Genomic DNA, 144,179 nt, shown 5'->3' on the forward strand with positions numbered 1-144,179 from the left:
ATAAAATAATATGTGATTTCTGGGTGAGCAACACCACTTTTAATTAAGTAAAAGCCTGCAAGTGCTATTATATTTTTGTTTCAAAGTTTTGTAACGGTGAAAAAGTTTGTGATAACAATACCCCTGGCAAAAAGACTATAGTCATTAAAATCAGAAACTTTATTACAAATACGCACTAACGGAATAGTCATGAAATGTAAATACCTTAGGAGAGTGCTTCAGGAATATCATCATCTAGGAATGGAAATGGAAGGAGAACAAAATAGAAGCGGGAAGGTATGTATTTATTTCAACATCAAAGATTGTAATCAGATCATGACAAGAAGAAAAAATATGCAAGTAAATTTTGTAAATTTGGTAAGTGATAAGCACGAACTAAATCAATCGATCTCATTTGTGTCTCTGTTACATATATGATTTCATGTTTAAACATGTAGTTAATTTCTTAAGGGACCAATATATTATGGATTAAAAACAATAAAAGGGGCGACTTTCAATTTCATTTTTTTACAGGAAATATAGTGTTTTTAACCAAAAACCTACCATAAATCTTACATTTTTATGTGGAAGATATGGCTAGAACCAATATAATTAAGATTAGATATACCAATCGTTACATTCAGTCACTGCATGCAGGATCGAATAACATTAAATTATACTTTCCAGATGACCTTTTAGAAGCCTCTGTTTTGTTCCTTAGAATAATGCTGTCAAAATCATGAATTAATATGGAAGGTCATCTGAACAGAAATTAGAATGGAACGTTGTTCCATTCTACATGCAGTGACTGAATGGAACAATTGATAGGTCTAATATCAATTAGATTGGGATATGATCTGTAGTTCAATAGTTATGCAGTATCCAACTTCATACACATTTACAAATTTTTGTTCCATTAATTACACCTTTTTCACAATATCTTTAATCTTGTCCAAAATTAATTTGCAATTACATTCCAAAATTCTGCTAAAGAAAATCAGTTTTTTGAAGTACATAAGTCTTAAAAAATAAGTCCTTTTTTATCTATTTGAATTTTCTCGCCAATTTTACTTCCTTAAAATTACTGCTTTTCATATCCTGTTTATCTATTATAAAATATTGATGAACAGATGAAGATTTTGACTGATAAGTGTCTAAAATAGAATGTGATCAACATATGCAATGCTTCTTGATACAATTTGATACAAATTTTCCTACAGCATATTTGTATTAAGGCCAAAAGGAAGTCTCTTGAAAACCTGTCTTAACTGAACCCTGAATAATTCAAAAACTGTTGAAACTGAAGCCTGAATAATCCAAAAACCCGTTTAAACTGAAGCCTGAATAATCAGAAAACCTGTCCAAACTTGACCCTGAACAATATGAATATCTGTCGAAACTGAACACTGAATAATCCAAAAACATGTCTAAACTGAACACTGAATAATCAGTAAACCTGTCTAAACTTAACCCTGAATAATACCAAAACCTTTCTAAACTGAACCATGAAAAATCCTAAAACCTGTCTAAATAGAACCCTGAATATCAAAACCTGTCTAAACTGAACCCTGAATAATACCAAAACCTTTCTAAACTGAACCCTGAATAATCCTAAAGCCTGTCAAAACTTAACCATGAATAATCAGAAAACCTGTCTAAACTAGACGCTTTTTAAAGTACCTTTGTATCAATTTTCATGTATTTAAACCTGAGTAAACTGAACAAATTTAAAGTCCAAAAGAGATTCAGTTTAGACAGGTTTTATTGTATATGATCACTTATACAAATCATAGAAAGCCACAAATTGTTCTTTTTCTGAATTCAGAAATTTTTAGCATGAAAGCTAACTTCCATATCTAATGCATATTATTATGTTAAATAGGTAAATGCACTAAATTCTATAGGAGAGTTGGCATTTAGAGGAAAAAAAACTACCAGTAATTCCATCATTTTCATAATAAATTGAATTCATAATATAAACTTCAATCTGTGTAATATTATATACAATGTAAATAAATAAATCAATAATACAACTGTAAAAAAGCCTGAAAGTTAACATTTACTTAATGAAACCATTTCAAACAGTCTTCTGGTTTAGAAATGCTTATTATAAACATTACTAAGATTTATGCAAACTCAATGAGGTATTCAGGATAGCACTGTGCACTATCAAATATGACAAAAATGGAAGGATTGTTAGGTTTATCACAGGCAGAATTATACAGTTTATTATTGTCATCACGTGGAGGCTTGCGGAGACCATGCTTGCCCTGACATGGTCGTCCTACTAAAACGCGGGCCAGAAACATATATCCCAAATCACTGTCTATAAACAGTTCCTCTAATGGAATCTCAGTTTGTTGTTCATTCCTTCTCTTCCTTTTTGAGATTGTAACAGAATTTCTGCCATTTAGTCTAGGATTACTACTGGCAACATGATTAACAGTCCCAAAGTTGTACTTTGACCCTGCAAGGTTATTCACATAGGCCACACCAAAAGTTGGCTTATTGCTTGAAACTCCTAAACCAAGTGTACCTGCTTGGTTATTAGATGAAGTGCTGGTTTGGCTAACTCCAAACATGTATGGCCCCTGTTGATTAACATTCAATGCAGTGTTAGTTTGGCCGCCTCCAAACACAAATGGCCCCTGTTGATTATTATTTGAGGCAGTGTTAGTTTGGCCAACTCCAAACACAAATGGCCCCTGTTGATTAACATTCAATCCAGTGTTGGTTTGGCCAACTCCAAACATGAATGTTCCTACTTGATTATTTGATGCAGTGATGTTCTGACCAGCTCCAAACAAAGGCCCTGTTTGATTTGTGCTTGGTCCAGCATAGCCAAATCCTCCCAAACCACCCATTACTGCAGAGTGAATTTGAATATTCAAGTTTGAACTTATCCTTCCAGCACTATGTCCTCTACCTTTCAGACAGTAAGTCATAGAATATTTTGAGTTCTTTGCGAAATAAGTTCCTGCAAGAGCAAAAGATAGGGCATAACTAGATCATTGAGTGATACCTCACCACCCATGGTGAAAAAAAGGGTGGCAAAATGTTCAGAACTTGAATAACAACATATTTGTTTTTGCATAAGTTTCACTGATCCAAAGCACAAGCATTGTAGCCATGGAGATTTTTAGTGGTAATCAAAAGTAAAATAGCAATACTTTTTCTCATATCTACATATATTGTCAGCAGCTTAAAAGCTGTTCCATTTAAATCTACATGGGAAGGGGAATGCCAACTTTTTTCTCTTGGTGGGGGTAAAAAAAACACTTTTGTATAATGTTGCAAAGGGTGTGTTTGTTAAAATGAATTATTTTGGTAGAGGAGAAATTCCATCTCTAAAATTCAATACACCTAGGGGATGGGAGATTTTGATGCCCTGATTTCCCTAAATTTAGTACTACAAATGATGCTTTTCATTCAGAATTGTCAACTTTCCTATCATCTGTGTCAGCATTCCATTAGCACCTGAGTATGGAGTGTTCATATCACAACTCGTATGTTATGCCAGAGCTTGCCGAAACAACCCAGATTTTTTGTATCATGCTAGAACTCTTAACAAATAGGCTTCTGGAACAGGGTTATGTTGCTACAAGACTGAAGTCATCACTACAGATTAGTTTCATGGTCGTCATCATGAACTCGAGGATCTTTATGGTGAATCTATCTGCATCATGAAAACTGATTTATTCAACGGGTCATAGTTTTCCTTTCCTCGTTTGTCTACCCCGGACTTGACTTTTTACGAGCAACTCTGCGGGTGTTTCTTGAAAAGTAGAGGATGCTACCCTACCGGTGCACCTGGTCCATGCTCCCAGTTTTTAGTAGAGTCCAAAATGCTCATTCGCTTTTGTTACTTTGTATGTATGATTTTAGTTACTTTATGTTCTTTGTTGTGTATGTCTGTTTTCCACGTCTGGTCTTTGTCCCTGGATTACATTCTTTTGATTACCGCTTTAACCTTGGTTCCCTTGATTACTCTTTCAACAGATTGATAATTTTTTTTATATTCCAATTTTTTCTGGTAGTGGGGAGTATCTAACATATCTATAATATGTTTGGGGTGAGGGTTGGCAACATTTTTTCATATTGGTGATAGTGGTGGGGGGAGGGGTCTTATACGAGTTGAATCTCCGCTCCCAATGTAAATATGTAAATTAAAATAGAACTGCCCTAATTTGACATATCAGCTTTTGTGAATTATTTATTGTGTGTTTAAACACACGCTAGGAGTGTTCAATTATTGCACAAAAGAAGTATTTGGTGAGCAATTTGAGTGTGTTTAAGTATCATGCATGCAGGAAACCTAAATATCTTTAGGAGTGTACCACTTCTAACAGCTAAATATCTCAAGGAGTGTACCACTAAATATCTCAATGAATGTACCACTTCCAACAGCTGTCTAGCCTTGCCAGATACTTTACCCAACATACTGCCAGTTTTCTAACCCATCATTACCAAATCAGTAACTATCCCTACTCTTACCCCTAATAATATTCACCTCACCCTGGCTATAAACTCTTACCCCTAACTATCACATTACCTTGGCAATGAAAAGTTTCATATACCCCACACATCCAGTCTAAACCTTACCCTGGCTAAAAACTGTACCATTAACTCCACACATCCTCCAGTCAAGCCTAAACCATACCCTGGCCATAAACTGTGCATATACCACACACATCCTATAGTCCAGCCTAAAACTGTGCCATTAAACCCATACAATCTCCAGTCAAGCATAAACCTTACCCTGGCCATAAACTGTACCATATACCAAACACATCCTATAGTCCAGCCTAAAACTGTGCCACTAAACCCAAACAATCTCCAGTCAAGCATAAAACTTACCCTGGCTATAAAATGTGCCATTGACCCCACATTTTTCTCCAGTCAATTCCTAAACCTTACCCTGGCCATAAACTGTGCCATTAACCCCACACATCCTCCAGTCCAGACCATCTCTACATATTCCACCAACAGCACATGTATTTGTACCATGGAATAAGTGCAACTCATTCAAACTATCATTCCCGATGTCTTCTTTCATGTGATCTTTCATCCTGAAAAAGTAGAAATACCACTTAAGTACATGCACACAAATTTTAATTTCTGCACTCTCCACATTGAAGATATTAGTGCAGTCATGGTGTCTCCAGTCTCTACAGTGAAGATATGAGTGCAGCACAGTGTCTCCACTCTCCAAAGTGGAGTCACATTTTAAAAAAAAGTTTGTAGTTTACTACTCCTGTCTTTATACCATATATGGTATATTTAATGGTTCCAGCAGTTTAATAACATTACTCAGTTATGGACAGAAAAAATATTGAAATGTAAAGAAATGGAGCAGTTTTATTCTGGTTTTTACTTTGGTGGAGTCACAGTGGAGGACAAGTGACTTCACAGTGAAGAGTGGAGAAATTAAAATTTTGGTTGATGGTAGTGTTTAACTATATACTGTTCGGGGATTATTTTGGGAAGTTTAAAACGGCAATTTTTAGGCAAAAAAATATAAAAAAAACAGCTAATTCTTATTTTGGTGCTGCTCTTAGTAATCATGGTAATATAGTTCAGAATAAATATTTCACTGAACTGAAAAGTTTTTTTGCATGGGTTTAAAACTTACAAGGAATATTTTTGCCAAAGTCTTGGATTGCGTATATGGTATATATTCCTGACTGTATTTCTGCATCCTAAGCCTTTGTCCCCTCTAAACATTGAGCTTACAAACTGGAACTCTTTGGATTCTGTAGGAACATTTACAGCAATGAAATCCTGGAATAAACAATTAATGCTTAACTGTACCAGTAAATATATGATTTTTACTTACAATGTTAATCCACCTTCCCAAAAGTTTCCTAAATCAATCCCATCCTAGCTTTTCTGACATCATTTAAGTTTTGTTCCATACCTTGTAATATGAATATTATTTACAGTAAAACAAGATATGGCACGTAATGTCGTGCTAAGAAAACCCCTCTAAACCATTTCTGTCAATTTAAACAGAGACATGTTACAAGCCATCATGAAAAACCAATATACTAAATATACAATGAGAAATGCCAAGTCCATGGAATAGAAAGTTGATATCAGACAGCACCCAAAATTACATACAATGTATTCCCTATCTGAATAACATGTATAAAGTCAAATACCAACTTTAAAATCAATCCATCCAATTTGAGCAAGATAATTACGACAAAATTCAGAAGAAACGACAAGGTGATTCCAATAAAAACTGGGTTCAATGCAAATCAACAAGTTCTATTACTGTTATATGCTTAGTAAATAGTTCATGATGCTAAAGGTCATACGGCAATACATGGACAGGAGGTTGGTCCCCCCACCCTCCCAAAAAAAATATATGGACCCAAGTGTAGCTGAGGTCAACTGAATTTTTGAGGTGACCAATTGGTCAATACATTGCAACATAACCATGAATCTGGAAACAGTAAAAAATGCTGGTCGTTGACCAATTTTGCAAATGACGAAGACCACTTTCCAATATTGGACAGAAAAAAATTGTCAACCCTTATGAATTAGACTGTGTGGTTTTATTAGTGTATAAACATCCTGTTTACCAAACTCCTAATTGTTTATTGGAAATGAATTGACAGGTGTGTGTCAATTTTAGCTGATGTGCAGCCACCTGTGACTGTAATTTACCTGTAACTGATAAGTTGATTGCATAATTGAATTAACGGTACAAGTGCTGCCCCATTGTATATACGAATCATTGGAAGTAACTCAAGAGAATTTTCATACATTTATAAGTTGATAATCTAGAAAAAAGTCCACCATTTTCCCACTGATCTTTCAGAGATAACCAAAACACATGGAACTGAAACTATGAATCAGTTGTAGTTTGTAATTACTAATTCATTGATTGAATCTTTTTAACACAGAAGTCAACAGACCATTTAAATAAATATACAAAATCTGTTAGTGATTTTCTTTTATAAATAATCAACATTTTTTTCATTACTCAGTAGTTTTCCGCTGTTAGCCTACGTGATGAAAAAGTCCAAGAGATACAATGTTTTGTTTACATGTAAGCTAATATTTTGCAATAGACAGAGTATGAATATGACCCAAAGTAGCATGAACTGTTTGTGATATTTTACTTTTTACATATATATTTTACTCTGGATCTTTTGTGTGAAAAAAAAAAGAAAACATACACAACTTCTTATATTATGACAACTCATTTCTAATTTAAAAGCAAGGTGGTCCATATAATTTCCTATTGGTCCATATGAAGTCATATTGACAGGCAGTTATATTAAAGAGAGTAAACAAATAAAATTCTTTAAAAGTATAATATAAATGAATATTACCTGATACCCATCAGGAACAGTGCACCAGTCTGAACTAATTTCCATTTCATTAGAACTGATCATCATTTTATTAATTGAACAGTTATTATGACTTGTTGAATCCCATTTTTTCTGACAGTAACGACAGGTAGTCTGTGAATAACAAGAAGTATTTAGTATTAAAGCACATACAGTGATGATGTTCACTTAGTCTTCCCTTAGTAAAATGGCAATCAAATGTTCAACTTGTATCCTTAAGTAGTTAACTTAACAATTACGGATATTTTTAATATCCGACTTATAGGCTAAGTGCCATTCTGTGTAAGAAACAGGCAACGCAAATTATTTTTCTCCATTGCGATTTTTTTGCCTCAGATATAATCAATACATCTAGAAACCAACCAATTATCCTGAAGCACCAGTTACAGAATTTTTTTTACTTCTAAAATAAGAAAAAAAGTATGGGATATTTTTGCCTCCAATTTTCTGTAGTGCATTTCCACTAAAACTGACCTATAAATGTCTTAAAACGGGAAACGTTGCAAACACTTTGAGGTTACAAACAACTAATTCAGATTTCAATTACTCTCCATGTTAAATTGCTCATTTTCAGGGGATCCTCAGTAGTTCACCTTAAGTTTAACCTAACCAAAACCATATATCACCTGAAACATACACATGTACTGCTATGTCACTCAAAATTTCACAAGGGGTTTACTACCTTGCAGTGCAGCACTCACACTCAAGACTTATCTACCCTTAAAATAGCCTGGGGAATCCTAAAAATTCTTTATTTAGACCATCTATATTTATAGTTTCACCAAATTAATTTATTTAAGTTTGAGGCAGCATACTTTGGGCCCAAAATTATCAGCATAAAATTCCCTTTTTGAAAAAAGTTCATTCATTTAAAAATTTTGTCAACTTTTTTTATAATGGCATGCTAAAGGAACTACTTTGTACCTTGGCGTAGGACTTTTTTTGCGTACGTTCCAAATTGATGATGCAATTGGTGGTCTATAACCTAAAGAGATATTTTCTTGCTTTCAAAAATAAAAACATTCATTCTGTTCATCCATTAGAGTATTTTTAACATATTTACCAACTTTCAGACAGTTTAAATGAGTATTTTGTGAAAAATGTGGTTTTTATAGAAGGATATCAGAGTTAAAACTGCAAACTGGTCTATCAAGAAACAGGGCCTGAGTGTTTTCTTACATCTTGTTTTAATAAACTCATGAATATAATATTAAATTTCTTACAAAACAACATTACTTACTTACACACAAACAATGCTGTCTAAACTATCTAAACTTGTATCAATTTTTATAAAAAATAAAAGCCAAGACGCCTCCCCACTTTTAACCATCTATACCAATACCCATAAATTTTATATATTGTCATTGAAAGACTCGTTTTGGGGTGATTTTCTGGTAACTTTATGTTTTTGCACTAAAATACCCCCCAAAAAAAATGCTTCATAAGTAAGAATTTTCAGAAATTTGAATTCTTATACTTCACATGGGAGCTAGACAAACATTCTTATTCGCATATATGAAATCTCATTTTTTTTCAAATTTTCCCTCCTTGTACTTGCAATATTCTTTCTTAACTTGTTTAAACCAACAGAGATTACTACAAGCAAGTTAAAAGGACCATTAGATATGCAAAAAACTACTTACTAACAGAAAAAGTACATTTCTGAACCCATCAGGACTTAAAATTGGTCAAAATCACATATTTTACTGATTCTTTATGAAAATTGTAAAAATTGTAATATTTTGGAGGAAATTTTGATTGAGCACCACTCTTTGCATGGTTTTAAAGAATTTAAGACAGTTTGGAATACTTTTGAGAGAAACAATATTTTGCCATGCATTTCAGTTAAGGCTACAAACCTCTAATTCAGATTTCCATTACTCTAAAAAAAGTTCATTCATTTAAAAATATTGTCAACTTTTTTTATAATGGCATGCTAAAGGTACTACTTTGTACCTTAGCGTATGACTTTTATGCATACGTTCCAAATTGATGATGCAATTGGTGGTCTGTAACCTTGATGGTTATTTCTGGAGGTTATGAGGTATATATACATGATATACTTGGACAATGCAATAAAATCTTTGAGTTTTTTCCTTATGTGCCACATCTTATGCACATTTTGCCTGATTCTTAGACCAACAGTGCTTAACATATTTTTATTTATTGATTATGATCTTGAATTCCAACAGGCCTAAAATCGGGTCCCATCACATGGGTCCTGTACCTGATGCAGGATACCAAATATCAAAAGACTGCGATAAGAAGTTGTTGCGAAAAGTGTTACCAAAATAATTTCCCCCTCCCCTCCCTGACACTCATCATACTTTAACCTGATTTTCACATGTGAAATTGACGTAAAACAAAGATTATGGGCATACCTCACTCTTAGCCCAAGACAGTCTGGGGCTACCTAAGTTGTTGTATGATAGTTTTGTAACTTTAACTATAACAGATAAAGAAGCTCTCAAAATAAAGACATTTCAAACATTCAGTTGATTAAAACACTGTTAATTTCTTGCAGATTACTAAAACAACAAAAGGCATGCCTTTATAGCATTAACCAAGTATTAAAATACTGATAGTTCCAAGTGCAGTCCCTACTTATTTTAAGATTTTGGAACACATCAATTCTGGTGCATTCTGGGATTGACCTCTTAATATTGTCTATTGAAGGCCAAGAAAAAAAAAATGTTATCATACCTATCCTAGATTATTTTATTGTTATTTTTTTATGAAACCCCAATAAACAATCATTTTTTAGTAAAACAATATTCAAGTCAAGAAATCCTCCCCTAACTGTTTATACAAAATGATTTTTATCTACCCACCTAACCTATATTTTCATCTAGTATAATGTTAAACAGACACATTGTTTTTCTTGGCCTAACCATAACTAGAATATTTAAGGATTGCTGAACTTAATAGTTCAAATGTTTAAGTCATGTGATTTTCATGCTGAATTTAAAAAAAAAATGACAATTTACAATTTTCAGGGTAATCTTCTGATCTGAAGGCCCAACCCATTTCATTTAGTATTTTTTATAAACAGTGAAAGTACCTTTATTCGTGGATACCAATTTTTAGAGGTAAAACAAACAAAAAAAAGTTTGTAATTTTTTTTAAATTTTGGGATTACAAATGAGTTGGAAATTTCTTTTTGGCTGGGAACCAAATTTTGTCGTTTACCAAAAACACAAAACACAAAAACCAAAAAAAAAAATTGATACCCAACAAACAATACTTTCACAATAGTCACTGAGGATTCTCACAATAGTCACAAAGTACTCTCACAATAGTCACCGAGGATTCTCACCATAGTCATTGAGGATTCTCACAATAGTCACAAAGTATTCTCACAATAGTCAAAGAGGATTATTATAATAGTCACAGAGGATTCCACTTTAAACTGTTAATGCATATTCCTATTAACCACATAGAAAACATTTCCCATCTTCTACAAAAAAAAAATGAGAAAAATCCTCTTAACTGAATAAATATTTTTCAAATTTCCCTCCAAATGTACTAAAATGGGTAATAGTGAAATCCCTAGTTTTTAATAAGAAATTTTTCATTTCAATATTTTCCTTTTTCCTTGACTTCACACTGCAATGGGTATCTAATTAGACACTAGAATAACACATGTCCCAATTACACATTAAAAATACTGGGTACTTTTTCTATTAAAATACTGAATTACTGGCCTGTAAGTGAAATGATTGCAGGACCACCAGCATTTTTACCAGCTTCAGAATACTGGTTAATATCATGTGGAATATATTGGAGACTCTATTCAAGCATGTAATTATAGGATAGTTAATGGTAAAGAGTGATTAACCAAAATATCAACAAGGGCGCCTAAAATCACCAAGATTAAAATAGAGTGCAGAACTTGTTCCATGTTCCGATACTTTTTAAGGATGAGTAATAAAATTTCTGTAATCCATGTTGCCCAGTTTATTTTCCGGTTTGTTACTTAGATTTTCTCAATAGCTTAGTGTTGTTTTGTTTTAGTTTTGTTTTGTTTTCTTTTTAGAGTAAATTTTAATGTTGTGATTGGTAGATTTATATTCCATCAGTGATGACAAATAAAGTAAATGTCACAGAAGAGAAAAATGATGGCATATTTGAGAAAGAGAAAGAGAGCCTGAGAGTATAAATACAGAATTTTAATACTTTAAAGGTATATTAAAAACAAGAAACATTTGATACACAGCTATCTATATAATATACATAAGATAATTACCATTTGACACTGTGTACAATACAACTGCTTAATATCATCTTCTATCACAAACTTGTTGGTGCAGGATGGACAACTTAAAATAAAAATACAAACAATTTAATGGTCTGAAGGGCACAGCTTGAAGTCAAATCCTAAAAACAGTGTTTGTCCCTGGATTACATTCTTTTGATTACCACTGTAACCTTGGTTCCCTTGATTATTCTTCCAAACCACCCCAGTTCTATTGAAATGATACTTTTGAAATGCTTAATTGTAAATTTTCCATTTTAAATCTATATTCTATATCTGGACATAAAAAAGTCTCAATTAATCTACCTCTTTACCTCAACTTAAGCACCCAAGGTTTTTAACATATTTCAAATGATACCAAACAAAAATACCTTGGTTTATTAAAATTTATTGTTTATTTTATTTCCTGAAATATTCAGATAATGTTTTGTTTTCAAAAGCAAACTATTTCAGAATAAAACCTTTATTTGAAGGTGTACCTGAAAACATCTTCCATCTTAGATATTGCTTCACTTGCTAACTTGTTCAACTTGTCTTCAAGCAGTTCAAATATCAGGGATGGTAGCACCTTTTTAGCTTGGCCTGAAACATATATTCAATCCAAAATATCAGGGATGGTAGCATCTTTTTAGCTTGGCCTGAAACATATATTCAATCCAAAATATCAGGGATGGTAGCACCTTATTAGCTTGGCCTGAAATGTGTATTCAATTCAAAATATTAGGGGTGGTAGCAACTTTTTAGCTTGACCTGAAATGTTTATTCAATTCAAATATCAGGGGTGGTAGCACCTTTTTAGCTTGAACTGAAATGTGTATTTAAACTACAGCAAAACCTGTCTAAACTTATGTTTAGGACCAAAATTGAAATACTGCTTTATGGTTTTGTGCCTACAATAAACACATGGAAACAATTTTTCCCAAAATAATATGAAAACCATTCTCTTTATATATTTAGACAAATGGAAGACATTTCCAATATGATTTATATTTACCCATTTGTTTTTTGTCTGTTTTTCATGGTCCTTTTTAAAACATGAAAACCCTCAAAAACATATGTTGCTACTCTTCCTGTGTACAGGTGTTCAGCACGCAATACATCATGCTTATTTAAGGAATGACTAATATATTTTTCGGTCTATGAGGAAATAACCTCAATCACATGGTGCACACTCAATAATATGTGTAGCTTATTTCAAACAGGCATTCCTTAGTTTAAGGAGGTAGACATAGGGTAAGGGATGCAATCTCTTACAAATCATTAGAAAGTTCGTATTCAGCATTTACATCAATCTCATGTAAACATCAAAGTAACTTGGACTGATTTCATCCTGTTTCAAAGGAAAGCTTGATGGGCTTTAGTAAAATTGAATATGATACAAACATATAACTGATTTCAAGAGTTATGTCCCTTACCCTAGGTCTATCTCCTTAATTCAAGTATTAAAGTTCATGAGTAAATCATTAAAAAGAGTTTGATGATGCCTCAGTCATTAAAAAAATTTGTCTATGTCTTGGTGGACATTTTTTTTAATCCAATCAGAAACTGTGCTAATTCTGACATTAAATTATATAAAAACAGCTGAATACAAAATACACAGTATTAAAAATGAAATTAAAACATCACTTAGATTGTTTACCCAACCTAACAGAATTCAAATGAAAGCTTGATTAATACATGGGTTCTTCCAGTATGTACAATTAAGCCTTCAATATTTTTAAGTACTTTATCTAAGAATCAGGAAAAATGTGTATAAGGTGTGGCAAATGAAAAAAAAATTATTGAATTATCCAAGTATTTATATGTAATAACCACCAGTATTTCTATTAAAATGTTTGCATTTTAACATGTATATTAGTAGGTCAAATTAAGTTGAAATGCACAATGGAAAAATGATGAGCAAATTTCCCAACACTTTTTCCCTATATAAATAGTCAAAAAAATCTACGTCACAGATGCATCAGAATTACTTTTAATAGCTTTTTGGATATTTTCTAAATGGACTGAATAAATTTTAGGCAAAAACGACCTAATGGAAAAAAATGATTTGCCACCCATGGCCTTATTCCTTTGCCACCTATGGCCTGATTCCTTTGCAGAAAGGTATTTTTAAAACTTTGGATGAAATTGATTCACCTAGTTATGATTAACAAGTACTCCTCTAAAATTCAGACTGGAAAGATACCTTAAATTAAGAATTTCAAAAGACAATTTAGCCATTTAATGATATTTATGTGTTCAGTGACCCACTTATTAACCCATTGGATTGCATATTTGGCACATACACTGAAACCACTTATTAACAGAATTAAACCCTTGTTTGCAGATCTACAAAGTGACAAGAAGGTGCATTATGGGCTATTACTAAGAAAGTACTATTGTTCGTTGGGTACCAACTTTCATGGGTTTTGTGGGTAAGCAAAACCATGATATTAGGTTCCCAACAAATAGGAAATTTCCATTGATGCGTATACTGAAAACCTCAAAACCATGAATTCAAGAATCCACGAACTTTTGTTTCTTCCCTAACCTACAAAATTGGTATTCATGAATTAAAGTACTTCCACAGTATTAGCCCAAAATACAAAAGAAATCAATCAAGTGTTGAAGTGTTAATTGTAAAACAGGAGACTCCAATCCCAACTTGGAAAACATGAGGTTTATGTTTATTACTATTTTTTGTAGAAAAAACTTTTAAGTTGTAACAACAGAGTTAACATCATTGGGCCATAATCAAGGCATAATACCCATACACTTTATTAGAAGTACAACTTACTCTCTGGTATATAACTTGCACAGTTGGAGGCTTCATAACAACAGGTAATATTTGTCTAAAAATAAATTTTTTGTCATATGATTTTCAAATGTATAAAAATATCCAGATAAAAATAAATATAAGAATATAGAATATGCAGTAGGTTAAGATGACTCATTCTTGTAATTTCTTTTTGTTTTTTTGTTTTTTGCAACAAGAATTTCAACAAGTTATCAAGATTGTTTGAGGCGCAATAGGATCAACTACATATAGTGACTTACAATGAAATCTATTGACTGGTTTCTGAGAAGTTGCGTCCACAAAGTCAAGTGTGACAGACAGAGGGACACTGATATTTTCATTTCTTTCGTTCTTGGAAAAGGTGGCACAAAAAGCAGTGGTTGGAATAAAATTTGAGAATGGGACTTTTTTATTGACTTACAGACTTTGGATGGGCCATTCTATTACATAAGACACATTACTAGTTACATTTTGAATTAAGAGTTGAATCGTGTAGAATAGTTAAGTAGCACTCCAGCTAAGGATCATGCAAAATGTGATTCATGGGTAAAAAGCCTACATATTTTTATTTTTGATATTTTGTTTGAAATGTCATAGTAAACAGAAATAAACATGTGGTTTTTCACATAAGCCGTGTTCTTAGGAGATAAAGATTATATAGAATGCACTGTAGATTTCAAAATTAAGGGAGATAACTCTGTAAATGGCACTCAAATACAATAGAATCTACTGTATTTTCAATGTCGATTATCTCCTAAGAGCAGGCAGATTTGAATGAATAATTACACATTTCCCAGTATAGACCCATAAAACAACTTAATTACAATAATAAAAATATGTAGCCTTTTTTGGGGTGCATCACGTTTTTCAGATTTTGCATGATTCTTACAAAGACAGCTACTTTAATACTTACGTGTACCTCCTCACTTTCAACAGACAATATTTTTTTTACTACTTTTTCCACACAAGTGTTACAATTCAAATGTCCGTCACAACACTGAACAATCTTATCATTGGTTGCCATGGTACCACAACCTTCACACTTCAATGTTGTGGAAGATACTTCAATGACATCTTGACCTAGGAGAAAACGTAGGATATGAAACCATTATAACAAAAAATGTCTTGTTTTATCTTTTGGAACATATCAAAACCACTAATAGCAATAAAGAATTACCATAATGAAAGTGTAATTTAGAGTTGGATGAACTGAATTGAAGTTTAGTAATCAATATTTGTAGCCTACCCAGATCAGCAGGGTGGTCAAATAGTTAAGGCACTGGACTTGTAATCATGTCATCAACACCTCTGTGTGATCGAGCCCCATGTGTTTCGGTTTATAGGCACCTACCCTGGAATATTGGGCTTTCTTCCCCCACGAGTCTAGCGACCATGGGAATAGCTCACATTAACTGGTCCTAAACCTTGCCATCGGCTGAAAGATCCTACAGAGCTACTGTTAATGGCTGATTTATTGATGTTAAGTAAAACTTACCTTTAATTTATCTTTAAACAAAAATACCAAAGTTAAATTATCATGACCATTTTTGCAAAAAATTATCAGTTAATCATTCAATTTGACGTTGACTTTGCAACTAGTAATAAACTGTGGAAATTTCACAGTTGGTTCAAATTCATTTCAACAAATAAATCATGGATTGCATGTGTATGTTTTCCATACATGATACAAATTCTGAAATAGATACAGGTATTGTAAATGCTTTGTTTTAGGAATAACTTCCTCTAGGAAAAATAAAATGTATGTTATGTTATCAATAAATAATGCTATTTACCAGAAGTGTTACTTTTAGATTTATTTTCAGCATCTTTATCTTTAGAAAGAGATTCCTTCAGCTTAGAGGCCAGTCCATCGCTATGTATATAATGTGATATGAGTTCTGGCACACTCCTGAATTTCACAGCTCTTTCAATATAAACCTATAGACATACATGTAACAAATAATAATACTGTATCCAGTTCAATAAAAATCTCATTAAATATAATGTATCCATATGTACATTAAATAGTGAAAGAAACACTCACGCACGCATGCAAGATATCTAAATGCACGCTTAATGCTCACCAAACACTCCTATAGTGCATTTAAACGAACGCTCCTTACTGTGCATTTAAAGGCACAATAAACGAACAATCAAAAATAAAAATATTAACAAATAATGAAGAAAGAAAAAATAGAAAATAGAATTAATGAAAATATATAAATTAATAATAGCAAAAAATATGAAAACAGATGAATAAAGGAAATAATCGAAGTACAAAAATAAACAAATGCTTCTATCATGCGGTTAAACGAACATTCGCATTGTGCATTTAAACAAACACTCCTTTTGTGTGTTTAAACAAACACTCCCAGCTGACATTTATGAGTTTAAATGAACAAAAAACGATGAGTAAACGCACGATAAACCATGCATGAACACTTAAATGGGAAACCTGCAATATTCAAGGGGTGCATCTGTTGTTAATTTTAAAATTCAATTTCAATTTCAAATTATTTATTGTTCAAACACATTTTCATTAAATGGTCATGACACAATAATAACACAATGTACATACATTTGTATAAACAAAACATTGCTATCATTTACATGTATAATGTTGTGGACAATGGTGACCAACCAGAAAATTATAACGTTATACTTTGAATGAAAGCTTGGCAGTTGTTGATACATGTATAATCAGTTGTTGCATTGAGTATTGGGAGTGAGTTAGAGTTAATAATCAAACTTATGTTGTTTTCTATTAGTGAGTTGAAGTGGTTTATATATTTTTTAATTTTAGTTATCGGTTTCATCTTCAATATGATTTAATTGACATGATTTGCAAATGTGCTCATTAGCTGGAATGTTTTTGTTTTGTCCTCTCTCTACTGAAAGAGAGTGGGTACTATTTTGGTATTTGCAAATTATAGATCTGTCTGATTTGTATTTACATGTATCAACATAAGATGTTTTTTTGTTATCTTTATAGATTTTATTAAAAAACCAGAAGTTTGTTATTATCTCTCACAGAGTTGATTTTGAATACTTTGTACTTTGATCAATGATTTTGAATACTTTGATCAATGATTTTGAATACTTTGATCAATGAGTTGATTTTGAATACTTTGATCAATGATTCTTTGCTTTAAATGTTATATATTATGTTTAAGTAGATCTGTTTCAATTAATATGTAATTAAAACCAAGTTCTTTTATCCAATTGTGAACTGTTGCTAACCATTTATTATTTTGTGGAATATTTTTATATATTTTTATATATTTCATTTACAAGGGTGTTATTGGAGTTAATAATGTGTTCCCAGAATTTAATAACTTGAACCATAATTTTGTCTCTTTAGTTCTGCTAAGCATGCAGAATGTGTTGCCTTGCTGTGAACACCAAGGATTTCTTTTATAAATTGTAAGTGGAGATGTTCAAATGGTTCATTATTTTTGAAATTATAATTGGTTCCCCAAATTTCACAGCCATATAGAATAATTGGGCTTATAAGCATATCAAATAGTTTTTCTAGCATAGAGCATGGATTGTTCAATCCTATAGAGGTTTCAATCTTAAACCATGCCTTTCGACCTTTCTCCATTAATATCTGAGAAGAGATGTTAAAATTGCCTGTATATTTAACTGTCAAACCGAGATAGCAATATGTTATTACAGTTTCTAAAGTGTTATCATTAAAACTATTAAGATGAGTTTTTCCATTTGAATTGAATATCATAATTTTAAATTTAAATAATAATATAGATGAAGATTTCAAACTTCATTTGAAAACTCATTTATAGTTTTGCTACAATTAAGTACTTCTCTGTTTAAGAATGAGGCACATGTTGTGGCACATGAAGAAAAAGCCTGAGATTTTATGGCGTTAACCAAGTCTTTATACCTCATAACCACCAGAAATAGCTATCAAAGTGTTTGTAAACTTTGCCTTTTAAAGATATTGATAGGTCAAATTTAGTTGAAATGCTCTATGGAAAAATGGCAGGAAAATTTTCCGGCACTTATTCCCTACAGAAGCGGTCATAAAACATCTATATTATAGGTGCTTAAGAATAAATTTGAATAGCCGTTATATTGTTTTTTTTTAAATGTACTGAATGTATTTGAGGCAAAAAAGACCAAATTAAGAAAAATAATGTGCCAACCATTGCCTGACTCTTATGCAGATTGGTACTTAAAACTACAGGTATGTACCTGTTCATCAGGCTCTTCTGTTATTCTGTAGTGTTTAACACCCCCATTGCTGTGTAATGAAAGACATAAAGTTCCTTTATCATTCATTCTCACAAAATATTGACCATCTGTGCCTTCGAACAGATGCTGATCAGCTTCATCTCGTGACACATTACCATGGAACCAGGGGTAATTATCCAGCTTTTGTGGTTCTGGGATGTCAAATGTTTCCTCCTGATCATGAGTTGATATCTGGTTACCTGAAATGAATTAAGTGACTGTATTAAAACCTCCGGTGACAGATATGTCATGCATTTCAGGACGAGAACAACTGACCAATTGAACAGTTCCTCCTTTATACTAGTTTGACAGCCCAAGCCAGATTTTTAATGTGCTACGTGTAACTCTCATAATCAACGTTCAGCAGGTAGCTAGGCATGTCATGTACCACAAATGAGATACATGTATTCCACATGTGAATGACCAATCGTTAACAGTAGTATAGTGTATCAGCTAAATGAAAAATCAGACACTGACAATAAATAAATTACAGGCTTCAAAAATTTTTTTTTGACAAATTGTAGGTTAATTAGACCAATGACTTAGTCAGACTGAAAAATATTCTGTTGGTCAGTTCAGGAACTCTATGGCTTTTAAAAATCACTGAAGAAAATGTGTATCAGTCATTTAGACCAACTATTCTGTTTTTACAAGCTCAGTCTGTCCAAAACAATTCTCATAACACAAAACATAAATTTACTCTAACATTTTACAGAATGTCATGCATTACTTTTATCTGTATAAATATATATTGGGGCATATGCATGAAATGGATACAGAATTAAGATGTAGTGACCCTACATTTATTCAACTGCATACCAAAAAAACAACTGACCTAGAACAAGTGGGTCACACTAAACTGACCTAGCACAAGTGGGTCATATTAAACTGACCTAGCACAAGTGGGTCATATTAAACTGACCTAGCAAAAGTGGGTCATTAAACTGACCTAGCAAAAGTGGGGCATATCAAACTGACCTAGCACAAGTGGGTCATACTCAACTGACCTAGCACAAATGGGTCATATTGAACTGACCCAGCAAAAGTGGGCCATATTAAACTGACCCAGCACAAGTCGGTCATATTAAACTGACCCAGCAAAAGTGGGTCATATTGAACTGACCTAATCAGAAAACATTTAAATCTCAACAATAAACTGAAATTTCAAAGTCAATAGTCTGAATAGACCATGACTGAGCCAGAGTGAGGGGGTCTGAAATAACTGATCTATCGATTGACCTGCTTATAGCAACAACTGGGGAGGGTTCAGCAAATCACTCACCTATTGATCTACAAAGAGCGACTACAGGGGATGGTCCAGATATTTCACCAAACTTTGTTGAAGCTCTTACTCTAAACTGGTAGTCTTGTTTAGGCTTCAAATTTGATACTTCATATACATTGCCAGCAACATTCCTAGCTAAAGTGTTCCAGTCTTCGCATGGTGGAGCTTGTATTTCAATAATATAGCGTAAATTGATATCACTACTTGAGAATTTAGGTGTATCTATCAGTGTCCACCGCAGTTTGACAGCGTTAAGTTTTGTTTTGACAACTATTTCTGGTCGAGACACTGGTGAAGGAATTACTGTCAAATCTTCAACTGCAACAAAACATAGATCCAAGTAAATAATACATGTGTATACAAGTGAAACACTTCTAATATCATAGCTTCCTTACAAGTAAATATTTACAACATACAATGTAATATGAGGCTGGTGTAACCTGTAAGAGGACGAAGTGGAAATTGTAGACAACAGTATTTCTATGTCCCCTTCAATGTTGCAATGAGGAACAAAATTACAGCTGGTATGAGTATGAGGCTTAGGGACTGAGCTAAATGTGAGGCTTGGATAATTGGTTTAATGTACAGCCCCAGTAACATACAGTATACAGGCTATATTGTTATATCCTGCAATGAAATAGCCAGAATTTTTTTTTCCGATAAAGAAACATGTAGTATTTGTTTTAATAATCATTTATCCCTATTATGCCCCGCTGAATCGATTTCATATTGTAACAACGATACTTGTAATCAGTAAAATGTGCATTATATTTTTTTCAAAGTTGAGATATTTGGAATAAAAGTACTATAATTTAATGTTATAGTTAAAATTAATTATCACATAGAGGATAACCAAAAATAGTCCAAAACCATTAATTAGAGTAATTTTAGAAAAGCAGAGCTTACCCTACTGGTGCACCTGGTTCATGCTCCAAGGTTTTTAGCGGAGTCTGAGTTGCTTATTTACTTTTGTTACTTTGTATGTATTATTTTAGTTAACTTAAGTTCTTTGTTGTGATTGTCTGTTTTCCATATCTGGTCTTTGTCCCTGGATTACATTCTTTTGATTTCCGCTAGAATCTTAGTTCCCTTAATTACTCTTTGAATAGAAACATCACATCCTGCACTTTGACTACCAATTAGGAAAGAAATTATCTTATTTGGGACAATTTTTTAACCATTTTTTGGAAGAATTTGGAAACTTTTATTAAAGGAAACAATCTCATTTCGTACCTGTATTCTCCTACCTTGTCCAAGGTTAGTGGGAGGGTTGAGCGCTACAAAACATGTTTAACCCTGACACACACTTTATGTGCCTATCCCAAGCCAGGAACCAGTAGTCCAGTGTTTGTCATTTTTTAATGTTTTTTTTTGTTATTTGTTTTACCTTTACTGTATTGATTAGGAAGTTTTTGTCTTTCATGAATAGTTTCACATCATTTATTTTGAGGCCTTTTACATCTTGCTTTATGGTATGGGTTTTGTCCATCAATGTGGTAACCTGTTGAAGGTTAATTGTTCATTGCTTGGCATTTGGCTGATGACTATCTCATTGGCAATCATACCATATCTCCTATTTTTATATCTTATTATGGGGGTTATTCAAAGCTAATAATATCACTAATTGCAGGATAAAATATTATCATACCTTCAGCAGGGTCAACATATCTATCAATATCCATTTCAACATCCACTTCATCAGTGTGTGTTGCTACCTATTGTAAATCATATATAAACAGAGAATGTCATTATTTTGTACCCCCCCCCCAAAAAAAAAAAAAAAAAAACAATACAAAACAAAACAAAAACATAAACCATACTGTTACTAATAAAGCTTAGAAAAATCAAAATGTACATTTCAGCACCACCATCACTGATAATTTTTTTTTGGACACGGTATAGTTTTGCTTTTTACCCTTTGACCTTAAGGACTCTCATCTATGGAAACGCAAATCACCTGATCAAAATTATGTTTCCCGAGTGCCAAATAATGCTAACTTAGTGGCATTAGAAAAAACTGTATTGAACCTTTCAAAAAGCGTATGAAAAAACAATAAAAAATTTGACATTGCCTGTGTATTATTATTTTCTTGAAAGAAATGTAAATACTTGGAAAACAACAAAATTTTAATTTGTCTTTTTTTAATTTTTTTACACTACAACATAGATTGTTCTATAGGTTTAATTTTTTTGTGTTAATTTTTCATCCAAAACTCAGTAAAAAAGAAGCTGTTAGCCCAATGTAAACTTTCTTTGTTATATACAATGTACATGTATGAAAAAAACTTTTTTTTATTTAAATGGGATGTATGTATATTTTTTCTCCAAAATAAAGATCTATATGCAGAAAGAATTATAGTTACATAAAAATAGGGTGCTTTGTAGTTGACACATGTAGATAAAGATATTTCTTTGATGGGTTTTGTGTACCATAAATCACCTGTACCATTGACAGTATCACAATTTTAAATTAGTACTAAAAGAGTAATCAGGGGAAAAAAGATTCTAGTGGAAATCAAAAGAATATAATCCAGGGACAAATCAGACATAGAAAACAGACATACACAACAAAGAACATAAAATAATCAAATTAGTAACAAAAGTAAATAAGCAACTCTAAAATGAAGTTGTGTTCTACATGTACTGACTATTGTATACATGATATAGACAGTATCTTGAGAGAATCCTAAATCATCATGATCTGACAACTCATAACTTAATCAGTAATCAGTAATCATTTTAACTTTACAATAGGGAAATTAAAATTTTCAGAAGCTTCTGTTTGTGAATCTACCTCTTTAGCAACCGAAGGTCTTCAAATAAATTCAAGAAATAGAACCAACCTTTTTCACTATTCCTTTCCCCTTTGCTCTGTTAGATAGATGATTCTTTGCTTTGCTTATGACTGTGCAAGTATACTCTTCATTCTGGGAAACTTGCAGTTTTGGATTTGCTAAAGCAATTTGAACATCATCACTATATGTATGTTTTGTTTCCATGGTAACATTGTCCTGTTTATTGTCAGGACTAGAACAGATTAGTTCCACTACACTCTGTATAATACCATTTTCTGACAAATGTTCATAGTTCACCTTTTCTATCATTTCACCAATTTTACTGGCACTTATATCTGGAAACAGTTCTTTCTGAAATGTAAGGTTAAACATTAATAATACAGTGCGTGAAACATTTTAATTCTCCTTGATGAATAGGCAAGTAATCTAAGACTATCATTTTAACTTGCCAAAATATAAATATTTCACTAGCCAGCCTGATTACAGTACAAGTTATACTTAACAAAAATTGTCAGGTTGGCAGGTTTCAGGATATTTTTTTTATAAATAGGACTGTTGTCTAGGATAATTAAATTCCTTCTCAGGAAATAATTACTTGCCAATCTAGCTAGTAAAGTTTACTTGCCTTTGGGGAGTTGGCCAATAGAGTAAACATGGCCTTTTAAAAATATACCTCTCCCTAACTCCTTGACAATATACACCTTTTAAACTCAAATATTAATTTGGATCAAATTCTGAATAAGTAGGTGCACAATTTTCATATGTAATAAAGATTCTGTGAAAGTTTCATTAGACTTCATTCAGTGGTGTAGGACGAGTAACAGATAAGAGATGGGTACCCCTCACCTTAAAAGAAGTAAGGACACTCTTTCCACTATATACCTCCACATGAAGTGGGGGACAAAAAAAATAATACAACTAAATACCAATTTGATAGCAGCTTGCACAAAATTAGTCTTGGATTCTGCCATGCTATTTTCATGGTTACTATCATATTCAATGTTCTCAAGTCTCTCCTTCCTATGGCTAAAGTTCCGTGCTTGGTTCTTTCTGCCTATGTTTTTAAATACATCAAATCGGCCCTCATGTTTCACCTTTTTAGTTGGAGAATTTTCCGAGCTATAAACTTCACCTGATCTCCGTTTAAAATGAGATTTTTCCGACTGTTCATCAGTTTTAGGTTTAGATATGTCAGTATCACTTTCATCACTGATCAATATCACCTTTTTGTTTACTGATTCTACAGAATTAGAAAAATAATTCTTTTTATCTGGTTTAGTATGTGAATCATCCTCTGTTTCCAAATCACTATAATCTTCTAACGGCAGTGTTTCTTCTTTAAAAACAAATCCTTGTTCTCCTCCATCTGATGACAATACTCTTGACTGACCAACTACGGTAGGTTTTGGTAATGAAGATTCATCACAAAGATCAAGAAAGTCATCATCATCTGTTCTGGGTTCTGCCATGTTCATTTATTTGACAACTACATGTTCAGAATTCAGAAATCCATCAAATAATCAAATTTAAAGTTTGTTGTAGTCTGAAAAAAAAAATACCAAGCATTATGATAAATCTTTAACTTTTATCCAAAAATAATTTTAAAGGTGCGTAACTCCATTATTACTCCAACAATACATGTATTCAGGCCTTCACAATTCCCAAGTATTCTGCAAAACTACATGAAATGTACATGTACAAATTGAATACATTTACAAACTATGTTTTATGAAATATTGTTCAGCAGTTTCACTGAAGTTGCACTGATAAACTGTGTGACAGACAGACCCATAGGAAAAAAAACAATAACTTGTCCCACATAATGGGAAAAAATGATATAACAGAAATGTGTGGTATAAAATATCAGTAACTGCAAAACACAATAAAATGCTCCACAGGGTATAGCCTGATTAAACCACAGATGCTGAACCCTGAACAGTTTGGGCAAGTATGGACATACATTTGTACTATTCAAATTTGATACAGCTTTGAATTTTGATTCTGATTAGATATTTCAGTGATTTTCCAAGCCTGACTTAAAATCCGAATTTCGGCCCCATTCCTAATGAGAGAGTAATCAAGGGAACCAAGGTTATAGCGGTAATCAAAAGAACGTAATCCAGGGACAAAGACCAGATACGGATAACAGACATACACAACAAAGAACATAAAGTAACTAAAATCATACATACAAAGTAACAAAAGCAAATGAGCAACTCGGACTTCTCTAAAAACTGGGAGCATGGACCAGGTGCACCGGTAGGGTAAGCGTCCTCTGCTTTTCTAGAAACACCCGCTGAGTTGCTCATAAAAAGTTAATCTGGAGTAGACAAATAAAGAAAGGAAAACTTATAATGACCCGTTGAATAAATCAGTTTTCATGGTGCAGATGGATACACCACGACCCACGAGTTCATGATGACAACCATAAAACTTCTGTAGTGATGACTACAATCTTGTAGCTACATAACCCTGTTCCAGAAGCCTATTTGTTAGAGTTCTAGCGCGATACAAAAAGTCTGTGTAGTTTCAGCAAGCTCTGGCATAATGTATGAGTTGTGATATGAACACTCTATACGCAGGTGTTGAAGGGATGTTGCCACAGATGAAAGGGGAGTTGACAATTCTGAATGAAAAGTCATCACGTTTGTCGTAAAGTTTGGTCAATTGTTTTCCTTTACCATCGATTTCTAAGTGTAGGTCAAGATATGACCTCACAGTGTCTATAGTATCCTTTATCTCAAGTTCTTTGGGGTAGATGCAATGTATCAAATCCCAAAATTAGGATTGTTTAAATATAATACATCATCTATATAGCGGAAACTGAGATTAAAGGAATAGGTCAGTCAGTAAAGGAGCACAATCAGTTCCCATTGGAATGCTGACCGTATGTTGAAAAACATGTCCACCACACTAGACAAATATGTTGTTGATTAAAAATTCCAGCATTTTGTAAACAACTTCCTCTGTATATTTGGGAGATGATTTGGAATTGCTCAGTTGTAAAATTCTTAATTGTCTTTAGAGTTATCTTGAGTTTGTATGTCAATTTTTATATATATTATTTTTTATTCTTGGAAATGACTGATTGTTTGGGTGTTCCAAAAGTTATCCTTGTTCTTCTGGTGTTGCTATGATTGCACTGCAATCTATCCAATTCAATGTCAGCATTGCACTTGAAGTGAACATAATTAAAAGTAAAAACAAACAAGCAGAAAATTGGCACATACAATAAACTCTCCCCTACACTAAAACACACAGTTGTTTGGATGTCTCATAATTTGAAATACTATTTAAAATCCCTTGTTCAACACCAATGGTGGACAAATATGTCAGTCTGACAAATGACATCTGCACAAACAAATGTAAAAAACTAACTCAAAACAATTTAATAGACTTAATCATGTCAGAGGGAAAAGATCTTATATTGAACTTTAAAACATTTAGAAATCAATATGAAAGAAAACTTGAATTTTAATTAAACTATTACATGTACATTACTATGAATTCATGTGTCTTATCAATTTGAAACCAATGAAAAAGAAAAAAAAGATGGCATTATTGAAATAACTATTTGATGTAATACATAGTTAAATTCTCCTCTCCCTTTCTCAATCCAAATTGTTACCCCAAGGGTATTCCTTATTTATATACATATTTTCCAAAATTAGAAATTTTACACTATTTTGTTCCCTAACTGCAATGGGGCCCTCACCAAAAAGTAGGAAAATCACTGTATTTGACACGGGGTAAGAATTTGTCCAGAATCAAAGTTTTCCACTATGTATTTCTAAGTGGTTTCAGTCAATATATCAATCCAAACCTACCTTTGGAGGTATGGAACTTGTGGTACAATTTCAAAGTGATTCATTCTCTATTACTTAAGTTATTATCCAAAAATACAAAAATACTGTCCCCGTATTCTTACTTGGCTGAGACAAGTAACAACCCCAAAAATCATTTACCAGTGTTTTTTTGTGATATGGTACCTTGTAGTAAAACTTATATGAGATCCATTCACTTTTATCAAGTCACATATAGTGTTTGGACTCAAGAAAAGTGCTTGTTTCAAACCCCTTATAGCCCATAATGCTAAAAGGGTTCAAATCTTAACTCCCAAAATCACTCCCAGCCTTCCTTTAGTTGTATGGCACCTTTTAATACAATTTCAAAGCAATCCATTCACTTCTAGTCAAGTTACTTTTTGGACATCCGAAAAAAAAACTTGCATGTTTCTGGTTCCTCGGACAGGCCCCTAATATCAAATCTTGTAAATGTTTATGTTTTAACCCAAAACATCGATACAATTGTCTGACAATTGTGGTGTAAAATCTTGTTGAAAAATACTGGTATCATAGACATTCCTATGCTTTTCATGGGGTAATATCCATGCAGTTAAAACCTATGAAATACTTGTTTTTGGCCCCTTTTCACTCCAAATTCTATAAATGGTTGAGGCAATAACCCCCAAGAGTCAATACTAATCTAAAGTTTGTGTTTTGGAACCTAGAAATAAAATTTTATAAAGATCAACCAATTAATGTTCATGGCTCATATCGCAAGAAAAACCAATACAGAAGGCAACAACATGCATATCGGTACAGACAACAACGCAATTTTTTTTGTAGTCCTATAAAAGGAGCACATATTTTATTACATGGTACCAAATGGACAATAATCCTTTTACATTTATGTATGTATGCAACACTGATTAAATCACATCTGATTTTTGAAATTTAAAAAAAAAACTGAAAACCATGTAATTAATTAATTGAAGAAATAAACAAGAGGCTCCAAGGAGCCTGATTGCTCACCTGGTTAAATTTTTGCCATTAAAGGGCAATAACTCTAACAAGAAGTTGTCCGACAATTTTGACTCCGAGAAGACTTTGGTAGGACTTATCATGAGGATCATTTCATCAAACAAAAGTTTCATTCTATCTATTATAGTTTTCAAGATATTGATTGAAAACTGCACAAAAAAAAAACCATAATTTTTTTGCCTTTCAAGGGCAATAACTCTTATATGGAGTCATCTGACAACTTCTATCTATCATAGCTTTCAAGATATAAGCTGAAAACTGTAAACAGAAAAAGTCATTTTCACCTCTCAAGGGCAATAATCTTTACATAGACAACTTTGATCCCTGGAGATTTTTGTAGGCCTTATAATATGGATATTTCAGCAATTGAAAGATATTGGCCAAACCTAACGGTTTGGAGATATATGCAGAAAACTATTGTACGTCCTCTATATTTCCTTGAATTCAGTCTAGTAGTTTTTGAGAAGAAGATTTTTGAAAGTAATAACTTCAAAAACAGCAAAAAACGACCAAAAAGGGCAATAACTCCAATGTGGGTCAACAGATTTTCACCAAATTTTGACTGCAGATCTCATCATGCTGAATACTTTACTCCATGTCAGAATTTAGCTAAACCTAACGGTTTTGGAGATATATGCGAAAAACTACTGTCTGTCCCATATGTTCTATTTTTATTAACGGTGGCCATGTTATTTAACCAATCAAAAACTTCTGTCTTTATTCTATTTTTAGTATCTGTGGCAATGTTTTTCAAAGGATAAAAAATCCCAATATCAGATCGATGCAGAATATCCTAAGGAATGTTCATACAATATTTTGTTAAAAATTGGTCAAGTAACATCAGAGGAAGAGATTTTTAAAGAAAAAACATTTAAGAGAACAAAAAAGAAAACATTGAAAAAGGGCAATAACTCCAATATTGCTTAACAGATGAAAATAGATTAAAATTAAAATGAAAATTTCACCAGAGACAACAATTACCTGCCAACTTTTGAAATTCCCCCATGGGGGGTTATTAGGTGTGATAATATGAGAACAGACATTTTCCAAACATATTTTGCAAACTGCATGGGTTTAACTGTAGTTATAAAAGAATGAAATCATAACCATAGTATCAAAGGGACTTTTTTCAGTTGTACAACATGTGCATGTACTATTACAGATTGAAGTTTGTAAGCCCCTTTTTTGTAATTCTACACTCTCCATAGAAGAGATTGTGGAAAACCAAAAATCTGTGCTGATTGAGATTTACCATCTATGTACTGGATTCCTAAACTACAAAAGATTCCATACAAACAAAGTTTCATAGCTGGATCTGCAAAATGTACCACCAAACCTCTTTCAAAACTTTTAACTTCTATACTCACAACTGTTTAAGAGGGTCTGCAGACCTACCACAACCCTTGTTACTTCCATAGTGGTATTAATTCAATGTGGATTCTGAAAAATTCGAAAGATCTTTTGGAGAAAATCAGTTCAAGACTATTATCTAAATAAAAAAGTGTTAAAACCTATGATTTTTAAACACTGTAAACTTCTTTTCCCATACTCAATTAAAATCCTGACTTAAAACATTATACACTGTTGTTTGCACCTAGATACAAATATATAGTGCTTGGTAGAGATTCCTCATATTTTGTAAGAAATAATTCCAAATCATCTTCCAAATATACAGAGGAAGATGTTTACAAAATGCTGGAATTTTTAATCGACAACATATCTGTCCAGTGTGGTGGACATGTTTTTCAACAAACAGTCGGCATTCCAATGGGAACTAATAGTGCTCCTTTACTTGCTGACTGATTCCTTCACTCTTACGAGGCTGACTTTATAGCTGATCTCATCCGAAGAAAGAATATTGTTTGACTAGATCCTTTGATCTCAGTTTCAGCTTAGTAATATAGGTGACGTATTATCTTTAAACAATCCTAATTTTGGGGATTTGATACATCACATCTACCCCAAAGAACTTGAGATAAAGGATACTACAGACACTGTGAAGTCAACCTCATATCTTGACCTATACTTAGAAATCGATGGTAAAGGAAAACTATTGACCAAACTTTACAACGAAACGTGATAACTTTTCATTCGGAATTGTCAACTTTCCTTTCATCTGTGGCAACATCCCTTCAGCACCTGCGTATGAAGTGTTCATATCACAACTCAAACGTTATGCCAGAGCTTGCTGAAACTACGCAGACTTTTTGTATTGAGCTAGACTTCTTACAATTAGGCTTTTGGAACAGGGTTATATTGCTACGAGACTGAAGTCATCACTACAGAAGTTTTATGGTCGTCATCGTGAACTCGTGGATCGTTACTGTGTATCTTGTTTTGCTGAGTAAATATTCTTAATATGTCTGAATTTAAAGTTAATTTTAACACCTTGAAACTAAGGTCCAATGATAAAACCTCACATTTTGACTATAAACAAAAAATGAAAATATCTGATGAAAGAAAAACATAAAATGTGTGGTTTTATGTTATAGAACTAACCCTATTATTTAATGACAATTTTGATTAAATCTTACTACATAAGATACAACCCTGTTATCTATAAAAATCCTTAATTGCAGTCATTCAGACCTGTAAAGATTACTGTTTTACTGGACCGCATAAAGTTTTTCTGGTCCAAAAAAACTTTTATTCATTTAAGTGATAAGAAATTGGTTATTTTATGGTTACTGAATATTCTCCTTTAATAGTGTTTAACGTTTTATTTAAGCTTTTGTGGTGATTAGTAAAAAATTGAAAAGATATATTCCAATATGTGTGTTTTATTTTTAAGCCTTTGACATGTACATTTTTTGTACTAGTAGTGTCTGTGATGTCCGATCATGAGATGAAGTTCCACAGAGAGTTTTAAGCTGAACTGTTCTAGGTTACATGTAATGATTCATGGGGATGAGAGAAGGCACATATTCCAGTCTTTTAGCAAAATACATTTTCAGTTGATTGTTTTTTTTTCCTGATTTTTACAGGACATTTTTCAACAGTTTCGTACACGACCAGCCGTTTGTATATTTCAGGGGAAACAACTCGATGATGGATGTACAATAAAACTCAAAAACTATGTCGGACTTTTGGTCCGGATATTGGAGCAATCTGTATTGAACCGGCAGCAATTATCGGATTTCACCGAAAGTCCGATGAGTTTCGTATAGACTGTAACTGAACATGTACCATGTGACTGTATAAATTTGTTGATAAAAGAGTATTTTCTTCACAACAGACATTTTCATTGGTGATTTGGATAAAAATTTGAATACATATGGAAACTGGGGCATTGACAATTAAACTTTTAGTGTAAATCATTTTGTTACAATAGAAATTAGAATACCGCGTTTTTTTGTTGTTTTGTTGTTTGTTTTTTTTTTTTGTTTATTTTTGTTTATTTTTTTTTGCTTTTTTTTGTTTTTGTTTTTTTATTTATAATTTTTTGCTATCAAAGTGAAACTGAAAGTAGAAGTTCATAATAGTTTCTTAAAAACCATGTCTCCAACCAAACTTGCAGAATGGGGACAAATAATGTTAATATAAAATAACTTTAAGATGAAAGAAGTAAAATAAATACATAACTTGACATACACTGAATATACCTTCATAGTCAATGTGTGAAATAATCCATACATGTATATTTCTCAATAATGGCATGATCACATTCACAGCGGGAATGGCCATGACAGTTGTACTTCCGGTTTAGGGGGCGCTGCAAATACACGCTCTACTTCCGGTAGTAGAATCAACAAGAAGTATCATGATAATGAAAATTCAAGCTGACATGGCGTTTTTCAGCGATTAATATGAAAGAATCTGGTTGATTTTAAAGGAACGAAGATACACAATCATGGACTTTGGGTCGGTTTTATCACTGGCATCTCAGAACCAACAAAAACAGGTATAAAATACCAGTGTTTACCATCTGTTGGAACGGTTTTTACATCTCACTTTCTCTTTTATCAGCGAGGAATTTAGAATTGTATAATGATATACATTTTAATATGAACCTTAATGAGTATTTAAAGAATTATCTAGTTCATCTTACTTTTCAGTAATATCCAGACAGAAACCGCCCACATACATACTCTGGTGTGGTAACTTTTATTTGTAGAAAATCTTACTTTGGGGTTCACTGTCTTGAAACTTCATCAGATTTATACACTGCTGAATCCCTTATCAATACTGCAGATTTCATCCTGAAATTAAAAATTATGTCCCCTTAAATGGCCATTTAAAACTAACCTCATTAATTATGGGTAACACCTGTAACTGGTTGGGACACTGCCATATAGTATATACTTAAATGACCTTTACATTCACTTCCATACCAAAAAAATTCTTGAGTTATATCAAGGAAGACTGTGGTCAACAGGCACAAGATCAAGTGAAATTGCAATAGGAGCAAGGGAACAGAAACTTAATTAGATTACTACAGAGAATTTTTAAATGATACATACATATACATTTTACATGTGTATTGTATAAGCATTTCAGATAAATGTATTTTTTGTTCGAAGACTTACATGTATTTCCACATTACTATTACTGTTCTTGCAGCCCTCAAATCAGATATCCTTTATTTCTAGTATAAAACAGAAACATCAGTTTCCACCAGATTCAACATAAATGGTGAATGTGAAAGTTGTCTACAGTAGTCCCTCTCTTATGTGGCAATCTATACCGCAATCCAAAACTGGCCACGTAAGAGAGGTAGCCTCATTTGAGAGGTTAGGCTAATTTCTGCATTGCATTGTAGACTGCAAGTGGATTTTTTTCAGCGAGTCATCATTTCTGACATTTGTTTTGTACACCTTTGAACTGTAAAACCCATTGTTTTCCTGACTTGAGCTTACATAGTAAAATTATTTTATTACATTAATTTGTAATTTGGGGGTAAAAGGCAGTCTATCAAACTGGCGATCGATAGACGAAGATAATTGATCCATGTCACTATCGATTTTTAGAATGAATGTGACTATATTATGTAAAATCTATATTCTGATCGGAATACTCAACCGTCAAAATGTATAAATAAACTACATTTGTTTGTATAAAAGAAACATTGCAAATGGTAAAACATTATGAGATTGAGCTTTCCGAGGTTATCAGTTCTTTAATATGAAAATTTGTGCCCACTTATGGTATGTCTTAATATATATATGCATGTGGCGCCAACTAAAATTGATTAAAGCTCTGACCTAAATGGCTAAATGGAAACAGATTAATAAGTTGACAACTCTTGTTTGTAATTTAAAATACCTGGTTGTGTTTTTATTATTAATTACCAGTCGTAATTATGACTGATTCATCAGACTAATTTCACACTTCAGTGCCCACACTTGACATGTTTACAATTTCATACACCTGATCTAAGGGCTTCAGAGTAAATTGATGCTCAATTGAAAACACTCAACTTAATCTCTGCTAACACCTACAGTTTATATACGATGAACATGGCTGGATATGAGAGGCTAGATCTTTGTTTTTTTCATTAAAAGTTGTGGCCGCTGGTCATGTCAGAGGGGTGGCTGTTTATAAGAGGTCAATTTGCAATTGAAATCTGGTTGCATAAGACGGGGCCGTTTCAGAGAGGGACTTCTGTATTCTTTTGAGTTGAGTCAACAAAAACTGGATGCAGTACATATGTACATGACTACTTACATATATTTTAGGCGTAATTTTCATTATTTTACCACCAGTTGTTCAATGAACATTTTAGTGAGAATCCCATTCCTTAATTTCATGAGCCACATTGTAGAAAATAGGTTGAAGTTTGTTAGAAGAGAAATCGAAATCATTGAAATGGATGGTTCAGGCTTGTAGCTGAAAATGTTATTGAAAAAGACTTCACCATCCTTATATTTTGACAACTGATCATTTTTTATTAATTTATAAGGTAATGCAGGCAAATTAACATGTTTGTTGTGTGCCCATCACATTTTTCACATACATTTGTACATGTACATTTTGTTAAATTCTTAATTACATTTATACATTGATATCATGTCTAATTTCACTACTAAATGATAGAAAATGTTCTTGAAACAATTATAGCAATTTGAAATACAATGATACCAGCTCTCTACAGACCAGTGTGTCGTACTTACTTGCCACAGCACACCTATATGTATGTGATCTTTTGTACACCATATTCAAGTTTGAATACATGGACATAAATTTATAGCTGTCAGTTACCTGATCAGTTGTGATAAGACCACAAAAAATAAGAGTGTTTCCTATTACTTGTCATTTCAACAGGGTGGGTAGGTGTTTTTTGTTGTTTTTTTTGACAGGGTTCATGTACATGTAAGTGTTTATTAAAACTTTTCAGTATTTTCAGTACCTCTTGTTTGGATTAAATTTTAATAAATTCATTTTTCTAATTTTTCAGTCTTATTGTCAGTTATCCATTTCAGATGATGATATTGGTATTTTTTTTCAATTCGATCGTGTATTTCTGGTTGTACAAAAGCAGTTTCTGTTTTGGGCATAGTGCTTGTGTAGGTAGGGTGTAGCATGTTACAAGTGTGTTCCTGCTGGCATTTGTTAAACTGCTGACCAAGTGCCTGACTATTGTTGCCTTGGTCTCAATGATGACTTACTTACTGACAGGAATATAGACAAAGAACATAGTTTTTTTTTTTAATTTTGATTTCCCCCGAAAATAAACTAAGGGATGGGATTTTGGCAGCTTAAAAATAAGGTAGATAGGATTTAAACACTAGGGTAGAAACACAATTTTTTTTGCCTAAGATTTTCATATTGACAGGAATTCTAACTTGAATGACAGTTGCGAAAATATCACACGGATGTTGTATGGTGATAAAATGAGGTACATGTATTGGTATAATACAAAGCAGATTTCTACTTAGAATTTAGTCTTGTCCAATCAATTAAAATTATCATTCATCCTTTATTATTGGTCAGTGCCAGTATCCATTGTCAATTGTACAAATGTAGTCAGTTGCTGTATATTTTACATTGTATGCTTATAACAGTTTAGTATGACTATTAAAATTTTCATTTTAATCTGTACATGTACCTATTTCTGAATATCAACAGGTACTAATTACTAAGTGCACTCTTTTTCATTTCGTATTGCCAACTTTTCATTCATCGGACGCTTACCTTACTGCTGCACCTGGTCCATGCTCCCAATTTTTAGTTGAGTCCGAGTTGCTCATTTACTTGTGTTACTTTGAACATGTATGTGTTGTTTTAGTTACTTCATGTTCTTTGTTGTGTGTGTCTGTTTTCCATGTCTGGTCTTTGCTCTGAATTTACATTCTTTTGATTTCTGCTAGAATCTTGGTTCCCTTGATTACTCTTTCTGTATAAATAATCATTTTTTTGTCACAACTGCAAATTTCTATTTCAAATCACATTTGAAGTGGAAATGTTAAACAATACAGTAGCAGTGATGAAGACTGTACTGGTTTATGATCTGTAGCTTAAACTTTAATGTTAAAGTAGAAAACAAATTCCAAGAAGTTAACATGAAAAGTGAACAGTGGTTTTGGTAGATAATCAGTTACTGAAAATCTTAATCAAATGATCACATCTTGAAGGTACTTGTACATGTACATGTGTAAATTAATGGATTTGAGAATTTTGTCGATCATCAGAAAATCATTACTGAACAGCTCTTTAAATTACTTAAAAGCCTTTCTAGATTTGTATTGAAATTGGAATTACTCTATTTCATATTGCTTTTACATTTTTTATATGAATTAGTTATGTGTGTTTGGGTTCTTGTACATTGACAATTACTTCCAACATGTTCATCAGTAGATGTATTAAAATGTTTACATATTCTCACATTATGCCAATATATTTATTACATTTTTTATAAAGATTAAAAACAAATGTGTTCTTTGTATTTATAGAGACCTTCTGACAGAAGACCGAAGAACAGCTTTGATGGACCAAGAAAGGATAGAAGGGACCGTGATGGTCGACCCAAGTCTGAGTTTCTCCAAAAGGCATTGGAAGAGAAAGAACAACAAAGGAGAAAAAAAGGTATTTATGTCTTTATAAAAATCAGGCAGGAAGTGACTCATGTATGTAAAAAACCCCAGCAAATTTACTTTTATTTCTTATTCTGAAACAGTTCAGACCACAAGTCTCATGTGTCATTTGGTTGTTGCATTTTTGAGTTAAAAATTATATAGAACATGTATGAAATTGATACTTCAAGAGTTATTGTTCATATGGTTTGATATGCTTATTTTAATGGGAGATGAATGTGTAGTTTTCTCAAAAACTGAAAGGATTGTCATTTTGTAAAATTATAATATATGAAGAACAAAGAAGCATCAAGTACTTAGTGGACTTTCACCCCTACCATACACATGTAGGAAGTGGCTGTATTTTATATGGACTGTAAAATTTACTACAAGCTATAAAAAATAGCATTTCAGTGTCCCTGCATTATCAACATAGAACAATACCTAGCACAAGATGACAATGACACCCTTTCCCCCTTGGTCTAGTAAAAGAGTCCAGATTTATTTTCAAAAGTGGAAGGTCCTGGCCTTTATAAGTTTTAGATGAATGTCCACCTGAAGAAACTCCCCGTGCAGGTCCGGGTGTTAAAAGAATAGGCCTGCAGCAGCGCTAATCTTGTCGTAAAAGGCGACTAAATAGTGCTCAGAACCCTAGCCAGGGGCTAGGGCGCTCTGCCCACAGAGCAACTGGGATGTGTCCCCCAGGTGGTGGAATGGGGTACCCCTGGCGTGTTACATGCTGGCGTTGTCAGGCTATAATACGGAAAACCTGACCGCAAAACATAGTGGTGCACTGTGTTGGGAAAGATGCCACGTTCCTCGCACGTTAAAGAACCCTACTGTGGTATTCTCCCAGAGTAGGAACCATAGGGCTCCGCCACATTAGGCTAAATTGCCCGACCCTACCCACCTCTCCCTATTTCCAGTGGCAATCAAAATTTGTTGACCCCATTGTCCTTGTGTCGCATCCCTTTTTCATTTCATCATCATTTCATGTTCATTTTATCATCAATTTCATGTTCATCGTCTGAATATAGCTGAAATATTGCTGCTCGGACGTTAGACCCCAACAAACAAACAAACAAACCTGAAGAAACTATAAGTACTCCGCAAAATATAGACAGAGTTTATTAACTGAAATCATGCGATGTTGTGTCCAGAGTTTGGAAACTGATATTCCCTAGGTGGTCCTTCAAAATTCAAAAAAAATTGCTGGTCCTGAATAAATGATGCTGAAATTTTGTCAGTCAGGACTGACAGGTCCAACCATTTTCGGAAACTCTGTGTTTCAAGGCTGAAGATACATGTACAGCTACAATTATACGGGGTAAAACTTTATTGTGCAAGTCATTGTGAGAACTCAAATTTATGGTGAAACACTGATGTGAACGTACTTGTATGAACATGGTACATGTACATGCATTTGAAGTTTCATGTTCTACTGTACATGTACATGTATGTACAGTAAACATTTTGTATATAGCACAATTGTGTAAAATCTTTGTAGGATATTGTCCTTTAAATCTGTAGCATGATCACATATATATAAAATAACATGTGCATACTTAAACAAATATCAGATTTATAGGAAATCATTTATAAACAAACATTCATGAAAGTACAATGATATTAATTGAATGACAATCTGTGACACAAGTACTAATGATTTTTGGTAGGATTCTTCATACATGGTGTTATTGTGTTGTATTGGGATTGTGTGATTGTCTAATATCACTTGTGATTTAATAAAATTGTGTGTATTACTTTGAAATTCTTCTGATAAAAGTCATCAAATAGTGATTAACATTTATTGTATATGTGTTTGTGATGGCCAGAGGAAAAGTTTTTTCTTTTTTTTTTTTAATTAATTTTGATAAATATAAAAGAAATATAATTATTTTTCATGTATTTTCAGGTGAAACAGACAAAAATGTTTAATTTGATTTGAAGGAAATGTGTCAATTACATGTATCTGTACATATGTACCAATTTTAGTCTAAAACAGGGCTAATTTTTTGTATGATTGTACTGTTTTTTTTTTTTGGCTATGACAGCCTCAGTTTCCACGGGGAAATGAATCATTATGAAAATTTGTATGCTGTTTTTTTTACAAGAGATGGGTTGGAGTAATTGATATTTGAGGGTAAACCTCCAGTACCATATGTGTTTAGGGTGCTAATGGATCAGTTGAAAAAATAAAATCATATTTATTTAGCCATTATAATTACATTTTGTATGATTTATTAATCATTAAATGTTTAAATTTATATTTTTTTAGAAGAGGAAGAAAGACAAAGACAAATAGCTGATGAAAAAAAGAAAGTCTTTAGAATTCCTAAAAAGCCAAGACCCCCAGAAGAACAAACAGCCGAAAAACAACTCAGTGCAGATGAAAAAAGGGAAAAAGCAAAAAAGCTTGCAGCAAGTCTTGGGGGGTTGTTTGGTAAAGACAAAAAGTCATCAGAAAATAGTAAAAGTTTATCCAGGACTAACAATGACAGATCAGAACACAGAAAATCTAATAGTGACAGGTCAGAGGTCAAATATAGTAGTGACAGGTCAGAGGTCAAGTATAGCAGCAGCAGTAGTAGGCAGTCAGAGAGTAAAGATGTTAAAAAAGTTGACAAAAAACCTTCATATGTAGAAAAACTTGAGAAATTGAGTGACACAGAAAAACTTGCTATTATTAAAAAGATATCTGAAACACTGGGTAGGAAAGGAGACAAAATTTCAGATGAAGAAAAACTGGATAAAATTCGAAAAATTTCAGAAACTATTGGGAAAGGTCCTGCAGTTAAATCTGAAAATGACAAAGTGAATGGATTGAAAAAAGAGTCTCCTCTAACAGGTAAAGTTGATAAAGTAAAGTATGCGAGTAGTGTTGAAAGTCTGCAGAAAATGAAAAGAGAGTTAAAAGAAGCAGAAGAAAAAGTTATAGGTTCAGAAATCACATTGTTGGGAAAGACTGATGAAGGAATTAAACGGGAGGTCAAACATTTTGATAGGACTGATGCAGAAAAAATGAGGCAGGCATTACAAGAAAAGGCAGCTAGAATAAAGGCCATGATGAGTCAGCCAGCTGAACCTAAACCAAGGGAGAGAAAAAGGAAAAAGGGAGGAGGCGGTGTAGTCAAATCAGATGAACTTATAAAAGACACTGCAAGTTCATCAGATGACGATGAAAGACCATCAGTTTCAGATTCTAAGAAATATTCTAGTCATTCCTTGGATTCAGTCAGAAATCGTGATCGTGGCAGATTGGGTAATGATAAATATGATAAGTATGATCGATATGTTAAGGAGGAAAAACCTGTTGTAAAGAAAAAACCTCCTCCTCCTCCTTCTATGAATTTCAATGATTTATTAAAAGTGGCTGAAAAAAAATCCCAGGAACCCATTAAAATTGAAGTTATAAAAAAGAAGCCCCCAGAAGAACCAAGATTAATGTCAAAAAAAGAAATGCAAGAAAAATCTCGTTATGAACAATATTTACAAAATAAAAAACTGGTACAAGAATTTGAAGAGGAAAGAGAGAGAGAGGAAAAGGCAAGTTCAATGAGGAGTAAGTCCACTTCAAATTTAGTGACAAAATCATCTTTTAATGTAACATCACACTCATCAAACTATGAATCATCTCAAAAATCATTGAAGAAAAATCCTTATGGTGATCGGATAGTGACTAAAAATTCACCTGTAGAAAAACCTGTGTCAAAAAACCCTTATGGAGAAAAAGTAACTTTCGGCAGGAAACCAGAACAAAGGTCCTCATCTCCAATTCCTGGGACCAGTTCAAGTGGGAAGCAAGTTAAAAAATCTGCATCTGCCTCATCACTGCCTTCTAAACCTCCTACAAAACAATTCAAAATGTCTTCTTCTGACAGGGATCATTATGACTCAAATCCTGCCAAAAAGATCAAATCTGAACATTCAAATAGTGAACGAACTTCCATTAGTAAGGGAGACAATAGGAAAAAATCAAATGGTGCTAGGAGGAGTGATTATGATCATGAAGGAGAAAATGTTCTTGTTTGTGGACCAAGTAAAGGAGACAGGTCATCCTCTAAACCAACATCATCCAATCCTTTTGATAGAATTTATGGAGAGATTAAAAAAAATAATCCAAGCAAACCTGGTAAGTTGGTGTTAAAATGTAAGTTGACTGATGTCAATTGATAGAACAACTGTATTCATTATAGTTGGTCTACAGGCCCTAAGACCAAAATTGAAAATATGTTTTTTCTAATGTGACCAACCTAAAAAATGACCTCCAACTGAAAACTTTTATGTAGTGTTTTGCATATCCACAATTGGTACAAAAATATAATACATGTACACTCGTACCAAAAATCCCTACCTGCAAATTGTACATCATGTACATTGTAACTACCCACTACTAAAAGTCATGGGTAGGTAGGGCAGACCTAAAAAAAATTTTTGGAGTGGCCTAATCATATTTGGAGAATCTTTTATATAAAATATTACTGGCATTATGTTGCAAAAAAATGTATTTTGCTTTGCATTTACAAAATCATTAAGCATATTCCCCAAAATTCTACTTGCACTTTCATTTTTTTACTAAATTGATATAAATTGATTTGTAATGAAATCTTAATGAATATTTTTGTCATAGATCCAAGCCTTGTATTTTGTTGGCCTAATGCTATATAACCAAGTATGCCTATATGAGAATTGTATCTAATGCTGCAAGTGATACATGTATGCATGAATTTAACTTAATATGATTATGATATATTTATAACTGTTTACATATGGAACATGTTTACACATGCAGATTATATTTGTACATCCAGTAATCATGTTTATTGTTCAGGTATAATCATCTTAGCTGAACAAGGTATCGATTATTATGAATGTTATGCATGATTTACATTGTACACTGGGATGAAAATTAGCAGTCGCCCAGTAGCCCATGGCTACTTCATTTTGAGCTGGGCTACCGGACTTTTGAGTAAATTTAACTTAACATATACATGTAGAAAATACAAAAACAAAAATACAAATGTGTGGTCAGGGCTACCAGCTTGTATTTCCTAATTTTTACCTCTGGTACATCAGAATGGGGCTTCAGATGATTTAATTTGTAACCCAAGAATGACAATAAGAGTTAGTTAAATTGTATGTTTTTTGCTTGAAATGTTTAAGGAATGTTTGTAACTTTTAAATGGGTTATATGAAATTACCTGGTTTTTGACAGTTGACCTTTTAATCGCTGAGTGACTTATAAAAAATGTAAACTGGCCAAAACCATATTTCTTTTTGTAACCTGTTCAAGAATTAAAACCATTACACAGAGTATATTGTAATGGATTCCAGTCAATATACACATTTTTTTGCTTTTCTTCCAGTGCAAGTACATGTATATGCTTTTATTTAAAAATAAAAAGTTAAAAGGGAGTTCAAAAGTTAAAAGGGAGTTCAAAAGTTAAAAATGTCAAGGTTTTGGTTGTCTAATTTGTTCTCACAATGAAATCGAAAAATTAGAAATATATATTAATATTAACCAAAAAGAAAAGAATGTACAAAATGTATAGGCATATACAATGTACATGTATATTCATCAATATTAGGTTTAAAATAGATAGAATTTTGATATTATTTTTCGCCTTCTCATTATAGGCAGTTTGAGGTCTGATAGGAGGGATGCCAAGGTTTTAAGAATTTTTTTTTTTTCATTATTAAGAGTAACTACAGTTACTGTAGTACAGTACACTTGTATATATATGTGTCTGAAAATTAAAAATAAAGTTACACTATTGTTTTTTTAACACTTAAGGATACTCATTTGAAATATAGCAAATGATTTATAATTTCTCTTTCTTCTTTAGAGCTTTTCTTTTTCATATAAATATGCAATATTATAAAATATATTTATAGATTTAAAAACTAGCAGCACTTATTAATTTGCCTTTAATTCCATTCTGTGTAATTAGCAACTATGTTTTATGACCTTTTTCTAGTTTTCCACATACTGTCAACCCAGGGGTAATATTAATATGTAATTTTCAATTACATTAACACTGTTTGTGTGACAGTTTAAAGACAGAATTTGAATTTTTCAGAAAATCTCAGCCAGTAAGTTTCTATGTTTGAAATTGAAACAGTTTGTTTTATTGCAATAAAACATAAATCTGTTAGACTGAAAATAAATAAATAAAACTATTTATAGAACTAAAGATTCCATAATTTTTGTTAAATTTTAGCATCCAAATATAACTTCAGATTATGGGGCAGATTTATGAAATGATTTTTTTTTCAGTCATGATACTAAACTTGGAGAAATAATTATTACACAAGAAAGTGTTCAATATATTGTTTTGTATCAAAGTATTTATTGTGGACTGCAGTGTAAATGGTGTGCTACAAAATCAGGTTTGATAAAATAATATGGTTTTGGCTAGTGGTCACTTTTTATGAACTGCTCAGAGGTTAAAAGTGTAAACTGATTTCATTATAATCTGTTAAAAAATTAGAACTACATGTATAAAGCAAAAAACTTGATTACAGTAACTCTATTAGTTATTACTGATTTACACACTAATATCATAGTGTACATGGATATAATATCTTAAAGAGAACCTTCCATCCTTGTCCCTGGATTACATTTTTTTGATTTCCACTAGAATCTTTGTTCCCTTGATTACTCTGTCCTTGTTGCAAATCAAATTAAAATACATTGTATAAAAGGATATCTTTCAGTGACTCGGTTTATAGATTTCAAAGTTTAAAATATAGATATCAAATTATTTTTTATTTTTTTATGTACAAAATTTTTGCAATAAAAATTTTGTGATTCTTGGTATTCTAGCATTTGTGGTAGATTAAACCTAAGTTCATCTTTCTACTAATGATGTACAAATACTAGCTAAGTGCACTTGTATGCCAGATGGTTTAGGTTGCATATTATCAACCGAACAGTTTTACTGGCTTAAGTTTCTTTCATTTTGAGAACTACATGTACATGAACATGTACATAATATGAATGTACATATACATTTTAAGTGTACAAGTGTGTACATTTTTTGGGGTTATGCATTTACATTCATGCTTTATTTTTCAGTGAAACGAAGACATCCAGATGAGTTGACTGATTCTGATGAGGAGTTCGATGAAGATTTGGATGGTTTTGTTGTGGATTATCTGTCGTCGGGAGAGGAAGAGGAAATGGAAGAATATGATGATGATTATGAGGACTATTCCAAACATATCAGAAACATATTTGGTTATGATAAAAGAAAGTTAGTACATGTAATTTGGATTTACGTTGTAATGTATATGTGTAATACATGTATCGATGAAATGAAAATAATATATGTTGTGAAGTGGCTCAAATTAAACGTATATAAGAAAATGAATTAGTGAACAATAGCCATGTTAAAAGGTAAAAGGGAACTATATATAAATAAAATATGAATAAAACGTAAAAATATTGAAAAATGTGAGCCAAAATTTTCAACCTTACACCCTTTGTCAGGGGCAAAAAGTTTTGAAAACAGATTTCATTCAATTTTCCAACAACATGGAATAGATTAAATTAAAACGTGTATGTGTGTCAAATCAACTTGGTCCTGTCAGTACCAATTCCAATTCATCAAGTCTCATAGTAAAATGACCTTTTATCCTTGAGATTGAAACATTTAGTCTTTTTCCTGGCCTCAGCACTACAAACGTGGCAAAAGAAAACAAAACAAGTCCGAGAATATTCTTAACTTCCATGTGCATTTTAACTCCTAAGTCTTGGAAATGGATCACGCCATGAACAGTTAATACAGAATATTAGGCAATTTGTTTTTGGCTTAATCACAGGTATCTCAATTTTAGCCTGTCCGGGCAAGCCTGAGATTCCTGTGAAGAAGCCAGTTTCCAAAACCAATTACCTTATATTCTGTTTATTGGTAATTTTTTTTGGTAATATTTTATTTTCGTTTTTTGTACATGTATGTTAAAAAATACAAATATCAAAATTTTGATATTGAAAAAGAATACAGTACTTTAAAATGACCTATTTTGACGGGATGACCCAACGTCATTCAACTCCACTGTGATGTTACGATTTTTTATGGATGCCTGGTTTGAAACTGACCTGTTATTTTTTGTATTAGGACCAGTATGCTATGACAAACATTATTGATCTGTGTACATCAAAGGAAAATATCACAAAGTATAAATAAAGAATATTCTTGAACTGAAATACTTGTCCATGTTGTGTGGGGCCTGGACCAGACAAGTTTTTCTTATGAGTAAAATTTTCAATAGAAAATGAATTTAAAAAATATCATGACTTCCATTAAAAAAAATGTAAAAAATTATCACACTTCAAGAATGTTTTTTTACTTCCATTTAGTATTTCATTGTGTATTTAAGATGACTTCCATTCAGTAAGTTTTTTAATTTTATAGATTTAGGAATGAGAGTTACCATGACATTGCTAACATGGAGTCCAGTTTTAGAGAAGTGATGAAAGAGGAAGCTAGGAGGTAAAACATCTTACTTAAATAGCTTTAATTCATTTCTAATATTAAATATAATTAGCATTAAAAATATCATTAGATACTGTAATTATTATTATGTTTTTGAGTCAAAACCATCTTTGGTGATGCAGTGGAGTCTTGGTACTTTTCATAGTAAATAAGGCTTAGTGTCCCTTTGTGTCTGAGAGGGGTGACATGCCTACCTGCCAGCTGTTGCCTCTGTTCACAAACACAATAAAACTCCAACTAATACCAAGTAGGGTCTGTTCAATTTGTCAGACTTTCCCAACCTGTAATAAAAACCCTTCCATTTTTACTGAAATCACAACCAATCAGTCAATTATATGTATATAGGAAAGAAAAGTAGTACCTTATTATTTTCAAAGATTTGCTTATCCCACAGTTTGTTAGTCCCTTTATTCTGTTGTATCTGTGGGTACTTCTCCCACAGTTTGTCAGTTCCTTTATTCTTTAGTATCTGTGAGTACTTCTCCCACAGTTTGTCAGTCCCTTTATTCTGTTGTATCTGTGGGTACTTCTCCCACAGTGTGTCGGTCCCTTTATTCTGTACTATCTGTGTGTACTTCTCCTACAATGTGTTGGTCCCTTTATTCTGTAATATCTGTGTGTACTTCTCCCACAGTTTGTCAGTCCCTTTATTCTGCTGTATCTGTGAGTACTTCTCCCACAGTTTGTCGGTCCCTTTATTCTGTTGTATCTGTGGGTACTTCTCCCACAGTTTGTCAGTCCCTTTATTCTGTTGTATCTGTGGGTTTACTTGTAGTTAATTATGTTTATTGTTGTAATCATGGTTTTCTTTCTTTTAATGCCTATTTGATGTTAATGGAGAATAACTTATTTTGATTTGAAACAAGCTTTCTGTTTGGTTGATTTTCTTTGCACAAACCAGGTTGTTTTGTATAATTTGCTTTAGCACTATGACGTCATTAATGTCAAATTGTCCACAGTCTGTCATTTAAATAATCCCAAACAACATAATGTTTTGATAACAATATTATTTTAAATACTTGGATTTGAATACATTGAAATTAAATTATGAGGAATGTTATTTTTGTTGAGTTTTTAATTTTTGAACATGTAATACAATTTTACAGAATAACCTAGTTTGGACTGCTTTACACTTTTACTGTTTATAAGTGTTAACTGTAGCAAACCAGGTTATTTCAATTAACATGTAAACAATTAGAAACTTTTTTTCAAAAATTATTCGAAGATTAAGTGTATTATTTTTTTCACATTACAGTGCCAGGTTAGGTATGCAAGAAGACATTGAAGACATGAAAAAAGAAGAGGAAGAAATGAAAAGAAAAATGGCAGCAAAGAAGAGGAAAAGATGATAATTGTTGATTTATTTCAAGTATTAATGCTCAGCCTTTCTCCAGCTAATTAATGATTGCCCAGCATTAAGTTCTAGTATTAGCCATGAAAGGTTCAGTTAAAATACCAGATGGAAGGTCAATTCAGTCAATTTTATGTTTTTTTTTTAAGAAATTATTCACAGAGAGAGTTCAGTTTATCATTGTTTTACCAATGGCTGGCCATTTATGTTGCCTTATTTTGACCCAAGTAAATAATGACATAATTGGCCAGCCCATGGTTAAATAATGACATAATTGGCCAGCCCATGGTAAAATAATGACATAATTGGCCAGCCCATGGTAAAATAATGATAGAATGGAGTCTCCTTGAAATACTTCGTTTCTAATAGGACTAGTTTCATCATGTTTATCAAAAGACACAGCCTATGTGTTACATGAATGGCAGTAAAATTGGGTAAATTTGAATAAGACTGACATATATCGCATGTACATGGATAACACAGTTTTATAAAGACTGAGGTCTAAAGTTCTTTGAAGAATGTCATATTACAGTTAAATACTCCACATGTGCTTTGTAAATTAACTATTTACATGTATAAATATCTGCTGCATGCTCACTGGAATGTTTTTGAACTTAAGGGATAAATGCAAAAATTTTTTATCCAGTTTTTACATTATCAAATTGAAGAATAATGCCTCAAAAGATCTACTTTGGCCAAGCTTATACATATAAGTATGTATTCTACAGTAAATAACGTATTTATGATTTTTGACAGTTTTTAGTGTAATTTGTATATTCAGAAATTACCTGTGCTACTCGAACTTCAAGCATTAAAAGACCAATTTAAATGATTTAATAAAACATAAGATAAAAGAGTTCTTCTTTAAAATTATCATTATGAAAATTGATGGCTCTTTTTTTCCTAAAATTTTAAAATGAAATATTTTGAGTAGCTTTTGATGAAAATATAGAATGTAATTAACAAATTCTTACATTTTTGTAGATTACCAGTCTTTCATTGGTGATATTTTCATGATTTATACTTACTGAAACTGCAACTGCATTTATTAAATCATGCAATATTAATTAACCTTGTGCAATTATTTCTTTGTTTTACAGGAATATAAAATTGGTGCATTTTTTATGTAGAATTTATACATGCTATGCCTTTCGTGTCATATTTATATATGTAATCTGAAGGGTGAATGGTTTACATAAGGCCTCTTTTTTGTATGTAATTCATTATTCTTTCTTTCGATAGATAATCTATATATTTCATGAGTTTCACATGTAGACCACATTTGGCTTCTTATGTAACATGTTTTTATATTTGATGTCATCACAACACAATATACATGTATGTAAGTTGGTATATTTGTAAAAATCTAAAACCATCAATATGTTGATACTTACTCAACTCAAAAACTTTTTGTAAGTGTCAGTCCTTGTAAGAATCAGGCAGTGAGTGAAACTAGCGTAATTTGACTATTTGCACCATCAGAATCAAGGAAAACAGACAAGATTTTCCATATAATGCTAAACCATTGAGTTGCAATTTCATTGAAATGCACTGAAAATGAACATTTCAAGGGCAGATAACTCATCAAAAACCTAATTTTTCTAAGATTCTATTGAAAAATTTCTTAGCAAAGTCAGTGATGCAGAGATAAAATAATGGACTTTTCAAATAGAGAAAGTGTCGTTGAGTGCTATTACATTGTCAGATCGGTGGGCTTTTCACATGCATGTTTCTGATTTTTTCCCATTTAGCCTGATTCTTCCAAACACTTGCATTTAAAAAATTAAAAAATATCAAATGTTAATTTCTTTGGTTATCATCTCTTTTCCATAAATTGAAAGCATTAGTCAAACTGTAAAATCAGGGTATCAAAGAAAGAACGAACAAATAGAAAACCTACATGTACATAAAACTGGAAATATTGAATGTTGTCATATTGGAGGATATTTTACCTACAAATTTATTTCAGTGATGAGAATCATTCATATCAGATCTTGATAAGAGTTTCCTTTTTTTTCTTGGCATAAATATTGGGTTATTTTATCACTCATAGGCGCTATACAATACAATATTAAGAATGATGTAAAACAATTCCAGTTTTTCAAACACTAAATTTTCAGTTTTTAATTCTTTTTAGTGTGTCAGAGTTGTACTATCATGGTGACAAAGTCACACATTTTTTTTTAGTTGCTTGAAATTATAAAAAAAAAAAAAAATTAAATTGAAGTATGAAATACTGGGAAAAAGAGTAACTTTTAGTCTAACTGTTGGAAAACATTAATTTTAGATATAATGCATGTTTAAGTCAGAAATTGTCACCATTGTAAATAGACACAAATGATTTGTGAAACAAACACTTTAAAATGAGTTCTATATTTATCAATGGGTGGCATTATTAGATGTCAATTACACAAATACATAATGTTTGTTATTAAAGGTTGTTGTTTATTTTGATGAGTTGAATATTTGTGTGTGAATGGAGTTTTATTATTTGTTATTTAATTCATTTGTGTGTGATTGTGTTTTTGTGGTTTATTCAGTGCTGAATGTGTTAAAATTTGTAACTTATCAAATGAATGAGAAAAAAAAATCATTTTTTGTATAAAAGACATTGGAAAATTATTGTATTTTACATGGACATGCAATTTATCTTATATTAGAACTATGATGGAGAAATTTGACAAATATTTTCACACTTTTTTATTATTTAATTGTTGTATTAAGTGAATGTTCACAATAAACTTTTTAAGTTGAGTACTAAGAAAAACAAGGTACAGTATTTTGTTGAATCTGACACAGATTGTCCAAACATACTTTCATTGGTGGATCAAAGTGAAGTAAGTGTGTCCTGAGGATGGAACTGTCCTCTCTTTTGTTATTTTCATGCATTTTTTGGGGAGTAAAAAATGACAAATAATAGTTTGGAACTTTAACCACCCTTTTTTTTGGAACCCTTCCCTTTACAAAAGCTCTGTTTCAGCTGTAATTTACATCTTCATTCAATTGTTTAGTGTTGTACACCATATATTTCTGTCCTGTGTCAGAATAGACTAGTTCCTGTCAATTTTTCTTTGTACCACATTTTGATATTAATGTATATTTGTAACTTTACTAATGCTTTTTTCAGATTAAGTTTTTAAGCACATATTACATGGGTTGGTGTACTGTAGTTATGCTAATTGAAGATCAGTTATGTTCCACTGGAAAATTTGCATTTCATTTGGTAATTAAATTTTAATTTGTAACTTTTTTTTCTTTATAAAGTACTTTTATGAGTTGTCTTACACCATTTAGATTTAATTGGTTTCATTTACACATGTTTGTTTATCCAGGTTCAGTGATATGAGGGACTTTGATTGTTGTCTGGTTAAGATAGGTTTGGATGGTTCAGTGCCTGGTTTAAACAGGTTTTGATTAATCAGTGTCTGGTTTAGACAAGTTTGGATGGTTCAATGTCCCATTTAAACAGGTTTTGATTAATCATTGTCTGGTTAAGACAAGTTTGGATGGTTCATTGTCCAGTTTAGGCAAATTTGGTGTCTGATTCAGACAAGTATGGGTGGTTTAGTGTCTGGTTAAGACAGGTTTGGATGGTTCAGTGTCCAGTTTAGACAAGTTTGGGTGGTTAAATGTCAGGTTTAGACAGGTTTGGATAGTTAAGTGTCTTGTTTAGACAGGTTTGGATGGTCTACTGTCTGGTTTAGACAGTTTTTGGAATGTTTTCACTATATCTTCCAAATCATGAATTACATTTGTTTCTCCTCAATGTAGAAATCTGGTGTAGCATTTAATTAAGTTGTTTCGCCAAATCAGGAGTTCTGGTAGCATTCAGATGCTTCTTAAAATTTAAGAAATGTAGTGAACATCACAAAATACATGTTGTGTAATTAGTCCAGTATTTTGATAGAATATATTTCATTTATGTTAACTTTTGTGAAGACATGAAAACTAAGGACCTGAATTACCTTATTCACAGTCTAACCTGTTGGATTAAATATTTTTTGTTATTATTTTGAATTATATTTACAGTATTTTAAACTAAAAGCACATTTTTCACATTTGTAAATTCTTGTAATAATCATATATAACATGGAATATGATTGATATATACATTTATTATAATATGATCATTAAAACCAATTAATCAAGAATTAGTAAAAAAAACTTAAAAAAAACAATTTTCTGGTTTAAAACATGAATTTATATACATGTATTATAGTAGTGCAATATATTAAATTCAAAGTGTGATGTTTTGTTTCCTGTGATTTTGAGAATATACTTCTAATAATATATTGGTGTAGTGTAGTTACAAATCACATTCCGGTTTTAGAGAAATATATTACCAAGAAACATGTTTCAGGTCAATCTGGTTTTAGAAAAATCATTAAGTGTTTGTCAGGCAGTGCGTGGAACGTGGTATGAAAAAACCCACCATTTTGAATGTTTAATTTGACTTTTTTTCACCATCAGAATCAAGAAAAAAAAACCAAGATTTTCTATGTCATTTTTGTCAATGGATTTAAAGTTTGATTGAAAGCACTAAAAGTGTTCATTTCAAGGGCAGATAACTCTGTCAAAAAACTAATTTTTCTAGTATTTTGTTAACAGGTTTCTGAGCATATCCAGTGATGCAGAGGTCAAGTTGTGGTCTTCTCAAATAGAGAAAGAATCCTTGAGTGAAATTATATTGTCAGATTGGTGGGTTTTGACAGCATGTTTCTAATTTTTCCCATTTGCCTGATTTTTACAAAAAATTCCACTTGATGGTTAAGGTTACAGTTGTTTTTGAAGGTTTTATGATTATGTTTTGTCAAAATTTTAGCTTTGCAGAAAAACATTGTATAGATTGAATTTCGACTGTTCAATATTCAGATAATATTTTTATTCTGCTGAATTCTTATTGTATGTAAAATGCTTGATAGATAAATTGTGGCTTGGGTTTTTTTTTTGTCTTAGAACTCTTAATAGATATTAATCATTTTGAAAAAAATGGTCTTTGAATATACAATCATGTAGTTCAGATTATTTATTGTGTTAGCCTTGAATTATTGCTGACATTTATTCAAAAATATTTTCTTTTCATTCGGTAAGAATATATGACATTTAGTTGTATTCAAACTTTATATTAGCAAGTTTTATTATATCATTAGCTATAGACTGCCTCAGTGGTCTCAGAGTAGCAAACTAACTTCAAGTGATGGAGGTTGTGGATTTAATTTCTGGTCAAGTCACACCAATGACTTAAAAATTGGTAGTCACTGCTTCTCCACCAAGCACATGGTATTAAAGGGATAGAGTGATGATTTGTTGGCCCAGAATCAGAATCATTTATCTGATTGTGGCTACATGCCTTCCTGTTATTTTTGTGAGCTAGCAAAATAAATATCTGGTTTAGTGTCAAACTAGTACAAAGTAGGGTCTGTTTAATTGGTAAATCATTTTCATTCTGAAATGCACAAAATGTGTACCATTCGATGTTAAACCATAACCAATCATATTAATGTATTTGACATCAAACCTGGTACTGATATTTTTGTTCCTCTGTGTAGTAGAAAACAATAGGAGACCAGATACACACAATGATTTCAATGTAAATGTCATCATAAGTAAGAAGATTGACATTAACAATCTGGACTCAATTATTTTACCTAATTCTAATAAAAGATGTACATTGTGAAGATTATCAACAATAATTGTAATTTATAATGTTATTGCATACTCACATGTACATAAAATGATTATATAGAAACTATAATTTATTGGATACATACATGTACATGTAATTACTGTATAAAACTAAGCTTGAGGCTTTTTTACCATTATTATCTCATTGTTATAGGCCACATGATTTTTTTTGGTTTTCCATCCTTATCTCTAAATTGCATGTAAATGGTTATATTTGTTTATCATCATACGGCTTATGAAATTAGTACTTCAGTAGAGCTCTAACTACGAAATCATACAAAATGTGAATTATGTGTGAAAAACCTACATGTTTTTTATTTTTGATATTGTGTCTAAAATGTTATAGTAAACAGACAGTAACATTTGATTTTCATATAACCCCTGTTCTTAGGAGATAAAAATTATATAGAATGTACTATAGAATTCAAAATTAAGGGAGATAACTCTGTAAATGACACTAAAATACTATAGAAACTGTTGAATATTCAATGTGGATTATCTCATATGAGCAGACAGACTGGAATGAATGATAATACAGTTCATCATATAGACCCATAAAACAACTTCATAACAAAAATATACATGTATAGCCTTTTTTTGGCTGTATCACATATTACAGAATTTGCATGATTCTTACAAAGACTACTACTTCATTTCTCATACTCTTAGTGGGATAGATTAATGGGGATTTTTTTTATCACCATGAATATATTTTTTCACTGTCAGTTTATTATGCACTGATTTGCAGTACCTTTAAAAGAACCAACAACAAATCCAGAGGCATTCAATGTAAGTTTCTACATATATTTAGAATTGGAAAAGAAACAAAAAATACTTGCAAGTTAGACTAGATGTATTTTTATTTCACCCCATCCCTTAAAAGATGGAAAAGAATTAATTTTCAATACCTAACCTCAGTCCTGTCTTAATACTACATGAATTGAACCAGTGATTTAAAAAAAAAATCTGCATTTGGCCTAAATCTCCCAAAAAATAATTACATTTTCCTACCCCATTTTAAAAGACTTTTTACAGTGAAATGGAAATCAATAATCTTGAACTTATGTAGTTGAAAATAAATTTTCTGATGAGCTCCCCCCTCCAAACTGAGAATCAATTACCATAAGTATGGTCATCCTTATTATATCTATTTATCCATTTAGCCTTCACAGATTGCCAGTCACATTTAACTGATGTTGCTTTTTCAAATTCTGTCAGTCTTGATATGAAGGTTCGCCAATATTTGAATGAGAAATTAGAAGAATTATTATATATGGCCTTAGCTGATTGCAATGCTATTTGTTTGTGATACAAAGAAGTCACAACATTTTTCATTTGTAAATGTTTTATTCATGATTAAATTTTTTTGTTGATGAACAGTGTTTTTATTTTTACACCCTTGGGACTTACTACAATCCTGCGTGCAACTTCAGAGTTTACAGGTTTGTTGAAATAAGAATCTTCATTTAATTTATCTTTTCTCAGTCTCTAATAGAAGTAATGAGCTTATATTAAGTTATTTGGACTTGACTTAATTATTGATCTTATTGGTGTTCGGTAATTTTGCTTTTACCCTTATTTGGTATAGTGACATGCACCGATTATCCCCATTCCTGTCTGTTTTTTCTTAAACCTACTACATGTTTACTCTGTGACTTGCAAATCTCAATTTTGCTAATTGTAATTTTGAGTGGGGATAATAACTAGTATGTTTAGCACGAATGAGTTATACTTGAATTATATTTTAACCCCACAAACAAACAAACCAAAACTAAACAAAACAGTTCTTGGACTAATTGTCGGACCGTCCGAATATTCAATTATATTGGCTCCCAATTGCAATGGATGGATTTATTTCACTCCCATTTGCAATGGATTGATTTATTTGACTCCCAATTGCAATGGATGGATTTATTTGACTCCCAATTGCAATGGATGGATTCATTTCAAAAAAATTAGTTCGGTAAGGACAAAATTTTGCCTCAAAAACAAAGTCTACACGAAGAAAATTTTATATTCTTTCTCCAGGTCTTATAGTTGATTTGATTGTTTTATGGTAATAATTTGAACATATATGGACATAAATGCCCTTCAAACATGGCTGAGATTGGGAAAACATCAAGCTTTGTGCAGTTTTTCACTCTTTTAACAATGGCCACATGCGTGTTCATATATTTTGTGTATAATTGTCAGTTACAACGTTAACTCGTGTGAAACATCTTGCATCAACAGATGTGGCCACTTCCGTTCCACACAAAAAACATTTTAATGTTCCAGAAATGTTAAAAATTAAAGGTTTTTGTACAAGTTACATAAAGTTCGTACTGTTATTTCCGGAATAACCTCATCAGTCTCGTCAAAAACATCTGATATTCAGGGTTTGCATCACATTTTACTATACTTCTACTACATAGAAATCAGCTTTAATCAAATTTTCAAAAATGCCCAAAATATGAGGCCAAAAGGGGTCCTTACCGAACTTTCTCCTTAGTGTGTGGCTTTATATAGTTGAGGTGTCTGTTGTAAGTGTTTTTGGGTGCTGTTCGATATCAAGATACAGGTATGTATTCTCCTGGTTTCAAGATGTTCGATGAGAGCTTAGCCTTTTAAACTTTTGTTCCTATACCTGTAGCTAGACGCAGCTCATACGTTAAACCCCAACAATCAATCAATAAATCGAAAAGAGAAACACTATAGTTTCCATTGTAGTCCGTTAATTACAATAAAACAAACTATTTTATATAGTTAGCTACTTAATACTTCGGATAGCTGGTCTGAAATAAAGGTCACAAAAATGAATCGTTTTGCTTGAAAAATCATTAAAAAGTCTGATCATAACCTGGGTGAGCGGTTTACTTCGTTACTCAATCTTGTTATTTAAGGGCCATCGACTACTAACACGGTATTTTACCAGTATGGTGAACATATTTTGCCAACAGGCGTTGTCACATTAGAAGTGTGCTTGATGTCTTCATATTCTACTAGCAGTGAAAGCTGTATGAATTTCAGTGATTTGGAATAAATACATGATTTTTTTCACCTGAAACGAAGGAAATTATCATGGTATGTTACCTTATTTTGAAAATAATGGATCGGTTCAGAAATTGACATCTTGGTATTGTTATTGTTTTGTTTGTTGGGGTTTAACGTCCGAGCAGCAATATTTCAGCTATATTCAGACGATCGTATTGTTATTGTTCATGGTGTTTATGAGTGATCAAGACGTATTCAAAATCTCGAGTGCGACGGCGGAACGTTGTATATACGAAGGCGGAAGTTGATTTTTTGAATTGGTCCGTGGATTTTTGTTTCATTTATTTTATAAATGTTTTTCCCATATTTAATCTGGCCTTTATTGTCTTTCTATAGCTATATTGCCAGGAGAATTCTATTTTGAACATTCTTCGCAAATAAATATCACAGCGTTCTGTTATCGTGAATTTGTCAGGGCCTTTCAGGGCTTACCTAAAGATGTGCTTACCTTTGATGATCTTGGAAAGCATTCACTATTTTGTTTTTAGGTTATACGCTGGTGCATTTGTTGCGTTTCACCATATCCATTATATTGACAAAAATTGAGCTTCACCAGGCAACTAAATAAGCCAGGCTTGGCTCCATAGCAATATATGGAGGGATGAAATTTCAACCTCTTACACTGTAGAATCAACTTGGGTTTTTTTCCGTTACAGTCCGACAAGAAGACTATGCAGACTACCGGTTTGATAGGAAGAGGAGCGCCAACAGTTCTGAGTTATTCCAATTCAATGTTCTTCACTAGTTATTGCAGATTAAACATCCATAAGGTAATAAACACATTAATTATTGGAGTTGCACCGTTTTAAAATGGGTGATAGTAAAAGAAAACAGGTATGAAACAAGATAGTTCGGATTTCTTTCTGTTTTTACAGGTACCTTTGAAAACAGAAGATTAAAAAATAAAATAAAAATAAAAATAATAAAAAAAAAATAATGGGGTTTTCCGGGCGTACACCCCCTTAGAAATAAGAAAAAAAATGACATCTTGATTTTTCACAAATTCCACCCCAAAAATTGTCTTGCCTCGCTTGGCTTTCCCTTTAATTTATTCTCACTGCTTCTGACCTCAAATTCTGGATCTGCTCCTGCATTTGACGTACTACTGTTTTGCCCGACATTAAGTTAGAGCATATGTAAATAATTTGAATTTTGCCATCAAACTTTCTACGGTAAAATAAGAAACACTTTAAAGCCACTTCCGAAAAGAATATAATTGGCTAGGAAATGCTCTATAGAAAATGTAATAGGAAATTCAGTGTATTTTTTCCTTTCCAATAACAACGAAAAATTAGAACTTCTTTACACAAAATGTATAGAAATTCTATAAACCATTTTTAAATTGTATGAGAAATAGAGAAAATTCCTAGGCCTATATAATCTTTGAAAGATCATATAAAAAATCGGCCAAAGTAAAGAAGACATGTCTTCGGTGACTAGTAGCAAGTATGTTCATCACACAGCATGATTCCTGATGATTCCTAATTAGAAACTAAAACGCTTGAATAAATGCTTGAACAAAAATTAAAAATGTGTCGACAAAATAAAAGTCCTTCAAAGTGAGCGAGTTTAGACTGCTTCCGCCTGTTCCCTTCAGTCTCGAATGATATGCGTTAAAGCTATTTTCTATTTCATTGGACAAATGTGATAGCAACCGTGACATTTAAGGGCATTGGTGTTCGGAATGTTTTCAATAATTTTTATATATTGAATAATTGGAAACAGTTTACTAGTTGTACCAATGAAATAATTGAAATACGAAACAGCACAGTGATCACACAATCTAAATTAGTTTTGGGTATGAACAAAGCGAGAATTTGCGTCCCTTATCTTCTTTAAAGATAGTACTTGTTTTAAGGTGGATATAAATGTGCCTATCCTGATACGTAAGTCTAGCCTTCTTTTTCCACTCTTATCGTAAAAAAAATGCCAAGCAGACAGTGCATCAAGTAAAATGTTTATTGTTTAGGAAATGTTGAGTGACAGTGTAAGAATGGACGCCTATCGACACGTCGTCTATAGAAACAGAGATTTGTTCCATGGGAAAGTCGTCCTTGACGTTGGTTGTGGAACTGGAATTTTGTCTTTGATGGCTGCAGATGTTGGTGCCGCTAGAGTAATTGGAGTATGTGAAAAAGCACACATTCATTCTGAGTCCAAGTATTTGTAAGATCAGTATTTTTTTCTAAGTTTTGTGCATGGCTGTGGGGCCAGGTTAAATCATGAAATGCACATGTATATATATATTCACTGTAAGTGTGAAATGCCAACACTTTTAGAGGTCTATATAGTGAGTGTCAAGTTCCTCATTCTCTGTCTAGAAATAGGATCAAAACAAGTCACCTAACTTCGTAACCATCTTCTGAGGACAAACAAAAGCTATTGTGAATGGTCAAGTTAAAAGTAGTTCAAAATCCAACAACGTTTTCCCACTTAAACAGACTCAAGGCCAGCAGACGATACCGGTATTTACACAGCATATTTAACAAAATGATGAAATGACGTTTCCAGAATGATCTGCTGATCAGATTAAGGATAAGTTAAACCAGTTTATTAGTACCATACCATTCAGGCCCGTATCTATATTTGTTTTTTTTTTTTTTTTTTGGGGGGGGGGAAGAAAAACTTTTCCTGACTTTAATACGACTTAACCAATTTCAAGCTCGTTTATCTTTATTAACGGTGTTTTCACCTTATTAAATTTTGTTTCCTTGTGGGTGGGTGGTAGGGTGTTTGGGTAGAAAAGGGTCGTCGTCAAACCCCCTGGCTATCGACATGAACTTGCTGTCTTTCAGGTGGATTGCTCAAACATTATAGAATACGCACAAAGAATTGTTCAGGACAATAATCTTTCACATGGTAAGAACGCACATATGATAATGCATGTAAATGTTCTTTGTAAATGTGACAAAATAAAGAAGAAAAAGTACGAGTATTCAATCAAAGCGAAACCTTAGACAAAACTAAACCGGGAATAATAAAACAAAAACAAATGAAGATCGTCACACAACACAAAGGACTGAAAACGAATTTACAGAAAAGAGGAACACGATCTCGGAAAAAACACATACAATGTTCATGGAATGGATATTCTTTTTTAAAAAGGCACGAATAACGCTCCTCTGGTAACACGCGTGTGATTACGATGAACAATATATGAATGCACAATTCTTTTAGATACGTAATGCACGTATCGAAATTAAATTAATTATCTGCAGTTTAAATAAAAGTAAACACAAGATAGAGCTCTATTATTCTGTTATAAACTAAATATATATGTATAAATACAGCTACGTAGTATGCGGTATTCAACTAACTAACATTTAACATCAGATCTGATATTAAAAAAAATAATTTCTAAATATATCTTATAAAGTCCTTAAGATAATATCTAACCAAGTTCCCTAAAATTGATATCAATTCTCTTTTATATCTCCCAGACTGCACGTGCTTCTACAATTAAAAAAAATGAATATGCATGAGCAGTTGGGGAGTGGCATAACTACCATGCTTATCATGAAATGATAAACCAATCTGAACTGATTTTATTTCACTAACCAGTATCAATTATAACAATTCAAGTAACTCACCAACTAACAAACCATAAAAATATTGAACAACCATTCAAGGAACGTTAACTGCATAATTTACTTTTTTCAAGTGATAACACTAATACAAGGTAAAGTAGAAGAGATTAGTTTACCTGACGGAATAGAACATGTCGACGTCATTATCAGTGAGTGGATGGGATACTGTCTCCTGTTTGAAAACGTGTTACCAAGCATTCTGTGTGCTAGAGACAGATTTTTAGTAGGTATACCAGTACTCTTTGAAGTAGATACGGATTCTTGGTAGGTAACTCAGTGAGTGGTGTGCTAGAGATAGACTTTTGGTATGAAACCCAGTATTCTGTGTGCTTCAGAGAGATTCCTGGTAAGTTAACCAGTATCGTGTAAGATAGAAAGATTTCTGGTAGATTACTCAGTATCCTGTGTGAAAGAAAGATTTTTGGTAGATTACCCAGTATCCTGTGTGCTTAGTAATATTTCTGGTGGATTACCCAGTATCCTGTGTGCTAGTAATATTTCTGGTGGATTACCCAGTATCCTGTGTGTTAGAGCAATATTTCTGATAGGTAACCCAGTATCATGTGTGCTACTAGAGAAAGATTTCCGGTAGGTTACCTAGTACCATGTATGCTAATGACAAATTTCTGGTAGGTTACCCGGCCATCATTATGTGTGCTAGAGACAGCCCCAGTATTCTGAGTGCTAAGGATATTTCTGGTAGGTTATCTAGTATGATCCTGTGTAGTATAGACATATTCCCGATGGATAAACCAGTATCATGTGTGCTAGAGGTATATGATAGATTACCCAGTATATTGAATGCTAGATAAAAATCCTAATGGGCACTCTAGTATCCCATGTGCTAGAGACACTTTATGGTAGATAAACCAGGATCCTTTGTGCTTGAAATAGATCTTCGGTAGGTAACTTAGTATCCAGAATCAGATTGATGATTCCTCGTTATGCAGTATGTCAACGACAATTCCTGGAGTATACGTCGTTATGGTGTATGTCAAAGACAATTCTTGGAGTATACTTCGTTATACTGTCAATTCCTGGATTATACGTCGTTATGTTGTATGCCAGTGACAGCACTGGTTTAAAGCTCCATATCAAATTATACACTGTATTGTTGATTCAAGAGGGGGGTTTATTGGATATTATATATTATATGGAGCTTCATAGAGAGATTCCTGGCTACCGATAAGGTAACTAAAACATACTAAAGTTCTTCTATTGATGATGATAAAGTGTCATAACATTCTGGTTCTGTTGATGATGATAAAGTGTCACAACATTCTGGTTCTATTGTTTTATTTCTTGTTATAATCTATTTTCAGTTCTCTGTGGAAAATATTTTTGAAGTCTTTTGGGGACCTACCCTTAGAACATTACGAACAATATGAACAAATTTTGCACATTTGTTCATGACTCCAATAACCACCAATCAAATTCTAGTATGAGCTTAGCGTATTTGTATGCTTTGGGTAAAAGCCAAATCTTAATATAGAAAAAAAAAACATACTGCGGCTGCGTCAACTATGTTCATTTGAAACGTTTGGTTTTGTTTGATATTGTTTGTATAGTTTTCTGTTGTTTTTTTTTTTTTGTATTAGAAGTCAGGAGGAATAATTATGCCAGACACTGTATCACTTCATTTATTAGCCGTAAAAGATCCGAAATATTTGGAAGTCAATAATGAAAAAAAATGTAAGTCAATTTCAATTCATGAGTTTTGTTTTAACTCAAACACTTTTCCATCTATTGTGAATTATTATTATTACCTCGGTTGCTCGTCGTACATGTACTGCATAACTAGATTGATATGACAACTATTCATAAATGGCAAAATTGAAATAAACTAAAATTACTGTGAAACAGCTCAACCGCTTCAATGGACTTGCATTATCTCCCTTTGGAGTCATCCCGCAGTAATCATATTCCTTCATGCACATCTACATATATGATGCCAACCTTAAGATTTCTATTAAATTTCATTAAAAGTCCTTGGACAGTCGAGGAAGAGTTGCGCTTATCAGGTTTTAACATGTACAATGTACATGTAAAACCCTTAAATTGGATTATCTCCCTCTGATAGTAATTATATTTCTTCATGCACTTCTACATATGATACCCAATCTTCCTATAAAATTTCATCAAAATCCCTTGAGCGCAGGTTTAGTAGGAGTTGCGCATACAAGAAATATGGACAGATGGACAGACAGATGGGTAGACGGGGAGATTCGTATAGATCCCAAAACTTTGTTTGCGGTGGTATAATAAGATTAAAAATCTCACTTTAAAAGGAGATGATCGGTAATGTTTGTGGATCTTACCAATTTTGCGGTGAACAGGAATTATATATAGTTCGACACTTTAAAGAATATGTTAGAAATAGTGTTGTTTTCTGAGTTATATATATTCATAACATAATTTTTTTGATTATTCAAAAGCTGTTTCTGTTTTTACATGTTTGTTCAGGGTTTGAAATAGAATGCTACAAGCGTGGCATAAATTTTGCCAAATTAAAGTTTATTAATGTTATGTCATAAGAAAACCAAACTGAGCTTGCTGCAGACACTTTTTAATACCGACACATTTTCAGAGTCACAGTCAAATATAACAACTTATAGAAATGATGGTAATACATTAGTTACAAACTGTGGATAGTCGATGAGTATGCTCAATTTTAACTTCCAAGAGGAAATTTGTTTTTCTTCCAAAACCGAACCTCGCGTAAGTATATGATACGCATGCTTTTTAACTATTCCACAGTAAACTCAAAAACATCTGTTCTTCGTTAGTAAAGAGTAAGATTAAAACTACTGGAAACAGTTTTTTTTTTTACATATTATAGTCTGGAGAAATATTCAAGGATTTGACATGAGCTGTCTAATCGAAGGACACAGACTAGTACCTGTCCAAGTCGACTGTTCGGATGTTATCAGCAACTCTTGCCTGTTAAGGGTAAACTGTAAACCGTTTAACAGCCACACCGGGACACTTTAACTGCCCAAGTCATTCTTTTTTCAAAACTCATTTCTCTGAAATTCTAAAAAAATAAATTTAAATATAAATTTAATATGGACATTAGGTGTTCAGCACAGTCGGTGTTGAGGAAGGACATTTACATCACTGGCCTATTTACCTATATCTGTATATATATAGAACCAATCATACTATCGCATTTCTGTGCTTTTGTGATACGGACTCTTCAAATGTATATTTGGGTTGTATCCGGTATATCGTATTCATTTAGTAGAGATCGACGTGTCTTGGATATATCGCTTTATGACCAAATTCGAGCGCTCTCTGTACAAAGTGGCATGCACGATGATAGGCTACGTGATCAATAACAGATGATGTACGAGACTAATCTATCAATTCGAATATTTCAGGATATAGATATATACACTGCTACCAAGGATGATCTCAAATTTGACGCCCCGTTCCATCTCCAATGTAAGGAGGGTAGCAAAATAAGTGGACTGTGCACATACTTCAATGTTGAATTCAATAACTGTACACCACAAATCGGTTTCACTACAGGTAAAAAACAAAATCAGTCAACCTTAACTCTAATCAGGGATCAGTTTTTCCTCTGATAATTACAAATCAGCCAACCATGATATTGATCATTGGATCATTTGTTCCGTTTAATCAAAAACTAGCCAAACATAAAATGCATTGCAGAACAGATTTTCTTCTGGTTATTTCATTAATCAGTCAATCATGACATTATACTTATATTCCTCTGATAGATTTGACAACAGTAAATATATTCATTCGACGATCGTTCACACGGATTTGATAATTTAAGTAAAATGAAATACGAATTACCGTTTTTATTAAAAAATAACTTTATAGTGATGTATCATTTGGTTGTAGTGTAAAGGCTTGAAAAGGGTAGAAATACTTAAGTTTCAAACGACTAGAATTTCGTGGATGAAACGAAGCTAGGAAAAAGAAAAGAAGAAAGCAAAGAAAAAAGGGGGGAGATCGCATAACGCAAAAGAATACGTTTCGTCTTGTTTATACCTGAGTATCTGACAAGTATCACTGACATGATCTCTACTAAAATGACAAGACGTTCTTCAAAGACTTAAATCACAAGTATTCAAATCTCTAAGAAAAAACGTTGGGAATATAAAGCTAAACATCAGCAGAAACAAATATACGGCAATGTTAAAGTATGTTTTACTGTTATTTAGAAATTATTGCGAAAAATGGTATTACTTAAAATCGCAATAATCAGAAGTCGCATTTTGAAATTATCGAGATATGTAATGCGAGATTTTTCTCAAATTCGCATGAATTATAATCGCTTTTGCGACTGAATAAATTCAGAATTTACGATATGTGATTTAACGTCCTTAAAACAGATCAGTAAAAAGACCAGTAATTATTTTACACATGTAAAAAAGTATCAAAAATACGACTTTAGTATAATTTATTGTAATATACAATGAAAGAAACCTAGACATAGCACATGTTATTGAATATGAAATTCCTATAAGCTCCAGAGGCAACATTAACCCACTGGTCACAGACCGTATTTCCTTGTCACGGTGGAAATATTGACGTCATCACTGGAGACGTACTGTATGGAGTGTTTGACCTGAAATATTCTAAGCATAACGAGGTATGTAAGAGTCATAAACGGAACCAAGGTTATAGCGGTAATCAAAAGAATGTAATCCTGGGACAAAGACCAGACACGGAAAACAGACATATACAACAAAGAACATAAAGTAACTAAAATCATACATACAAAGTAACAAAAGCGAATGAGCAACTCGGACTCCACTAAAAACTGGGAGCATGGACCAGGTGCACCGGTAGGGTAAGCGTCCTCTGCTTTTCTAGAAACACCCACCGAGTTGCTCATAAAAAGTCAAGTCCGGGGTAGACAAACGAGGAAAGGAAAACTATGACCCGTTGAATAAATCAGTATTCATGGTGCAGATGGATACACCATAATGATCGACGAGTTCATGATGACGACCATCAAACTTCTGTAGTGATGACTTCAATCTTGTAGCAACATAACCCTATTCCAGAAGCTCTAGCGCAATACAAAAAGTCAGCATAGTTTCGGCAAGCTGTGGCATAACGTATGAGTTGTGATATGAACACTCCATATGCAGGTGCTGAATGGAAGAAAGGAAAGTTGACAATTCTGAATGAAAAGTCATCAAGTTTTTCTAAAGTTTGGTCAATAATTTTCCTTTACCATCGATTTCTAAGTGTAGGTCAAGATATGAGGCTGACTCCACAGTGTCTGTAGTATCCTTTATCTCAAGTTCTTTGGGGTAGATGCGATGTATCAAATCCCCGAAATCAGGATTGTTTAAAGATAATACGTCATCTATAGCGGAAACTGAGATGTAAATCACCAATGCCAATAATCGAAATGAAAAGGGGTAATAGTTTTTTTTGTATTATGACTTAAGGTAGTAGACCTGGGGTAAAGGGAGGTAATCAAAATTGAAATTATTTTAGTCACTAGAGCGTTTGAATGACTTCTAATATGCAAGCTTCAAAGTGATACCGATGTTAAAGGGAAATAACTCCAAGAAAGGGTTCAACTTCTAGAACAAAGATGCCAGCGCCAGTAACTGCTCTTTTGAAGTATTGATTGAATGTTTCAAATGGGTACATTGAGCAGACCCATCGAAATTTTTTTAAGCACATCTGACATTCGGTCAGACACAAGGTGATGACTTGTCTGACCGAACGACAATTTGACTGACCGAAAGGACGAAATGACGTGTAGCGAATGAACCGGAAGTTACATATTATTGTTTACAATCAAATTGATTGACTATTTCGGTAGACTGTAGACTAATTCACGTAATTATTAAAACGTTCTAGTTTTATTATTCACAAAAACCTCTTCAGTTTTGAGAAAATCTTCTTTAACGTAAGAAAAAAGCATCGGACACCCGGGCCGACAAGCAACGTGTATTTACCGGACCCGGGACAATTTTACCGGACAGGTCCGACGGTCCGGCAGGTTTCGATGGGTCTGCATTGAGGAATATATTTTATGAGGTGGGAAAACATTTGAAATGATACTACCTTTTGATATAATATTAAAATTGAAATATGAAATGATCTCTGTCATGAGACAATACGGCTAACCAATAACATTGCCAGTTCTTAACCTTTTAGAGTTTAAAAAAATATACATTTTCTTTAATTCCTTGTAAGACTTTAAGCTTTCTGTTTTCACTTTATTGCTTTAAAGTTTGTTCAGCATATGACTGTATCTAGCATTGAACTACGTTTAGCATATATAAGTTTGTCTCTTCGTGCAGTATAAATATTTGTGTGACATTAATTTGCAACAGTAGTTGACTCAAGCTGTGCCTGACAATACTCTTTCCTCAAAATAAGTCATCATAATTTGATACTTTGTAACCTTATTGAATATTAACAGAATTTTAGCCATAATGATTAATTATAAAAAATATATATCAATGCCTTACCCTACTATCATTAAACGTTTGTTTGTTTGTTTGTTGGGGTTTAACGTCCGAGCAGCAATATTTCAGCTATATTCAAACGATGAACATGAAATGATGATAAAATGAAAAAGGGACGGGACACAAGGACAATGGGGGGTCGACAAATTTTGATTGCCACTGGAGATAGGGAGAGGTGGGTAGGGTCAGGTAATTTAGCCTCCTGTGGCGGAGCCCTATGGTTCCTACTCCTGGAGAATACCACAGTAGGGTTCTTTAACGTGCGAGGAACGTGGAATCTTTCCCAACACGGTGCACCACTACGGTTTGCAGTCAGGTTTTCCGTATTATAGCCTGACAACCCTAGCATGTAACACGCCAGGGGTACCCCATTCCACCACCTGGGGCACACATCCCAGTTGCTCTGTGAGCAGAGCGCCCTAGCCCCCGGCTAGGGTTCTGAGAGCACTATTAAGTCGCCTTTTACGACAAGCTTAGCGCTGCTGCAGGCCTATTCTTTTAACCCCCGGACATGCACGGGGGTACTATCATTAAAACATTTAAAGAAAACTACACGGTGAATTTTTCTGAAAATTTATTTATTGATTTGCATATGAATAGTCCATATAATATCAGTTCTGTACGAAAATTGAATAATAAATTGTTGGCAAAATAGAGGTTTTTATATAAACCAATCGCTGAAAATGACCCCCCTTTTTTATTTTGGTAAATTAAAAGCCTAGTATCTCTTTTACAAAATGGAAAGAATAGAATTGGATATTAAATCTGATATATTAATTCTTTTAAAGTGTATTTGACTTAATATTCAGGTCTTTATTTAAATGTATTGTCAAATGACCCTAAAATACCAGATATGGTTCAGTTTGGCCAATGATTCAGATAAAAAAAATAGCAATATTTTAGTCTTCATTGTTCAAAATCTGCAGGTGAATTTTCTTAAAAATGTGACAAATGATGCGCCGCAGTTATTGTTGTATAATGTACAAATTTGAAGAAAATTGAATCATGGGAAAATTTTGGGGGTACCCCAGGTCTACTACTTTAACTTGATCAATTTTTACAATAGTTCTTTTTCCCATTCAGTGGAATATATTACTATTAATTCACGACCTGTTAACTGATTAAAGTACTCGAAGTAAAACTACAGGTAGTAAGAAGCACTTATTTGTTCTGCATTTCACAATACAAGTAGCAACAAAAACAAAAAAAATCCAAACACCTACATTTAAATACCACTCCATATAAACTTCAGACACTGCCAATTGCAAAGGTGGTTCATACTGCAGTAAAAAAACACACCGGACAAACGATTCTGTTTCAATCAGCATACATTATAATTCTATATAACATCGTCATTTTCTGCATACAGACCTGTAATTTGGAGACAACCACGCTTCATCTCTCATTTAAAGCTAAAACAAGAACGTTAACTCTTGCAAATTGCCAATTTTATGAACTATCTTTATAATTTTTATTTGGAGAATGCATCAACCAAATGAGACACTAAGACTGGTTATACACAACCAAATTTGCTACATATGATAATCATATGTTTTAGAACATATGGTTATCATATGAATCGAGCGTGATATGATAATCAAATGATTCATGTTTCATATGATCATCACATGATTATCATAAATTATGATAATCTTATGTGTTTTTTTTACAAACATATGATTATCATATGTTTAACATATAGGAATCATATGATAACCATGCCTATGCATATCGTATGTAAATTACAAATGTGAGACTCGTATGATAACCATAGAATTATCATATGAATCGAGCACCATGATATGTGGGACATTTGGCTGTGTATTGTCTGTGATATGTGGGACATTTGGCTGTGTATTATCTGTGTATGAATAAGAAATAGAAGTACTAAGGAATCTAGTGTTTTTTTCACAAATCAGCCCCTGTCTGATGTTTATGAAGACTGTTACTACACACAACTCTTGTGCTCTATTTAAGCACTCATTTGTAAAAACAAAGCAAACAAATAAACAAACCATGACACATACATATCATTTAACTACCTCAAATCGTTTTTAAGTTGTACGACGTATGTACACACGGATGGACAGACAAAATAACGCACAGCGATACACGAATGTCCGTCAAAAGATAATCGTATAAAAAGATTGATGTAGAAAAAATAAAATTTAAAAAAAATCAAAGTACAAATACAATACACATCCTTTTAAAAAGCACTTGAGTTATATTTCCATTCTTTAAAAATAAATAATTGATTATTCTACTTGTGTTTCAGAGGTTTTTGTACATACATTTAGATTTATCTCTAGAAAGTTCGGCATGTAAAGAGAAAAACAGAACTGTTTTCACAAGAAAAGAGTTTTGGATATAATATTATACAGAAAAGAAGAATTGAAGAAATTGAAGAAAAAAAACGCTTTTCATTTGAAGCTTAAATGTTAAAGCACATTATTACTCTGTATATTGAAGGACTTTGTTACCTTTAAAAATGTCAAGTAGATCAAAACTAGTACACGGTATTACACGGATCATTCTTTTCTCTCGTCTTGCAAAATCATACAGAAGTATGTATTTTCAATAGGTAAATATTATGTGAAAAGAGGCAAAAATATTTTTTTAAATTATTCAAAAATACACAATTAACGTCAATGTTTATTACAAAAACTCTTCAATGCTTTCTAATAAATAAAAAAAAACCATCTTATCATGCTGAATAAACACTGTCGTATCTAATTGAATTTTCTTTCGCATTGTACTTTCCTCTGTTTGACCTTAAGTTGAGTATTAGATATCTAGATTACACAGCTGATTATTATATTATTGACCCAACAAATTGGTCAGTCATAAAATTATGATTATTGTCACTCGCTGACATATTCAATGTCGGACAAACACAAGAAATCAAGCGTTTTATGACAAAGTTGTAGGATCGGGATTAATGTGTTGTTTTATTTCCCCCCTCGCGGAACAATGTGAACATCCCGTCTAAAATGTAGTCAGTGGGAGAAACAATATCACCAAATGCAAAGCAAAACATCTCGGGATTATTTTATTTGTGCAAAATGAAGGATTATACAATTATATAATTAATTCTATCTTAAACTGTACAATGGCAGCGGACCTTCTACCTTTCATGTCTTTAGTGGCTAATTTACGATGTAATCTGATACCACATGTACACAATCAGCATTATTTCTTTCAACCTTACAACGACGGAAAATATAAAGGGTACACTCTTCAATGTTGCCCTAAAGGGAAAGTGTTCATGGAAAAATACTGCAGTTGTCTCCCCCCATTCGCAGGTTTGTTTTCATAAATAATCTAATCTTAACTTAAAATATAGAAAATTAACCAAACTGACACGCATATACAGAAGTAAAGGAAAGGGATTTATTTTTCAATCTATATTTTTGTTGGCTGTTTTAAAAAAAATAAATATATATAATCCAACGTGTATATAAGCTCTTCTTTCGAAATTTCTTTTTTTAAATGATATTTTTTCTCATTTACACATGTGTGAACAAAATCGAAAACACTGCTTATACTGAATTATTTATAAATTAAGAAGTTTAATTGCAACGAACTAATGGATCACCTTGTCTCATCGAAATGATGGCGAGAAATCATGTCAGTGCTATAAATAAAATGAATTAAAATGTATTCAAAACGTATTTTAATAGTCATTAATATTAACATTTCCAGGTTTGTTATTGAATGCATTCAACTTTTTAGATAAAACATTTGAACGACAATCCATGAGAACGAAACCAGTCAAAACCGCAATAATCTTAACATTAGTTTATGTATTCTTGTATGTCAATCATCAGGGTATTATAAAACAAAGTACCGGTATAATGCCGACAGTGTATTCCAATAAATGCTATCCGTTTCATTCACGGGGAATGATTTAGAGGGGTAATAAAGTATATATTGGTCATAGTTTTCCTGGTCACTGGTTTAGTTTATGGCTCTAAATATGTCAGACCCCTTGAAACAGGAAAGGAGATTTTTTGTAATGCATGATATGAGAACACGACGACAAGAATATTGTTTAATGAATAAATGTATCGCACAAGCACAACATGATATGGCATCACAAAGATTGTGAAGAATGACAAGTACCGAACAATGGATGGCAGAAAACAAATCACATGATATAAAAGTTGTTGTTTTCCAGGCAGTGTTAAAAATATTTTTTGGAATTATCTAGTGAGCTTTTCAACGTGTCATAGTTTTCCTTTCCTCTTTCGTCTACCCCGGACTTCACTTTTTATGAGCAATTCGGCGGGTGCTCCCAGTTTTTAGTGGAGTCCGAGTTCCTCATTTGCTTTTGTTACTTTGTATGTTTTGTTTTAGTTACTTTATGTTCATTGTTGTGTATATCTGTTTTCCATGTCTTTTCTTTGTCCCTTGACTACATTCTTTTGATTACCACTAGAACCTTTGTTTCCTTGATTACTCTTTCAGAAGTAAAATTGATAAAGTACATTTAGTTTTGTAGTATTTGGACATAAACATATATTTGTAGGCTTTTTTTTAAATTAAAAAAATGCAAATAGGGCTCGTCAATACAAAATGATATTCAGCTTCGACACAATTTATATATCTTCATCTATATTACAATAAAAATCAACTGCAACTGCAATATACTACCAAGTATATTTGACAAAAGACTGAAATTTAGATTACGTAAATATTTTTCATGTTCAAAGTTGAATTTACTTCAAGTGCAACTTTTCACAATCCCTTACAGATTCTTATTGATCATGGAAAAACTGTTTCTTGATTCTTAATTTGATCTATTCAAGATATATTTTACAGTTCCCTTGATTACTCTTTAATTGCATATCTGTAGTTTTAATATTCTACTAAGTGATGCACGCTATTCCTGAGAACAATCAGAAATAATTTCCACAAATGAAGTTAAATAGTACAAATTGAGATACACACAGGCTTAGAAACAATGTTTCGGATTTAATATAAAGTCCGCAAATTTAAACAAATATTAATAAGAAGAAAATTAAATTTTTAAAAATGTTTTTGATATAATAAAGTTTCGTCTGTCGCCAAAACATCTACAATGCCCAATTAATATTGGAAATTGACAAACGATTTACTAAAAAATGTTTTCCCAGTCGTAAAAAGCATTCATACGAAAATATTGTGCATACATCAATACAAAAACATAACCATTGTACAAAAACAAATACAAGGAACAACATCGATTGAACGTAATTCATTTTCAAAGAATTCATTACATTGAAATTTATGTAAACAGGAATGCAGTACACATACAGAATAACATCGTGTATACACCACCAATCTTATTTTTAAAATGGAGTTAATATGGTGAAAAATATTAATTCTTTTATATAAATTTTCCTTCCCAAGGTTCGGTCAATTGACAAATATGATAAAGGGATTATGTTTGGCTTCTTACCTTGTGTTGGTCAGAACTCAAAGATAGAAAATTAACTAAATAATTTTGTTTTTTGATGAATTCGTAAAACCATCTCCCTTTAAAAGTGGATTAAAACTTTATTCATTTGATATGATGTATATGATAGTAATTCTGTCGTCGGTTCCTTTTTCTCTTGCGTCTACCCCGGACGTGACATTTTATTAGCAACTAGGCTGGTGTTACTAGAAGCAGATGAGTTTTTTTGTTGAGTTTGGATTATTAATTTACTTCAGTTTCTTTGTACATGTTTGTTTTTACTAATTTAATGTGTGTGTATATTTCCCCTGTCTATTTGTTTATCCTTTAAATATGTTTTTTTTTAATTCCGCGTGAGTCTTTGTTTCTTTGATCACTCTTTTAACTTTATCAAAAGTTCGGTTATATGATGTATAGGTAATATTGTAATGAAAATGATTTTTGTCATATATAAAGCGACGATAATATAAGATTAATGAACTACATACATCAACTTAACTTAACATTAAAAACTTGATTTCCACACAATAAATATTTCTCTACAGGTTCTATTACGAAAATGTATATTCACTTGTGATTTAAATCAGTTGTACAAAAATGGCTAAATAATATTCTTGTATATAGTTTAAGCACCAGTTGATTCGCCAGTAACATTTTGTTTGAGAACATAAGTTGATATTGTCATTAAGTGTAAGGATAATAAACAAAAATATTGCGTTTGCAAAATAATAAAAAAACTATAGGGATACAATTCAAGACAGCCGTGGACAGACGTGGCGATCTGAGGGTCCGTAACATATGGTATGTAATTCCAGTCGGTAATATACAATAGGTCCCTGCCTTTAGTGTTTTCATTCCTTCAGCACTGTTATGGGTATTAAAATGAAGTTATTGTTGTTTTTCATTTTATATTAATCATTGTATGAGTTCTACAACTGATTTCTGCCTATGGATTGACTATTGTACTAGAACTCGGTCTAGATAAACTAAAAGGACCATTTATCCTATAAATTCGAAACCTGCTCCTTTTAAAAACCAGACAGATCCTTTGATATGGCTGGTAGTAAATACATTTTATGCCACCATTTTTTTTGTTTCAATGTTCACTTATTATGATGTCAGATAGAGCAGGGATTTTTCTGCTTTGAAAGTGGATTACTCGGAGAATAAGTTTAAAGTTCATAGAGAATTTAACCAAATTATGAGTAGCTTAAAGAGTTATTTTCCATTACTTCGGTATTATTTCATTTTATTTTCATAATTTCAGTTAATTACAAATTAAAGCTCTTTTTTCAATTTCTAATTGATGATATTTTTTGAAAACATAATTTGCCATCCAACGCATGAGTACGCTCGTATTGACTTATTGGTCTTAAAACTTTCAACAAGGTATATCAATAACAACTTTGTTAAACTAATAGGTAAGTTATTTCAGTAATATATCACAATGGATGACATTCTACTGGTTCAAGACTGGTACATGTTCTACTCCTACACTTTGTTTTACAGGCCGCCGTCGAAGACCGGTTAATACTGTTCCATATAGTCCGAGTAAGTTAGATATTTATGGTCATTGGCCAGGCGAGATTTAATGTGGATGTTAGTTCAGAATAAGAAAAATCGTATTTTATCTTGTTTTGTGGATGTAAATGTATATTTCTAACCAGATTAAAAGAACAACAACAGAATGCATGTGGTGTTAAAGGTTAAATTATTTTCTTAAAGACGTACGCATTTAAATTTACCACGAAATTGCTCATGTCGATATTGTAGACAGTCAACTCAAACACATACAAAACAGTGATAAACTGAAAAAACATAGTGGTCAACGCGACCAAATGAAAGTTAAAGTATTAAAACATAGTTCAGCTCTGTTATTCAAAGATGGCACCGAAAAGAGAAACAACAATAGAAAAACAACTTGTACATTGAAAGCATTAAGCACACAGAAAATTGAGATAGTGTACAATAAGATTTAGGAACTGCTTTAAGTTTTGCTTTGACAAGATGCATGACGTGATTAAGTGTTTTGATTTATTATCGCTCATATTGTAATAACGTCTAAGTAAGAATGAATGTATAATTGTATTAAATTTCTTTTTTTTTCAGTGCCTTACATGAAATCCAAATCATCATCAAATGTGAATACATTGACAGACAACGCAATTCAGAATCAGCAAAGAAAAGTAAAAAACACAATTTCAAAGACAAGCAAAAATCTACACCAAAAGCTAAAACCATCAATCGTACCTAATGTTTACAATAAGTTAAAAAAAAGATTTCCACCTTTGAACAAAAAACATTTCATCCAAAAGTATTCAATCAATAACAAAAGAAGGAAGCTTTTTCTTAATGATATAAAATCCCAAAGTAAGAAGTTCAGTAAAAAGTTAAAATTCTTCAAAAGTAAAGGAAACTTTAAACAAAGCAAAAAACAACCAAAAACAATGAATACTTTTCAAGAACCTTTTCTCCCCGTCTCCAGCATCGATTCCCGATTTAGTCTCGAAAGACAACAATTAGACTTTGTACGTAACAATATTGAAGCACGACTGTCGGATCGCCCATTTTTTTCAACAAACAATTTCGGTGGTCATAATCAACGAACTTTTCAAAATACCATACCATTCGGTACAAATTTTAATTCCAATGGCGGTGGTAGCGCACTAGATCTGGAAGTATCACGTGATATTGCCAAGCCTGATGCAATCTTTGAAGTTTCTACCGACAACTTGTCTAATCAAGATACTCTAATTGACACGCGAACGAATGCCAATTCTCAAGGAAACGGTGATAATTTCGGTACTACCGGTGGCGTTGAAACTTTTAACGACCTTAATCTAAACAACAGGCTTGTCGGTGATACTTTCAATGGCCTAGGGGATTTAGGGATAGAAACATCAACAGAAAATACAGGCGGAATTGATACCCCGATGTCTGTAGGGGATAATGGAAGTCCAGGCGACCTTTTTATAGGTGACAATCAGCTACCTAGCTCTATTTTTGGGATCGACGGTAGCGCCTTTAGTGAAAACGTCAATCCTGGGTCAGCAGATCTAGGTATTGCTGAACAGACCGTCACACAATTTGGGGATGAATCGGCAGTTGGAATTGTAGATAACTCAAACCTGGACGGAATCTTTTCCGCCATTACGGGAACAGGAATTATCGGGAACAATAAATTTGGTTCAATGATCAGTGATAGTTTTGGTAGCAGCGGTTCAGCCATTGGTTTCGATGGCAACAGTGGATTTCTCCCCTTACCTGATGGAAATGACCCAACGGTAAAAAATGGAAATGCACCTAGTACAGAAAATATAGGATTTAGGTTAAAAGAATTCCAAAACATGAACAATAGAGAAAACAACTTTCAATCAGGTAAAAAGGATAAAAGTAGAAGCAGTCAAACTAGCAAACCAATAAAACATGTTTTGTTTTCTGGATTTGGTGCAAATGAAAATGCTTTCCTTAAGAATAATGAAGCTTCAACTGCTCTTTCTGAAAAAGGAATAAATGTAGCTGGTGGAATTGCTAATTTAAAAGTAAATCCTAGTGGGAACATGAATTTGAAGAATGTCGGTGATAGCACGTTTCTACCGGTAGGAACAACCGGCATCATTAACAATAGTGAATTTAGGGCAGAAAGGCTTTCTCAAGTAAAGAAAATTGCACCAAATATTAGAATTATAACCAGTGGCAACAATGATATCCGTGGTGTTACAGAAAAGACTATTATCCTGTCTAATACCAATGAAATACCAACTGCACCTCTCGCGGATACAATGTTTCCTGATTTTGTTCCACCACAGCCTAGAATTCCAGTTTCATTGAAAAAACTAAAGCTTGAAATGGACAATCCTGTAGTAGCGGGATCTTTAAGAAAAACTAAACAAGAGATTAAAAAGCAAGAATCCCAGACATTAGTTTTCCAAGAGCCTTTGCCTGTTGGTAAGTAATATTAATATTATGTTATGCCTGATGGTAAGTAGTATTAGTAGCACGTTATGCTGTGGGTACGTAGTATTAGTAGCATGTTATGTCAACTAGTATCCTTTCAGTTATTATGTTGATGGTAAAGTTCACAAATAAAGTAAAATGGTAAAGTCTAAAGGAATCTACCAACCAGCAAACTTAATGGGTATCGGATCGTCCAGTCATGACGATGCAGCACAAACAAAAATATATAAGTCTAAAGGTATTGTACAACTATACCGATAAAGATGTTAACACACTATAATAAAATATATATTGGGCAAAATTTTCAGTCAACAAATGACCTTCAATGCCTTAAATAAATTGAGTGTGTATGAAAGTAACCTAATCAGGTGAATACCTGTGACGTATAAAATTTTATCGACAGTTACAAAGATCTTGAACATTGTGTTGTGTTGTGTGTTGATCTTCAATACTGAACTATAAAACTACAAATATTTACAAACACTGTTATAAGAAACTATACAAAATAGGAAAAACTTAATGTTTTTTGTTACTTCCGTGTGGGTGTAAAACACGGAGTTCTTTTATCCAAAATCCCTCCCGTTTCACTCTCTGTAGATCGCTCCAGATCGTGTTTTGTTCCACGATGAAGATTTTCATTTTGTTCATTTTGTTGAAATCATCGAGGCAGTGGTTAGGTAATCTGAAGTGTTGACTCACTGGGAGTAAAGGCTTTTTTGTTAGGTCGCTCCTGTGTCCGTTCAAGCGCTTGTGAAAAGGCTGTTTAGATTCACCAACATATTGAAGGCCACAGATGGGACAGTGGAGCAAATATATTACATTAGCACTCTTGCAGTGTACGTTGCAAAATATTTTGTAGCGTTTCCCGGTGACTGTGCTGGTGAATGATGACGAGTGGTGCATTTGGTTGCAACATTCACACCTTTTGTCACCACATGAGCGACTCTCGCCTTGAGTCAAGTTGAGCTTAGATATTTCAGCCCTCACAAATGGACTACGCAAACTGTCTGGCTGTCTGAAAGCAATCATAGGTGGTTCAGGAAAGACTTTCGATAATGTTGAGTTTCTCTCGACAGAGGCCCAGTGCTCACGAATGGTGTTGTGGCTGTTTTTAAGGCAGAGGTGGTATGTTAGAACACAAGGGGTTCTTTTACATTTTTTCTTTGCCTTGTACTATAATAGACTACTTCTTGGGATATTGTGAATTGTTTGGAACCCTTCTTTGATGGTTTTGTATCTATATCCCCTTCTTCTTAAATTGTTCTTCAGTTGACCTTTTTTTAAGGATTCGTCATTTGAACAAATGCGTCTTAGCCTAAGAGCTTGACTAAATGGTATACATATATATATATGACATGCATCATTAATTTGATCCTCTATCCTACATAATAACACCTAGATGAACTGTCCCGTACTACCATACATCGTGTACTAAGTTACAGCCCTAGATCAATCCTACGAGATTGACCCGACCAGCGAAAGCTATATTTTTATATAGCCTAGCTGGCCGAGTTGTCTAGGGGGCTTGACTTAGTGCAGGCGGTGTTGCCATAGATGTCACAGCGGTACGAGTTCGAGTCCCGCGGAGGGAACGACCAAAAATTTGCATCGCAAATTTGACAGTTCTAACATCGTTGAGAATTTTTCAGACCTTGGGACAAGTAAGATATGTAAAGTTAACTTTATTTACACTCTCTATTGCAATGGAATTGGTTATCTCCAACAGACAATGCATTCTTTAAAAGCATTATCTAAAACAACATTAAGGTTTCTATTTAGGTGCTTTTGAAATTTAAAAATAGCAATTAATTTTCTTTTTTTCTATCATAATCACACTTGTCTGGTTCTGATAAAAATAACTTAGATACAACTTCATAATTACTAGAAAATGAACTTTTTTATTATTGGATTAGTGTACTTTATACGCTAGTATTAAGCATTGCCCTGAATTCCTGAACAGTTGTTTTTGTTGTCGTGTTGTTTTAGATATTTGTCATGGATGTAAAATGGATGGTGGTGTCGGCTATACGAATCATCCAACGTCATGTGACCGCTTTGTAGTCTGTTATCCGACATATGGAGGAACTATGAAACCAGTCACTCAACTTTGTCCCTATGGATTATTTTGGAGCCAGTCTGCTCTTACTTGTAAATTGTCTAGAGACGTATATTGTCCGCACGGTAATAAATTTAAGTTGAATTTAAAAAGGTGTTAGGTACATTTATCGAAAGTTTTGGAGAACATGATGTTACAACGTTTTGTATTGTTTCCAAATTGTGAAATTAAATAATTTTAAATGATATGTTACAAACCTGATGACTCAAAATGAAGTCTTTCATAGAGGTAAACAGTAAAAATGAAATAATAACAAACAGTAGTCATCTCGATTGATATCTCCTATTTGAATACAGTAAGTGGTACCGATAGAGGTAGAAATTAAACTTGGGTATAAAAAGAACAATTTTCGTTCGTCATATTATTAGCTAAATAGCCATTCAGTGGACAAGCCAGGTATAAAACCCATAAAATCCGTACCCAGTAACTATATAATTATTAAACGAATTTACCCCATCGATGACCTACACATGCAGTCAAACTGGAAAAACAATGATAGTAATTTGACTGGGAATTGCTAAAACGGGGACCTGATATAAAATGCCGACCGTGTATATGAATAACATGGTTCGTCTCAACGTGGTGCTAATACTGGGAAGTTATATTAGAGGTTTTTTTTCAGAGTAGGAGTAATTTCTGTTTCAGAGATCTGCAAGTTCCAATCAGACAAATACCAATATGCCAGTAGGCGTACTTGTCGATCGTTCTGGGAGTGTCAGGCAGGCAAATCAGTACCAAAATGTTGTCCCTGGGGATATTCCTTCCTGGATGGTATTGGCTGTATTGAAGACCCATCGTGTGAGATTCCTGATATTGCCTGTAACTTGAATCCTAAGGATTATATCATTGAATGGGGAGGTAACTCAATTCCTGTTAAATATTCTTCCATATTGAAAAAGTAATTATTGTAGTGAATATCAAAATAATAAAAATATTCACTTGTCAAATTGTGTTTGGAGACAATACATTTTTTAAGGTTGTTCTTTCACGAATAAACCTTTTCTCACACTTTATTGTTATTATTGGTTTGCATATAAGGTGAAAAACAACAACAAACAAAAAACACTAGACATCTCAATACATCATGTGTCGATTTCTCAAAAAGTCGTGTGAAATTAATCGTACATTATGACGTCACAATGCTATTTTAGGTTGTGACGTCATTATTTACTTGCTTATCTACTTTAAACTTACGATTTTGTGAAATTGACGCCTAAAGAATGAAAGGAGATAATGAGATATTATTTGTTTGTTTTCTTTTTCCATTTTTGATTTTTTTTTATAATTATTTAGCATTTAATATGAATTATAACAGCATACAACACTTTGAAAGAAGTAGTGTATTAATGGTATAGTCGATCTTAGTTAATAAATGTCATGTCTTAAGTGCTATGAATATATGCCGTTTTTATAACAATAAAACCCTTTTCTTAATCTTTGTTTCATAGATAACCTTTTTCATCTCAACTTTGAATTTTATATAACGAAAATTGGAAATAATGAATATGTCAAAGAGACAAGAATTCCACGGGAAAGAAAAATGACAGCCCGAGGCCACCCATGGGTCTCCAATAAACGACGAGGAAACCCGCAGACCACAGGCCAGGCTGCAGCTTGTCCCAAAACAATATTTTACACAAGTACAGGGAGATAGTTGCCCCTATATACTCAGCAACATAAAAGTATACAGAAAGCGAAAACGTTATATTGATTAAATATCGGTAAAAAAAAAACCAAGGCGTTAACAATGGGATAATTCAGATACGTAAAAAAATACAAAACATGGCCTAAACGTTAACGTACTGTTGATTACTCACCAAAGTCTCGTTACATTAATGTAACAAATGTTAAGCTGGCCAAATATCTTCAAGGGGTGTGTGATAAAAGACAAATCGTTGGCAAGAGAGGTGAATATGAAAGAAGGCTGGGTACTTTCTGGGTAAAGGAAAACTGTCCACCAGGATGGATGTATCAGATTGAACTGTGTGAATGCACAAGAATATCAGAATTAGAACCACCAACATATACCTTTGAAGGACACAGTGAGTTAAGTTCATACAATATAATCACCTTCGTTTCTTATTAACGATAGTTTTCAAGTTTAAGACGGTCAGAACTAACCGCAATTTTAGTATTTTTGCATATTTCAGAATAAGAGGACCGCTTCAGTTATATCACTTTGTTCAATACGATGCAAAATTTACGGTATATTCTTGGATAGAGATTATACACAACACGTTGAATGATACTTGGTGTTTCTTTCTGTGAGAAGGTTAGTTGAAAATAGTTTTTACGTAATACAAAGAAAATCCGATTAATCAGTTTTAGATATATTGATTAGTTGTATATGTAAGTTTGTTTCCATTTTTGTCATGTAATATATATTTCATTTCAGCGTGTGTCCCCGAGGTTTATCTCCCTTTCACCACAGATTTCTTAGACTATTCCGGAAACAATGTTTATGTTAGAGTTGACAATGCTAGCCTATCTTCCGGTGCAGCATGCTTTGATGGAAAGAGCGCACTTGCTGTACCAGCATTTGCAAATATGGATTATGGAGATACATTTTACCTTCACGTACGCTATAAACAGCGTAACCCCGGAAATGACCTTCAGACCCTTGTTTTTAACGGAGACTGTGAGAAACGTCATTCTTTTATGCTAGGAACAAAATCAGTTGGGAATTATCTTTCTTTAGTCAGTAGTTTAAATGAAGAAAAGAAGATGTCAGTGAAATCAAAGGTAAATGAGTAAAATTATATTCATATACTCCAATGTCCTGACTTAATTCAGTCTAAACAGTCTAAATGTGTTCGTACCTTTTACACAAGCAGTATATATCCTGCCTATTATGCTAACGTTTAAATATTTGACCCAGAATACTACCTACCAAATCTGGTTTATGTTGCAGTTCAAGGCGGTAGGATTTCTCTATGGTTTTTAGTTATATTATTCAATTTGTCTCAACTTCACTTTTATATTCTTCCTATGTTTTGAATATTTCATTATTAAGTTCTAGACTATACATATAACACTGGCGTTAAGCTACTTGAATTAGATAACGTAGATTTTCAGTATTCGTAAGTACTGAGTATTTAGTCATTGTCAACTTGATTTTTCATGATTAGGTATTGATCTAGAATTGAGTGATGACAATGAATAGTAAACGGTAATAAATTTAGGTACGAGTATTTTCCAAAGTCAAAAGAATTCATTTTAAGATCCACAATTACCCGAGTTACAGTGCATATCATTAAAACAGTGTCCGGTTTAACAAAGATTCGATATGGACTATTTTCATTTTTTTCAGCTTTAAATGAAATCAATGGAAAAATATTTTAATCAGAACTTTGATTTAAGACATCATTATTCTGAAAACGTTAACAGTATGTGGCGTTTAGGTTGCATATACTTAAAGAAGCTGATGCTATAAATAAGGTTAATTTTTACGATAATGGTCTGAACGATTTACTAGATCTTAAGTTTGCTAAAATAGTAATATCAATGATCAAAGAAATGATTGTATTTATTTGAAGAGGATATCTAACGATAAATTAATTTTTCCACGAAGCACAAATAATACCTATATACATTTATGTATAAAAACGTATCAAATGGCTCAGGATACTACAAACATAAAACGAATACATTTACTGGTTTTCAAGAAGCAACTAAATTATTCATCTACTTCTACGACTATACTTGAGTGTGATTGTCAAACGGGGGTATACACAATTGCTAACAAAGACACGCGCTAACAAAATAATCCTTATTACCAATTATTTGTGTCCCAGGTCTTAATAGTTGCAATAAAATTGTACACGATGAACGATAAATATTCTTATTAAAGAAAATTATATCATTGCTAAAATAAATCTTGATAAAACTGATAGAATTATTTTATCAGCACAATTATTAATTTTCCAAGCACAACTCGGAGACGTCTTGGTAGAAATTCATAATCCAAAATTCACAATCGTTTAGTATTGATGAATGGCTTGTGTAATCAACTGTTTCTGTTAACATGTCATCATCTGCTTCAAACTTAGTGTAACAAAAGACGTTCTAAGCTGGCTTTTATAGTTTTAAATGAGAGTGCAGAATGTATGGAAGTCATAAATAATTGGCATTTATTTTAATTCTTCCGAATAGTATTTTATCATGCAGACTACGGGCTGGGGCCCTTTAAGTTAAAGACACGATTTGAATATTCAATGTCACGTAATACTTTCGTTTGCTTCATACTATGTCTGGAAATGACATTTTTATTCAATACATGAAGCTCGTTCTAGATATAAAGCATGCTAATTGATTTCTCTACAAATAAATTAAAAATTGTGAATATTAATCCGACCACATAATTGTAACTTTCCTCTCTGAGGAGAATGTAATGAATTATTTTAAAATTGGAAACCATTTTTTCTGATCTACTTTTGTGCATGCACAATTGTTATTTCTAATATTTGACGATAAGTTACTGGTTTTTGGTTGTTGACGATAGAATTATGGAATGTATGACGTCCATTTAAAAAAAAAGTAAGATAGAAGAACTTTTTATTTGTTTTATTAATGGTAATATGGGATTGGGTTTGAACTTGTTAATTATTTAAAATGATTTAATTTTATATGATATTTTGACCTATATAATGAAATGCCATGTGACCGCATGCAGGTAGTTTTGGGAGGTTATTGATTAAAAAATAGATGATTATTTTGCACTTGAATTCAAAGCGAATAGTAATAAATTTGTCTTCTTTGATTTAAACGTAATTTATACTGTAACAAATATGATTGGGCAGCAGGCTAAGCCGTTTCAGGCCCTCTTCATAAAACAAAATCTATTTATATATCTTATTATCAATTTATTTGGTTCAAAACACATTAATGAGACATATAATAAAAATAAAGAGACGGTATATCCTAAAAAGTAAGAATGGTATTTTGAGAATAAAATTTCAGTGTAAGATAAAATTAATGACTTTATGTATGCAGATTTGTACATGAAAAAAAACTGCACAACATTTTCTTCGATTATCAACACATTTCAAAGTATTGAATACAAATAAAATAAAGAGGTTATTATCAGCATTGAAACTGTGCAATTAAATTAAGATGAAGTGATCATGATAGCAACAAGTGTTTTCATTCTGAGAAAATAACACCTACATTCGGGATTAGAGAATTAAAAAAAAACACTAATATAAAACAAGCAAAAAAGAAAAAAAAACAACAAAGGACAAAAAAAAAAAAAACAACGCTAAAAGATGACAAAATATAGATATAAGGATAAAAGAAATGTTTTCTAAACAAACAAAAAATGTTTTATAGAATTGAAATTCGAGATGATGGGATTAGATAGTGACTAAAAGTACAAATGTAGCTTCCAAAGGTCAAATGAAATGTCTTGATGTTTTGAATGTTAATGTTACGCAGCCTTATAGAACCTTCTTTTCTTCTTATAAACTCTGGAACTTCTTAAACTATGCTTACATTTTCTGCTAAACTAAGACTAATCACCCCGAATCACAAATATTCCAGAGTTACATCAATATTTCTAGATAAGAAAGATAATTAATAAACTTCTTGTAACAAGATAAACAGAATGATGAAAGACAAAATGTTCATTTTCTTCACATTCATACTCACATTTTTGTCAAGAAGAATCATTTGGTAAAAATTCATTGAACAGATGATAATTCAATTTACTAGGTTCATTTGCAAATCGAAAGAAGAATATTATAACACCATAAGCATAATAACTGGGAGGTTTTTTAGGCGTATACTTCAGCACCTGCGTAAGGAGTGTTCATATCACAACTCATATGTTATGCCTGAGCTTGTCGTAACTACGCAGACTTTTTTTTCATCGCACTAGACTTCTTACAATTAGACTTCTGAAGCATGGTTATGTAGCTACAATATTGAAGTCATCACTACAGAAGTTTCATGGTCGTCATCATGAACTCATGGATCGTTATGGTGTATCCATCTGCACCAAGAAAACTGGTTTTTCAACGTGTCATAGTTTTCCTTTCCTCTTTCATCTACCCCGGACTTGACTTTGTATGAGCAACTCGGCGGGTGTTTCTAGAAAAGCAGAGGACACTTACCCTACCGGTGCACCGGTCCAGGCTCCCAGTTTTTAGTGGAGTCCGAGTTCTCATTTACTTTTGTCACTCTGTTTGTATTTATTTTAGTAACTGTATGTTCTTTGTTGTATTTGTTTTCCATGTCTGGTATTTGTCCCTGGGTTACATTCTTTCGATTTCCCCTAGAATCTTGGTTCCCTTGATTACTCTTGCACTAATATGGTACTAGTGTCAGGATCCAGCATCCTCGGTGCTAGAGTAAAGTTCATCCGAAAGCTTAATAGTAGAAGGAATTTAACTTTTGTATTAAGACACCGTTTTATATAGAGTCAATACTATTTTTTGAAAATTTTACATTAGATGATAAGTGGGGAAAACATATGAACGAAATCGCGCAGTTAAGAAGAGACATAACGATACAGTATTTTGTAAAAAAAACCGTATGCTGTAACTTTGACCTTATTCAGGCACCAAAGGTCTGGCTTAGTAGACGCAAGGTTGTCCATGAGTTATGTATTTCTAAGAGTAATCAAGGGAACCAAGGTTATAGCGGTAATCAAAAGAATGTAATCCATGGACAAAGACCAGACATGGAAAACAGACATACACAACAAAGAACATAAAGTAATTAAAATTATACATACAAAGTAACAAAAGCAAATGAGCAACTCGGACTCCACTAAAAACTGGGAGTGATATCAAATGTGGTCGAAACATTTCTCTTAATTAATTTAAAAAAGCAAAATACGTTGTCGCAAGTCCTTATATGTATCTTTTCTCTTCATTTTGACTGTCAACACATGATGAGCTTGAAATTTCATAAATATAAATGTATTGGTTTTCATTAAAAGCCAGCACCATTCATGAGTTTTAAAGGTTCAAATGAAATTTTCTATTTCTCCGAAGTTTTACTTTGAATAGTAAATATAACAATTTATGCTATATACAGTTCTACAAATACGAAATACACAAGTTTTACCAGTAAGCGAAATAAATGCTTCGCACATAAATATCGAGAACAAATGCTTGCTTGTTTATTTCAATACAAAACCTCGTGAAACATGATTGGGCAATATAACCGTGTATTTGCGCCGAAGCCATGTAATCATTTCCGGAAAGGAACTGAAGAATTCCAAAATTGACGCCGTAAACATTACCAAGTCGACAGATGCAGATAATTAACAAATACATTTTATTTGATGTTTAAACTGCCAGATGGATAGTATGCAGATGATATAAAATGTATGAATTACAATAATACTTGAATTAATGAAGATAAATTTGAATGTAAGATGTAAATGAACTTGTTCTAATTTTGTTGACATTTTGTCGATATTAGAAATTGTTCATATCAAATGAATTTCTTAAGGAATGCATTTTGTATGTACAGGCACACAAAGATGGCTGAAATATTCATTAGAGTTAACGCGTTAGTGAAAGTTCGTGCTATATAATAGCTGTGCGGAACAAATTTTAATGCACTAATCCTATATTATCAAATTTGTATTTAATAAAACCATATTGGTTTTAAGGATTTTGCACTTGAAAATGGCTTATCCTCGTGATGGTGATATTAATATTTGAACTGAGTCTACTTAGCATTAAACACTTTCTATTCGGCTGTAACTGTTTCATGTCCCTATATTAATAGAAAAAAGGAAAAGAGAACAACAAATGCATCATTTATAAAAACAATAAATACTTACAGAGATCACCAAAAGGTCTTCAATAAGTGTAAAAACACCTTTAAGTAAGCTCTGAAAGGTCTCGACTTTAAAAGTAATAAACCTCATGGTAATAGAATGATGACACTTATTCAAAATAAATTCAAAAGTCAAATAACGACACGAAAACACATACATGACTGTGGACAGGTGCATGTCAGCAGTGGGGATTAAACTAGTTTTATAAGGCCTTAACAAACCCCTTTTATATAAGGTCAAAAATAAACTGAAACAAAAAATAAAACACACGATAAAATTCACTCAGTAATATATCCCATTCCTCGTCATGGAATACCTCATCATGGAACATTTCTATAGACAAAATGGGATATTAATTAAAAAAAAAAAGCTGGCGCTCACTAAAAAATAGCTCAGAACATATTCAAGAGTTATCAAGGGTACCGAGATTCTAGCGGATAACTTCTGTAGTGATGACTTCAATCTTCTACAATAAGTATATTTAAGGTGTATTATCTGTGGGTTATGCATTTGGTTGTTTTACTTGATTTTTTAATATCTGGCTAATTAGTTTTAATGCTTTTATGGTCTCATCACCGTTTTTTTTTAATTTTTGGAGTTGTCGATACGACTTAACGATACACTTTTATCAAATGATCTAATCATATTAGATATTACTAATTATGTTCACGGAATGAGAAACAAGTAGTCTAAAGGAAAGAGATATAAACTACACGGACAAATGAGGAATAATATCTGAATTTTAACATTGTAGAAAAAAATAACAGACTGGAGGGATGTTTGGATAAAGTTTGAGAGGGGAGAACTTATTATACAATCCAATGACCACACCGAAATGATGCCGATGAAAGGTAAGAAGACTTCTACAAATTATAACACTTACATGGTGTCAATTGAAAGATTTGAATTGACGTCTACAACCCAATGACAATTTTAAAATGATGCCAAAGACGTATATATTCGTATGAAAGTTTTATTTAATATTCTGGATCATAGTAAAGCACATCGTATACTTTTCAGTCCATTTTTTGTCTAAAAAATTGAAAACAGTTCAAAATGGCAATGAAATAAAATAATTTTGTAGTTATTTGTAACTAACGATTAATCATTGAGCTAACACTCATATTATATACCCGTTTTTGTTTCAATACCAATTCACGACAATGCAAGTCGTTTTACGAGAAGCAGAATTACCGCATGTGGTTTGTTTATTAAATGTAAGAAAAAAGTAAAAAAAAAATAATACTCAAACGATGAATTTTTCTATTTGCTCTCTACTTGTATTTAAAGCTGTTATTCAAACCGTTGTCGAGCTTCGGATGCTACCTTAAGTTCACGACCGTTACTGTTTACAGGAAAGGTGTAAAAGGACTTACATATATTTAAAAAATATGTGTAGAAGCTCTACAGCTGAAGGTGCATTAATTTTACTTTCAAATCAAAGAAAATCATAAATCAGAATTGTTAGGAAACGGAAATAGAAAAGGTGTTCCGAAATATTTCAAAAATGCATTTCAAAACCATAAAACTATTCAATTGTTTAAATCTGTGCAATCAAATAACCGCACCAAAACAATGACGCCGCTAAATTGAAAGTTGTTTGTTAGTTGGAGCCAGTATTGCAAACAATGTGGGGATAAATCATTTTTATTTTGATCAATTATATTTTAATAAGTGCAAGTATGCAGAAATGGTTAAAGGATTTAAATGAATCATGTTTTGAAAACAAATTTTGACAACAAACTTTCAACCAATTGAAACATTAACATGTAGACACTATATACAATGTATTAGGGCATAAATAATATTGTACGTATATACTTATGACAGTACATACAAGTTTTAAGTCATATTTAGTTTCATTGTGTATTCTGAGGTGTTTATTTCCTTTGCACATTAAATTCGTTTGAAAGATATTATTTACATGTTTATACAACTCTTTTTCCTTATACATGTAAATGAAACTTAATAAATTTAATTCTTTAATACCATAGTGCTCTGTTGCAGATAAAAAAGGACTGTTATCTATGTTTCTCTTGTTCATCCGCCCCGTGCAGGTCCGGGTGTTAAAAGAATAGGCCTGCAGCAGCGCTAAGCTTGTCGTATAAGACGACTAAATAGTGCTCAGAAACCTAGCCGGGGGCTAGGCGCTCTGCCCACAGAGCAACTGGGATGTGTCCCCCAGGTGGTGGAATGGGGTACCCCTGGCGTGTTACATGCTGGGGTTGTCAGGCTATAATACGGAAAACCTGACCGCAAACCATAGTGGTGCACCGTGTTGGGAAAGATGCCACCTTCCTCGCACGTTAAAGAACCCTGCTGTGGTATTCGATAGGAGTAGGAACCTTTGCGCTCCGTCACAGGAGGCTAAATTGCCCGATCTTACCCATCCCCCCTTTTCCGAGTGGCAATCAAAATTTGTCGACCCTATTATCCTTGTGACCTATCCTTTTCTTTCATTTCATGTTCATCATATCATCCATTTCATGTTCATTGTCTGAATATAGCTGAAATATTGCTGCTCGGACGTTAAACCCCAACAAACAAACAAACTTGTTCAACCTGTTTGTTATTTTACGATTGGTAGAAAATTGAAATCGTTGATTAGTTTTCTATTTGTCAGTTCGTATCTTGACACTTTTTGTGTCATTTATCCTTTGCAAATTGAAGCCTTGCAACTAAAATTCAAATAATACTGGTAGTAAATACCTATTGTACCAGCTGGAAAGTATCTTATTGTCTTCCCAAACTTCTGCCTATTGTACCAACTGGAATGTATCCTATTGTACCAGATGGAAAGTATCCAATTGTACCTGCTGGTATGTATCCTATTGTACCAGCAGGTATGTATCTTATTGTACCAACTGGAATGTATCCTATTGTACCTGTTGGAATGTTCCTATTATACCAGCTGGAATGTATCTTATTGTACCAGCTGGTATATATCCTATTGTACCAGCTGGAAGGTATCCTATTCCCTCCCAAACTTCTTCCTATTGTACCAACTGGAATGTATCATATTCCCTTCCCAAACTTCTGCCGTATTGCCCATGCATTGTCCTATTACGTCGGAAACATATTCAATTTGTAAAAGTTATTTAATATGTTCTCTTTGTTTAGCTTTCCTTCATGAGCATTGAAACAAAACATCTCAAACATTGCAAAATATAAAAATCTTTCCAGAACTCTTCAACCTTATAAATATTCTAAAAAATAAATGAAAAGACGTATTAAAACAAAATAAAATAAGTTACAATAGTGAAAGAGAACCACATAGTGAGCATCCACATGGAAATTACACATGGCTTATTCTAATTAAATCCTGTTGCACCTGCATATAGAGTTTTTCATATTGCAACTCAAACGTTATACCAGAGCATACCGAAACCACGTGAACTTTAAGTACCGCGCTAGAGTTCTCACAATTAGGCTACTGGAACAGGGTAATGTTTTTTATGCTGCCCATTTGTGTTTGAACATTTCGAGAAAAAAAAACAATCGGAATGGAAGCAAAATGTTAAGCGCGCTATAAAACCAGGTTAAACCCACCTTTCATTTTGAAATGCCTGTACCAAGTCAGGACCATTGCGATGATTTCCAAATGTCGGTTTTACCCTGATATTGTCATTTGTTATACTGACTTCCTTTTTGGCTGTTTGACTACTGTTATGACTGCCAGTTCGATATTTTTTTTCTTACCCTTCATTTGCTATAGGATTAAAGCCATCATTACTAATGTTTTCTGTAGGTCATATAACTCGTTGGTCATTACAGTGTATTTATCTGCACAATGAGAACCGATTTGTTCACCGTGTTTTTCTTTTCATCTTTCGTCCACCCCAGCTTGCTCTACCGGTGTACCTGATTGGTGTTTAGTTTTTAGGAAAGTCCATCCTGTGCTGCTCATTTACGTTTGTTCTTTTGGTTATTTCCTGTCTTTGTTGTTTGCGTCTACTTTTTATGTTCAGTCGTTATCCCTGGTCTATATTATTTTCTTTTAATTATCGTTCTCTTGGGTTTCCTTCCCATATTCTAGTCGCCATATAGTAATGGTGTAAAAGAAAAGTATTCGATAAACTCGGTATATTTTATTACAATAGGTGCCATAGCAAGGTCAGAGTGTGGCATGAAGATTGGCTGGGGAAAAGGATTTAAAAACTTTGTTGGCTGTATTGACGAGGTATGTTACCATTACTGTAGTAATTTGATAAAGATGTATTGTGGTATGAACGATTCTAAGAATATAAATACAAAAACAATCATATAAAAAAGAAAATATAAGGCAGAAACTGTAAACGAAACATTGTTTTATGTAAAAAATGATTATTAAAATTGTTAAGTATTTGCAGCTACTCAAATCTTAAAGCTCAAGATTAAAATTTACTTTCGTCATTGGAAGGTTGCATTCAATAGACATTTAATAATGCTGTATAATGTGTAAAAGTTTACAATTTGAAGGAATAAATGTTTTGTTTGTTGTGCGGTAGGACGACCTACCATCATTTTAGTAGGTATTTGATACAAATAGCCAGTAAATTTATTTGCCAAATGGATTAAAACTTTTGCCGAATCTGTTTGTCGCTGGCTTGTCACCGAGCAGTCTAGGGTTAGATTTTCAGGGGCTAAAATATAATTTTGCGAGTCAAATCAACCTTTCCCGTTACATTGCATTGAATGAATTGATCTGATTGGAATTAAATGTGATGATACTTTTTTTTTATATATATTTAGTATTATCAATATAACTAAACGTGTTTTTGTACGTATTCTGTCATTCAAATATTAGACAGCGGTTCATAAAGAAAAGCAACATTGTCATAATAAGTTCAGAAAAACTCCAACGATGAAATAATACTTCATATAAATCAAAAGCTAATTTAAAATTAGAATTGTCGATACCTAGCATGTATTACCTGTACAACGAATGTGTTTCTAAGAATCAATTATCGAACCCTGTAACAAACGTCTCAAATAAGCGGGTTTTTTTTTTGCTTTCCAGATTTCAATACATAGATGTCAACCTTCAAGAAAAAAAAACTAGTCATTTGCTGATGTGGTCAGCCTACACAAAGACAATATGTTCAACTAAGTGTCAATATCGAATTCGCAGACAATTTATGTCCTACTTGTTACATAAGTGAGCCAATTCATAATAAATCATTATTTAAGCATGCAACATTTTATGGAAATGATTTTTGATGACAATTTTATCGCGAGCGTTTTGTTTTGTTTTGTTTTTGTTTTTGTTGTAATTTAAAAAAAAAATTTATTAAGCTCGCTATTTAAATTCTGTATTCAAATGAGCTTCTATGATAGATAAAATAACGCTTAAGGAATACACACCTATGCTCTAATAACAATGTCATTTCTTCCAATAGAATTTGCTACATCTTATCATTAAAACATTTTTAAGATCATTTTATATACATAAATTTATGTAACCGTTAAATATTGATAGTGCCTTGAAGTAGGTAGGTAGTACTGAATTGATCATGTGAAAGACATTGACAGATTTGTGAATGTTTAAACATTTCAGGTTTTCTTGTTTCTATGGTTTCCAACTGACAAAATATTTATAGTACTTTAAAATGTGTTTATTTATATTGTTGCATGCAGTTTTATTATTGCAACATTGTCAACGCCTCATAAAAACTAAGGTGCCGAATATTATTGTATTTTCACATTTCTATTGAATTTAATTATCTCTCGATCCGTTTTATACCAAAATATTGCTTGTGAGATTTTTTTTTGTTCTCGGGAGAAAATAAGTTTTGATTTTATTGTAATGTCATCATAAAAAGTAATTTCTCGACTTATCGAATAAAGATTAGGAGAATTTGAACTTGGATTGTACATTTTATTGTTTTTAGAAAAGAAAGAAAGAGAGTCAAACTTTAAAACTCATAAGTTATCATATTTCTCCAATATCGAATATTTATTGCTGTAATTTTCAGCAAGACAATTAAGAAATCTTATAATGGCAATGTGAGAAACTCTTTTATGCTGAGAAAGGAATTTGTTTTGAAAATTCTCAATTTTTCCCTACACAGGCAAATATTTTGCACATGAAATTCATGTGAAATTCACATGAAATTAACATGATTTTCATGTGAAATTCACTAACACGAATTTCATGTGAACATTTCGTGTAAATTTCACGTGAAGGCTTCATTCACTGGAATTTCATATGAACTCTGTCACTTTGTTTGCTCAATGCAGGTGAAAATCATGTGAAATTCGTGTGAAAATCATGTGAAATAATTTTGCCTGTGTATGATATATATGACTTATGAAAAAACAGTTGATTACAGTATGAATACGTTCGAATGATTTATAGAACAACATACTGTGAATTGTCTTTATTATTGGTCCATAATAGGGTAAATCGGTCTATAATACTTACTACACTTTTTGGACTGGTCCATTATGATATCCTAATAAGAGGTTAACAAAAGCAATTCCTGTTAATCCAGTTAAAATGGTAGAGGTATTTTCCATTTCAATTTTGAACTGAGCCTATAGACAATGTTTTGTTAATGAAACTTCGTGTACACGTTGACCTATAAGACAAATAATAAATTTCAGCTGGTTCATAAATGTATATAAGTACTTCTCCGTATTGAAATGTCAAATTTAGTTGAAATGCACTATGGAAAAATGGCGGGAAAATTTCCCCGAACTTTTTCCTTGAATAAGCAGTCAAAAAATATCTACGTCACAGATGCTTCAGGATAAATTTAAATAGCTTTAAAGTTGTTTTCTAGATGTATTGATTATATTTGAGGCAAAATGACCAAATCTGAGATATATGATGTGCCACCCATTGCCTGATTCTTACACAGAATGGTACTTAACAATTTGTTGTTTAAAAAAATCCTTTCCTCGGTGTTTAAATCGTAAGCCTATACACTTTTCCTCGAAAAAAATAATTCTCACTTCGTACATAATTACCAATAAACAAAAACTTGTATATACTTAGATGATAAGAAAATGTGTTTTTTAACAAATGTAATTGAGCTAACTATCAAACACGATAAATACAAGAACAGTTTTTTTTTAGTTTTTTTATTTATATACAAAGATATATTTAAAATACCCATGCAATGAAAGGGTGTCTGAAGTATACAGTTTCATGTATTCTTGGAATTGATAATCCACCCATTATTAGTGAACATTTATAGTTGAGAAGAATAAAACAAAAACGGGAATAGTTTTATCGTACACGAAATACATTCGAAAACATTTTCCATATTATACAGACTAACGGAAGGACTAATTCATCATTTTGGACTTCTTTATTACCTGTACATGATAACATACTACTTATCCAGGTTAATAGGTCAAGTAATTAGTGTAATACGTGATGGAAACTGTAAACTATGTCAAATGGGCAACAAAAACAACAATATAATAATGATGATAATAATAATAATTATAATCATTTTACTGATGAAGAGTGCAAAATATCGTGATAGGTTCCATATTTGTTCAGTTTATCATTATCATCATTATTATATAATGCTTACTAAGCCTTTGGTCAAATATCAAATCTCAAACCTGGCTGTTCTTAAAATTGAATAAAATTAATTATGAATATGACAATACAAAATGCCCAGAAAAGATATTAATTTGTTACAAAATATGATTCTAGCACTCACATGATTATGTTTCTAATATTAAATCAATAAACCTCTATTATCATTTCTAAAAAAAAGTGTTATACTGCACGATTTTTATTTGCTTATTATTTTGTATAAATTTCTGCCGGTCCATTTCACGCTATATGAACCGCAAGTAAAATCAAATGGACCGCCTCTCTATCACATTCAGAACGTATCGTCATACCTCAAAAAGTGTATTTTCTTCAAGTAATATATATTTAACAGGCATAAAATAGCATATGAAAAATAGTGTATGGTGTCGAGATTCAAATTGCATGAAATGGATTAGTTGTTCGCCCCAGAAAAGTTTTTGGCGACCAACCCGTCCATATAAGGCTATTTGACCCACAGTGTCAATAGCTATTTACTAATTGCACAATACTGATTAGTCAAACAAAACTTTCAAAGGAGATAAGAAATTAAACAACACTTACTTTCCCAATTCAAACGCGTATATTTATTGAATTCAGTCCCAGAGAACACTGATAATTACAAATATGCTCAGAATCGCTGTTTCCATTAACCTTTAAAAAATAGAAAATAACCAAGAAAACAAGCTTCAAGTATAATATAATGGAACAAGAAACTTTCTAATTTTAATGATGTCAAGACAGAAAGCATTTCGTTCAATATTTTTACACATTTATGTTTTATTCTCTTGAGAATGCCATTTCAATATTTTTAAAGATATGTGGAGCGAAAAACGAATTCACATTTTTCAACAACGGATTGTGATTATGATTTCTGACGAAAATATTTGATTATAATTCTGTGGAGAGTTTACACTACAAATTTTGCAATACGACTGACTTTATTTTACTTTTAGGTAAAAAAAAGTGTGTGTTTGAGTTCACACATTTTTCAAATTGTCGAAAAAAGATTTATCACATTACCTTGGCATTTTGAAAAATATCAAGGAAATATTTGCAATTTAAAGGGTTTTAGGTGCATTCAAAGTTTTTTTCTATGAAATTTAAACGGGGATGCGTACTTTCATTTTTGCAGTAGTATAGTTAATTACATTAAAACACAATGTATTGTAACACATTTTCAACGAGGGCATGCCTGATACAAACAAGCTCTTCTTTGAGAGAGGTGATATTGTTGGTAGTACATCTCCTACAAAACAGTATGAAATGTAGTTTTCAACATCCCTTCAGCACCTGCGTATGGAGTGTTTATATCACAACTCACACGTTATGCCAGAGCTTGTCGATATTACGCAGACTTTTTGTATCGTGCTAGAATGCTAATAAATAGGCTTCTGGAACAGGGTTATGTTGCTACAAGATTGAAGTCATCACTACAGAAGTTTTATGGTCGTCATCATGAAGTCGTGGATCGTTATGGTGTATCCATCTGCACCATGAAAACTGATTTATTCAACGTCTCATAGTTTTCCTTTCCTCTTTCGTCTACACTGGACTTGGCTTTTTATGAGCAGTTCGGTGGGTGTTTCTAGAAAAGCAGAGGACGCTTACCCTACCGGTGCACCTGGTCCATGCTCCCAGTTTTTAGTGGAGTCCGAGTTGCTCATTTACTTTTGTTAGTTTGTATGTATGATTTTAGTTACTTTATGTTCTTTGTTGTGTATGTCTGTTTTCTGCATTTTTTTGATTACCGCTATTACCTTGGTTCCCTTGATTACTCGTTCTACGAAAATAAAACCCATAACATGAAATGAACTTTATTTTCTCGCGTCTAATATTCGAAAATAAACTGGAGATTTTACACAGAAAAGCCACAAGTGACGGAAAACAATCCAAGAATTAAAAATAAAACAAACAGGATTATAAGACGGACTTTAAAATAGTTGCAACGCATATCATCACAAGTACTACTAAATGCTATTAGTTCAATATGAAACACAAAGTTCATATTTTCTCCGGATGTTCAAAATTCAGCAAACTGGTTTACCACAAACCAGAAACTAAACAGCTCAGACGACGTCCTTTATAGTTTAAGGTCATGAAACTTTTCAAATGATGAACTGAAATGGAATTTATTGTTTTTATCATATTGAAAACATTCCTCTCCGCAAGTGCAGAATGTTGGATTGGGTTTGTAAGACACTTGAAATCGCACATCCTTCTCATAACCTTAAATAACTGTCTACATGTCCTAAAACAAGAATTCCATAATTGAACACATCACTCGGATTTTAACAATTTCTTAATTGAAATTGTCACGTTTCTCGTCACTAAGAATTTACAACAACACTGCAAACAACATGGAGTCAAAGAAATAAAAATGCTATAAAGTGTGAAACCTTCCGAAAAGAAGCAATACTATCAACAATATACAACACTGCCAAGATAAATATAGTAACGTCAACCATGGGATGATTCAAATACGTCAAAATCCCACAACACGGCCTTAATATGAACACATGCAACAGAGACGATCTATATACACAATGTAGCGAACCAAATAAAATACACATAAAAACTAAAGATAATGGAAACAAAAATGTAACATAGAGCACTAGTAATATAACTCAATATTTCCAAGAAAAAAATGGGAGTGACTTCATGTACTCCGGAACTGTGATAAGTTTACCCGTTGACTAAATGTGTAGACTGCTTTTGATCATTTTGTAAGGCGTAGTGATACTTGTGGTCAGGTAAAAATGTCATAAGCAACATATCTGCAAAATATCACTATTTTTGTCAAGTATTTAGTATTTGAGCATCTGTTTCTACACGGTTGGAGAGAAAGGCATGCTAAATAAAACATGCGTTTCATCTTAATTAGATCACCGAAATACGTCCTGGACAATACCTTGACACATTGATCCTAGGCATGAAAACCAGTTTCTTTTATTATCTACAAATCGATATCGCAAAAGAACGAACATTAAGATGGTGTCCATGGAAGACCTAGTTTGTGGGTGGCACAAACTGAAGTTTTCTGAAACGCAAAAAAGAATGTAGGCTTGAAATGTAATGAAATTATAAGAATGACATAGATTATAAAGAAAACAATGTAAAATTTGAAATTAGGGGAAATCTATTCATAATTATGTTGGAGTATTAGGGAATTTTAACATATATCTTAGTCAATGAAAAATTCCTGTTATCTCTGATATGACAATAAGTTTGGCATTCGAACAAAACAAATGTGAAATAAGTTTTGTTATGCAGCGCCTTTTTAATCAGGAACTGTCTGTTTTCTACATGATAGTCTGTTAATATCATAAGTCATACATTAGAAATAGTAAATTAATGCTAAATTACTAATGCAATAACCTGTTTAAACTGCTGCAAATGACATTGTTCAGGTAAAAACAATGACATTTACTAAGAAATTTCGTTTAATAAAGCGTGCTTTTGTGCTTAAAGTTGTAATGGGAGTCTATGCAAAAGCCAGGCAGTGGATGGAAAATGAAAAAAAACCTGACGCAGGAAAAATAGTTAAATTTTGAGTTACATCTTATTCAAATGTCTAGAAACCTATCCTTTGTAGAAAGATAAAAAATGCCAAATATTATTCGTACCCTGCATGTTTGATAAAAGGACATATTCCTCAAGTCACAATTTCTTTCGCGTCAATTCGCTGACAGTTAACTGACGGTATAAGTTTCAAAATAAAGAACACATACAAAACCTTTATTAAATATACAAAGACAAACAGAATAGGCATACAGTATTTCATACATTTAATGTTTTCAATGAATCATGAAAGGAAAACTAAAGAGGACAGAGATGAACAAAAACAAAAATTATAGAGCTTTAATTTCAGGTTTTAAGAATATGATCACATTCAAACATGTTATCCTACATGCACAAGCTCTAACGGATGGCGTTAAATTTGTTGACAGTCCTCCCAATCTCGGGTAAAAGTGAACGATTTAATGCGATGTTTTTTTTTCGATTGTCACACCGACAACTGATTTCAATAGTTGACGTATTATCTTTAAACAATCCTAATTTCGGGGCTTTGATACATCGCATCTACCCAAAAGAACTTAAGATAAAGAATACTACAGACACTTTGAAGTCAGCCCCATATCTTGACCTACACTTAGAAATCGATGGTAAAAGAAAACTATTGACCAAACTTTACGACAAACGTGATGACTTTTCATTCAAAATTATTAAGTTTCCTTTCGTCTGTGGCAACATCCCTTCAGCACCTACGTATGGAGTTTTCATATCACAACTCATACGTTATGCCAGAGCTGGTCGAAACTAAGCAGACTTTTTGTATCGCGCTAGAACTCTAACAAAGTCATCACTACAGAAGTTTTATGGTCGTCATAATGAAGTCGTGGATCGTTATTGTGTATCCATCTGCACCATGAAAACTGATTTATTCAACGGGTCATAGATTTCCTTTCCTCGTTTGTCTACCCCGGACTTGACTTTGTATGAGCAACTCGGCGGGTGTTTCTAGAAAAGCAGAGGACGCTTACCCTACCGGTGCACCTGGTCCATGCTCCCAATAAAGGACTCCAAGATAGAGGAGCTTATCATAAGTAAAATAAATGTTTATTAACTCAAGGTAACAGCGAGTTAAAACCTTAAGAGCAAGGCATTTGATCGTTCGATATTAAATTTCAACGTAAGAATCATCGTGATGAATAAATAATCAATAGAAAAAAATGTGCAATGCTTAGATCTCGAAAATGATAGTTTATCGTTAAAAGTGACCAATTTAACCAGATGATTAATTTCACAAATTTCTGCAAAAGTACATTTTGGGAAGTTTCATACGACTTTAAACTCTAAAATAATAGGCCTTTCTTTAGATGTGACCACTTTTAACATGATAATTACATGCAATTGTGTAAAAGTACACCAGTTTGCTGTCTTCGCCATATTTGCACGTATTAAATCATCTTATCTCTCCGTCATTAATTGCAAGGCCCGATTTTCTACTCGAAAGGTTGAATAAAGCCAAGATGTTATACTCCCACTATTGTATCGTTTCACTTCATTTGTATACGTCAAAATGTACTAACACCACAAACCATTTGTCAAAATATATTCGAATACAGTAATGTATCACCATTGCATGTAATGTGCTATTTTTAGAACAATTGTAATGCAAACGTGAAAACTACCACCTATTTGGGATCTTTAATTTGCTAACCTGAGATTATGACGTAACGTTTGCCGCGGATTTACGTCACAAATATAGGCTTATTGACTACTTTGGGTCGGACAAGGAAATATTAGTTTGCAAAATAATTGAAAAGATTTTGGTATATATTTGGCTTTTGATTCAACCTTAATCATAATTCAAAAGGTTTAACTTATAGCAGACCATCTTTATTTAAATTTAACAATGTTTGGAAATTTGAAAAGCAATGTGCTCTGTACATTATGCAGTATAATATTATTCATAAGCGTTGTATCTTCAAAAGGTATGTGTTAAGTAAGGTATAATTGTTATCCTTATGTATAAATTAGTAGATTATATTTACATTTATATTAGATCTTTTGAACCCATAATTAATGAAAAATTTAATGCAATAAACATTTGAACTGACACTAATGTTAAGATGTTTTTACTTAAAAAAATGGGTCGAAAAAAATACAAAAACTGGAACAATCGAAATATCTTAGTTTTATAATGATCCATTTTCATTTTTTTAATTGCATTAATTGAAATTAAAAACCTTTTCTAGGAAATTAGAAATCGAATTAAAACGTAACATTTTAATTAAATATATACTGCCTAAATTCAACATAATTATCAAATGTTTTCATTCGAAACAATGACTGTCAATGAACTTAAAAGAAAATCAATCTATATATTTTTTTTTCAGGATGCCAGAAAAACATGGATGTCCTTTTTGTGGTTGATACATCAAACAATTTATCAGGGATAAAATTCAGTATTTTAAAACAAACATTGATAATGTTATCGGATGATTTAAACGTTGGTATAAAGGGCGCGCGAATGGGTGTCATAGCTTATAGCGACAAAGTTACTACAGAAATCCGACTCACGAGAAATAAACAAAAACTAAAGAAACAAATCAGAAGAATAAAACAAACTGGACCTGTTGTTAATACCACGGCTGGTATTGAAGACATGCTTAAAGTGTTCATAGACCAGTATAAAACAAGAGGTGTTCCGAAAGTGGGGGTTGTAATTTTAAGTGACAACTCAATCGACCCTGGTCAGGCAATTCAGATGGCGTTTCAAGTAAAAGAAGATGGTGTTAATATGCACGCAATCAGCGTTTCTGATTCTGTCCAAGTAATGGAACTGATGGGCATTGCATCCGACCAAAATCAAAATGTGTATTCGTTCACCAACCCATCGGGTTTATTGACATCGAAAGAGCGTGTCGTCTCTTCGCTTTGTACCGGTAAGTTTATACTAGGATATATGCTCTCAGCATTTTCATTAGCCGTTTATCCTGCTTGAAAAGAAATAATGATACTGTATTACAATGTTTCAATTGTGGATTATTATAAGATATTTCATATAAAAAAAACTTATGTACATATATAATGTATGCATGTTCTCAACTTAGTAATTCTATGTTATAGATAAGAATCCTACATCGCACTCATTGGAAAGATATTTATTGATTTCAAAATGCTTGCATCGTAGAAATGTAGAATATTTAAATTTTTAATTTTTGATGATTCATTTTCTTTTCATTTTAGTGCAATCTTTGGCACCAGAAACAACAACATCAACAACAACAACGACAACTGCCACCACCACCACAACAACCACAACTACTACAACAACACCACCACCCACATCAACAGATCACCCCCAAATTTCAACAATGGCTCCGACAGCAGGTAAAATTCATTGTAGCGTATCAACTTCTCTTAACTCATTTTCAGTATAATTGAGTATAGTCATGCCTCATTTTTTTCATTATTTACATGTTAATATTACATCATATCATCAATGCATTGGTCTGACTTTCATATCAATTCCTACGAAAATATAATTTTAGTTATTCAGAAATAATGAAAACGATAAGTTTTTATTTTTAACAATATGGGAGAAGCAAGAATTAAACCAAATTGACGTGACAAGAAATAAATTTTCTTCTTAAAAAATTCAAGCCATTTGTATGTATGCAGTGTCGTGGATTCTCAAATTTCTACATTTTCGTCCACTTAAAGATAAGCTCATATACATCGAAATATATTTTATTAGGTCCTTGTGAAAACTGCAAGTTATCAAATGGGGTAGGATTTAACCCCCATCCTGAGGACTGTGATAAATTCACTCAGTGTTACTTCGGAGCAAACAAGGAAAGTCTAGCTGTATATAGACAGTGCCCGTTCGGACAATACTGGTCTCAGAACAGGCTCAGCTGTATGCCTGCATCAGAAGTGCAATGCTTAAAAGGTTGGTGGCAGTTATTATATGATAAACACAACTTATCTTTAAATTAAAAAAAATATTTTACAATGTTATGTTATAAAATATTCACTTATAATATCCCAGATTATTGTTCACATATATTTAAGCAAGAAATTGAATTAAAATGTAAACGAATTCAAGTTATGAAAGTATTTTACATATATCCATGCATTATTGTATTTTAAATTAAAGCAATGCACCCTTTGATGTATGAAAGCGCTCCATCTTTTTTCGAATATTCGATGAATATAACATAAAAGAAATACTGCAAAACCCCTTGAAATTTAACAATGTTTCAAATCTTTCTGAAATTCTAAATTGTGTGAAATGCTACTTGTATGTTATATTGTCAACATAAAAATAAATTGGCTTTAGATTGGTTTGATAGGAATATGCTGTCAAACAGCAAACTTGTTATGAAAGCGATGTTAATTAACATACTTTACATTTCTCTCCTTTCAGAAAAATGTGCTCTCCCCGGTCTACTATCTTACCCATACAGAACTATTACTAACAACCGTGCATACTGGCAGTGCTACCTTGGGATGTCAAGGGGTATGTGCTGTCCCGAAGGATTTATTTACAAGCAATATCAAGGCTGCGAAGAGTACGATGGACCAACAGACCCTTGTCCACCAACCATACATCACGAGGGCTCATGTGATTCCAGGCCAATACTTGATGATCAAGGATGGTATGAACAATATGCTCCTGGTCACGGTTGGATAAAAATGCCGTGCGCACCTGGTACACATTATAATCCCGCAGATTGTCAGTGCTCCTTCCACACTTCATTCATTCCAGGACACAAAGGTTTGTATTTTCACATTTTTGTATTGTAGGAAGGCAAAAAGCTAAAGCACATTTATATGATAAAAATGCTTTTCCATAACGATACAATATCTATATACACACATAGAATAAACTGCAGTTACAGTTACTATTTAATATATATGAACATTTCGTTATTATTACCATTTGTATTTCATATCGAAAATTTTGTAATCTGAATGCATGTGCAAAAAAGCCACTGTTTGATGATCTTTAAAAATCTGTCGCTGTTCGAAGAAAACAATATCTTTATCATTAGTTTGTTTTCCCTACAGAATGCAAACCAGAAGTATTTATATCTTTCGGTAATGACACCAACGACCATTCCGGAAAGAACAACGCCATAGATAACATGGGCGTGACAGTAGATGGAAGCGGATATGGCTATTTCGATGGAAAGTCTAAATTGGTTATTAAACGATTCGCAAATTTCGAAACATACACAGACTTTGTCGTCAAAATGAGATACTTCCATTCAGGCAGTGACAGACTTGAAGCACTTTTGAGTAATGGTGATGATTGTTGTGATCACGTGCCTTCTGTTGCTATGGTGAAGAGCAGAAGAAATATACATTACATGGCCAAATGTGAAAATGAGGCCGTTACAACATTCCATACACCTGCAATGGTAAGAATATAAATACAAAGCATATTCCTTCAAAATATTGTTAAAACTAAGAAATGCGAAAAAATGAAATTAAACATAGATTATAATATCAGTAGTAAAATCTGGTCTTAAAGTTTCACAGAGCGCAGAGGTCTTTGTGCAATTTAGTTTGGTGACATTTGTCTAAATCGGATGTTCTTTTTCCTCTTTCTCTCTCTGTGATTGGAAATTACCGAACATTATTAGTAACCCGGCATTAGTCCGAAAAAGACATTATGGAGACTTGTGTATAATGTTTAAGGTTCTGCTAAAGTCAATATCTAGGACATTTCTTAATGAAATGTTTTCATTCATAGTTTTAATAATGCATTAAATTAAGCACTGAAACATTGCTAAATGCATCTTTATATGTATATGACACACAAGCACAAGTCAAGCCTAGGAACATATGTTTTATAACTTCTATATAACATTTCATTAAGGAATTTCTTAGATATTGACTTTGGCTGAACCTTAATGTGCTGATAAACAAATGTCTATATCTAAAATTGACAATACCTGAGTTTGTTTAGAACTTACTTTTAACAGAAGCGCTTCGCTTCTTACAAACTGCCGTAAACGTATTAATATTCGCGTAGTGTACCAGCGAAACACAACATAACGCTAATTATTTTTTTTGAAACTTGGTACCGACAAATATGTTCACTTGACAAAATTAGCAATGTTATAAAATTTATTTAAATACAATAAAACGTATTTCATATTGATACGAGATAGGCATAAACGTTTACTAAGTAACCTTTTGTAAAAGGACTGCCACAGCATGAAAATGCAAGTTTCAACATTGAAATGACAACGAAAGTTGACTGAAATATAAAAAAAAACAATTATATATTTTGCAAATTCCGATATGCTGCACACGTGTTTCAGGGAGAAACTTCTCATCAGCAGCATTAAAATTTATGATTTAATTAATTTCCATACTATTCACTTGTATATCTAGTATTTTATGATGTGAAAAATAAAAAAAAAACTGGTATTTTGTCATAATTACAATTTATTACAATATTAATCTAATTTCGCTTGCTTCATAGAAATGTGAATATGAAGTAGTACATGTACATTTTAATTTTGACCTTGAATAATCATAACAACATAAATCAAAAAGTACATTTGAGTCTTTATATCTTAATTTTTGCTGCAAGGCAAGGGAAGAATGTTTTAAGTACTTATAGCTACATAAGACAATCTTGAAACAATGAGATCATCCATGAACTTTTATCAAATATTTATTACTTGTCTGGCTCACATAGTTAACGTGTCGTGCTATGTACATAAATCACCGTCTTGATAGTTTGATTTTAATATTTCTTTTAAATATAGAAATGTATTATTCTATATAACAATAATTACATTAATCTTTTGAAAGAAATTCATTTTTCATAACTACAATGGCCATTAATACATCAAATTGTATTTTAAAATTTATGTTTGACGTCATTCTAAAACTTATCTTAAAGTTGTATTGAAAGATAAATGACAATAGTTTGACAAATGTATGTCTTCAAATGTCGGCTTAGTATGTCAGTGTCTAAAAATATTTTTTTTACAAAACAAGATATTTCAAAAATAAAGATGTGACATTGGGCAACCATGGCGGTATCCTTTTTAATTTGTATTATAACATACCAGATTCAGTAGATAAAATGAGCATCTGTTTTGTAGACCGGTAATTGGAATGAAGCATATTATGTTCATGATGGATACAAGCTAGAGGGGAGAAACAATGGTATCTTGAGTGACGCGTGGGCGATTGGAAAACTACAGAAAAGTCAAGCCGCTCTCCAAATCGGACATGGAAGATTATTCCAAAATTTTAAAGGATATATGGATTATGTAGCCATATATCTATGCCGGCCTGCTTATCTATAGATGATTGAAATCCTTGAAAAATGGGAAAAAAAATGTGACATTTTTAATGAAAAGAATATCAGGCAAACTTATGTAAAATCAACATTATGCATATGCAAATCTATAAATCTTAATGACACAGATTTGGGTCGTCATATTACTGCAAGAAATAAACAATTTCCTTACTGATTTTCAGAAAACAAATCTTGTAGGCATTAATCAATTCTCGTTTGCAACGAGTTTTGTTTAATTTGCATGCATTATCAATTTCGTCAAACCGAATTGAAAGATTTTGTCTTTACCTGTTGGAATTGAAGAATCATATCCTGAAAATAAATCTCTAGTTTGAAGCACCATTGTGTACCGTTTGCCTGAATATTGAAAGAGAATAACATATTTTGTTTTATCAGTATTGTAATTAACAGTATGAAGAATGTGTTATACTTGAAATGTGTCTTTCTTTCCTAAACGAATGAGAAAGATCGTCTCTATTTTTCTGTGATAAATTTTGTCGTGTGTATATATATTCGTGTCCCAGTTACAGTGTGCGTAACTTTATTTATTTATTTATTTTTATACATTTTTATTGTTTCTATTAAAAAATGAATTTATTGTATAATACCTAGATAATTAATTAAAGATCTTGTTTATAATAAAATATATTAACTTTCAAGTACTTTTTAATTCTATGTATATATACAAGCCTGAAACAAACCGCACTTTCGGTTTCGAATTGAAGAATTCAGATGTTTAATTCTATGTATATATACAAGCCTGAAACAAACCGCACTTTCGGTTTCGAATTGAAGAATTCAGATGTTTATTAGTTTACTTTCTATGACTGTAATGTCATTAAAATACATGTTTTGCGATGCCAATATCATGATTTATTTTAACCTTGAATTTAACAAAAATATTTGGTTTTTTTTTTTTAAATACCATTGATTTTACTTTGTGGTTCCTCATTTTTTCCCCCTTTTTAGTGAAATGAAGCTTTTTATAATACTGAGTAATACATCAACAAATTCCATAAAATTGCATTAAAAATTACTTTGGTTTGACGTCATTTCAAAATATCAGTACTCAGGGTCACTCAGGGTCTTGCCATTCACTTATTGTAGATAAAACAAGTTTGGTCCTTCCCTGACATTAGCAAAAAAAAGAACAACAGAAATATCCTGAATTGTTGCCAAATTTACGTTTCCATGTACTAGACATTATTGTAATTCACGATGTTTAACAAGAAAATGACATCATGATGTGTTTTTTACACCAGCCTTAATACCACAAAAACCAGTAAAAATAAGCTATTGTTCTATGAATTTGGAAGTAAAAACCTGTAAAATCATCTAAAAAGACAACGGGTGATGTCATTTTAATCAGTAAGTCTATTGTTCTTCAGAAATTTACCTAAAGCACTTTACCTATTGATAACAAATAACTTCCGTGTGCATGACTCGATTAAGTATGCAAGTTGTAGCAAAAACGCCCTTCAATAAAACCACGACGGCGAAAACCCTGCTGGTTTCATTATGATGTAATTTTAATTCAATCACATCAAATTTGTTAAGTTAAATAAGGCATGCTTGTCTGTTATAACCGCATAAACCAACAAGATATAAAATGATAACGATTTTCTCAATAAAACCTACCGCAACCACTATTTCCGTTTTTTTTTAATGTCAATAAAAACAAAGTAACTTCATTGAGCAACCCGATGCCACAAAAGCACGTTTTAACTACCGCAGAACTCGTTCTAATTCGGCTAATGAACAACAATTTGACAGCTGAAAAATTCCTCGTATAATTATTTAATCATTTATAATATAGTAAATGCAATCAAATTTATGATATCTCGTATATACATATTTTTTTTTGTTTCATATTTTTATTTGTTATAACATTTTTAAATAGAAAAAGGGTGTCCCACAATGATACTGAACACAAACTGTAAAAAACGCTTATGAATTAAAGTAATATAAAAATTAACAAAACATATCATCACAAATCAGGAAGAGAAATAGTATATATTACATGAAATGGCGGATCAAAGAATAAACTGGAAAATAAAATAAGTTAAACAATAACTCTATATTTAAATATTTATACTGTATTTGAATTTGCTTTTTTTAATTATTTTTTCATTGTGTGGGTTAATTATAAGAGGTTATCGTTTCTTCATATGCTGTCATAAGTGCTTTTCAAACAGTAGCAATAACAGTTTCCTGTAGATAATCTAAACTTAAGGATATTTATACCAAAAAATATGTCTGAGAAACATTGTTGTTATATCCATAAACTCTACGGTATTTTATTTCAATTATAGATATATCAATTGGATTGTAACATCAGAAAGCATTTACAACCTCAAATACTCTTAACTATAAAACCGCGTTTTATATCCAAGTGTTGATAAATAACTGCACTTGCAGCATATCGATATTTGCAACATATATGGTTGGTATTGATGTATCTAGTTCTCTGCTTTTTGTTGCTGTATGAGGAACGTGCTCCACGACTAATTAAAACTGTAAAAAAATTCAAACTCTTACCCCATAATATTGCCTTATTTACATAACAAAAAAAAAAAAAAAAAAAAAGCCATTTAACTTTAAACCGAGTAACCTTTTATCATGAATATGAAATCATAACCTGTGGATTTGTTATGTACTAACAGAATACCACAAAATGTGACACATTTTTAAAACAAGGACACAACAACCTTTACTGTTTCTACTATAGAGGAAACATGTAGTACATTATTTCCCGCACTTCACAATAAAGGCATAGCTGGGGCTTGTTAGGTTACATTTGCACGTACGCTTAACAGATGCGGGTGCTGTAACATGGTATAAATGTGATTAAGCTCATCATTTTGTTATTGAATATATGTGCCATTACACATTATTTTTACCTATTGTATGGACCTAAGGGTATCCAAGATTAAGGGTAGGACATTATTTAGTGGAAAGAAATTTCACGGGAAAAAATGCATATTTTCCTCAATATCAGGGGCGAATAATGCCGAGTTCTACCCTATAAATGTGAACAAGAGAGCCACCCGGAGCGTCACTCATTTTTAATCAAAGACTGAAGTCTTCAGAGTCGCCAATCGTCAAATATTCTCTGTCACTGATTTTGACTTACTTTCAACATCCGAAATGCTACGTTACGAATGTGATATGCTCTAAAATCGGGTGACTTCCGCTAAAAAATCTTGGTTTCCTTGATATGATTGCGTACTTTTTCGTAACCGTGATGACCTGAATGTTTTAAATGCTAGAAACTACTTATTCCACTTCCCATAAGCTTCAATGCTAATTTCACAAATTTCAATGGCTTAGCTTCTCAGGACTTTACCTTAATTTTAACCTGCAGAGGACTATATATCTGCATGATTCCACACATGTCAGCTCACAATCCTCAGCATTGTCATGTGCGGTTAGCAGACTTGCAGTGTAGTAAAGGTCACTAGAGGTGAAGGGTCTATAAATAGCATGGGAAATCCCAGTGTTTTCACAATAATCCTTGAATAATCCAAAAACCTGTTCAAACCAGACAAGTCCCTTAACACACGTCTTAACAAAACAGATTTCATATTCAAAAAGGGGCTTAGTTAATCAGCGTATATCGTTTGAATTAAGGATGGAAGAGTTGAAGCACAAGTCCACGAAAGATGAACTTAATGATTTACTTATCTATTGTACAAAGTAACACGGAAAAAAATTCCTTGAGACGAAGAGAGACAGTGTTTCGCTTGCTGTATAACAAATAGAAATATCAAGAATAATTTACTTTGTATTGAAACTCACTTTCAGATGTTGAAATCTTACCCCACCTTCTGCATGGTACAAATTAAATGTATTTCACGATGAAAGTTCCGCAATATTTTTGATGAGTGTATCATTAATACTTATGGGTCTGTTTGTTGACAAGCAGCAACGAAATAATCAACGGGTCATTGTTTTCCTTTCTTCATTTGTCTACCCCGCACTTGACTTTTTATGAGCAACTCGGTGGGTGTTTCTAGAAAAGCAGAGGACGCTTACCCTACCGGTGCACCTGGTCCATGCTCCCAGTTTTTAAAGGAGTCCGAGTTGCTCATTTGCTTTTGTTACTTTGTATGTATGATTTTAGTTACTTTATGTTCTTTGTCGTGTATGTCTGTTTTCCATGTCTGGTCTTTGTCCCAGGATTACATTCTTTTGATTATCGCTAGAACCTAGGTTCTCTTGATTACTCTTTCACATGATAGGGGTATGTTTAGAAATCAGTATGGAGATTAGGCTTCACATCACAAGAAGCAAAATGCACTTATAAAATGTAGTAATGTTTTTCCGTTTCAGAAACAGTCTTAATTTTTGAAATAAAATGATAACCTTTTACACAGAGCTATGAGGAACAGGGGGTAAATCCAATGCTAACCGATCATTTCATCTTTTAATATAAACTTCCCGTTCTAATACAACAAAAAAAAAAACAACAACAAAAAAAAAAAACAACAACAAAAAAAGCATAGACATGTGTATGATGATTTAAAAGAGGTACATTGTAGCGATCATTGGGTCCCTTATGATATTGATCAGGGAACCAACTTAGGAACCAGATTAAGCAGCTGGCAATAAATATTCATAAATATCGGCGTGGTAATGTTAATATATCATTTCATGTAAACTTTCCGTTCTCGTACAAGCAAGAAACACTCGTAGAACACACATATATGATACTTTAAGAAGTATATTTTTTATCTCGTATGAAGCCAGAACTATTACGCAATGGCGGTAAATAAGGCGAGGATCTGCAACATTTCGTGGCGTATAACTACTTATTTATTGAAATCGTATGCGAATATTAAGTACTAAAATTACGAGTGCAGAAGTCGCTGACAATATTAGCGACTTACAAATGTGTCCTTTTGGGTGTGTGTCACATATTACAGAATTTGCATGATTATTACAAAGACTGATACTTAAATCTTTGCACTTTTTAACCTATTTGACAAGATTTTTTTAAAGCATTCTCCATGATTTTTTCTGAAATTTTCAATATCATAAACAGTTGGTTTTTTTTTTCTAAAACCATCCGGGAAGTGACAAGGCAAAATCTTGTAAACTGGTATTTTAAACATTCTGTGCAAGTCAGTACCTATATTTGAATAAACCACAAAATTCCTTTTCGATGATTTACTGGATAAAAATATTCCAGAAAATATAATAAATCATTTTATGTGATGAGTTGAAGGTCATCTTCTTAAGAAACTGTACTAATACATAAGTAGTTTTATTTCGTTGCTGCTTGTCACTAGAAGTATAGGTTCATTAAAGAATCAAACAGACCCATAATGATACAATCATCAAAAAATATTGCGGAACTTTCATAGTGAAATACATTTAATTTGTACCATGCAGAAGGTGAGGTAAGATTTCAACATCTGAAAGTGAGTTTCAATACAAAGTAAATTATTCTTGATATTTCTATTTGTTATACAGCAAGCGAAACACTGTCTCTCTTCGTCTCAAGGAATTTTTTTCCGTGTTACTTTGTACAATAGATAAGTAAATCATTAAGTTCATCTTTCGTGGACTTGTGCTTCAACTCTTCCATCCTTAATTCAAACGATATACGCTGATTAACTAAGCCCCTTTTTGAATATGAAATCTGTTTTGTTAAGACGTGTGTTAAGGGACTTGTCTGGTTTGAACAGATTTTTGGATTATTCAAGGTTCGGTTAAAAGTGTCTGCTTTGAACAAGTTTTTGGGTTATTCAAGGTTCGGTTAAAAGTGTCTGGTTTGAACAGGTTTTTGGATTATTCAAGGTTCGGTTAAAAGTGTCTGGTTTGAACAGGTTTTTGGTTCGGTTGTCAGGTTTCTCTGTGTAAATTTTGAACATCAGTAATCAGTACATATTTCTACGTTGCATTGAAAGGTCTTTCTATAATCTTTGATTGAATCTAAAAAATAAAATTAGAAATGTGCGTAATGTCAATAGTACAGATACACTAAGTGTTACAATGAAATCATTTATGTATTAAAATATTGAACTAAAGCATCCTTTATGGTATGTTCATCTTCAAATGTAGTGTTCGAACAATTATATGCCACTTTACATTCTATGATTGAAGAAAACAAAGTCAAGTACGGTGAAATCCGGTGAAAACTAATCACATTTTGACTTAGATTTGTATTTAGTTAATATCATATATCATTACCTTTTATAGATAACCTTTATATGTAGGCAATAAATTGAACATACAATACATTAATTGTTATTTATTTTACCTTTCAATCGTGAAATAAAGGCTCCCGACCAATCAAATCAAAGGATAAGAAGTACATAAGACTCTGTAGCACCTGGTAGAAGAAGTGGAATTATCTCCCTTTAGTAAATTTAAAATATATCCATTTTTTAAATTCAAACATTTTTTTATCTGTTTGCTTAAAGAAATCAAAAATAAAATTTATTTTCGTTCACAAAATAAATAAACAAAGTTATATGCATATTTAATTAGTATATGTTGAATAAAGTAAAAAACAATCACACATTGGTTTTATGTTTTACACTATTATACGTATATAGCAACTAAAAGTAATTTCTGGTTAGAGATGCATCTACCACAAAGTATGATACACTATTTGTTCTCTTCGTGTGGATCAGTTGTATTTTGATATATATTAGATGAACGAATTACCGGAAACGCAATATTTTACAGGTGAAAGAATTTTCATGACCATATCATAATATTGGTACGCTCCCAAAGGGAGCGTAAATGGCTGTATTATCAACTGGGTCACGTATACTTATGGGCATGTAAATTCAGGAACTTAAAAACAGTATAATGGCAGCTTCATTTTCGTACACTCCGAAAAATTTCATTGAGAACAGAACCAGTCTCAGTAGCGTTTTTGATTAAGTTCAAAAGAAATCATATTTTTTCCAAGATACGGATTGTCAAATAGTCAACAGAAGGCGCTCCAATATTTAGGACAGTACTATTACCCATAATTCCATGCGATTGCCAAAACGACCCAAAGACATTTCGGACCACGACAATCGAACCAATAACCGTGACTCGCGCAATAAAGTATATATATGGTTGTATTATCAACTTGGTTCTGTATACTTATGTCAAGAAAAAAACATCAATATCCGGTTTTTACCTGCATTTTCAACAGCATAATGGCAGCTTCATTTGCGTATACTTGTATGTGTGCGATTGAGAACCAAACCAGTCTAAAAAATATTTGCTAGTTTCGATAATTAAATACAAATCAAATCATAGCTTTTCCAAAATAGGGTTGGCCTTATAGTCTGCAGTATGGCGCCCAGATATTTACGAAAATTACGTAATCAATATTACCCAAAATTCTCGGGTCATAAATATTGCGAAACGAAAATGAACCACAACGAAACGAAAATAATCGATAAAAGAAAGAATCGAAACGAATCAATTAAATAAAATGAATCAAATCGTTATAAAAACATAATTTAACTGTACAAAATGAAACAGAATGAAGTGAAACTAACTGCAATAAAAGAAATCTTTTAAGACGTCTCGCAAATTAAAGAACCATAATGTTAACCAGGGCCGGACGATTCGACCAAAAGATATTTCGGACCATGACAACCAATAATTCCTTATGAATGCCAGACATTTTGGCCAATAGACATATCAATCCATGACAATTAGCATAATGCATTAGGACAAATATATATCATTACAAAATTTACCATACTTGAAGGTTATGAGTATAATATATCAAACAGAGCATGAGGAATGAACCAGCAATCTTAATCAACATTCGTTTCTTCATCACTTGGCTGATAACCAAAACTGTCCGCACTGTTGGGACCACATTGAAGATAATCATCATTTCTTGTTCTCTTGCACTTACTATGCTTACCACAGGAGGTCATTGGAGTCTGTCTGCTTAGACCTTAACATTATATTGCTGATAGACATTTAATTTTTCATAAAATATTAATTTAAAAAAAATTACTAATTTATTGATCTATTCATCTGCATTATAAATGACATATTTATCAAGCACTTTAATTTGATTATTGCTAGATATTAAAAATCATTTCAAATCAATTCCATCTTCCTTAATGAAGGAATCGGTGCATGATGTCTAGTAAACATGAAATAGGCAGAAAATACCTCTTTTGTCAAGATCGAGTTAATAATTTTCAATCTTTGAACTTTATCCATCAATGTTTACAAAAAATGTATATTGATAATATTCTAAAATTAAAAAAAAAAATAAAAAAAGAGTTTAATTTCAAGATAATGGAAAAGTTATGCATTATAATTTAAATTGCACAGAGAATTACTATTAGAAATTTTTCTAAAGTAAAATGTTAATTTAAATACAAAAGTGTTTGAATATAATCATTATCAATCAATGTACTCTTATGTGTGTGTGTGTGTGTGTGTGTGTGTGTGTGTGTGTGTGTGTGTGTGTGTGTGTGTGTGTGTGTGTGTGTGTGTGTGTGTGTGTGTGTGTTTTCAAGTCATGTGAATATCGTCTATCTGCATGTTGTATATGTTGCCTTGTATAGAGAGGATATATATAGGCCTTGCCAATCCTATTCAATTTATTTATTGAATAAAATATGTTTAAATCATCAACTCAGAGCTGACAAAAATCATCAAACTAAGTTGTTTTTTTATTATAAATGTTACTTCGGGAGCGTTAAAAGGTTTCACCTTCGTCACATTAGTTTATGGTTTATCATTCTAGGAGTCTTTTTTAAAGGACATAGAGATCCAGCTTTGACCAAATATCCTTTTCCTGAATGAATATATGACAACTTTTACTTAAAACTTGAAAGTGAAAATATGCAATACAAATAACATTATTATTGAGTTTTCTTCCACATTTATGATAATGCCCTCACCCAATTATTTGAGTAGGGAGAATAATGCTTATTGGTCCCATCCTTTGCCTGAAGCCTAATAGAGAGACGAACTAGGACCATGGAAACTATCTGAATGAATTTTATTTGGACTTTGGGTCCGATTGGTGTTATGTTCATAAAAAGACTTTTAACAAATATCTTATTTACACGGGCTTTCTTACTATTTAGGGTTCGGCTTAGAAAAGATTCACTGTAGTTGAAAGAAAGCCGCAAAACATGTATTTTACCAATCGTATAAATAATTAAGATTGACCAAAACATTGCAATATGTAAGATGTCGCATAGTTGCTGTAAACGTGAACATAATAATTCTAAAATTTTGAAATGATTCAACATGCTTCAAGAGTAATCAAGAGAACCAAGGTTATAGCAGTAATCAAAGAAATGTAATCCTGGGACAAAGACCAGACATGGAAAACAGACATACACAACAAAGAACATAAAATAACTAAAATCATACATACAAAGTAACAAAAGTAAATGAGCAACTCGGACTCCACTAAAAACTGGGAGCATGGACCAGGTTCACCTTCGGGGTAAACGTCCTCTGCTTTTCTAGAAACACCCGCCAAGTTGCTCATAAAAAGTCAAGTCCGGGGTAGACGAAGGAGGAAAGGAAAACTATGACACGTTGAACAAATCATTTTTCATGGCGCAGATGGATACACCATAACGAGTTCATGATGACGACCATAAAACTTTTGTAGTAATAGCTTCAATCTTATAGCGACATAACCCTGTTCCAGAAGCCTATTTATTAGAATTCTAGCGCGTTACAAAAAGTCTGCGTAGTCTCGGCAAGCTCTGGCATAACGTGTGAGTTGTGATATGAACATTCCATACGCAGATGCTGAAGGGATGTTGCCACAAATGAATGGAAAGTTGACAATATTGAATGAAAAGTCATCACGTTTGTGGTAAAGTTTGGTCAATAGTTTTCCTTTACCATCGATTTCTAAGTGTAGGTCAAAATATGAGGCTGACTTTACATTGTCTGTAGTATCCTTTATCTCAAGTTCTTTGGGGTAGATGCGATGTATCAAATCCCCCAAATTAGGATTGTTTAAAGATAATACGTCATCTATATAACAGAAACTGAGATTAAAGGATCTAGCCAAACGATATTCTTTCTTTCTGATCAGATCAGCTATAAAGTCAGCCTCATAAGAGTGAAGGAATATGTCAGCAAGTAGAAGAGCACAATTGATTCCCATTGGAATGCCGACCGTTTGTTGAAAAACGCGTCCACCACACTGGACAAATATGTTGTCGATTAAAAATTTCCAGTATTTTTTTAAAATTTTCTTCTGTATATTTGAAAGATGATTTGAATTATTTCTTACTAAGTATGAGGAATCTCTACCAAAACCAGTATATTTGTATCTAGGTGTACCATCTTTTATGGAAAGACAACGATGTATAATGTTTTTAAGTCGGGATTTTAACTAAGTATGTGGAATAGAAGTATACAGTGTTGAAAAATCATAGGTTTTAACACTATTTTAGTCAGATAATAGTCTTGAACTGATTGTCTACAAAAGATCTGTCGAATTTTTCAGGATCCACATTGAAATAATATCACTATGGGAGTAACAAGTGTTGTGGTAGGACTGCAAACCATCTTTGACATCTGTGAGTATAGAAGTTAAATGTTTAGAAAGAGGTTTGGTGGTACATTTTGCAGATCCAGCTATATAACGTTCTTTGTGTGGATTCTTGTGGAGTTTAGGAATCCAGTACATAGACGGAAAATCACAGTTATCGTCCCTGAAAGAGAGACCAAAAGAGGATAGCACAGATTTATGGTTTTCCACAATTCCTTCTTTCTTCAAGCACTTTTTCAAAAAAGACTTTTGTGTTGTACTGCTATCACTTCCATCTTGTTATTTTTTTGTTGTTGTTGTTTGTTTGGTGACCTTTCATGTATTTAAAAACCTAGGTTTAAATAATTATGTTGATCTCAATATTGTCAAATGGAAAAAAGTTGACTACTAGAATGAAAGCGGCTTCGATATTTATTCCGATATTTCAAACACAAATATAATGTGGGCCATGGATTATTTACAGTGACGTATCTCACCATTTGAAATGGCAACAGCCTCAATGGAAACGTTGATAAAATAATTTTACATGTGTTTTTTTAAGATATGGAACTAGTTCATGGATGTGGAAGAGGACCTAGGTATTGTACAGCTGACTTGACTTTGTGAAAGCTATTTCAAAGGGAACGACTAGGGCGAGAGCACATTAACAAGCCACACTATCTGCACATTTTCACAAAACATAGAAACAGCCATCCCTAGAGATATCGTTCTCTTATATATCCTGTTAAATAAAAAAAAACATATATTTGCAATACATTTATCATTGTTTCATAATTATAGCAAAGGGAATAGATATAATGAAACGCAATAAATGTACCATTGTATAAATTTTATAAAAATAGTGAATACTTACAGAAATTAGCAAAGTTCTTCAGTAAGTGTAAACACACCTTTAAGTAAGCTCTGAAAGACCCCGACAACAACAAAAAATAAAACCCACAATATAAGAGAGATGGCACTTTTTTAAAATAAACTAAAAAGTCAAATAACGACGCGAAGACAAATTCATGACCAACATTGTCGAATCATGAAACACGCTCCATTTATCTTTTTTTTCGCGAATTATTTGGTTCTATATGCAAATGGCTACATTTAAACAGGAACGTTATACAACCTACTACTATCAAGCAGACCACAATACTAATATTTATAATGCTAACCATATAAAAGTTTTGGAGGTTTACAATACCATTACGTTTCATACCATCGTAAAACTGTAATGATATAAAGTATGTTTTAATTCAAACATTATTTGGTTGTATGTTGTCGTTAATTTTTTCTGTCTTTCATTTACATGTAATTACAAATACATCAACTGAAAAAAGTATGATTATCGTGTTTTTATACTAAGTTATGTAGAAGACGGCGACACTGGTAGTTTTTTTCTGTATCATAAAATGTCTTCAATGACAATCACCTTGTTACACTCAGTAAAACATAAACAGTGAACGGCAAAAACATTCAATTTAAGTATTTAATTTAAAGACCAGGCAGGGAGTAATTAATCATATCTCCAGATGATCGTTGAAACTATTATAATGCATTTGTTACGTCTTTAAAACAACTTTTACTGTGTTCATTTCCTTGAGTCTGCTATATATTATGGGATATGTTTTGACTGGTTTTACAATAAAAGTGTTGGCGGGAAATTTGTCCCGTACTTTTCTGTAGTAGAACACAACCAAATTTAAGTGTTCAGTTTAAACAATATTTTATTTAGTATAAAGCTGAAATGGATTGGGCAGCAGGCTAAGCCTATAAAGCCCTCTCCATGATACAAGGTACAAAATTACAATTATCAATATAACACAACAGTTGATATATGAATTATAAATCAATAGACATGTGGCAGCAGGCCATGGCCATTTTGGACAATGGATTTTAGAGTAACATATATAAACACAAGTAGTGCATAGACTATAAATAATTTGAATTATTACTGATTATTTGTCACTATATGAAATGACCTATTGCTAATGCCTTTTATTACATAGAAACTGTAAATTTTAATTTCTGAATTAAAGTAGCTAGGATAATTACATAGGCCAACAACAGTTATCTTCATCAGTATATTAATGGTGTTAATATTGTGAGAGAGAGAACAAAACAAAAGAAAGAAGAAAGGAAGTTTCAAGTGAAATGAAAAGGACCAAATACAAGAGAGGGAAAAATATAAATATTACAGACACTAGAAATGTAAATAATAAGCTATTTGATATGAATTGAAAATGAAAATAAAAAGAACAAAGATGTAAAGTATATACAAATAGTAGACATAGTTGATGTTTTGAGGTTTACAATATCATTTAACTAGATAAAATAGTGTCAAACAAATCTATTTGAATCTCTACTATACTGATGAACTTGTTTAATAATAAACATGTTGTTCTCATAATTCAAGTTTGGGTCACCAAATAACAGGAGATCAAGATCAACATCTACATCCACGTGTGACAGATTTTCAAAAAGAATGTTTCTAATATCAATATATGCTGGGCAGTCAAAGAAGTAATGAAAATTATCCTCACATGGACTTGAGCAGAATGGACAAGAGGGATCATCTACTAAGAAATCATGAAAACAAGTGGAATTTTTAATCACTGGCTTCATTTCTCAACTGACAAAGCATGATATTGAATTTCCTTATTCCATAGTCAAAGTGCTTTGGTGGAGTATTGTGTTTATATTTTTATTAAGTTTCACTTTGAATGAACTTACAGTTGGTGAATTCTTACTTTCATTATCAAGTTCATTCCATTATCTAATAGAAGCAGGCAAAAAACTATTATAATAAGATGATGTCCTGCATTGAGGCAGAATAAAGTTTTGACCTTCCTGTCGCAAGGCATAATTATATTGCCTTGAATAATATGAAGCGACCATTTCTTGCATGTAGTCAGGTGTAAGACCATTTATTATCTTGCAAAATGTTGTAAGTTTATGTTTTTGCAACTTCCAATTTGCATGGTTTTGGATATTTAAGCCAAAATGAAAATGATGGTCAACTTGCTCAATTTCTTCTCCACCTTGACCAAAGTGAATAACGGGGAAGTTTATATTTCTTCGTGAAAAAGTCATGCTCTCAGTTTTCGACAGGTTAAAATTCACAGCCCTATTATTTGCCCTTGAATTAACATGCCCGAGATCATTTGTCAAAAATTAAGTAACATAATTAACCTTATTAACAATTATTGCAAATAGTGAGGTATCATCAGCGAAAAGTCGAATGAGATTGCTTATATCATCAACAGTACTATTTACGTATATCAAGAATAAGAAGGGTCCGAGTACTGAACCTTGTGGTACACCTGCTGAGATACCCTGTGTACTAGAGGCAAACCCATCAAGAACAACCTTTTGACATCTATCATTCAAAGAGGCAGCAATCTATTGACAAGATAATGATGAATACCTTAAGACTTAAGCTTATGTATTAAGCCTCTGTGTCAAACCTTATCAAAGGATGTAGATCTATCGCAGAAAATAAATCTGACATCTTTGCCCTGGTCAAGGTTGGAAATAATAATATTATAAATCTCAAGGAGCTGATTTACAGTACTATCACCAGGTTGAAACCCTGACTGATATTTAATAAGTAAGTTATTAAACTTCATGTATTTGAAAAGGTGCTTAAATAGTACCTTCTCCATAATCTTTGAAACAATACTAGTAAGAGAAGTGGGTCGGTAGTTTAAAGTATCATGAGATCTACCTTTACTCTTATAAATAGGCGTAACATGAGAAATTTCCACGCGTGAGGTACCCGTTTCAAACGAAGAGAGTAGTTAAAAAGTTTTGTGAGGGATTTAAATAACCCCAATTTAACCTCTTTCAATACTCGAGGTGAAATACCATCAGGACCAGCTGGTTTGTTTTGGTCTAAAATCTTCAATTGGTCAAGAACTTCATTTTCATTATGATAAATTCCTCCATCATAACTGGAGGATCTGGTATATCACCAGGTAACTCAGGTTCATTATCAATCATTGATATATTACAAAAATGAGTATTCAGTACCTCAGCCTTGTCAGTCGGATGAAGCAGTATTTGACCATCAGATTTTCAATGGGGAGTTGGTTGATGAATCTTTGACAATTTAGAGACTGATTTTAAAATTCGCCAGTATCAGTAAGTTCACTAGTTAATCTATATTGTTCTTTTGATTTTCTAACCATGTCTGTTACTTCATTTCTCAATTCCCATATATTTTGCCAATGAATAGGGTTTTCAGAGGATTTAGCTTTGCAGTGGATTCTATTCCTCTGTCTCATCTTCCTACGTATAGCATTTTTCATGAAAAATTGTGACCTCTTTGGTGGAAATAAATCTGTTCACATTGTGGGTATAAGCATTGACAAAATTATAATACATATCATCAATGTTATTGCAATTATCAAACTCTTCATCCCAATCAATATGGTTTAACTGTTCTAATTGTTCGTTTATATGGCAGTTGTTTAAAATTTATATCAGCCACAATAACAGAATGGGAACTACAAAACGGACTTCTACTTCTACTTCTATAGATTTAACCATACTTCTGTTGTTTACGGTCAATTCTAGCAGGTTTTTGAAAACCATCTAGTTTAATATTATCATCAGGAATAGTGTCAATGAGATTCGGTAATAGCAATAATATCATGGTCGACAGCTTCAATCAAGTCAATCTTAGGTAGGAGACTACAAACATTGTTATGAACAATGGATATATTTTTTAAGTGGATGGAAGATGGTGGTCATGGATTTGGTTGTATCCCTTGTCTTACAAGTAGATAACCAATAATATATAATACAAAGTCATTAGTGTTATAGTGATGATAAAGTATGGTTGAATGACACACTCTTAGTGAACACTTACCAGTAAACTTTACTCTAAGACTAATCATAACTATCAAAACTGAAAAATTTAGACATTGCTGAAAGTGACCATATAAACCGGATTATAAACAATACAAAATAATATGATCTATAACCTAATTGACAATAAACGTACATCATGCCCACTTGTTGAGTAAACTATTCATTTAAATATATAATAACTAAATAAACATATTTACACAAACAAACAATTGAAATAAATTCATGTATATTGATTGAAGATAACATATATCTTCAAAAATATAGCCATGATTGTGCTGTTATTTTAGATACACATATTTGATAATAGGTTAGATCAATATTGTTTTGTTACTAAATATAGAATAACACGTGTTGAGAAGCACATGGTGTTGTTTACAACTCAGTTCATTCGAAATTGTAATATAAAAACTATGTAGAGTTAATACAGCTGATGAATCAGACTATTTTTTGTCTTTTTGGTTATCAAGAGTCTCCTTCGTCGACATTTGGTTGTACGTTTATATTCAGTGGTGGAGTTTGAACAGATGCCACATTTTGATCATCCGGGGAGTCAACATCGATATTTTGGGTTTCAGGTTCCCTGACTACTTTGGCATACGACTTTGGCTTGACCTCTTCCTCGCGAGTTTTTGCAGGTTTGTTTTTAATTGGCAAAATTGGCTGAAAATGTAACTCATTTGGGCGTGTACACATAATAATTTGATCGTTTTTGTGTTTGATGAAGATCTTGCCATCAAAAGTCCATGTATCTTTTATGTGATCTTTGTTTCTTAGCCATCGAGCGTTATATGCTAGTTCTGATCTTTTCCTTGTGAGATCTTCATACACAAGATAGCTTGTTCCATTTTCCTTGTTGAAATCGTGCATGATCTTTTTGGCACGAAGCAACTTCTGACGGCTCTTATAAGACACAAATCCAGCTATTATTTCACGTTCTTTAGTATTGTCAGTATCAGATCTTGGTGGACCCACTCTATGTGATCTATCAATTTCTTCTGGTTTTAATTCTACTTTTAGAATTTTCTGAGCGAATATTTCATCATCAGTGCTCTCTCTCTCTTTTTTTTCAGGAACGCCTGCAATGCGTATTGATTGGCATTTTCTGTACTGTTCTAGATCATCATTTGTCCATTCAATTCGTAGCATTTTTGTTCAAATTCTTTTAGCTTCTCCGTCATCAATTTGACATTTTCACGTGCGGAGTTAAAATAGAGGATACTTGTTTATCTAGTAATGGAAGAAGATGTCAAACTATTTTGGATTTAATGTAAGGTATTTCACAGAGCGATTCAACGAACTTGTCCATTACACTCTGTTCGCTTAACAAACCAAGTTATTCCGCCTCGTAGCCAGACAGGTACAGACAGATAGATAACCATCTATGGGCCTCAATCAAAAAACATTTGAAGTTCACTTTTATTTGATGAATGCACATAGTGTGTGGTAAAAAGCTGAAAATATACAAAAAAGGGTTTTCCTAAATAATTGTCCAATCAAAATTATCATACATTCAAAATATCAAAGATATTTATCAGAATCAAAATACAGATAACAAATAATACATCACACAATATTTTAAAGAAAAGTGTTATGAAATAAACTTGAATTATCTCCCTTTATGATGCAGGAGTAAGATCAATTTTTCAAAAAGGAAAGTCTCCCCCTCAAAGTATCTCAAAATATCTCAAAACTGGTGAAGGGAATGTGGGATGCATAAATAATTATGATATATCATATTTTACGTCACAATATCATTAATACTGCAAGTGGAATGAAAACAACTCAAAATACCTATCATAAACTATAAAGGCATGGCTTATCTAGGCAAAATGTAAGAAAACAACATGTGTGCCAATTGTGTAAAAAATATCATTAATTTCTCTTTTCCCATCAAAAATATATATGCAACTATAAAATATAAGCATTAAAGATAAAAATAAGACTTGCATAGTGGTCTGTCATGAAAAGATTGACTCCAAAAATCTCGATGGAAAACGCATTGGTTCAATGCTCTGACTTATGTGGTTCACATGTAATCTCAAACCCGGAAACAGGAAATGACTCAAAAATGAAAGTAAAAGTATAATATCCAAAATAGAAATCAAGCGTACCCTAGGGTCATGAAATAGGACATAGGAATAGGTTAATTATAAGAACATGTAAATATATCAAATGTTAGATATAACCAATGAAAATATAACTAAACAATACCTATTGGGACAAGGGAAAAATATCAAAATTGTAATTGAGAACATTACACTCCCCGTCTGATATGAAAATATCACTACTTAAAATTGAATGCAAAGACACAAAGAGACATCCCAAACATATAGTTTACCTAACTATAGTTAATCATAAAAAAAAACAAAAACCATAATACAACAAATGTAAAAAATAAAGTCCATGATTCACAGTTCTCACAAAGTTCACACCTCATTATGGCTTAAAAGAATAGTTTGTGTGATAGGTCTCACATACACACGAGGTTGACCATCTTTTATTGTCCTTAACAAAACTTTTCGAACGTGACTGTCTTTACTTGGAAACACATGCTCGACAATAGCAAGAGGCCAAAAGTTTCTATGTTGTTCATTGTCTTTTAGAATCACAATGTCACCTTCTTTTATATCGATTTGAGTCTGTTGCCACTTCCTTCTAAGTTGTAATGTTTGCAAATATTGTCGTTGCCACCGAGTCCAAAATTGGTCTGCCATAATTTGAACTAGTTTCCACTTTGAAGTATACACATCTCGGATGTTTAGATTGCTAAAGTTTTCAACACATGCATCTGTTTTAGTAGTTAATAGATAATTAGGTGACAAAACATCAGGAAATCTTGCATCAGTTGAAATAGGAATCAACGGACGAGAGTTCATTATGGCTGTTGTCTCTGCCATAAATGTACTTAGAACCTCATGTGCTAGCTTCTTGTGTTTATTTTCATACAAGATTGAATCAATGATGCGACGTGCTATTCCAATGAGTCTTTCCCAGGAGCCTATCATGTGAGACGAATATGGTGTGTTCAACCTCCAAACAGTACCTTGATTGTTGAGAAAGGTCTTAACTTCTTTGTCTTCTACACATATTGTAGGGATACCAAGTTCTTTGGCGCCTCCAACAAAATTTGACCCTCTATCTGAAAAGATTTCTTTCACTGGCTCTAATTGAAATGAAACGTCTCAATGCGTTGATAAAGCATGAGGTGCTCATATCCTCAATGACTTCTATATGAACTGCTCTACTAGAGAGACAACAAAACAAAACAGCCCATCGTTTTGAATTTGAACTGCCACCTCTTGTATGGCGCGTAACTACCTCCCAAGGTCCAAAACAGTCTATTCCAACATAAGTAAAAGGTGGACAAGTTGCCAATCTTGCTTCTGGTAGATCTGACATCTTTTGAATTTTAACTTTGCCTCGAAATCTTTTGCACAAAACACATTTTGAAATTTCTGAATATACTATTCGTTTTGCTCCAATAATCCAAAATCCTTCACTTCTGATTTTACCTTCAGTTAAATGTCGACCTTGATGTCGAATGAGTTCATGACAATGTGAAGCAATAAGTTTGGCTATATAATGTGAACCCGGAACAAGGATAGGGTGTTTCTCTATAACGGAGAGAGTTGAATATTTGAGTCTACCACCTACACAAAGAATTCCATGATCATTGAAGAAGGGGTCAAGCTTAAGTATCGAACTAGATTTGTGAACAGGTCTGTTAAGCTTCAAATTCTCAATTTCCTTTTCATACAATTCATTCTGAACTTGTTTGAGGATGAACATTTCTGTTTGTTTCCTAAAATTTGGATCGTTTTTACTTACAACCACTTTTTGACCATTCCGTTTTGATTTCCATAATTGTATGAACTGTCTCAGATGTGATATTGCGCGTACAAGCGATTTCCATGAAGAAAACTTGCAAAAACGATGACTTCCAATTGCTAAGTTTTGTATACTGACTTTCAACGCAACTACTTCCGGACGGATATCTTTATCCTGATTTGGTTCAATTAAGGGATAGGTTTCTGTTTGTGAATCACCACAGTTTTCAGAGAGTAACCATGTAACCTTTAGTCCATCTTTCGACGAGAGTCATATTGGCTGTGTTTGAAAATCTTGTACTGATATCAGCGGTGTTCTTTTCTGATGCATCATAGGACCATTGTGACGGTTTTGAGACTTTATGTATTTTTTCAACACGATTTGAAACATAAGTGAAGAATCTTCGAGTTGTATTGCAAATATAACCTAAAGTTATTTGACAGTCTGTGTAGTAGTGAAATACATCATGAGATAGATTCATATGATCATAAATAGCTTCTCCTAGATCAGTAGCAAGTACAGCACTGCATAGTTCCAATCTGGGTATTGTGTGACCCTTTACTGGTGCAAGTTTTGACTTTCCCATAATGAAGCCTAAAAAAGCAGTACTATTATTGTCAATTGCTTTCAGATAGGCAACTGCAGATATTGCTTGTTCCCTCGCGTCACAAAAGATGTGGATTTCAGGATTGTGTACAGACGATATTGAAATAGGAAAGATCATGCGTGGGATTTTAAAGCTATCTAACGATTTAAGTGATGCAAGCCACAAGTTCCATTTTTCCTCATGATCAGGACTTAGAGGTTCATCCCAATCAGTGCCAGGGGGAATAACTGGACGGAGGAGAATCTTTCCACTAATAGTAACAGGTGCAATGAAACCTAATGGATCAAACAAACTATTGTTTGTTGATAGCATGCTTCGACGGGTAGCTGGTCTGTCAATGATATGGTGTTGAAACACAAAACTGTCAGACTGAAGGTTCCAAGATAGTCCTAAACTTCGATGGGTAGGTAACATGTCATGACACAGATCTAGAATTTTAAGCTCTTTACCAAGATCATCATTTGGGAAGGCTTTCATAACTTCTACGCTGTTAGATACAATTTTATGAAATCGGATGTGTTCATTTTGCTTCAATTCGTCCTGCGTTCTTTTCACAAGATCAATTGCATATTCGGCATTTGTAACAGAGGTTAGACCGTCATCAACATAAAAATCATTCGAAACAAAGTTTTTGACGTCATTCTCAGAATTCGAGGCGGCAAGTCGTATACCATAAGTTGCAGGAGAAGGTGTATTGCCATATACATGAGACGTCATTCGGTACTCAATGAGTGGTTGATTGAAATCATTGTTCTGGTACCAAAAGAATCTCAAATAGTCTCTATGATTCTCTAATACACGGAAACGGTAAAACATTTGTTCAATATCGCCAGTTATGGCTACTTCATTCAAACGAAAACGCGAAAGAATACCAATCAAGCTATTGGTAAGATCAGGTCCTGTCATTAAAAGACTGTTTAGTGATACACCCTCATAAACAGCTGATGAATCAAATACACCTCGGATTTCATTCGGTTTCTTTGGGTGGTACACCCCAAATAAAGGAAGATACCAACATTCTCCAGCAAAGGTAGTTGGTGCTGTTTCTGCTGCACCGCTCTTTAATACTTTATCCATAAAGGTCATGAACTGATCACGCTTCAAAGGATTTTTATGCAAGTTTCTATCAAGTATCAGTGCTCTTTTGTGGGCTTGTTGGCGATTGTTAGGTACAGGTGGTTTAGGTTGTTTGAACGGTAGTGGTGCTGTCCAGAAACCTGTTTCATCCTTAACAAAACTACTTTTCATCAGAGAAACAAATTGCTTATCTTCAACAGAAAGATCAATTTTGTTGTCATTTGGAGTTTTTGCAAATATTTCATCCTGAATATCAAGTTTAGGTTGACTGATTTCAAAGTTGTACTCACATAGTGGAAATGTTGTATGCCTACCATTGCTGAGAACATTTGTCTTACGAACATTAATAGAAGATGGTGCATGTACCTTACCAAGACAGACTTCTCCCATGACAACCCAACCAAGTGGGAGTTTCTGTGCAAAAGGTTGACCTTTACCTCCAAGGATTTGATCTTGAACATGGTGGATCTCAGGAATGTCACACCATATAAGAAGTTCAACTTTGACATTAGTATCTAGTTCAGGTAAGTATTGAGCTATTCTACTGAGATGTGAGTGTGCTGAGGCAACGTCAGCTGTTGCTATTTCAGGTAAGTCATTAGGAATACTTTCACATTCAATTACGTCAGGTAGATCAAAAGAGCATTTGTTGTTTACTGATTTGACAACTAACCCGTTGACAAGCCTACCAGTTAAGGTGGATTACCGGAACATGAAGACATATTAAATGTTTCTGATGTACCTACAACACCAAGTTTATCTAATAGATTAGGCGACGCTAGAGATTTATTGCTCTGGTCATCTATGGCAGCGTATACTCTAACAGAGTTTTCGGGTGCGGTAACATGAACGTCCACGAAGAAAATTTCCGCATAATGTAGTACATTTTGTAGAAACAATGTCTTTGACTGATTCCCCGCCATGATTGTTTGAAGTTTCATTGTGTGAATTCAATGACTTATCTATATGCAGTGCAGTGGGGTGGCGTGTATTTCCACAAATCTGACATTTAACAGAAACCGTACTGTTTACAGCTACATGTTCACTCGATTGGCAGCATTTGAAGCAAATGTTCTTTTCACGAAGAAATTTCTTACGGTCTTGAAAGGTAAGCTTTCTAAAGCTGCGACAATCATTTAAAGAATGACCCGCTTTATGTAACGGACAGCGTACTAAACTACTTGAGGTAACGTCTAATCTTCTAGAAACAACAGAAGTACGAGGTTTGGTAGTGCCTACTTGATTAGTGCTGGTGTATGCAAAAGCTGGATCATTTCGAATATTACAGGTATCTCTAATGAAGCTGACAAAAACACTGAACGGAGGGAATATAACAGAATGTGATTTTTTGTAAGCTGAAGCAACAGTTGTCCATTTCTCTTGCAAAAAGTGTGGCAGTTTAGAAATAATAGGAATAACACCAGATGATGAGTTGTAATAACTGAGCAAAGTAGCGTATTGTGGATTTAACATCGCTGATTCTATCTCCGTAAGAATGTCTAACAAATCATAGAGTTTTTGTGATTGACGGAAACGAGTTAAGCTTTCGTTTTAGGGCACTTTTTATCATTTCGGGTCTTCCGTATCGTTCAAACAAACGTTCATAAATTCGCTGAAGTCCTTTAACAGGATCATGAGCATTGGCAACACGGATAATTGATGCGAATTTCGAAGATTCAGACCCTAATCACTTTACAAGAAGATCTATTTCTTCAAATTGAGAAACGCCTAATTCTCGGGTAATACTTCGAAATGAAGCTCGCCAAGATTTAAATGACTCAGGTTTATCGTCAAATTTCACAAATCTGGACAGCAGAAAGTCTTTTCTGAAAATAAGTTTCGAAATATCGGACATGGCATTATTTGTAGTCTGACTTTGTGGTATTTGACTGTTTTGTACGCTATTCAAGAATGGCAACTGTTTCTGTTGATAATCCATTTCTACCGTGTTTGTTTTTGGTAACTTGAGATTTTGCACATATTCATAAGTGTCTTTTTGTTTTGTATCACCAAGATTGAAGGCTGCTTTTTGCTTCAAGAGTTCGCTTTCTTTTTTAATGTATTCTAAGCGTACTTTTTCGGATTCAGCCCTTGCTCTTTTATGACTTGCTGTAGTACCCGAGGATGATCCACTAATTTCTGACATTCTCTCTACCATATCTAACTTCTTATTCTTGATTTCTAAAATTACTTTTCGAAAAGTTTCATTACATCTTTGAAAATTGTCATTATGATCAACCAAATACTGCTGAGATTCACTAGTGTTTGCTCTTTGAAGGAAACCTTTATATTCCTCTGATCTTCTACAAAAGTTTTTGTACAATGTTTCAAGATCTTTTTGAAATTGTCTTATATTGTCTATTGCATATAATGATGGCACTTTCAGAATCAAATTTTCGATTTCGTTCCATAAACTGTCACATTTACCCTCAAAGTCTTCTCTCTGTTCTTCGAACATGGCTTTACCTTTGGCAGTTTTTCTGCGTAGTCTCGTCTCTGACATAAATCCGGTATCTTTTTACTATTCCGCCTCGTAGCCAGACAGGTACAGACAGATAGATAACCATCTATGGGCCTCAATAAAAAAACACTTGAAGTTCACTTTTATTTGATGAATGCACATAGTGTGTGGTAAAAAGCTGAAAATATACAAAAAAGGGTTTTCCTAAATAATTGTCCAATCAAAATTATCATACATTCAAAATATCACAGATATTTATCAGAATCAAAATACAGATAACAAATAATACATCACACAATATTTTAAAGAAAAGTGTTATGAAATAAACTTGAATTATCTCCCTTTATGATGCAGGGGTAAGATCATTTTTTCAAAAAGGAAAGTCTCCCCCTCAAAGTATCTCAAAATATCTCAAAACTGGTGAAGGGAATGTGGGATGCATAAATAATTATGATATATCATATTTTACGTCACAATATCATTAATACTGCAAGTGGAATGAAAACAACTCAAAATACCTATCATAAACTATAAAGGCATGGCTTATCTAGGCAAAATGTAAGAAAACAACATGTGTGCCAATTGTGTAAAAAATATCATTAATTTCTCTTTTCCCATCAAAAATATGTATGCAACTATAAAATATAAGCATTAAAGATAATAATAAGACTTACATAGTGGTCTGTCATGAAAAGATTGACTCCAAAAATCTCGATGGAAAACGCATTGGTTCAATGCTCTGACTTATGTGGTTCACATGTAATCTCAAACCCGGAAACAGGAAATGACTCAAAAATGAAAGTAAAAGTACAATATCCAAAATAGAAATCAAGCGTACCATAGGGTCATGAAATAGGACATAGGAATAGGTTAATTATAAGAACATCTAAATATATCAAATGTTAGATATAACCAATGACACTATAACTAAACAATACCTATTGGGACAAGGGAAAAATATCAAAATTGTAATTGAGAACATTACACAAGTAGTGAATCTAAAATGAGTTCTGGACCGTCTTACTCAGTGTCACTACTCCCCGTTCTGAAACGTTTTGGGTTTTGCTGGTAAGGACGGTATCCTCCTCTATGAGACGGGTTTGAATTACCTGGGTGACCATTACCTCTTCTTCTACGCCCCAAGTTGAATAAATGGAGAATTTATATGTTTTAGAGAACGGTAAATGCAATGTTTACAAAATCAATACACACTGGCAGTGAGTTGGTGTTCAGCAGTTCAGTTTATATAATTTGTATGCATCATTTACACTCATTAGCTATTATCTGCAGCTTAATCCTGGTTTGAGAAGTTTACTGGGGTGTTATATACCACCGTATTTATAAAATTGTCTCTTCTAAGCACATTTATAGGCTATTTTCATTGCGAGAACTTTCAACACACTGCCTCCCTTTCTTACCCACAATTCCTGCACAGAAACTTGAAGGTTAAAATATCCAGTGACCAACTTTCATTTGCACTCTTATTGTCGAATACAGTTTCTATGAGGCTTACTGAAGGATTTCCAATCAACAAAGTTATTCGATTAAGAAATGCATGAATCACTTATCATAAGCTTCCGCTTGGTTTTTAAGTAGAGCTGTTCTTAATATGATTGACAATGTATACAATAAAAAATATCTTCCAATCTAATAGAATATGATTCACATTTTATATTTATCATCCTGTAAGGAGATGTCTCTGTTAAGTAGTTCCAATTAGTAAGTCTAAAATTAAATACATATATTGTCAAAAATAGAAGTATTAGGTATTTTTGTAGCCACAAATATATGAGATCATTCATATCACCTCAATTAAAACAAGGGTTCACTTTCATTATATAAATATTATTGCAGTTTACATTAGTACAACCTTGACCCGGTAGACCACAAAATGCTTTCAAATTTGGTTAAAATCATGAAACACCACAATGACGCTAGGTATTTTCCTAAATATTTAAGGCAACTTTTTTTCATTTCCTAGAAAGTCATACTGCTTTAGTAAGATACAATATTCAAGTGATTATAGTGAAATCAAAACATTATATTGGTGTAAAATAAATAAATTGAAGAATAGCAAAGGCGCAAATCAAGGTTACAAAGTAAGTACTTAAATTTTTTGTTTTGATTTTTGGTACTAATTTTGGGGTTTTACTGGAGTTTTGTTGTGCTTTGTGTTGATTTTTTTTCTATTTATTTATTTTTATTTTTATTTTATTATTTTTTTTTTTTTTTGGGGGGGGGGTGGGTTATTTTTTGTTTTGTTTTGTTTTTCGTTTTGTTTCGTTTTGTTTTGTTTTTGGTGGGTGTTGTATATGTTTGTTTTAATGCGGTTCGTGCTACATTAAAATGGCAAATTAGTGGCTGGAATATCAGAAAAGTTTTTTAGTCTTCAAGATGTATTTAAAACTATTGCCATTTTCATGTTAACTGTCGCCACCTTGTCTTTTATTAACATAAATCAAAATATTTCAAAACATGAAACTGTTTTTTGTTCATATTGAATCATTGTAAAACAATTGTCAGTGAATTTGAATAATCTATACAAAATTTCAACCTGTCAATCAAGTTAAGTCTAAAATAGTAATGTCCATAAAATAGTTATAAAAGTAGCACTGAAATTAATATTTCAAGCAGTTTGACATCTGGTGGGCGAAGTTTGGAAAATATTAAATCTGAAATACATGCAATTTTATGGTTTGAAAATCGACAATATCTTAAAAACAACAACGGTGGGAGATATTTGCTTCAACACAAAATCAGTAATGATTCATACCGGTCTTTCACAAGTGAGCAAAACAACAAACATGGATCTGATACCTACGTATAGACGTTTGTGATATTATGTACTTTGTTATTGTCATTCAAGACTTTGATATAACAGTGTAATAATCAGGTTTACTAACAGTAAATTGTTGGTTATGTACAACAATTAACAATGTTAAAGCTACAGATGCACTTGAGGCTATACCCCAACACAGTAGGTATATGGTTAAAATATAAACAAAAATTGTCATTTCTTACTCTTTACTCACTTTTCGTCACTTTGAAATTGAATTCAATGATATGGCATCATATGTACAGCTGTATTTTCAAGTAGAAAAGATACGAAATATTTGTGGACTATTATGTTAACTTCCGAAGTTCAATGTCATCTAATAAGTACGAAGTAAAAAGAATGAAAACTTTATCAGTCAAGAAAAACAAAAAACAAAAACAAAAAACAAAACAAAAAATACGATATAAATTTTCTTATCAATATTCATGTTCTTCAATTTACAGCTTCTTTAACAGTTCATGTCAGTAAACAAGGCCAAAAATCACCTGTGAATTCTTTTTTGTGTTTCGATATGGATACGATAAAAATCCGGAATGTTTCTTTTCAGTTCGATCATCGAGTTTGCCGTGAATCAATATAAAATTTAAATTGTTTGGTGTCATCTGGGCTACTACAAACGTAAAGATTTGCAGTCTTAAAAATATAAAAACAACCAAGAATTGTATTGTACGGTTACTAAAAATAAAAGAGTGAACAGAAAGTAGGAATGGTTTGAAGTGGGATGACGCACGCTGACGTGGCAAATCATTTTTATGTAGCAAAAATAACAAGAATAGTAAGTCTGGTAATACATTTAATGCAATTGAGTTCACCAAATGATGACGTAGGTTCCGTAAAACTTAATAAAGTCACAATCCTGGGGTACAACTTTTATGACTGCCAAGCCGCACGCAGAAATCGCAAAATACAACCAAAGAATTAACTGATCGTCATTACAACAGAAAGCTGAAAGATGCAATAATTTTCCGCAAACCGTCCGTATTTGGTCAAGAAACTGTCCTGGGCGTAATTGTTGGACATTCTTTTTCTAGAAAACGGTTCTTTGTTGCGCGAATTTATTTTCCGTTTGTAGTCTTTATCCTTGAAACATATATATTCTTTAGATTATCGCTCAAACTTTGGTTCCCTCAATTATTTTTCCTACAAAATGGTAAAATATTGTATTTGATAAACATTGTGCGTGATTTTTTGTTGTTGATTAGTATAAAATTTTTAAAGTGCATAAAACAAAGTTTGTTTGAGTTCAATCAATATTGTTTGTCATGATATACTAAGGACAAAGAAATAGAAACGATATAGTTGGGGGAGTTAATAATGGAGTGTAGTCATGGTAAATTGACCATCAGCTCTATTTATCACCATTGAAGGCGTCGTTATGTTATTGATTAGGGTTGTAAGTCTTCCTTGATTGTGAAAGATTGGTGAACCATTTTTTTAAGATTGAACTTTTCATCACTATCTCACTAAACCTAGAGGTTCGTATATAAACACTGGATGTTGTTGTAATGATTACGTGATGAACGTGATGCGACCAAAAAAGCAAAGACCTACAGTATGAATGTATTAGTATGTTAAATATATGATTTTGCGTTCTTAAATTTCTGATGCAATGCATGACTTGATTGCATTTACAGCTAAAAATCTATTGAATCAAGTGACAAAAACTAAGAAGCATATGACAAAAAATAGAAGCAAATGATAAAGAAATAAGAATTCATTTATAAAAACTGGATTGTTTTAACACTAAACAGTACTTTTAAAGCGAATGATAGTATCGTGAACAATTTTATCTAAGACTATTTGAACTGTATAAGTGAAGGCTACAATAAGAACAATATTTCAATCTCGAAGTCTACAAATTAAATCATACAAAACTAATAAACAAATGACCAGAAAAACAATAACAACAAAATACAAAAATTAAACCAAAAAAAAATAGGACAAATGAAGTATCCAGAGGCAAAACGAACAATTAGTATTACTGTTCTCGTGAGAACTGATTTTTTCAACGTGCCATAGTTTTCCCTTCCTCTTTTTTCTACCTCGGACTTTTTATGAGCTACTCGGTGGTTTTTTTTAAAGCTGAGGTCGCTTACCCTACCGGTGCACCTGGTCAATACTCCCAGTGTTTAGGGGAGTCGGTTTTGCTAATTTACTTTTATTACTTTTTTATATATCATTTTGGTTATTTTATTTTATTTGTTGTGTGTGTCTGTTTTCCATGTCTGGTCATCGTCCTTGGATTACATTCTTTTGATTTCCGCTAGAATCATAGATAGTGTATTACCCATTACAACCGTGATACTCTTGCTTAGTTTTGTTTTATGAGGGTAGGTTGTGTCTACATTGACGGTTAGTAATTAGAAGTTCTATTGACTGTTTATTTGATCAAATGCTCTTTGATTTAGCAAATTAAATCTTTGTGACATTCCAACGTAAATCCAACATTTTTTAATGTTTTTCGACATTGCAGCATAGCTTTGATTTAATTTTATTTCTTCTGTTCTTAATACGACCCTCGTAATCATTTAAAGTATTTTGGTTTTTTATTCAATGTTTAGATTTAAAAATTTGATTTACGTCAATCAATTTTGGGTTGATTCTGTTTTATTTGACAGATATCAAATTGAGATATTTTGGTACTAATTTCGGAAACTATCTGACAAAGTGTAAACTATAACTTCTGTTACAATTACAGATGTGAGTTTATTTACCTTTTCTTGGCGGTTTTTCTTAGTTTGATAAACAATGTAAATATAACCTACTGCATTCGTTGACATGTATTGGAAGAAGTTAGTTCAAATAAGTTTGAGAAAATTCAATGGAACCAAGATTAAAATTTCTCTTAAACCAGTAATTATAGTGAATAAATTTCACATTAGTATATCATTATATATTCCTTTACATTTAATTCTAATGCTGCAGACGAGAGGTTACTCCCTAAAACACGTGTCAAGTCAGTGCACTGTTGTTGTCTATATATATATGATTATATCAATTATGTTCTGGAAAACAATAATATGTCATCATACAAACTTTGGCTAAAGGACGAATAAAAACGTCGCCAAATTAGTATTTTTCATTTTAGTAGAGTCCGAGTTGCTCATTTACTACTGTTGGTTTGTATGTATTGTTTCAGTTATTTTATGTTCTTCGTTGTGTTTGTCTGTTTTCCATGTTTGGTTTTGTCCCTGGAATACATTCTTTTGATCGCCGCTAGAATATGGGTTCCTTTGATTATCCTTTAGAAAGATAAATTAAAGGCACCTGTTATACAAATCTATATCGGTCGATTATACATTGTTAATAAGGAAAAACAGGTCCCACTCCCGAAATTTTTACCTGTCAGAGAGAATGTATAATTGTTAAATCGCCTCAAGTACCTCAAGGATGCAAATGTTTAGTGCAATTTTGATTAAACATTCGATTATTTACCGTGTAGCGATGACAAATTGATTACTTCAAAAAAAGTTTGCTTTCATAGTCAACTTGTGTATGTGTTTTTATAGCTTATATAAAGACATTCACTTGAATGGATGACGCTTAGCCAGCAAGAAACATTATTTTTGCAAAGCATGTATCTTCGCCTGTCAGTTGAATAGGGATCAAGACAGTTTTTAATACAATTTTCCCCTTTCGTTGGTTGGAAAAAAATTAGTATCTCATAAACAAGCAAAGTATATTCAAGAAATTGTCGTTTTTGATAAGACCTGTGCCAACGTGATGCTGTGACAATCTTTAAATTGCACATAAATCAGTAGGTTTCACCACAGACATGTACATGAAAGGCAATCTAGGTGGACTTGTAACATCAAAAAAATTTAAGAACTGGAAAGAAATATGCACATATCAAAATATATAAGCCTATAATGATTTATAATCACACTGTATTATTCGGCATGCATGTAGCTTATTATTGTCTGTTGGTTTATTTTTGTATTACCACATCTATATGATGAAACCACAGCGGTCTTGAGACCATACCAAGTTATTCAACAATATGTGCTCCCACTCAACAAAGTCCCTACTATTTGATTACGTAATATGTACATTCCAATTAAGCTCGCAGAAATTGGCACAAATAATATACCTGAAACAATTAGCTAAGATTGCTCTGAAATATTAACAAAACACTACTCTGAGTCGCAAGTATCTCATCAGGTCATGATAGATAAAAATATACATTAATACAAAAAAGTAAATGATTAATTAATGCCATTAATAAACAAACAAAAAATATCTCCTGATCTTTCTAGTGAGAAATCAGATAATACGCGACCTTTAGAAGACGTATTTTACAACTTCCTTACTTAAGCATCGTTGACCGCAAATTCTTTCTTTGGAATAATGATGAGACAAGGAAACATTACGCTTCTCCGCCCTTAGAAAAGCACTTTACGTTGATCCAGTATTCATTCATTAAAACTATTAATTGTTTGTTGTAAGTTTTATAGGCCCGTATGTGGCTACTAATTCGACACGTAAAGATTTAATTAGTACTACAACTGATAGTTTTATTGTTTGGAAATAAACAAACACATGACCTTCTAAAATCATATTGATAGCTGGAAAATATCTATAAATTGAAATAAATTATGTTCTCTTTTGATTGGGCTAAGTGGGCGTGTGAACTTTCACTGTGTATATAAACGTTGTTCGATCTCGTTTAATGATATATTCTGATACTGAACAAAAGCAGCACGTTATTTTTCTTGGAATTATACTACTAAAACACAACTTCTAACTGCAATTTTAATCATTTGATATTGATTGAAATTTAGGATTTAAAAAAGATTGAGACTGAAATTCGACGACTGCATTTCTGAGTGGATTTTCAGCATATGAGTTAGATCACAGAAGATTTATGACAGTCAATGTATCTTGATGATTCATGTATAATATTTAACTGATCATTTCGGTTCTGATTTTCCTAGAGAGAAGATGCTAGTCTGGATTATAATTGTTGGATTACATGCATTTGCAAAATGCTCTGAAGACTTTGATTTCGGTGAGTAGAGGGCTTGCAATGCTCTGCAGCTACGATTCTAAATTATTAAAATCATTTGAATTGAGAAGAGGAAAAAAACATACAACACTACAGTATTTATTTTTCTTATTTTTATTCAGAATTATGTTTTATTGCATTTAATTTTCCACCAAAATGTCGGGATTTATCAATATTTCAACTCCATACTATCGTAAACTTCAATGTTTTTACAAGTAAGACCGTAATTTCACAGCACTAGATCTATATCAAATAAAAAAACCCATTAAAATGCAATGATAATAATTATTTTCTTGGGCTTAATATCTCACTTAAAACCAAGTGTTGTAAAGATATCTTTATTATTTCAGATTTTGGATTGAAAGATGGCCTTGCGATTGTAAAACAGGTCGATGACGGTGAAAACAAGAAGCTTGAAAATGGTATGCCAGAATCTATTGATATCGAAATAGACCTCTTGACAGATAATGTTGGTCCTTTTCTGATGCATATGGAATTGAATCAAGAAGATTTAGACGCAAAACCAATTTATACCATCGAGGACTCAAATGAGCATAAACGGGACCCTGTCGTCAAAAAATCTTTAATACCTATTGAACAGGTATGAAATTCTAACAATTTGTAATCTTTAAATAATTCATCGCATCAATTATCTGTTATTATTTCAAAAAGGGTAAAGAATATTACAATAAATATTTATGCTTATTCAAAGTTTGATATGTATAAAATTATAAAAGTGATCAGTCAAAAGTGACAATCAGTTAATCTAAAACTGACTTATTAGTTTTTATGCAATTTAGCAAAAAAATCATACATAAAAGATACATAAAAATAAAAGAATGTCAGTCAAATAATTATTTAGGTGACAGTTGTACTTGTAAAAAGTGCCTTTAAATATACTTAAAAATCATCTCAGGTGTTCGCAAAGGCTATCCATTTAAACCTATCGTATTAAATATTTTAAATATATAACAAATGTTTGTCAAATCTGTCAATTCAAACCTATAAATTATTTAATTTATGCATTATGCATTTCGTAAATGAATAAAACGGTCAAAAGGTTATCTAGGCTAATTATCTGGGACATGTTACTAATTCATCTGATAAACCAAATCGCTTCCATAAATCATTATGAATCAGCAGAATGAACTGTTATAGATATAGTTCAAATATCCAAATACATATTTTTCGTATATTAATTGTTTCACCATTCTCCTTGTGAATCAACAATTTGTGATGCAAGAAGAGACAAATATATCGTAATTACACCTTATGTTCACATAAAGGTGAAAATTTTGACGTGCAAGGATTGCCAAATATACAGCAAACATTTCATAGGGTTTAAATTAAGTCACCTATTAGGGTGCGTTAAATAAATTTAACAGTCTATTAGTATAGCATGTGTAAGTATAATTTGTAACATGAAAACCAATACAGTTAAGAAAATGGACGTAACTTGAATATAACTAGCGATGTACATCGTCTTTGCGAGGAATTTGTTTTTGTGAAAACAATGTATGTTCTTACAGAATGTTGGTTTATACCAGTGTGATGAAACTAATGCAGCTTTTACTATAACCTGCAAGGGCCTTGAATATGGAATTTGCAAGCCGGTCTTTGTAAGTATTATATGATTTTTTTTTTCATTTATTCAATTCAAAATTAGAATTCTACAGATAGGAAGGGCAATAATTGTTAGTATGCTTTCCAAAAACCTTGCCGCGATAATGGATATTGACTCCCTTTACTTAACCGTTTATATTTTTAACTTTAAGATAAGAGGTTTTAAATAAGGTCGTTCGGGATAACTTGTATTTTAAAAAGTAATATATAGATACACGCATAATAATAATAATAATGATATTAATGATAATAATAATAACACTTGTAATAATAATAATAGTTTTGGCATTATTATCATTATTTACATTATCTATTTTAGTTGGGTTCTATCAATATAAATGGTACAGATTTTGACATCAAACCATCAGATGAAGTTGTTGCCACTGGCACCGACAAAGATACGGTGTACAGCGTGCACAGCAGAAAACCACAGGGGAAGGGAAAAACTTGCGCTACCGGAAGTAAGTTTTAAAGAAAATATATATCTTTTTGAGTGCTGCTAAACCGTTCAGTACAGACAATGGCTGCCAAGAAACATATTATAACACATCCATTTTTATACGTAACTAAAAAGTCAATTTGAATTGTAAACAAGACATGTAGAAGAAGGTGTCTGCATCAATTAAGGCGCCTCCGTTTTTCAAAACAGTTGGTTATTTCCCTTTGGTGTCACGCTACTCACTAATTAGATCAGCAGAGAAGTACATGTCATGTTTTGCTTAATTAGCCCATGACAATGGCATAATATGAAAGTAAATTATCAATCTATGGATGATGATTATATTTTAGAATGTTCCATCAAAAGAAGGACTTCGAACCTAATCAGAGTTGTTTTTTTTTAAATGTTGATTTGCAAACACACATTGTTTTACTACGAACGGAACTAATAAAATTATCAAATATATTATACAATGCGAAATTATAACTCAACAAAATTATATTTTGTTGCAGAGAGTAAAGAATCCCTAGCTTTGTCAAACTCTCTGCAATCAGAAGCGAAAAATGCTGAGTTTAAATTATTTGCCATGCGTAACCGATTCCGGTACATCCATAATGCCGGACCATCATCTTATGGACAGTTCAATGAACTTGGATCAGACTACACTGGCAACACAAATGGAGCTGCAAATACATACTCTGTTGGCATGCTCATAGTAATTGATGATGTCATTTTTAATAGGTAAACATAAATTATATTTACTTTTATGTTTGAATTATAAGTTGAAAAGGTTTTCCGTAGTATGATCCATTTTAAATAATTTCCACATAAACATATGAATAGTGAGTCTAAAATTTTATTTTACTATTTTTTGTCATTTTTTAGCTTATAGATGTGTTCACTAATGCAATTAGGAATCATATTTAGTATGAACTTTCAAACATTTAACTTTTATTTTAGATTTTATGCCAAAGCAAGAGGATACACACGTTACGAGAGAATAGAGAATGCTAAAACACAGATAAGACAGTATTATGCCCATACAGTGAACGCTGTAAGTACACAATTTATTCTCATATTTATTTTCAATAATTCATAATTTTTATTACGATAATTTTTTTCATTATATTATATTCTTAATATTTTGTCGAACCTGTATAGAATAAATAGATGTTCCACCTTTCTATATAATGGTTCCATATTTGTTGTTGTAGATGGACATCAGATACAAGAATATCAGACACCATGCTTATGAAATCCGAATTGTAGTAACTGGCTACCTCATCGATGATGTAAGTGCAATTACAGCTTATAAAAAAATAAACTTAACAAAAGTTATTAAACATGGTGATCCAGTTTAATGTCTTATTTTAAGAAAAGGCTTATATAAAAATATTTTGAAATAGAATGTGATAAGATATTTATTTATTTATTTATTTATTTATTTATTTTTAGTAGTCAAACTTGTTTTCTTAGCAAATCAATTAAAAATATTGTTCCTTATTCAGAACTATATGATAGATGTATGGAATGGACCTCGAGAAGCCGCCGTTGAGGATGCAATGTACAAAGCCATCAATTGGAGAAAAATGATGATATCAGAACTACCTCCTCATGATCATCTTATGATTTTTACTGGGTAAGTAAAACAATTTGAAAACCCTAACTTTTGAATCTTGTCATCTTTCTAAGATTATCTTGTTAGGTAGTCCAAGTATAAATGAAGTTTAATATCATGGTAAACTCGGTTTCAATGCGAGTTGTTTAAAAACTATATTTCTAACAGTCTTGTCAACATTTTGTACTTTAAGTCTTAAATATACCATCATAAAAATATGAATGCATTAAAACAAGTATTATTATGCCAATGTTCGGTGTTGGAAAAAAATCTAAATAATTAATTTTCATTTCGTTCATTTCTTCCTTGCAGAAGAAACCTGTATACTAAAGCAACGAATGATTACTCAGTTACAGGTATGTTGTCACCACTTACATCTCAAGGCAATAACCTACGCAATTTTAGAAGAATATCATAATTAATTTTAAATTAATTTACAAAAATAAAATTATAAATCAAGACAATACAATACAATTTATAAAAAATCAGTAACTTGTTACATACAATGAAAAAAAAAGATGTAAGTATGGATTTTCTTTTTTATCTTCTTTTAGGATTCGCAAGTTTAGATTCTATTTGCCGCCATGACAGTGTGTCCATTATTGAAGACAAGGGTGGCCTCGATTGTATCATTACAGCAACCCACGAACTAGGTCACAGGTAAAATCATATTTATATTTTTACACTATTTTGCCTGTCATTAAATCAATACAGTATATAAAAGTTTATCAGTCTGAAAAATTCTGTAGTATCAAATATTAAGAATTGTATGATTGGGACACAGAGAAGTTAATATTCCCATCAACAGCTTTAAAGGTTTGTCGTAAACTGTCTAAAACTTCAACAGGGGTAAATTAGTTGCTGATCGTAAGTTTTAATTCTTTTCAGCTTGGGAGCAAGACATGATGGCGATAGAAACCTCTGTACGCCATTGGACAAATACATCATGACATCTATCGGCGGTGACGTTACGCATAATACTAGGCTCAACCCATTCAAGTTTTCTGAGTGCTCAAGAGGATACTTTCTCGACAAGATACAGACTCTGTAAGTTATCTTCATGTTAGCATTTTGTAGGACAGTACCTTCGGTAAAAAAAGGCATTTTATTATTACGCAATCTGAATTCTGAAAAATATTGCAAAGTAAATGTATAATGTTTTATATCAATTTCACCGATTTGAATTAAATCTATTAAAATGGAGACGCGGATCAAGATGTAAAATTCATTTAAGACGAAGAAATAAAATCTAGAGAGTAAACTGAGAGTATCTTTTATTTATAGAAACAGTCAAGGAAGAAATTGTCTGTCAGTACAAAAAATATATTATGACCCGAGAGAATTCGCTGCACTGAACAGCGTTTCCACTGGACAACTTTTCGATGCCAATCAACAATGTAAAATGAAATTGGGAGAAGGATCTTATTATGGATGGGTATGTATTAGAATACGTCAGCAAATTGCCAAAACATGGTTTAAAACCTGTTTTACCCATAATTTTCATCGGAAATGCCTATACCAAGTCAGGACCGTTGTGGTGGTTTTTAAATTTCCGTTTTTTCTCTTGATGTTATCATTTAGTACACAGACTTCTCTTTTCGAGTATTCTTCTTGACTATTTCCTATAGTTTATCAGTTCGGTAATTTTGCTATTACCCTGCAATAGTAATGCAAAATGGCGAAACACTTAATAAAAATCACTTTACAAAACAGTGGAATTTCATTTTATATCGCGAATTTCACAGAGGAATCGGATATGGTCATGATAGATATCGACTTATACATGTATACAGACAATGCATTTCATGTCAATCTGTCTGTTCGTTTTAACTGGTTATTCTATGTCGATTGTCAAATAATTCTAAAAATTTTTGTGTATTACAGGGTGGTAACTTGGGATCATTTAGAGATATTTGTACCCATATGGCCTGTAAGAGTAACAAGACAGCAACCAGCTTCAACTTGTATAACGCTGCTCGAGGTACATCATGTGGCAACAAAATGTGGTGTATGGACGGAGAGTGTGTCTACGACCAACAGGCACCTGCTAGAGATGGTATGTACCATTTTTTTCTATCTTCATATCCTCTTCGCGCTTTTCGGGAGGTATAATGTGATCATTGTGTCTATTTATTAGTCTGTTCACAAGTTTTGGGTTACAGTACTTATCCCAGCCACTTCCAATTTTGTTCGAGGTTAGATAGGTATGTCATATCGCGGAATTCGATTTCATACTAAAGCGACATCAACTTAGTTTTTGACTACTGTATTTATATTTTACCATATGGTTACTTGGAGTAACTTGGGTGTGGAGTAGGGGTTTGGGTATCCTTTAGTTTGCTTTGATCAGTTTTTTCTAGTTCTATAATATTCATCTAAAAGAGTTGGAAATAAAGTTTTTATTCTGTACATCTGGTACCGTTTGTTCGCAATTCACCTGCAACAGAAGAGATGATTGCACCATATGATAAATGTTGGTTTACTCTTTACGCGATAATTGTCTGTTGGTTTTGTGAATAAAAGAAGGGGGATCTAAACTCCACAAATTAAAGGCGAAATATGAATTCTGCACTTAATTAAAATGACGTATGAAATCTGCAAAATTAAGAAAAGTAAAGTTTCACAAACAACAAAAGTTTATGTCAACAAAATAATTTAACATCATGGTAATTGAAATACAAAAATGAGTATGAAATACCTGTATTATAGTATCTTCATTATTTTTTTTCAGAGCAATGTGTTCATGGTGATTCACTGAGGTCATTCGCTGCATACCATTCCTGTACACATATGATTACCTCTGACCCTTCCAGATGTCTGGATCCATATTATCGTCAGTTCTGTTGCGAATCTTGTAAACAATACGGCTCCAATTCCTTCATTCTCACAGATGGTCCTAATCACTCCGCCAAGATGATGTCCATCCCGACAACACACCACATTAACCGCGCGCACACCAACACCATGTCGGCTGCTCCAGGCTTTGGGATTGAAGGCGGTCTCGGATATCATGATTTTCCCTTGCAAAATAACGAGTATTCCGCTCCATCAGCAACTAGAAATAATATAAAACGACAGTTATTTGACCAAAGCCCAACATCTTATGAGTCAAACAATAATAATAACAAGTTTAGAGTCATTTCGATGCACCCACGTGGTGAATCTACTTATGGGAGGAACAACCAACTATATACCAATCAGCAATCAAACAATCGAAACCCTTACTACACCGACCCTAACTATGAGCATTTTGCTGCTAAGAATTCCGATAATTCTATTTCTTTACCAGACCACCAGAAAGCAAACATGGCACAAACACAATTATCGGTCGCTAACATGAACTCTGATGAACTTACTTCTTTCAGAAATTTAGTGATGAGAACCCTACAACTTCTTGCAAGAACAACAAATGAACTCATGAAGCATTCTCCGTCACCGGTCGCACCACCTCAAGCACGTAACGACAATAATCCGCCAAGATCTGAATATCTAGGTCCTGACACAGGTTATTACGGTATGCGCGAAGCTTCTCGGACGGTGGAGGAAAAACGAGTAGGATCAAATAATTCATTATCAAATGAGAGTACTGACTCGGTAAATGCAACCCTCTCATCGACAGGTAATAACACTGTTAATATGACAGAACTACCCCAGTCATTTATGAATGAACTTGAAATATTTGGAATGAACATTGGAGAACCGATTGCAGACACAGCTACAGCCAATCCTGCTGATAATATCATACTTCCGGTCTTGCCAGCGGCGGCATTAAATACTAAACCAAGTTCTGAACCAAATTCTAAAGCTCAGTCTAATGCATGGCACAACTCTATCAAAAATGTCATAGATCCATTCTTCAAATGACTTGTGTTGGTATCTGGAAATTCCTCACTTTTATCATTTATAACTCTACCTGCTAAGCAAGTGACAATCACCTCAGAAGGTAGTTGTAGTTAGTAAATGAGAAATGTAAACATCCTTGACACCCCAGTTAAGGCGGAAAGAGGCTACCGTAAAGACCCTCGCTGCGAAGTCGGTACAGAGTACAACAGCAGCAGAATTGTAGGTGTCCTGATTTAGATGGACAAACGGGTAGTAAACAAACCGTCAAGTGTTCCGTTAAGTCGTCTGGACTGTCCGAACCATTGTCCATTCGACACACTCTGCTACTCGATAGCAGACTGGATCATCCGAAGATTGCCGATGGTGACAACTCGGCGCACTCTGTTTCTCGGCGTAAATAAATATTATTCGATGATTGCCGATTGTGAAGGCAGGAAATGAGACCTTCTGTGGCGGTTTTTTTTACCTGATAATAACTTTTTAGTGGATTCGTTATGAACATTGCACAATGTGGCGCGAAACACGGACTGAAGCGAATCAACCTATTTAAAAACATGAAGAATATGTACTGTTGAAGGAAGAATATGTACTGTTTGAAGGATAAATACTATGCATTTATATCCCAGATGAAGAAGTTTGAAGAAAAACAATTGACTCAGTGCCGTTCTCATGAAATTCTACTTTGTATTAAAAGTTTTTGTTTCATCTTTAACCCCATGATGCGTTTTTTTTATTATTTATGCTCAAATGTAAATCTGAACTGTGATTACAAATTAAACATTGATGTATTATTTTATATGTTTATAATAAAATATATATACATATATATATCATGCTTAATTCCTCGTTAGTTTGCATGAAGCAAAAATGGTAATGTCAGAATTAAGCAACCACATCTATAGATGAGAACACAATTAAAAAATATTAAGGCACGAAACAAAAACTAGATTCAGATATCTACTGCTACGCGTATGTCTTCCTTGAAAACGCGGTATATATCTAGTGGTATATGTTAATGAAACGACTTTACGACTGGGAAGACCACATATATATTACACCATTTACCGCAAGTTCTCCATGGCAACAGTAGAAGTATTAAAATGATACCTTAGCCAATACATTGCGTCTATGAATGTAACATGGATAACTACTCAGAAAAGTTTCGGGAGACAAGAACAAAAAAAATGTCGTATTGTTCACCATCATTCAAAAAATATATATTACCAGAAAAAAACAAAGAAAAGAATCAAATTTTGCATTATAATACATAAAGAATTGTTTCGTCTTCCAAGACCTTCAAAGTATTTATTAACTGCTGGGTATCGATGAGCATGCTTAATCAAATTTTAGTGGAGTCCGAGTTGCTCATTTACTTTTGCTACTTTGTATGTATTTTTTTGGTTATTTTATGTTCTTTGTTGTGTATGTCTGTCTTCCATGTCTGGTCTTTGTCCCTGGGTTACATTCTTTTGATTTCTGCTAGAATCTTGGTTCCCTTGATTACTTTTTAATATACGTTTCCACGCATGTTCATCAACTATCCTGCAGTTACCATGAAAAGGTTTATTTACAGGGTTAAACTGAGGGGCGGACCCATGATTTCAGTTTGGGGCGTAAATAGAATTAAATGCTGAGCGAAGCGGACATTTTGGTTATATAATTAGTAAAGTGGAATTCGTAAAAAAATTAAGATGTCATGCAAAAGTTAATCCAAGTTTTTGGGTTGGCGTACGCCAAGCAGGCCCGTCCGTGGATCCGCGGCTGAAACTTGGTTCATGTGAACCCAATTGACTAAGCTGTTCAACACAAACCAATTGTAATCGATAATGTATCTCATAAACAAACTGTATCGTGACAAGTCGTCGCCTATTCATCAGTCTGTAGAATAATGAAGTGTAAATGATATAAGGCAATATCAATAATTTGATTGAGAACGGCTTCATGACATTGCATCGTAAAGTTAAAGACGAAATAAGGTGATTAGGTGCAAACGTATTTCAATCCTTAAAGATAGCAAACTGCCTGGGCAAGTTAATGTTGGTTACGTTTCTAATAATTGAAACAAACTATGACGAATTCAGAGGATAGAGAATAATAAAAGAATGCCCCAGTCCAAAATATCGAATCCGGCTCAGTAGGGCACTTTATCCGAGCTATCCGAATTTCTTACTTTGGACTACAAATACAAATACAAATACTTTAATTTATGCTTTAATATCAATTAAGAAGCCCAAATTTAAGCATTTAAAATCACAAGGTAAATTTGATTAAGATTTATAAGTTAATTTAAAGATAAACTTTTTTTCTTAGAACGTCGTAATATTGGATTATGATAGTCTGCTTGCCTAAGACAGTGGTTATTTTTTTTATACAAGAGTTAATATTCAAAATTTTAAATGCAATGACATTCTTAAGATAAAAAACAAAACAAACAAACAAACAACACCAACAACAAAAAAGGGAAGTTGTTCTTTTTATGACAAATTTGACACATGGCCGTCCACAACTTGTACTCAATCAGTAATACCTGACAAAATACCAGTACATCAATATTTAAAAGCTACGCGGGTGTGTTAAGGAGTAATCAAGGGAACCAAAGTTATAGCGGTAATCAAAAGAATGTAATCCAGGGACAAAGCCCAGACATGGAAAACAGACATACACAACAAAGAACATAAAGTAACTAAAATCATACATACAAAGTAACAAAAGTAAATGAGCAACTCGGACTCCTTTAAAAACTGGGAGCATGGACCAGGTGCACCGGTAGGGTAAGCGTCCTCTGCTTTTCTAGAAACACCCGCCGAGTTGCTCATAAAAAGTCAAGTCCGGGTTAGACAAACGAGGAAAGGAAAACTATGACCCGTTGAATAAATCAGTTTTCATTGTGCTGATGGATACACCATAACGATCCACGAGTTCATGATAACGACCATAAAACTTCTGTAGTGATGACTTCAATCTTGTAGCAACATAACCCTGTTCCAGAAGCCTATTTGTTAGAGTTCTAGCGCGATACAAAAAGTCTGCGTAGTTTCGGCAAGCTCTGGCATAACGTATGAGTTGTGATATGAACACTCCATACGCAGGAGCCGAAGAGATGATGCCACAGATGAAAGGAAAGTTGACAATTCTGAATGAAAAGTCATCACGTTTGTCGTAAAGTTTGGTCAATAGTTTTCCTTTACCATCGATTTCTAAGTGTAGGTCAAGATATGAGGCTGACTTCACAGTGTCTGTAGTATCTCAAGTTCTTTTGGGTAGATGCGATGTATGAAATCCCCGAAATTAGGATTGTTTAAAGATAACACGTCATCTATATAGCGGAAACCGAGATTGAAGGATCTAGCCAAACGATATTCTTTCTTTCTGATCAGATCAGCCATAAAGTCAGCCTCATAAAAGTGAAGGAATAGGTCAGCAAAGTAAAGGGGCACAATTTGTTCCCATTGGAATGCCGACCGTTTGTTGAAAAACACGTCCACTACAGTGGACAAATATGTTGTCGATTAAAAATTCCAGCATTTTGTAAACATCTTCCTCTGTATATTTGGAAGATGATTTGGAATTATTTCTTACAAAGTATGAGGAATCTCTACCAAGAACTATATATTTGTATCTAGGTGTACCATCTTTTT

The 144,179-nt window shown here is 32.7% G+C and overlaps 8 protein-coding genes and 1 long non-coding RNA gene across 9 annotated transcripts; 5 read left to right on the plus strand and 4 right to left on the minus strand.

The window, feature by feature from the left end:
- Positions 1–267: 267 nt before the first annotated feature.
- On the minus strand, positions 268–31,238 carry LOC148610716 (uncharacterized). Its single transcript, XM_088595997.1, has 15 exons — positions 31,131–31,238; positions 23,632–24,248; positions 22,754–23,056; positions 21,559–21,625; positions 19,908–20,228; positions 18,587–18,825; positions 16,165–16,309; positions 15,285–15,451; positions 14,372–14,426; positions 12,075–12,177; positions 11,587–11,659; positions 7,323–7,454; positions 5,612–5,760; positions 4,897–5,048; positions 268–2,956 (listed from the first exon to the last, which is right to left on the minus strand). The coding sequence occupies exons 2-15, from the start codon at positions 24,178–24,180 to the stop codon at positions 2,106–2,108; spliced, it is 3,306 nt and encodes a 1,101-aa protein (XP_088452123.1). The 5' UTR covers positions 24,181–24,248; positions 31,131–31,238; the 3' UTR covers positions 268–2,105.
- A 3-nt stretch (positions 31,239–31,241) lies between these two features.
- Positions 31,242–48,631, plus strand: LOC148610717 (uncharacterized). The gene is made up of 6 exons (XM_088595998.1): positions 31,242–31,429; positions 35,418–35,550; positions 37,816–39,669; positions 42,616–42,793; positions 43,955–44,032; positions 45,291–48,631. The coding sequence occupies exons 1-6, from the start codon at positions 31,379–31,381 to the stop codon at positions 45,382–45,384; spliced, it is 2,388 nt and encodes a 795-aa protein (XP_088452124.1). The 5' UTR covers positions 31,242–31,378; the 3' UTR covers positions 45,385–48,631.
- A 6,001-nt stretch (positions 48,632–54,632) lies between these two features.
- LOC148610718 (protein arginine N-methyltransferase 1-B-like) lies at positions 54,633–67,139 on the plus strand. The gene is made up of 9 exons (XM_088541682.1): positions 54,633–54,874; positions 56,074–56,229; positions 56,900–56,963; positions 57,766–57,914; positions 59,290–59,383; positions 60,531–60,640; positions 61,072–61,222; positions 62,191–62,315; positions 66,437–67,139. The coding sequence occupies exons 1-9, from the start codon at positions 54,776–54,778 to the stop codon at positions 66,530–66,532; spliced, it is 1,044 nt and encodes a 347-aa protein (XP_088397808.1). The 5' UTR covers positions 54,633–54,775; the 3' UTR covers positions 66,533–67,139.
- Positions 67,140–67,270: 131 nt separating this feature from the next.
- On the plus strand, positions 67,271–89,305 carry LOC148610719 (uncharacterized). The gene is made up of 10 exons (XM_088543221.1): positions 67,271–67,463; positions 71,108–71,149; positions 71,708–73,546; positions 75,542–75,736; positions 76,317–76,529; positions 77,543–77,713; positions 78,067–78,413; positions 84,218–84,314; positions 87,564–87,643; positions 88,463–89,305. Exons 1-10 carry the CDS (start codon positions 67,271–67,273, stop codon positions 88,502–88,504), a joined length of 3,219 nt encoding a protein of 1,072 aa, XP_088399347.1. The 3' UTR covers positions 88,505–89,305.
- A 7,597-nt stretch (positions 89,306–96,902) lies between these two features.
- On the plus strand, positions 96,903–101,858 carry LOC148610720 (protein PIF-like). The gene is made up of 6 exons (XM_088543224.1): positions 96,903–97,446; positions 97,751–97,894; positions 98,262–98,456; positions 98,934–99,284; positions 99,578–99,930; positions 101,635–101,858. The coding sequence occupies exons 1-6, from the start codon at positions 96,912–96,914 to the stop codon at positions 101,839–101,841; spliced, it is 1,785 nt and encodes a 594-aa protein (XP_088399350.1). The 5' UTR covers positions 96,903–96,911; the 3' UTR covers positions 101,842–101,858.
- Positions 101,859–106,816: 4,958 nt separating this feature from the next.
- On the minus strand, positions 106,817–117,311 carry LOC148610721 (uncharacterized). The gene is made up of 3 exons (XR_015924745.1): positions 117,203–117,311; positions 108,100–108,197; positions 106,817–107,771 (listed from the first exon to the last, which is right to left on the minus strand). It is a non-coding gene; the product is annotated as an uncharacterized LOC148610721 (long non-coding RNA).
- A 179-nt stretch (positions 117,312–117,490) lies between these two features.
- Positions 117,491–119,119, minus strand: LOC148610722 (uncharacterized). Its single transcript, XM_088595999.1, has one exon. It carries the CDS (start codon positions 118,348–118,350, stop codon positions 117,667–117,669), a length of 684 nt encoding a protein of 227 aa, XP_088452125.1. The 5' UTR covers positions 118,351–119,119; the 3' UTR covers positions 117,491–117,666.
- Positions 119,120–119,630: 511 nt separating this feature from the next.
- LOC148610723 (uncharacterized) lies at positions 119,631–120,993 on the minus strand. Its single transcript, XM_088543225.1, has 2 exons — positions 120,717–120,993; positions 119,631–120,367 (listed from the first exon to the last, which is right to left on the minus strand). The coding sequence occupies exons 1-2, from the start codon at positions 120,991–120,993 to the stop codon at positions 119,631–119,633; spliced, it is 1,014 nt and encodes a 337-aa protein (XP_088399351.1).
- Positions 120,994–134,366: 13,373 nt separating this feature from the next.
- On the plus strand, positions 134,367–141,294 carry LOC148610724 (uncharacterized). Its single transcript, XM_088596001.1, has 12 exons — positions 134,367–134,637; positions 134,961–135,102; positions 135,593–135,821; positions 136,041–136,134; positions 136,295–136,372; positions 136,589–136,719; positions 137,011–137,054; positions 137,253–137,358; positions 137,587–137,745; positions 137,983–138,133; positions 138,583–138,754; positions 139,430–141,294. Exons 1-12 carry the CDS (start codon positions 134,536–134,538, stop codon positions 140,560–140,562), a joined length of 2,541 nt encoding a protein of 846 aa, XP_088452127.1. The 5' UTR covers positions 134,367–134,535; the 3' UTR covers positions 140,563–141,294.
- Positions 141,295–144,179: the final 2,885 nt, after the last annotated feature.

This window comes from Perna viridis, chromosome 8, assembly GCF_037379345.1.
Source record: "Perna viridis isolate PV_CMFRI_1.1 ecotype Kerala chromosome 8, ASM3737934v1, whole genome shotgun sequence".
In the NCBI taxonomy this organism is placed as follows: domain Eukaryota; kingdom Metazoa; phylum Mollusca; class Bivalvia; order Mytilida; family Mytilidae; genus Perna; species Perna viridis.

Excerpts from the sequence above, each read along its gene's own strand:
- LOC148610716 (XM_088595997.1), bottom strand. The coding sequence starts at position 24,180 with ATGAACATGGCAGAACCCAGAACAGATGATGATGACTTTCTTGATCTT. Across the intron at positions 14,427-15,284 it reads TTGAAAGTGAGGAGGTACAC|ACAAATATTACCTGTTGTTA; the intron begins GTAAGTATTAAA and ends ATTTATTTTTAG. Across the intron at positions 5,761-7,322 it reads CTGTTCCTGATGGGTATCAG|GATTTCATTGCTGTAAATGT; the intron begins GTAATATTCATT and ends TGTTTATTCCAG.
- LOC148610717 (XM_088595998.1), top strand. The coding sequence starts at position 31,379 with ATGGACTTTGGGTCGGTTTTATCACTGGCATCTCAGAACCAACAAAAA. Across the intron at positions 31,430-35,417 it reads CTCAGAACCAACAAAAACAG|AGACCTTCTGACAGAAGACC; the intron begins GTATAAAATACC and ends TTGTATTTATAG. Across the intron at positions 42,794-43,954 it reads TTTGGTTATGATAAAAGAAA|ATTTAGGAATGAGAGTTACC; the intron begins GTTAGTACATGT and ends TTAATTTTATAG.
- LOC148610718 (XM_088541682.1), top strand. The coding sequence starts at position 54,776 with ATGCAGACTACCGGTTTGATAGGAAGAGGAGCGCCAACAGTTCTGAGT. Across the intron at positions 56,230-56,899 it reads GTGCCGCTAGAGTAATTGGA|GTGGATTGCTCAAACATTAT; the intron begins GTATGTGAAAAA and ends GCTGTCTTTCAG. Across the intron at positions 60,641-61,071 it reads GCAACTCTTGCCTGTTAAGG|GATATAGATATATACACTGC; the intron begins GTAAACTGTAAA and ends CGAATATTTCAG.
- LOC148610719 (XM_088543221.1), top strand. The coding sequence starts at position 67,271 with ATGGCAGCGGACCTTCTACCTTTCATGTCTTTAGTGGCTAATTTACGA. Across the intron at positions 76,530-77,542 it reads TTATATCATTGAATGGGGAG|GGGTGTGTGATAAAAGACAA; the intron begins GTAACTCAATTC and ends AATATCTTCAAG. Across the intron at positions 78,414-84,217 it reads AGATGTCAGTGAAATCAAAG|AAAAAAATAACAGACTGGAG; the intron begins GTAAATGAGTAA and ends TTAACATTGTAG.
- LOC148610720 (XM_088543224.1), top strand. The coding sequence starts at position 96,912 with ATGGATGTCCTTTTTGTGGTTGATACATCAAACAATTTATCAGGGATA. Across the intron at positions 99,285-99,577 it reads ATTCATTCCAGGACACAAAG|AATGCAAACCAGAAGTATTT; the intron begins GTTTGTATTTTC and ends TTTTCCCTACAG. Across the intron at positions 99,931-101,634 it reads CATTCCATACACCTGCAATG|ACCGGTAATTGGAATGAAGC; the intron begins GTAAGAATATAA and ends TCTGTTTTGTAG.
- LOC148610722 (XM_088595999.1), bottom strand. The coding sequence starts at position 118,350 with ATGCTACGAATTGAATGGACAAATGATGATCTAGAACAGTACAGAAAA.
- LOC148610723 (XM_088543225.1), bottom strand. The coding sequence starts at position 120,993 with ATGTTCATCCTCAAACAAGTTCAGAATGAATTGTATGAAAAGGAAATT. Across the intron at positions 120,368-120,716 it reads AGGTCGACATTTAACTGAAG|AGCCAGTGAAAGAAATCTTT; the intron begins GTAAAATCAGAA and ends CATTTCAATTAG.
- LOC148610724 (XM_088596001.1), top strand. The coding sequence starts at position 134,536 with ATGTTCTTACAGAATGTTGGTTTATACCAGTGTGATGAAACTAATGCA. Across the intron at positions 135,103-135,592 it reads AAAAACTTGCGCTACCGGAA|AGAGTAAAGAATCCCTAGCT; the intron begins GTAAGTTTTAAA and ends ATTTTGTTGCAG. Across the intron at positions 138,755-139,429 it reads ACAGGCACCTGCTAGAGATG|AGCAATGTGTTCATGGTGAT; the intron begins GTATGTACCATT and ends ATTTTTTTTCAG.